This window comes from Schistocerca gregaria, chromosome X, assembly GCF_023897955.1.
Source record: "Schistocerca gregaria isolate iqSchGreg1 chromosome X, iqSchGreg1.2, whole genome shotgun sequence".
Classification (NCBI taxonomy): Eukaryota; Metazoa; Arthropoda; class Insecta; order Orthoptera; family Acrididae; genus Schistocerca; species Schistocerca gregaria.
Window position 1 is genome coordinate 759740122 of NC_064931.1, and position 144179 is coordinate 759884300.

The following is a 144179-nucleotide window of genomic DNA, read 5'->3' on the forward strand; positions in this document are numbered from 1 at the left end:
GCGCTCAAATTTACCTTCTAATCTGTACTTGCATAAATTACGGCGTACACCTACATCTTTTATTAATGATCTCCACGCCTTCGCAGACAAGTGGCAACGTGGTTCCCGTTGTTCGTGAACTTCCGATAGAATAGAAAATTAGGTCCAGAGACTTTCACGAGCGCTTTTCAGTCTCTCATTCGTAACACTGACGTTTGTAGCATGTTTAGGAGTGAAATCAGAACCCAATGTGACTCCGAGTGGTTACTTAAAATCGAAATTTTTTTGTGTGTAGGTACATATACAGATAAAATCCGGAAGCAGAGATAAATCTGTAGTGAAACGTCACCTTACAAAAATTATTAAAGACTATGCATAAACTGACACACAATATTTCTAGCGCAACGTAATCTGACTTTCAATGATCCCTACAAAAGAATGGCCCTGACTAACATTAACCTATACCTTTCACAAATCACTTACCTCACAAAAATCTTCGTTACTCGAACAACTACTGCAATACAGCGAGCGCCGCTACTGCCAGCTAAATAAAATATTCAAACTATTCAAGGCACTAACTAATGATAGGCATAGTTAGCAAATGAAAGATTTTGATAAAGAAAACACAATGTATTTACCTTAATAGTGTTCAAAAGTCATAATATATATAGAAGTTCATGACATCTAGTCTTACAAATTTACTGTCTCTGAATGACACACGTCCAGATCATCCGCTGTCAAAACTCCGCCATTTCTCTCCCCTCATCCACCACTGCTGGCGGCTCACCTCCAACTGCGCAACGTTACGCGCTGTTCACATCCAGCTGCCCAACACTACAATAGCAAACAACAACGCAAACCAACCACAGCCTTCACACAGCACAGTCAGTGATTTTCATATAGAGCGCTACGTGGCGTTACCAACATAAAAACCTAACCAGTATTTACAAAATTGTGTCGCGTCATTGCGGATCCCTAAGGATAGCTGTTGCCGACCGATCGATCGATAATGCTTCCCTGTTCACTAATTGTTTCACTGTCTACACCATTATTTGCAGCACGCTCCATTTCCCTATGCACAATTACCAAATTACTACTTTGAACATTACACGTTGGCGCTATCACACTGCTCACGTCTTCACTATCAATTCTCAGTTTACTTTGGAGCCTAGTGTTACGTTTTTCACACGCCATAATTATCACGTATTTCACACGATAACAAGAAAAGCACAATTTTAAGAGTAAAAATAAGAAAACACATTAACATAGCACTGAAAATAATATCTAGTTAATTGCAAGCGCAGCTGCGAAATACTTGGTGCAAATCTACGTGCATGTCACAACTGTTTTTCTGTACAACAATGAAATACTACAACTACAAAGGAAATTCTCTCTATAAATACGCGCTAGCAATAAACAATAGATACACTAATTACACGAACTACAAGAAAAAAATCTGAAAATTCCAGTGAGGTATCCTCGGCTAGGGTCGACATATGTAACGTCCCCTTACAAAAATTATTAAAGACTGTGCTTAAACTGACACACAATGTTGTTAGCGCAACGAAATCTGACTTTCAATAATCCCTACAAAAGAATGGCCCTTACTAACAATAACCTATACCTTTCACAAATCACTTACCTCACAAAAATCTTCGTTACTCGAACTATTCCAATACAGCGAGCGCCACTACTGCCAACTAAATAAAAGATTCAAACTACTGAAGGCACTAACTACTCATAGACATAGTTAGCAAATGAAAGATTTTGATAAAGGAAAAACAATGTATTTACCTTAACAGTGTTCAAAAGTCATAATATATATATATATATATACACACACATCAGTTCATGACATCCAGTCTTACAAATTTATTGTCTCTGATGGACACACGTCCAGATCATCCGCTCTCAAAACTCCGCCATTTCTCTCCCCACACCCACCACTAGTTCACATCAAGCTGCCCAACACTACAATAGCAAACAACAATGCAAACCAACCACAGCCTTCACTCAGCACAGTCAGTGATTTTCATATAGAGCGCTACGTGACGTTACCAACATAAAAACCTAAACAGCCTACTTACAGTAGTTATTTGTCCACTAATTCGAAACTTTACTGTCGCAGACAGAATGAAGTCATACGTCATAAATGAAGTCTTTCAGCAAAGAGGGCAGTAACGCGACGATTAATGACAGTGTTGTAGTTATTGTTTCTCTAGTGGTTTTCAGCCCGATGAGTGCGATGGTGAACTGTTCAAATCTCTTTGTGTCTTCATAGTTTCTGCAGTCTACATCCACTCGAACCTTTTGGCCTTATTCGAACCGTGGTCTGTTTCTACAATTGCCAGCCACACTTCACACCGTTACGAAATTAACAATTAATTGAAGTATCAGGAATCCCCTCTTTTAGTCAACTATTACAATCTCTTTACTCTTCGATTCTGTACAGTTTCTTTACGTTAGTCGTCCGATGTACGCACACAATATTCGGCGTAGTGAGGAACAGGTAGGTAATACGCTTTCAACCCTGTGGCGAATAGCGTCCACTACAGTGAACAGCTGTTAATATTTGCTCCTCTGGCGTTTTCAATCAGTTCTGAGGCTGTAAAGGCACACAGTCCACTGCAATGGGCTCTCCCTACTTGTGTTGCGCCCTGCATGCATTTGCAGCTTCATGACTGATTGAAAATTCCATGGCAATGACCATTAAAAGCCGTCCACTGCAGTGAAAATCATCCACCACACAGTTAATTTTCTGTTGCACCATCAATTTTCTTTTATTTGATGTTAAAATTAGATTTTTTTTTATTTTTGTCTGGACAATTTAATTCAGTGGTGTCAGTACCGAATGAAATTACTCCACATGTTCATAGTTGTGTGGCCGCATTGTCTGTAGTTGCTTTACTATTACTGATTCAAATTGTTTATTTCTTAAGCGTCGATTTCAAAGCTATTCTGTGATCAGGGTAAAGGCGTCAAACGTGAGAAGCGAGAAAGATGGGAGTTCCGTTAGTCCAAAAATGAGTCCGCATGACATTGGCGAAGCAAGTACAACAGTATCGTTAATATTTAATGAACTTATAGATGTTAGATAAAGACACTACAGTCACTAGATGTAATGCAAATGTACCACGGCACTGTCTGCATGGTTCAATTCTGAACTACGGTTCTAACGTGTGCTCTCAGGCTCAACCCTCCGAATCCTGGGAGGGCTGCAAGGGGTGCAGATAAAACTCATTCATCTACATCTACATCGATACTCTGCAAATCACATTTAAGTTTGTGGCAGAGAGTCATCGAACCACATTCACAATTCTCTATTATTCCAATCTAGTATGGCTCGTGGAAAGAACGAACACCTATATTTTTCCATACGAGCTCTGATTTCCCTTATTTTATCATCGTGATCCTTTCTCCCTATGTAGGTCGGCGTCAACAAAATATTATCGCATTCGGAGGAAAAGATGGCGACTGGAATTTCGTAAGAATATTGCTCCGTAACGAATAACGCCTTTGTTTTAATGACATCCCTCCCAAATCCTGTATCACTTCAGTGACACTCTCTCTCATATATCGCAATAATAATAAACATGCCTCACTTCTTTGAACTTTTTCGTTGTACTCTGTCAATCCTATCTCTTAAGGATCACACACCGCGCAGTAGCATTCTAAAAGAGGACGGACAAGCGTAGTGTAGGCAGTCAACTTAGTAGATCTGTTACATTTTCTAAGTGTCCTGCCAGTAAAACGCAGTCTTTGGTTAGCCTTCCCCACAACATTTTTTGTGTGTTTCTTCCAAGTTAGGTTGTTCGTATTTGTAATTCCTAAGTATTTAGTTGAATTTACGGCCTTTTAGCACTCACGTCGATCACCTCACACTTTTCGTTATTTAGGGTCAACTGTTTATTTTTGCACCATACAGATATCTTTTCTAAATCGTTTTGCAAATTTGTTTTGATCTTCTGATGACTTTACTAGCCGATAAACGACAGCGTCGTCAGCAAAAAAGCCTAAGACGGTTGCTCAGATTATCTCCCAAATCGTTTACATATGTATCAGCAAAGAACCTATAACATTAATGATAATGATTGTAAAGAATCCGCGCCGATTGCAAATAGAAACCGGATGTTGACCTAAGTTTCGGCGCGGATAGCCACGCCTTCTTCGGAACACACTAAAACTACAAACTGCCCGAAGAGGCATGGTCTAACATTAATAGAGAACGCCAAAAAGGGCCATGACTCCTTAGGCAGTTTGTAGTTTTAGTGTGTTCCGAAGAACGTGTGGTTATCCGCGCCGAAACTTAGGTCAACATCCGGTTTCTATTTGCAATCGAGACGGATTCTTTATAATCATTAAATTATTCACGATTCTGATGCGCTGCAGTGTTAAAAGTTCCTATAACACTACCTTGGGGATCAGCAGAAATCACTTTCTTTTTTACTCGATAATTTTCCGTCAGTTACTACGAACTGTCACCTCTCTTACAGGAAATCACGACTTCAGTCACATAACTGGGACGATATTCCATAAGCACGCAATTCCACTACAGGCCGCTTGTGTATTACAGTGTCAAAAGCCTTCTGGAAATCCGGAAATAAGGAATCAATTTGAAGTCCCTTGTCAGTAGCACTAAATACTTCACGCCTGTGAAGAGCTAGGTGTGTTTCACTAAAATGTTTTCTAAATCCGTGTTGACTATGTGTAAATAGACTGTTTTCTTCGAGGTAATTCATAATGTTCTAACTTAACATATCTTCCAAAATCCTGCTGCATACGGACGTTAATGATATAAAACTGTAATTTAGTGTATTACTCCTACTAACGTTCTTGAATATTGGTGTGACCTGCGCAACTTTCCAGTCTTTGGTTACGGATCTTTCGTAGAGCGAACGGCTGTATATGATTGTCAAGTATGGAGCTATTTCAACGGCATTCTCTGAGAGGAACCTAATTGGTATACAGTCTGGACTTGAAGAGTTGCTTTTATTAAGTGATTTAAGTAGCCGCGAGCGGTTCTAAGTCGCTACAGTCCGGAGACGCGCGACCGCTACGGTCGCAGGTTCGAATGCTGCTTCGGGCATGGATGTGTGTGATGTCCTTAGGTTAGTTATGTTTAAGTAGTTCTAAGTTCTAGGGGTCTGATGACCTCAGAAGTTAAGTCTCATAGTGCTTAGAGCCATTTGAACCATTTGATTTAAGTTGATTCACTACTCCGAAGATATCTAGTTCTACGTTACTCATGTTGGCAGCTGTTCTTGATTCGAATTCTGGAATATTTATTTCGTCCTCTTCTGTGGAGGCAATTCGGAAGGCTGTGTTTAGTAACTCTACTTCGGCAGCACTATCTTCGATAGTATCTCCATTGGTGTCGTGGAGAGAAGGCATTGATTATGTCTTGCAGCTAGCATACTTCACGTACGACCGGAAGTAAAGAGAAGTAAAGAACGCGTCGTTCAGATGCTCTGCCCGTACAGTGGGATTTTTAAAGAAATTTGGTTAATATGAGGTCAGTAGGTATTTGATAAAACTACAGTAAGAAATGTAATATTTGATTAGTGTCAGAAAGGACATTGCAATGAGAATAGTCGGCATTATTTCTATAGAGAATATCTGGAAGGGGGATGATGGGATACTGAGTCTGTGGAATAAGTATTTAATGTACTGCCGATACAGGAATGAGCAGAAAGAAGTCTGACTCAAGTGGAGGAAGCTAGGAGAAACAAACATTCTTGGCATGAGCGCCAAGCTATTCATGAAAATGCGAGCAACGTACGTAAGGATGCAGTAAACATCCTATTCTTTTCTCATTGTTGAGACTGACCATCGAATGGGGTGAGTCATTGACATACACGTTTGTCCACGTCAAGCAGTCTTTAGCCTTAAAGTAAACGCTTACCGATCTTTCACTTTCATTGAGTGATAAATCCTTTATTTTGCCATTCCCCTCTGTATTGGCCAAACACACACACACACACACCAGTACATTGATCTAAATTGAAAAAAAAAAAAATTATCCAGCGTATCCCAAGATGCATTTATAGTATGAAAATGTGCTGAGGAAAATTGCGAACTGTGCCCGTCTCTGATTATACGAGTATTTGGCAGGGCCGGCCGCGGTGGTCTCGCGGTTCTAGGCGCGCAGTCCGGAACCGTGCGACTGCTACGGTCGCAGGTCCGAATCCTGCCTCGGGCATGGATGTGTGTGATGTCCTTAGGTTAGTTACGTTTAAGTAGTTCTAAGTTCTAGGGGACTAATGACCACAGCAGTTGAGTCCCATAGTGCTCAGAGCCATTTGAACCATATTTGGCAGGAGTTCGAATTATTGTCCGTAGGCTGGGAAACTAAGGTTTCTCCACAATCGGGAAATGTCACTTGATCGATTTTTCCATGAAGTGTATTACGAAACAGTTAACTTCTTCTGAGACTTAAGCAAATTTAGGTTTACCGTCCGTCGACGAAGAGGTCATTAGAGACAACCTTGGGATAGCTACGGATATGGCAGGAGCTCACCTGAAGCTTTTGAAAAGCACCATTGCACTTACTTTGAACTTATGAAAGAGATAAGCATGCTTGATGTTGTTTGTACGTTCATATAGGACTGAAGTTGCTTTGAACACGTTGGTAATATTTCACAGAGTACTCTGCGCAGAACACTCGGGCTGCGCCAGCGTTAAAGCCCTCAGTGATCAGTTGCAACGCCACCGAATGCTTGTCTGCTGCCAATCCAGTTAAGTCCTTTATAATTGTTTTATCATACGTTCTGTACGTTCTTGGTGCAAAAGGCAATAAATTTTCATTAAACAGAATTCCCGGAACAGAATCAACTCCTCTCAACTCTGACGTGCTAATCTCCTTTGTGATGAAAATATTCGTAAACAGTGCTTTAGAGCTCTGAGCCGGCTGCGGGATTTTTGCTGAAATTTATTCATTTCATATAAACACACTCGGTAAGAGAGCAAAAATTTATTAGTGCCTGTGCTGTAAAATCACAAGCACGCAAAATTTGCGCAGACTTACGTACACTGACTGTTTGCAATCATATTCTCTAGGTTAGCATGATTTTGTTAAAATCAATTCAGTTACTAAAGAACCAGTTTCAGTTTGGATAACTGAAAATATTTTACCAACACTAAGCTAAGAAATGCAATCTGTGTGCTCTAACAGCATTTTTGCGAGGCCGACGAAGAAGGTGCGGACTATAAAATTCTGTATTAGAAACGACAACACAAAGTGATGTATGTTTGTAGTGTAATATCGAAACAATTTCATTTGCATGTTTTCTTAAAAACACCTTTGAAACTATGAAACAGTTGAAACTTCCTGGCAGGTTAAAACTGTGGGCCAGACCGAAACTCGAACTCGAAACCATTACCTTTCATGGGCAAATGTTCTATCGCCTTTTTTTAAAATCTCATTTTGTTCGTTAGTGTTCGTTCTATTTGTTCGGGGCGGACTTACCATGACGCTTCACGCCCCGTCCTCACAGCTCCAGTTATGCGAGTGTCTCCTCTCCTGCCTTCCAAACTTTACAGAAGCTCTCCGCAAACCCTTCAGAACTAGCACTCCTGGAAGAAAAGATACTGCAGAGTGAAAATCTCATCCTGGAAATATCCCCCAGGCCGTGGCTAAACCATGTCTCCGCAAAATCCTTTCTTCCAGGAGTGCTAGTTCTGCAAGGTTCGCAGGAGAGCTTCTGTGAAGATTGGAACGTACGAGACGAGATACTTGCATAATTGAAGGTGTGAGGATAGTTCGTGAGTCTTGCTTGGGTAGCTCAATCGGTAGACCACTTGTCCGCGAAAGACAATGGGCCCGAGTTCGTGTCTCGGTCCGGCACATAGTTTTAATCTGCCGGCAAGTTTCATATCAGCGAATACTCCGTTCCAGAGTGAAACTTTCATTTTATGAAACAGATGTTTGTATCCCGAACACTTTTTGTGCCCTGGATGTAGCTGCTTCCTGTGTCTACAACGCGATTTTGTTAACGTTTCTTTGGCATCGCCTCGTCACAGCTCTATATACAGCTATTGTTTTCACCTATAGCCATTTGCGCTTCGCAGTTGAAAGCTGTCAACAGCGCTGCCAGGTGACAGAGATTTCCTAAGGGCTGACTCGACTGCAGGAGTGTCTTATCAGTAAAGAATAAATGTATTAAAACTTCATGCATCATGCGACATTTCTTCATGCTTCTCAGTGTTTCTGACGTCGTAACTCTTGAACTATGAGTCGTACAGTACTAAATTTTTGTAGGTATATTCTGCGTCATATGTGGATATTTTCTGCAAAATGTGTTACGATAGCGTCAGTAGCAAATAAGTAATAAATTTAAACGTCATGCATTATAAGGCAGTTTTTCACGCCTCTTATTGTTTATGACGTCACATCTCCCGAACTCTGATAGGTAGGTCGTTCTTACCCCCACAGCAATTGTTGCCTGACAGTAAGGGATATGCGTACAAAGATTGGTTGAAATCGGTCCATTGATTTAGGCGGAGATGTAGAACATACATATGGTTTTATAATATGTATGGATTTGAGAATCTGAGAAGGAGTATATATATATATATATATATAGGACATAGCATAATCAATAGCGAAAACTGACACGGGTGAAAGTATACAACAACAGAAGCAAAGGTTTTCCAGGAAAATTGGGTCTACGAACAAACTGTATACGAGATATTTCCAGAATGAGATTTTCACACTGCAGCGGAGTGTGCGCTGATATGAAACTTCCTGCTGATTAAAACTGTGTGCCGGGCCAAGACTCGAACTCGGGACCTTTGCCTTTCGTGGGCAATTGCTCTACCAACTGAGCTACCCAAGCACGACTCACGCCCCGTCCTCACAGCTTTACTTCCGCCAGTACCTCATCTCCTACCTTTCAAACTTTACTGAAGCTCTCCTGCCAGCCTTGCAGAACTAGCACTCCTGAAAGAAAGGGTATTGCGGAGACATTGCTTAGCCACAGTCTCAGGGATGTTTCCAGAATGAGATTAACGCTCTGCAGAGGAGTGTGCGCTGATATTAAACTTCCTGGCAGATTAAAACTGTGTGCCGGAGCGTGACTCGAACTCGGGACGTTTGCCTTTCGCGGGCAAATGTTCTACCAACTGAGCTACCCAAGCACGAATCACGCCCCGTCCTCACAGCTTTACTTAATTTCTAAAATGTGTTTACGTACCGTCACTGCTTTCTGATTGAAATACAAACGTATTTCAGATGTAAGCTTTTCAATGAGTTCCCCCTCTTACTGGGCTCAAATAGCAACTGGGAATGTGATACATGCGTGATGGTGTATTGGTAACCGTTATTAATGCAAAAGAACATTTACCGCGCCAACATGACCTAAGATGTATTGCATGAACAGGGGTTTTGCCGTGGCATCCATGTTCATCTGACCTCAGTCTGCCCCATTTTTCTGTCCAAGAACATCTCAGCAATGAAGCACACAGCATTCCCGTTGATGAGATTGACGAACTGAAGCAGAGAATTGTACAGCCTTGTCACGATGTAGGTGACGATCCGGGAATGTCTGAAAGAATTTGTAACTCTGTGCAGAGACGAGTTGACTATTGTATCGAAATGAGATAACAAGAGGAAAATTTCCTTTAACAGTTACAATTTTACAGCAAACAAAAAAATGGCTCTGAGCATTATGCGACTTAACATCTGTGGTCATCAGTCGCCTAGAACTTAGAGCTAATTAAACCTAACTAACCTAAGGACATCACACACATCCATGCCCGAGGCAGGATTCGAACCTGTGACAATAGCGGTCACGCAGTTCCGAACTGAGCGCCTAGAACCGCGAGACCACCGCGGCCGGCTTACAGCAAACAGTAACATGCAAAGCGCGTAATATTGCAGTTCATGTTAAGGTCGGTCATAGGTCAAATTTCAGCTCAAATCCACGGAGACTTAATCGAAAAGACTACATTTCAAATATATTTATACTAACCGGGAAAATATTTCATAATGAAATCAGTTGGGCTTCTAATCATACATCTGCAATTATCTCACAAATACCTCGTTGCAGACTCATGTTTATTCCAACGATTTTGTTTCCAGTATCGTATACTTTCACCTACGCCAGCTTTCGTTGTTAATTGTGACCCACCATGTGTCCTTGAACATAAAATTGTTTTATTTATTTCACATTAACCTGAAATGCCTTAAAACAGTTTTTCAGTTGTAATAGAAAGACGTAACATGCGTGTTGTACGTAACAGTATAGCATATCGTGTAATTTGACCCTCAGTAGGTTATAAAAGGGTATGCTACATTTTTCTCAGCGGTACGTGTAAGATATGATGGAATACACATAGCTTCATAGTCTACAGGCTCTTACGAAAGTGTCGAATATTCCCAGAGGAGTTAGTAATCACCAAAACAAGAAAAATAGTCAAATAAATATAGGTTCTAAAACGCAATGTTAAGGTACCTCTGCAATGCCTGTGCTACGTGGTTATCGTCGCCGTTGGCGGTGCAGTGTTCCTGTTTACATGTCTTTGAAAGCAATAGACATCGACCTTGCTGTCCAATTCAATAAGCAGCATCTTATTGGTGGTCCAAATGTCTTTTGTGGACTGAGAATGCAGTTCACATGTGATGTTAGTGCTGTTTTTGGAGGCAGTACATGGTTGACCTTAGCTGTTGCGTGAGGGAACCATGCAGACTATAGAGGCCTTTTTCCACTGATGCAAACATTTTGGCTTGGAATACTTGGGGTATACCGGAGAGGACAGGTCTACTAGCTAAGGTTCCTTATGGTACCTTGGCTGCATACAAGCCGTTTAATTTGTCCACAAGAAGAAAGAAGAAGCTGAATGCAGACTAGTACCTGTTTATATGGGCCAAAGTAGGCAACAACAATTGTAAAATAAAGTTTACTGATGGCTATACGTTGTATTATAGACAATAAAAATTCCTTACCTCCTTTCCTAATTCCTTATGTCCCCAAAAAAATATTCATTCACTAATCTACGCTTTTAGTGCATGGCTACCCGCTAGGTGTAGTGTGACCTTGAGAGAGAGGTTGTGTTTCGTCCCAGTGACGAGGCATTTGGCTATGAGCACTTGTTCAGTAGAAGAGATGTTTCACAGCAGTGAAGATGAACGAGTGCTCATAGCTCTTGTGTGTTGTGGTCTTCCGTCCTGAGACTGGTTTGATGCAGCTCTCCATGCTACCCTATCCTGTGCAAGTTTCTTCATCTCCTATTGCCTACTGCAACCTACATCCTTCTGAATCTGCTTAGTGTATTCATCTATTGGTCTCCCTCTACGATTTTTACCCTCCACGCTGCCCTCCAATGCTAAATTTGTGATCCCTTGATGCCTCAGAACATGTCCTACCAACCGGTCCCTTCTTCTCGTCAAGTTGTGCCACATATTCCTCTTCTCCCCAATTCTATTCAATACCTCCTCATTAGTTATGTGATCTACCCATCTAATCTTCAGCATTCTTCTGTAGTACCACATTTCGAAAGCTTCTATGCTCTTCCTGTCCAAACTATTTATCGTCCATGTTTCACTTCCATACATGGCTACACTCCATACAAATTCTTTCAGAAACGACTTCTTGACATTTAAATCTATAATCGATGTTAACATTTCTCTTCTTCAGAAACGCTTTCCTTGCCATTGCGAATCTACATTTTATATCTTCTCTACTTCGACCATCATCAGTTATTTTTCTCCGCAAATAGCAAAACTCCTTTACTACTTTAAGTGTCTCATTTCCTAATCTAATTGCCTCAGCATCACCCGACTTAATTCGACTACATTCCATTATCCTCGTTTTGCTTTTGTTGATGTTCATCTTATATCCTCCTTTCAAGACACTGTCCATTCCGTTCAACTGCTCTTCCAAGTTCTTTGCTGTCTCTGATAGAATTACATTGTCATCGGCGAACCTCAAAGTTTTTATTTCTTTTCCATGGATTTTAATACCTACTCCGAATTTTTCTTTTGTTTCCTTTACTGCTTGCTTAATATACAGATTGAATAACATTGGGGAGAGGCTACAACCCTGTCTCACTCCCTTCCCAAACACTGCTTCCCTTTCCTGTCCCTCGAATCTTATAACTGCCAACTGTTTTCTGTACAAATTGTAAATGGCCTTTCGCTCCCTGTATTTTACCCCTGCTACCTTTAGAATTCGGAAGAGAGTATTCCAGTCAACATTGTCAAAAGCTGTCTCTAAGTCTACAAATGCCAGAAACGTGTCTGACATTTGGCATCAATAATGACGAGAAAGTCTGATAGCTCTTAAGGTGTGCATTTTACTGCCTATGTTTACTGGACATTTCGTTCTTGTTTTTTGTCCCTACTACTTCCTCCCAAAATATGGAAAGCAAGGAGCTTGTGGTAGAAGAGCTGAATTTCACCGTATCGAAAATGAACAAATGATCATAGGTTTTAAGGTATCCATTTTAAAGCTGTTTAATGAGCTTCTTTCTTCTTGTTTTGTTGGGTACTATCACTTTTCAAAATATTCGACACATTTTAACACCCTTTATATGCGTCAATGAGGTTGGTGTGACGGAATTTCCTATAAGCTCGTAATTTAGTCTTATAAAAAGAGTTTAGGTCCTGGTATGTGTAACCTTAGCGAGACTGGCTTAAGTTTGCCCCCTTAATACCTCTCGTCTGCGACAGTTATCAGACTCTACGACCAAGATTTCAGGTTCAGAAGTGGGCAATAAACGGATGCTCATTCCTGGTAAACATTAAAGTCAGCATAGCGCTAAAGACCCATAAACTGAGATTTAAGAGCGCTATTTATCATTCAGTTTCTTTTATATCGGTTGCCGTCGTGCTACTTCCTTTATTTGTAACGTAATATAATTATCTTGTTTTAGTACTAATGTTATAAGTGTATTACAATTTAGTAACCGCAAGATTTGTTACCCTCGTTATAGCTTAAGCTCGTTTCACGATTAAATATGCAATTTGGGCTCCAATATTAGGTTCATTTTGTGTGCTTCTTCGAACACTGCAACAGTGTGGGAAAATATTCTCAATACCTTTTGCCCTGTTTCGGAACAAACGAAGATAACTTCTATGCTAATTTATCCTGACCGAAGTGTGTACTCGTTTAGCGAAGAAATATTATTTGATATTCACAATGACTTCAACTGTTTTCTCTTATCATTCGACTTAAACCTTGTATAGTACTGTACTGAAAATTGATATCTCAGCAAATATGAACGAATGCAACAAGTAATGTATAGGAGTGTTATATAAAGATGTAATATCCTTCACTATTTAGCCAAGAGTTCCTGTTTATGTATCTGACATTTTCTTTTTCTTTTTCAGGTAAGTACCAGTTCCGTGACGGAGGACGCTCTGACACACAGAATAGGTAGGGACAAGCTGTCAAAAGTATTTAGGAGTAAGTATCTGACATTTGGCATCAATAATGACGAGAAAGGCTGATAGCACGCAAATCACCAATAACAGATCCTCAAGCCTCAATCTTCAGCATAGATAGGGAACTGGGAGGGATAGAGGTTAAGATGAATGCTATTCAGAACTGAAGGAGCAAAGATTAAAAGAATTCTATCCGGCATTTATAAGGTTTTTCTTGAATCACTACTTCCTGCAAAACCGTCACCGTACTTTTCCACAAACTGTAACCGCACCAAAAAAATTCTGTGACATATATTTTCTTTCCAACTGTCTTTCATTTCATGTTATATGTAAAATACCAGGAATGGTTAATTTTAGATCAGATGGTCCAAACAGGGCTACCACTTTCATTGAAGGGTATACTGCCAAGGTTGTGGAACATTTTAAAACCTTAAAGGAATTCTAAAACATGTTGGCTTTCTAACAGTGAGGTTAAACTAAACTGGTTGTACAAAATAGCTTAATTAGCGAGGACTGCAAATTTGTCGTTTACCTCGGTACGGTCCAAATATGGGCTACTTCGAAAATGCTATAAAGCCGCTATAGAAAGAGCACCAAATGTGCCAGACATCAAAGTTACTTTTAAGAAAGCCTTACCAGTATTGGGAAAGCTAAGCATACGCACATAAGACGACATGACTTCAGAACGATATGAGTATTTATAATTTAAAATAGAGAGAAACATATGAAAATATTTTATGAAAGAAAAGTGCCTATTTGCAGTAGTTGCAAATGTAGACATTGGTTTCACACTTGCATATTCAATGTGTGTCCTCAAATTGCACTCAAAACACTTTACCCAAAGTTCTCCCCATGAGTCCTCAGCAAAAAGATCCTCGCGAAAATGCTGCTTGCATCCCCATCATCTGGATATTCTCGTAGAGGTATTTCCAGGCACTGTCGTTATGCACAACTCGTTCCACAGCTTTACTACCTGCCTCAGAATCCGATGTTTGTTGCCTCCTTTCTGAAGGCCTTCACTTTGTGTGTTTGATATTGGAGTGCTGGTTTTCCCTTTACAACCTCCACTGTCACCGGAAGATAACTTGCTCTTACCCTTCTTGACAGCAGATTGTTCCAAAGATACGGACAATACGTGACTGTGTGTTGTTTCATTGACGACACAAGAACGTGAAGGCTTACTACCACGATTTGTTGCTAGTTTCCTTATGCCAGGGACTGGAGTAATTTCGAAAGAGCTCACTTTCTTTGACGCTTCTGAAAGAGCCTGCTGAATAGCGGCAGCGGAAATCGAACATAATGATAAAGCAATAACTTTAGGACCGTCTCGGCGATCTTTGATGCCGTACAACTGCATGTCTTCTCTATCTCAGTTTCGGAAGCTAGAAAATCAAAATAGGAAAAGATGCCTTCGTTTAAGGGCAATATTCCAGATGCTTTGAATCTGTTCACTGCAATCTCCCCAGTTTGGACTTTGAGGTACGGATTTCCAAACAGTTCCGTTATGTTATAAGGTGTGACGGTGGGAGGATCAAATAAAACTGTCTAACTTCCTCATTGTTATAAGCTTTCAGGCCATGAACGTCTTATCCACAGGCTGAAGCTTGTACGTGGAATGAAGAGGAAGGCAGACGATCATCACATGGTTTCCTCTAGCCATGTCAATCATATCAATGTTCTGTACGTGAGTAGAAGGTCTATCTAAAATCAGTAAAACTGGTGACTCTTCTTTCGGGCCGACTTTTGCAATGAAATAAGCAAGCCACTCTGTAAACAGATTAATTTGCGCCCATCCCGATGGGTGAGCCCTGTCTATCGAAACCGGAGGAGATCCTTTCGTTAGACAGGGGGTCATGATCGTTCGTGAAAAAATGACAATAAAAGGAACAAATTTCTCAGCTGCACTTACACAGGTAATAACTGTCTGTGTAGAACCTCTCTTCGCAGAAGTCAAAACTGACATTTGCTTCTTGCCCTTCCTCCCTATGACATATGGGATGTCGCTCTGGACAACTGAAAGATCTGTTTCAGTCACGATGAATATTCTTTCTATAGTCAAATTGTGCTTTTGCTATGTTTCTTACAAAAAGTTAAAAAAGGCTTGGAAATTTTCTTTTTTGTAGCTTAGTGCCCTTACAAATGATGTTTCACAAGGTCTGCGAAATGATAAGCAATCTTTGTGTCGATTCAGATAAAGATGTAACCATGGTCGCCAGTGTCATTTGACTTGAAAGGAGTTTGCAGATCATTGGTAAGTGAAAGCTGAAACAGCGTTCGCCTCAAATATGCTGTAGTATATCCGTGGAATTTTTTTTCCATGATAAGTAGATATTCAGCCAGCTGTTGCTCTAATTCTGCTCCCATATAGGATTTTCTTCCTAGTTTATTACGAGGTGCTACAGTTGGAGTCATGTCATGTTTTTTACTTAAGGTTTGGAGTGTTTTACGAGGTACATTAAGATTCCTTGCTGCTTTCAGGGTCCCCATTCGCTTTCCTCTGAGAGCTATAATAGCTTTCTCCATGTTCTCTTCATTCCAACAATTTCTTTTATCCTTTCGAATATACTTTGGCGTGTTTATTGGCATCCTGAAACAACAGGTATCATAAATCATTCGTTTTGCATCAGATGTACCAAAATATGGTGTAAATATGGGATAGCCAATATTTACGTAGATCCGGTTGTGTAGCCTATATTATAACCAGCTGGATAAGAACGCTTAGAGTAATGGTAGCTCATTACCAAAATGCTTTATGCTAAATGAACTGTAGAATATCAGTAGTAAGATGCTTTTAACATAAAATGATTTGCCATAACTACTAATGGCAAATAAAATAAACATACCTACAGAATGAAACTTCCTGGCAGATTAAAACTGTGTGCCCGACCGAGACTCGAACTCGGGACCTTTGCGTTTCGCGGGCAAGTGCTCTACCATGTGAGCTACCGAAGCACGACTCTCGACCGGTCCTCACAGCTGTACTTCTGCCAGTATCTCGTCTCCTACCTTCCAAACTTTACAGAAGCTCTCCTGTGAACCTTGCAGAACTGTGAGGACCGGGCGTGAGTAGTGCTTCGGTAGCTCAGATGGTAGAGCACTTGCCCGCGAAAGGCAAAGGTCCCGAGTTCGAGTCTCGGTCGGGCACACAGTTTTAATCTGTCAGGAAGTTTCATATCAGCGCACATTCCGCTGCAGAGTGAAAATCTCATTCTGGATACCTACAGAATGTTTCAAGACAGTGAAAATTGGCAAAATGACGCCTTCTATACCGCTGCACTCTTCTCTTTCTCTTGTTGGCTCCCTCTCTAACACTTTAACATTACTGCTACTAGGCTGAAGCACATGTATGCTCTTAGGCAACAACTAGCCCACATTTAGACTCGAGTCAGTATTTGGACCATTTCTTCTAATAATTGACTGTCAGCTAGATTAACTGCTTGAGCGTCCCATATTTTGTAACCATACAGTTTAAAAAGCTGATTATAACAGTTTCTACAAATACTTGGTTGCTCCCATTTTCTTCAAATATTACAACTGCCATTTGGTCAATATCTGATTACTCCGTTGTCAGGCACACATAAGAAACAAGCTACACGTTTTCTTTTGTGTTTGACAGAGGTAGCTTTTTGTTACATGAATACTTGAGGTTTTTTTTACTTCTCTTTTAACAGCTACGAAAGAAGAACTTGAAGTGTATTTAGTGACACAGCGTAGCAACCTTTTCTGCAAACAATCATGAGAGCCAAATAATAATTGAATTTCTGGTATATAGATATTTTTCTGAGGCTTGTACAGTAATGTAGTTATGTATGGAAATATTCATTTCATTCATTTTTTTTTAAATTTTATTTGCGTTCCACGGAAATGATGTGTCCCTTTACTTGATTCACTTATTACAATGAAATTCAAAATCGCCCGTAATAGAATTCATTTCCCAATTAGAATGTTGTACTTTTGTATCAGAGACTGAATTCCTGTCGTTAAACGCCACAGTTTGACCGGAATCTCCGAACTTTTTAACGTTAAAGTATTCATTGGCTGCAATATCGAATCATAACAAAAATTTCGTTGGTGCTTTCAAAATATTCGATAACGGGAATTCCATCAGCACAAAAATGTATTGCGCCTAATGGTCACACAGTCTTTAACGATAAATTATTTGCTTGCTTTGTGTCACTCTCGTATAAAAATCTCCAACGCTGTGCTCTGATTTCAATGACAGCGATGTAGCTGGAACGATGCTTGGGTTGGACAGCCTCTCAAATGTTCGGCAGCAACTGTTAACGTAATGGCTTGTTTGTAGCTCTGATCCAAAGATACAGCCAATCCTTTTATCAACAGTTGATTGAGATGACGTAAAATCAAAATATCCATAAACGTATCCTACTTTGTTGTCCGAATAAGTAGCCAGGAAAAGACCTCAGCAAACGGTATGTACGGCCTTCAGAAAATAAGTTACACATGTTATCCTAAGCTAAGACCATTGTGCAACAAGAGTGACGGATAGTCGGACGAGAGTACATGTTCTGGGCTTGCTGCAGACATTTCTGCTGTGGTACAGATAGTGGGCGCGTCACATTGTGGAAGTGAAATGGCGCGGCAACCAAAAACGTAATCCTAAGTTGAAATACGCGAACTCTATGATTCTTGTGGACAAAACGACTAAACTGCACACGGATTCAACGTGAAATTCTGGCGGTATGTGGACCAAATGTAAAGTCGCGCCCAGATGTAGTTAAATGATGCCGATTTCTATTGCCATTGAACTGAACGTTGTTACGCCGTAATTATGTACAATCTACTTTTTCAAATGCCGACGTACATAAAAAATTGCTACAGCAAGCCGGCCGCGGTGGTCTAGCGGTTCTAGGCGCTCAGTCCGGAACCGCTTGACTGCTACGGTCGCAGGTTCGAATACTGCCTCGGGCATGGATGTGTGTGGTGTCCTTAGGTTAGTTAGGTTTAAGTAGTTCTAAGTTCTAGGGGACTTATGACCACATCAGTTGAGTCCCATAGTGCTCAGAGCCATTTTTTTGCTACACCAAAAAGAAATGCAGATGATAAACGGGTATTCATTGGACAAATATACTAGAACTGACATGTGATTACATGGAGGATGTGTAAGGGCTTACCAAGAATCTTCTCAGCGTAATCGAAATAACCTAGGCAACAAAATGCAGGTCTAGTCTATTTGTTGGTATTAGATCGAAAATCCATCCATCCCGAGTGGGCTTCCGAACTATCTAAACTAGGTATTTTTTTAGAAAAGAAATTTAACGAGGTTTCTCACTATTACCAACACTTACAAATGTTTAAGTATTCCTACGATATCCGTATGATTATATTCTTCTCCAATAGTGACAGTTTGAATGAGGAACACCCATTGGAGCGAGATGAGTGTCTTGAAAGTACATCTACATCTACATTTATACTCCGCAAACCACCCAAAGGTGTGTGGCGGAGGGCACTTTACGTGCCACTGTCATTACCTCCCTTTCCTGTTCCAGTTGCGTATGGTTCGCGGGAAGAACGACTGCCTGAAAGCTTCCGTGCGCTCTCAAATCTCTCTAATTTTACATTCGTTATCTCCTCGGGAGGTATAAGTAGGGGGAAGCAATATATTCGATACCTCATCCAGAAACGCACCCTCTCGAAACCTGGCGAGCAAGCTACACCGCGATGCAGAGCGCCTCTCTTGCAGAGTCTGCCACTTGAGTTTGCTAAACATCTCCGTAACGCTATCACGGTTACCAAATAACCCTGTGACGAAAGGCGCCTCTGCTTACATCTGGGTGGTTAATGGTTAGATCCAGTTCTAAGCTCATGCCTACACTTTATACTGAGTACATCTAATAATCTGACGTGCAGCTCCATTTTGTATCTCAGCTGGTCTGAGTTTGTTGTCCTTTGCAATAAATATACTACTTCCATTTCCTATTCGCTTTCGAAATACAATTTCAATTACCATAAAATTCTAACCGCTGTCAGTTTCGATTTTTACCTAAATTTCTGTACCTTGTATTGAGTGAATTCCATAGCTTTTTACGTGTGCTTCCAGGAATCGTACGATGTTACGATTGCTTCAGTAACTAATCAGAATAATGTGGATGGATAGTCGCCAAGGCTCAAAAAACCCTCGTAAGTGTCCCACAGATCCTGAGAAATCAGTACCCAGAACAACCACCTCTGTCCGTAATAACGGCCTCGATACGCCTGGGCATTGAGTCAAACACAGCTTGGATGGCGTGTGCAGGTACAGCTGCCCATGCAGCTTCAACAAGATACCACAGTTCATCAAGAGTAGTGACTGGCGTATTGCCACGAGCCAGTTGCTCGGCCGCCATTGACCAGACGTTTTCAATTGGTGAGAGATCTGGAGAATGTGCTGGCCAGGGCAGCAGTCGAACATTTTCTGTATCCAGTAAGGCCCGTACAGGACCTGTAACATGCGGTCCTGCATTATCCTGCTGAAATGTAGGGTTTCGCTGGCATCGAATGGAGGGTAGAGCCACGGGCCGTAACACTTCTGGAATGTAACGTACACTGTTTAAAGGGTCGTCAATGCGAACAAGAGATGACCGAGACGTGTAACCAATGGCACTCCATACCATCACGTCGGGTGATACGCCAGTATGGCGATGACGAATACACGCTTCCAATGTGCGTTCACCGCGATGTCGCCAAATACGGATGCGGCCATCTGACAAAATGACGTTTTGCCATTCGTGCACCCAGGATCGTCGTTGAGTACAACATCGCAGGCGCTCCTGTGAGTGACGCAGCGTCGAGGGTAATCACAGCCATGGTCTCCGAGCTGATATTCCATGCTACTGCAAACGTTGAACTGTTCGTGCAGATGGTTGTTGTCTTGCAAACGTCCGCATCTGTTCACTCAGGAATTGAGACGTGGCTGCACGATCCGTTACAGCCATGCGGATAAGATGCCTGTCATCTAGACTGCTAGTGATACGAGGCCGTTGGGATCCAGCACGGCGTTCCGTATTACGCTGCTGAACCCACCGATTCCATATTCTGCTAACAGTCATTGGATCTCGACCAACGTGAGTAACAATGTCGCGATACGATAATCCGCACTCGCGATAGGTTACAATCCGACCTTTATCAAAGTCGGAGACGTGATGGTACGCATTTCTGCTCCTTACACGAGGCATCACAACAACGTTTCACCAGGCAACGAAGGTCAACTGCTGATTGTGTATGAGAAATCGGTGGGAAACTTCCTTAAGTCAGCAAGTTGTAGGTGTCGCCACCGGCGCCAACCTTGTGTGAATGCTCTGAAAAGCTAATCATTTGCACATCACAGCATCTTCTTCGTGTCGGTTAAATGTCACGTCTGTAGCACGTTATCTTCGTCGTGTAGCAATTTTAATGGCCAATAGTGTATATTGCGAATGCTCGGCTCGTACGAGGGCTGTTCGGAAAGTACGGTCCGATCAGGTGTGAAATGGAAACCACAGTGACAATCCGAAGAAACTTTGCGCACGTGTGTTGGTCAGTGTCTCTAGGACGCCCGTCGATCGCATCTCGTCACTCTTTTCATTTCTGAGCCCACAGTGAGCGCGTAAAGACTAGAAAGTAGAGCCTCCCGCCACATATGAGGGCCTGGTGAGGGATTTCGCCTGATGCCATACAGGCCACAAGACATAACTGCCATGCGTTTCCTTCTTCATTGACAATTCTCGGCCGCACTCTGCAGGGGCAAGATGGGACGTGTTTGACCACCCACAATACATCCCGTAATTGGTTCCTCCTGAGTTTCATCTTTGCTCGCGTGAACTGCTGACTATGAAGACAACAATTTGGCACAGATAACAAACTGAAGACCAGCGTAGAGAATTGGCGGGTGGAACAGGCAGCTGCCTCCTATGACAATACTGATGGAAAGTTAGTAGAACGCTAAGAGTCTAAGTCGAAACGGCGACAATGTGCAGAAGTAGTTGGAGGGTGTAGCTAACTGCTGCAAACAAAACATTTTTAATTTTCACAGTGGTTTCGATTTCCCGACCGATTGGTTCGAAAATGGTTCAAATGGTTCTGAGCACAATGGGCCTTAACGTCTGAGGTCATCAGTCCCCTAGAACTTAGAACTACGTAAACCTAACTAACCTAAGGACATCACAAACATCCATGCGCGAGGCGGGATTTGAACCTGCGACCGTAGCGGTCGCCCGGTTCCGGACTGAAACCCCGACCGATTGGACCTTACTTTCCTAATACCTCTCGTAAATAAACTAAATCGAAATAGTGTCCAAGTACAATCATCTTGAATCTCTCTTGCCCCTACAGCTTCGTGCTGAGTCATCAGGCATCAGAAACAAGCTGTTAGGAAATGAATGGGATCAATGGAGATGAAATCAATTATAAACAATGATAAGAATTTCTATCAATGAATCCGTTCAAACAATGGACCTGCCATGTACTGACAGATGAAAATCAATGTTCGACCACAATTCAAACTGAAGTATCTGGCACATCATGTGGATTCGCCTTAGTCGTTTTGACTGTAATGCTCCTCCAGAACCGACTAAAATATTCAGTCTGACTTTTGTTTAACTTTAGTTTTCAGAAATACGCTTTCAGATCAAAAACATGCGGACAGCCGTAGGCAATGAATAATTGACCATTAGCTGTCGTGAGAGCAGGAAAGGAGTCGGGGAGTACTAGTTGTCAGTAGAGAAGCAGTAAGCGCAGAACGGGTCAGTCAGGACAGCTTAGTGACTTCGAACTTTAACAAGTCACTATATGTAATCTAAATAACAAATCCATCAACGGAATTTCGCCCCTTATAACGCTGCCCAAACTGATTTGTGATGTGATACTGAAGTAGAAACGCGAACGAACAACCATAGCTGTCTCACGATCAGGCAGACCATCGAGCATTGCGGAGGCTAGTTGTTAAAATATCGCATGAGTAGTGGAAGGAATCGCTCGTGAGTTCCAAAGTGCCATCAGAAGTCCTGTTAACACATTGATTCGAGCAGAAAGTTAAAATGAATGGAGTACGATCGTCGAGCAGTTCCTCGTGAGCTACATATTTCTGAAGTCAGTCCTACGTGACACTTGAGGTCGTATAAAGTGCGACGTCACTGGACAGTGGACGACTGGAAACAAGTGACCTGGAGTGGTGAATCACTAGCTATACACTGTGGCAATTCCATGGAAGGGTTTGGGTTTAGCGAATGTCTGGAAAACGTTACTTGCCATCTTGTGGAGCGCCAATAATGAAGTATGGAGGGGCAGGTGTTACAGTGTGGGTGGGTTTCTCGTGGTTGTGGTGTGGGCCCCTTATTGCGCTTCAGATGTATAGCTCGGAGACCATGGTTGATTGTCACAGCGTGATGGTACACCCTGGTCATATAGTGGCATTAGTGAGGCAATGATTTGTGTTTTCTCGAGCCGAGAGTCCCGGCCTGAACCCAAAGGGATACCTTTGGGATTTTTCAGAATGTCGACTTCACTCCAGACGACAGCATCCAACATCCCTACGTTCTCTGGTTTCGGCTCTCCACAGACATCCAGACACACTGAAAATGTCTCCAGCACAGTTCAAGCCATCATAAAAGCGAAGGGTTGACACATGCCTTATTAACATCCACTAATAGGTGTCCAGATACTTTTGAACACATAGTACACACTCATAACCTTACCCATTCGGATTTTCTAAGCAATATTTAGCTGATTTTATTTCATGGCTTGGCATTTCCTAGATTTTATCCCCACTGATTCCATTCATATCTTTTCATTAGTCCAGTTGTGTGTCCCTATTGAAGGGTAGCCAAAGTCCTCACCATACCCGTTCCTCTGGTAGAGTTGTTCCCGAAGGCTTGTTCGGAATGGTATGGAGTCGTGTTCTGATGACCTGACAGTAAGCAGCAGATCCGGGATCGAGTCCCGTTCAGGCACGAATTTACATTTCTCGTGATAGCTGCAACGCGTTGTGCCTCGTCGACGGTGATGTGGAAGCCATAGTCGTCTTCTGGGACCTGCCGGTCACAGGTTCAATTCCCGACTCTTGCGTTTATTTATCATTTTACATTTGTGACGTCTGTAAGGTTCTTGGGCCTATTTATTAATTGAATATTATAGTCTGACAGAATTTTCTGCATATGTTTAAATGAGAGCACTTTAAACAGTGGCATTCAGTTCAGTTCCGCCGTTCCTTTCGCGTAATTTCAGCAAATGTGCTCTCAGCTGGAAATTCATTCCGGAACCAGTACGACAATGCAGATGACAAAGGTATCTCACACAACTTACCAAAAGAGCGTGGAGGCGGCATTTTGGAGTGCATAGTGACGGTCAATAAATCCTGAGTAACTGACATATATGTGAATACACCTCAATCAAAGCACACAACCACCACGAAAAGTGGCGCTGGAATTGATCACCTGTCATGGGACTGCAGTGGGCAGCTGTGCGTATCTGACGAAGTTTGGTGCTGTGATTGGTAGAGATTTCCCGGCAGAGAGTGTGGCCCCATTGCAATTATTGGACAGGCTCAGGTGTTTAGAGATCACCTTCATGCTCGACAAACGGCCTCAAGTGACTATAATCACATCCTTCAAGTAATTCGCGAGAACGTACGTGGTAACCTTCTGCGAGCGTCAGACATGATACAAACGATTTTGTCAACACTCATTTGGCGTCGCGACTACCCCATTTGGCATAGATTTGACCGGTGCCATAGGCAATAGCAAACAGACTTCTGGCGGTGTTTGCCTACTTTGTAAACGCGAATCGTATTATCAAAGTTCGCTGCGACACGCAAACTCTTCTTCTCGTGACGTCGTCCTTGGTCTCGTCAACGCACATGCAAGAACGGCTGCCCTTTAAACCCTGGACCCGCCCCCAGACCTGATTAATGGGTACCGTGATTGATGAACTGGCCCCTTCCTCCCGAGTGGCATCCGTTGCAAACCACATACTTCTACATCCCTCTCACGTTTCAGGACCTTCTTCGTCGAATACTACTATGTCCATACAGACTTGCCTCGTACCAGGTACTCTAAGGTATGTGATTTTCATGGCCTAATGGTGAGAGATCATGCATGAAATGTGGTGGAAAGCTAGTATCCTGAAATCGCATGGCCCGTGGTCGTTCTCGTCGACATAAACGCTCGTGCGACCTAGTATCTGGTCGTTAATGGTAAACACCTGAGGTAACTTCGGCTACATGTCATTAAACATCAACTGGAGTGTGGGTCTTCTGCAGAGATGTGGCAGCTGATTCGCAAAATTCTTGCTTCTTCTACGGAAAGCTCCACATACTACTGCATCAAAGTCACTTCTGTTCCTGGATGACACCTCTTTTCCACATATGGAGACCGACGTACTGCATTGGATAAAAAGCCTATCGATCTCTTAGTTATTTCAGGAAGGATGTAAGAGCGTACTTAATTTTTGGGCATTCCTGCAAGATCGTTTTACCTTAAGGCAAAATGGAATATTCTTCGAGAGGGCGTGCCCGGAACACGCCTAGTGGACTTGGTAGACGCACCTAAAATTCCTACATATTGGCAGCGTGCAGATGCCTTTTTTATGCGAGGTGGGCTCTCTGAACTCAATTTCTGTTTCGTTGTTTTTTACGCTAACTGTATATCGGTGTGAATCTCTTACACTGTTACTCTTGCCACATTGAGAAGCCTTTTTTGCACATACACCCACACAAGCACACAAAATGCGGTTAAGGCACCCTCTCACTTCAAGCGTCCCAGTTCGGCACAAATTTTCACTTGTTCCCACTAAATTTATTTCAATGTCCGATATCGACAAATGTCGGAATTTCAATTTCGTCATAAAAGGTATGGTTATGAGTTCTAATTTTGTGGAAAATTAACTAAAGCTATTTATAGGGCCATGTAAGTTAAGGGGACAATATAGCGCTTTATTTCTGTCTTTCACGTCTTGAATTCTGCGTATATATTGGATTGCCTCACTATATATACTAACGTCCTGATCCTACTAGTGAGATTTAGTCCAGCACTGGAAAAAGAACCTCATGACCGCTGCCCATATCACAATTTCTAAGTAATAATAACTGGGCTTGCAAATTCAGTAGGTAGTTGCAGACAGCACGTATAACAACTTCCTGGCAGATCAAAACTGTGTGACGGACCGAGATTCCAACTCGGGACCTTTGCCTTTCGCGGGCAAGTGCTCTACAAACTGAGCTACCCAAGCACGACTCATGCCCCGTCCTCACACCTTTAAATCCGCCAGTACCTCGTCTCCCATCTTCCCAACTTCACAGAAGCTCTCCTGCGAACCTTGCATAACGAGCACTCCTGGAAGAAAGGATATTGCGTAGACGTGGCTTAGCCACAGCCTGGGAATTGTTTCTAGAATGAATTAGTGTGAAGTTTGGAAGGTAGGAGAAGAGGTACCGGCGAATTTAAAGCTGTGAGGACGGGGGGTGAGTCGTACTTGGGTAGCTCAGTTGGTAGAGCACTTGCCCACGAAAGGCAAAGGTCCCGAGTTCGAGTCTCGCTACGGCACACAGTTTTGATCTGCCAGTAAGTTTCATATCAGCGCACACTCCGCTGCAGAGTGAAAATTTCATTCTATCACGTATAGCATTCACTAGAGATTGATTACTATCGCTTTCAGACAAGGAAACATTTTTCATATACTTCTATTCACTGCGAATGAAAATTGTATAATAAAAGTCTAGTTAGACAACGAATCGCATAAGTCGATCGTTGGCAAAAACTCTGAAGATGACGCTGAAGATGGGTGAACTATGTTCGTTACGCATATGGTAGCTGTAAGTGTTCACTGCTGTCATTATAACAAGTAGACTAAAAGTCATGTAAAATAACCGTTTGTTACTATAACAAACAAGCTGAAATAATTTTTATCCTTTGTCCTATTCCTAACACAGTGTTCGTAACACCGACACAATTTTTAACAATAATTGTTATAAAATATCTTAACAATGGAAAAATGCGAAAAAATTACAAACAAGAGGTCAAGTGCAGAAATACAATAAAATGCAACAATGATCTGGAATCCACCAAGTTAATATAATATGTTTCAATGATATCAAAGTAACTGAGTAACAAGTTTAATAATCTCCTGATATTACGCCAAGTAGAAAATCATTTGCACTGTTTGAGTCGAATAATATTACCGTTTAACTAGAACCAAGAAAGTAATGCACCTAAGATAGTCCCATCTTAAAAAATTATAATATTTATTTTTATCTATCAGTAACGTGTTCTGAGTTCTGCAAGCTTCAGTGCGTAGGAATAAAATACAAAGGAATTTGCAATTTTAGTATGAAGAGCAGTCTGTTCTCTTTATAACAGCGCTACTTTTTCATCTTCTTCATTGATACAGTAGCTACCACATCTTAAGTTTTGTTTTCTGTCATGATAAGCATGATGTGCCCTGAAACTGGTATCCCAACTCTGTAAATGATTGTATGAAGGATACAAAATTGTGTTTGTTACCAAACGTGCGAGACAAAGCACAGATTTTTAGTTAGGAAACTGTTCATGTATTGGTTTAACATCAAAGTCGCAGTATTTTAAAAACTCTCATCCTTAGAAATCGCTTGCCGTTGACGAAGAGCGAAGTGTACTGCTAACATTAGGTATCTCAACACAGCAGCCGAGGTGTCCTCCAGACGATCAGTGATTAATTGTACTGAATACCCTATTTTTTGTTATCTTACACACACTCAGCCAGTTTGCCTATTCAGCAAGAAAGAAATTACACAGATTCTGTCAGATGCATAAAGGGATCAATATTCCTCATCCACAAAACCGCAGTGGTTGAAAAGAATGAATCGATAGGCGGAATATTTTTCAGAGCAGTCAGAAACAGCAGTAGTGCGATAAGCTCTCCCTCTTTTTCTTTGTCTAAACTGTTATGAATCATGCAAGGCAGTTTTTATGACTCAGTGTTCCTCTTCGTACTGGGCTTAAAGGTCCGTTCCTCGTTTGAAAACACGACCACGATGCATTTGCTGGAAACAGTTACAGTATGTCGTTCTCTATAAAGTGTTCGTGGAATACAGAATACGAATGTTCACTTCCTCGAAAGTGCCAATTTTGTTTATTGACGAGTCCATTAATATGGAAATGCTGTTCATCGGAAAACCATACGGAACCGAAATCGAAGTCGTAAACATCAATCACATGCGGCAACTCTTTTGTCAAGGTCTTTGTCCACAGCGCCAACGAAACTTTAAGCGGTTGGTGCTTGAAAGTAAATACATATCGAAACATTAAACAAAACAGTTTATCTTGCAGTATATCTAAATGCAGCCTCTGTTTCAGATCCTCCAACTGACTTTCAAACAGCGTATTAACTGATTTCAATGAACATAACATCCATTTTAATGTGCAACTGATGACTGTCATAGTTGAACTTCAAACAACAGATAATCTTCGTAACTTCTTGTCAAATTAGGACTGCCGCAAACTCATTTACTGCCACCCGATCGTATTCTTTGTACCTGTTAATTTTTTCGTAGAAGCTCCATGTTGAATCAGCTGCAGTGCGTGAATATCGTGTGAATCTTAGTCAAGTGAAATCCCGCGACTCCAAGGAACGCTCTGTTTACTCTTACTGAAGGGTGAAGAGCTTACAACCTGAGTTTCAGTGGCTACGGTGTCACTTCGGTGAAATGTATTTCGGTCGCGACGGTAAAACTACCGTCTGTCAGTAACAAAATATTTCCTTCAGGCGACTATCAACAGCAATAATTAGTTTGAAAAATGCGTGACACAAAGCTGTATTGCATTTTTACTATTACTGCACCGTTTTCGGTCGTAACCATCATCTTAGTATGAAAGAAAGAACAATTCTATTCACATGACACCAAACTGAGTCATGGAAACACATTTAGTGGTATAATCATTACAATTGAGCTTATCTAACAAAGCGGAAATTCAAAAATATGGAGCTGAGTACCATTAAAGAGCAAAAGACTATCTTTGAACCCTCTTTACTTCCACGCACACCAGTGGGCTATAGGAACATACTTGTTTGTAACTCTGTGATAATGCATTGTGAGTAAACAGCCAACAGTAGTTACCTCCGTTGATCCCTCATGGACAGGCGACATCAGCTTTTAAGTAATTGTCAATATCAAATTCTCCAATGGCTGTGCAGCTAAGATGTTATTTTGTTTTGACGACAATCAGTTTCGGCATTACATTATGCCATCTTCAGGCTCCATACGCATCTCTCAAAATAAACGATAATGCAATGCAGTGCCATATATTCCTGGATTTCGTGAATTCAAACAGTTTCACAAGTGCTTCATTCGAAGACTTGATAGAAACTCAATCTTCGAATGAACAACTTGTGAAACGCTTTGAATTCACGAAATCCAGGGATATATGACACTCTATTCCATTGTCGCATATTGGGACAGATGCATATGGGGCCTGAAGATGGCATAGTGGAATGCCGAAACTGGTTGTCACCAAAATAAAATAACATCTTAGTTACACGACTGTTGCAGAATTTCATTGATATTGTCAACAGTGTTAATGGTGGTACGAAATGAAAAGTTTGTGATGTACAGGTAATATTTTAAAGTGTTTGTCAGCTTAAGAGTTAATTTTTTGGTCACGATTCTAGTATCTACTGTTGGAGGTAGTAGATAACAGTTTTGAAACTTTTCTCATTGAACAATTGAAAATGGTGTTGTATATAATGATTAGTATAGTAACTGGCCATTAAAATTGCTACACCAAGAAGAAATGCAGATTTTACACGGATATTCATTGAACAAATATATTATACTAGAAATGACATGTGATTACATTTTCACGCAATTTGGGTGCATAGATCCTGAGAAATCAGTACCCAGAACAACCACCTCTGGCCGTAATAACGGCCTTGAAACGCCGAGGCATTGAGTCAAACAGAGCTTGGATGGCGTGTACAGGTACAACTGCCCATTCAGCTTCAAAACGATACCACAGTTCATCAAGAGTAGTGACTGGCGTATTGCGACGAGCCAGTTGCTCGACCACCATTGACCAGACGTTTTCAATTGGTGAGAGATCTGGAGAATGTGCTCGCCAGGGCAACAGTCGAACATTTTCTATATCCAGAAAGGCCTGCAACATGCGGTCATGCATTATCCTGCTGAAATGTAGGGTTTCGCAGGGATCGAATGAAGAGTAGAGCCAGGGGTCATAACACATCTGAAATGTAACGTCCACTGTTCAAAGTGCCGTCAATGCGAACAAGAGGTGACCGAGACGAGTAACCAATGGCACCCCATATCATCACGTCAGGTGATACGCCAGTATGGCGATAACGAATACACGCTTCCAAGTGCGTTCACCGCGATGTTGCCAAACACGGAAGCAACCATCATGATACTGAAAACAGAACCTGGATTCATCCGAAGAAAAATGACGTTTTGCCATTCGCGCATCCAGGATCGTCGTTGAGTACACCATCGCAGGCGCTCCTGTCTGTGATGCAGCGACGAGGGTAACCGCAGCCATGGTCTCCGAGCTGATAGTCCATGCTGCTGCAAACGTCGTCGAACTGTTCGTGCAGATGGTTGTTGTCTTGCAAACATCCCCATCTGTTGACTTAGGGATCGAGACGTTGCTGCACCATCCATTACAGCCATGCGGATAAGATGCCTGTCATCTCGACAGTTAGTGATACAAGGCCGTTGGGATCCATCACGGTGTTCCGTAATACCCTTCTGATCCCACGGATTCCATACTCTGCTAACAGTTATTGGATATCGACCAACGCGAGCAACAATGTCGCGATACGATAAACCGCACTTGTGATAGGCTACAATCCGACCTTTATCAAAGTCGGAAACGTGATGGTAAGGATTTCTGCTCCTTACACGAGGCACCACAACAACGTTTCACCAGGTAACGCCGGTCAACTGCAGTTTGTGTATGAGAAATCGGTTGGAAACTGTCCTCATGTCAGCACGTTGTAGGTGTCGCCACCGCCGCCAACCTTATGTGAATGCTCTGAAAAGCTAATCATTTGCATATCACAGCATCTCCTTCGTGTTGGTTAAATTTCGCGTCTGTAGCACGTCATCTTCGCGGTGCAGCAATTGTAATGGCCAGTAGTGTATATTTATTACGCACGAAGTTTTCGTTCCTACACGTTCTTTATCAAATGATGGTATAAAAAAGAGATTTCTGCCAGTAACGGTAGAGGCGTAACTTAAAAATATTCCACAGCCTGCTTAACAAAGTCAGCCTCCATCTTGACGCCTCTAGGTAGAAGACTAATTGCATGTAGAATCCAGGATTTGTAACTCGCTCCACATATTGCGTGGTAGAGCACCTGCTTACAGTTAGAGAGAGGCATCTTATATCTGATTCGACCTACACAGAACTTTGCTCTGGGTTTCAGGTTCGGTGGAGTGCTAGGAATATCTTACAGGAGAGTCTGAGGGATTTTGAGAGAATCTTTCCTCATTGTACGCAATACTCCTCGAGCTGAGGGAATGCTAGATATTCGGGAACGCCCTTGTACCCATTCATATATTTTGTTTGAAGATCAGACACATCGTGGATTATTATAAGGTGCAACCTATCATTCAAAGCTACCATACTCTCTTCAGCGACACAAAACACTGAATTGAACTGTAATTATACTAAGAAATATAGAATTTTTTACGCCGATGTTATTTCGAAAAAAAGCAGGCCACACAAGTGCCTAGGCGCATTTTTATTTTCTTCAACAGAAAATTAAAGTGAAACCGAACTGATTTCATGAAATAATAATAGAGGAAATACTGCCATATTCATATCTGAAGTTAAATACCTACATACATATCTGCATCAGTACTTCGCTCCTACACCAATCACTGTACATCTCGTGGATTTCATTAGTGGAGTAGTATGATAAGAAATGGAATCCCAGATCATCACTCCTGGTTGTTGGGTCATATGGTTGGCCACATTCATGTTGGTGCCCCACCACTGTCCAGTGTGTCTCCAGACACGTTGTTGGCCTGGAATCTCATTGACTATAACAGGATTATCCCACTTCGGTTGAGCCCCGATGACCTACGAATACGTGTCTGAAGACACTCCGGAGAGCGATTGGACACCAACCCGACTGCTGCCTGCCAAACGGACCGACAGATGGGTCTGATTGTTTGGGGCGCTATTTCTTTTCATAGACGACTCCTTTACCTGTTATCCGCAGCACATCGGTAGATCAACGATGTTCTACACCCCGGTTTGTTACCCGTCATTGCAAGCCATCCTGGGCTTACATTTCAGTAAGATAATGACCACCCGGACATGGCGATAGTTCCTAATGCTCGTCTTCGTGCTTGCTAAACCCTACCTTGGCCACCAAGGTCACCAGATCTCTCCCTCTGAGAACGTTTTCAGTATTATGGGCAGGGTCCTCCAACCAATTCGGGATTTTGACGATCTAACGCACCTGTTGGACAGAAACTGGCACTACATCCCTTAGGAGGACGTACAGCAACTCTATTAATCAATGCCAAACCGAATAACTGATTGTGTAAGGCCCATAAGTGGACTAACGCGTTATTGACTTGCTCAATTTGCGAAGCTCGTTCTCTTAATAAATAATCCAATTTTTCTTAAATTGCGATCATTTGTTTGTCTGTACATTTACATCACGTCTACCGATTTCTGTCCCAAAGTATTACTTCAGATGTTATGCATCAATGGGAACGGCACTGAAACATAAATTGTTTCTGGACTTTCCTGCCATATGTTTACAATAATTTTCCGATTGTTGCCTGTTGGTTCTGGCAGATATAACTACATGTGATACTTCTTCAAATACAGAGTGTTTGACAGTTCCTATTACAGGTCTCTCTGGGTTGTAGAGGGGGCTCTTCAGGTAAAGTATTGATACGGAACCCACGCCCATAAATGTACAGTATGGATATGAAATGAGTCTGAAGACCGGATCACTTTAAATTACCTCCTTCGCAGCATCTGGATTTTGTTGTTGTTCTGCGTTCAGCAGCTCTGGTATTCTTATTCTATCTATCTATCGCTTGAGCCTTGTCCTGCAGTTAATCAGGGTCAGCCATCTTTAATCGGATTTGGCATGTTGATGTTTAAGGGGAGGCCAACCCGTACCCCCTAGGACGGAATTAGTGTACCCAACTGTCTGCGTCCAGTGTAATCCATGGAATAGTGCGAATGTGTTCAGATGTCTGCGATGCTTGTAACTGAGACGGAACGTGGGGACCAACCCGGTATTCACCTAGCGGGATGTGGAAAACCGCCTAAAAACCACAACCAGGCTGACCGGCACATCTGCCCTCGTCGTTAATCCGCTGGGCGAATTCGATCCGGGGCCGGCACGCCTATCCGAGTGCAGGAAGCAGCGCGTTAGCGCTCTCGGCTACCCTGGCGGGTCCTCTGGTATTCTTATTCATTTCGGGATAATTCTGCACTGTTAGAAAGCTTCTTTGGTCATCCGAATTGTGAGTCGTGATACCACTTGAACATACGACTATTTGAGGCGTGAGTGAAGATCTTGTCACACTCTGAATTACCTGCTTTAAATAATGATGAGTTAATTGGGCGCTTGTCTGAAACTTATGATTGAGAAATTCCGCCAGATGGAGTGGTCCATATTGCTTTGAGTTTAACTATGGGCAATAGGAGGAGCCATGAGGAAGGTATCCAATAACTACTTTCCGTTTACATTGCTGGCAAAGACGCTTAAGGCGTACTACACCGAAGTGTGAGTGTTTGTGATGGAATTAAGATAGTTCTGATTCTATCTCCATCTTAACAAGCCTATCCTTCTTGCAGTTCGTTGTTTATGCTACCTACGAGAAACAGAGATACTTTAGATATAGGCAGTAAATCGGTAGAAATAAGGATTAACTAGTACGGTATGTAGGTGAAACGGTATTCAGTTTGATCTATTAACTTTTGTGTAAGTCCCACTGCAATAAGATAAATGTCGGATGCATACAAATATCGGCCACAGTCTAGGTTAATTCGGACTGTAAAGTAGATTTCTGTTTCATCTTGGACCACGAGAAGAAGCCGTAACCTCAAAAAGTAAGACTTCTTGCTGCACGACCGGGGCTGTCTCTGACATCCACACAATGTCGTCGAAGTCGTTTTGCCAGGACGCGTAGTGCTAACAGATAGTCTGAAGCTTGAATTTGTCCTTTTTTCCACTGCAAAAATTTTACGTCTGGCGAGGCGTGCCCATTAATAATGCTTGTCGCTAGCAGGATCGGCCGCTGATAAAACTCCTCTCTAGATGTTATTTCCCGGGCTTCTGTGCCTGTTAGAAATGTGCGCTCCCTTACAGTTTATTGACTGATGTAAGTTACGAGATAATTCCGCAGAACAGCACGCTAATTTTCTCGATAAAAGCCTTAAATGAATCTCAGATAGTCAGTTTGCTGCCAGCAATCGTCTTTCAGAAATGCATTAAGGGTGTTAATTCCCTGTTACGGTCGTATGTATTAAAACTGCGTTCTTACTTGCACTGAATGTTTGTAATATGGCCTTGAGAGTGTATTTCGCCCGTAATAGTTGTTCCAGTACTATCTGGACTGTATTACCAAATTCATACATTTTTATTTAATTCTGGAAATGAGAATTTATTGAGTCATTTTAATAACACTTCAAGCCTAATTTTGCTAAAATTTTCCCGTTGTACATGTCATAAATTCTAGTTGTACTCCAACTTTTGCCTTTCAAGGGGATGATAATGTTAACGGGCAACAAACCGGAATTCTACTTGCGCAAAAATCTGATTGTATCTAAATGACTTCGAAATCAAATGTGCTGAAGTAAGCCATCAAAAGGATTTACAAATAAATACAATAAATACTTATAATTGAACTATTCCAGATTTTTATGTTTATGGAAACCAAAGACACGTTCCATGTTTCTTCGGCTTACAAATCGCTACGTCGCAGGTTCGAATCCTGCCTCGGGCATGGATGTGTGTGATGTCCTTAAGTTAGTTAGGCTTAAGTAGTTCTAAGTTCTAGGGGACTGATGACCTCAGCAGTTAAGTCCCATAGTACTCAGAGCCATTTGAACCATTTTTTGTTACTTTCCACTTGACTTCAGTACCGAATAATTTCTGATGAGAAAATACACGGTGACTCAAAATACGTGTTAGAAAGTGTTTTTTCTATTGTAGTTTAATCGTTTACTGTAAATGATTCTCTTCGCGATATTGTTGTATTGAAGCTCTGAAAATTCCGTAGTTCGCTCACTTATGTCTCAGTCTAGATTTCATAACGGAAGCAATAACACTGCGGCAGCGGTACAATGAACCCACACGCTCAACCTTCTGCTCCACTTCATCCACAAGAAATCACTGTTTGGTGCGCAATCTGTGCAGTGCATTACTGGGCTCACCTTTATTGGTGAACCTGTCATAAAAGACAATATGGAGAAGTGCTGTAACATAAATTTGTATTGGCTGCGCGATGCCGCCGAATGCTCAGACTGCTGGTTCATGCATGATGGAGCACGTCCACACAGGGCTACACAAGTCTTCCATTTTCTCCAGACGACATTCAGACATCTGACCGTCGCCCCGAACACCTTAGCATTCACTGGACATGGTGGGAAAAGGTGCCCTTACAGTCACAATCTCAACTCAGGTGATTATTGCTTATGTGGTTACATAAAGGACAGTGTTTCCAACAACGCTCCTGCAACACTCCAGGATCCACGAATTGCAATTAGGAAAGAGATTTCCGCAATGGAGTTCTTCAAAAAGTCATCACGGAATTTAGTTCACTTGTCAAAACATCTACTGCTGCAGAAAGAAACCTTTTTGAAAACCGTCTGTATTAAATTTCTGGTTGTCTGCTGTTGCATAAATATGATAACAAGAATACGTCGTCCCTTCTTTCGTTGTAGTAGACAAAAACCTTGCGACACCTGTTTTGCACCACTCTGTAATACCCAATTACTTTCTTCCTGGCTAAATCGTACGTTTGGCCCATGAATCAAATATCCGATTGCTCTCTGGGGTTTTTTACACTTTTAATTCGCTTTGCCCATTGCTGGTGCACTAGGTGGTTTTCACTAGTGCTAAATCTTCAATTTCTAAACGGGTATGGTTACGAGATGAAACTCGGTTCCCTCTGTTCCCTGCCAAGATGAGCGGGAACTAAACGGTGTCACCAGCGAATACTAAGAATTACATCTAGCAATGAACTACACATCACTAGAAACAAAATCGGAACTCCTCCACATTATGCCATTTCTTCATAACCTTTGCGTATCGCCCTCTGCTTCATGTTAATGGACTTTCTATAACCTCAATATTTTAATAACACGTAATTCCACACGGAAGCAACGCCTTGCACATCAAATAAACTTATGATACAAGATTGCCGTTGTTTAAGTTCAGCACACTATATTTCTGAGTTAACTAATTCCAGTTACAGGTTACATTTTCGTTGGACGTATAGGACAGTGTCAATTTCTCCTTAGTCGTGCGGTCATCGAATATACATGTTCCGTCATAAATTGAAAGACCAACATCCTATATATGCTAAAAACATGGAATTTCCTCCTCTGTCTCTCATATCAACCACTCCCGATCTCAGATTACGTAAGTGTGGAAATATACGTAAAATACTACCTTGTTCTTACCAACACCTCAGCAAAAATCGTACTGAAATATATTGGGGAACGATGATTCAAATCCTCGTCAGGCCATAAAAACTTGAGGCAAATGCCGGGATGGTTCCTTTGAAAGGGCGCGACCGACTTCCTTCCCCACCCTTCCATAATCTGCCCTTGCCCTCCGTTTCTAATGACATCGTCGTCGACCGGCTGTTAAATTCTAATCTTCCTTTCTTTGTACTGAAATGTGTAAAAGTAATAGATAATTATAAGCCCCAGGAGGGTCATAAATACCTTATTATTTTTTCTTGTGCCCCTTTGCACTTTGCTCCCAGAGCAATTCAGTTGTTTTTTTCCGCATCTCATATTTAGAATCCCCGTACCACATATTGGAGCAGTCACTGAAGTATCAATTCATTCACTTGAAAACTACGAACGCAAGCAAATGTTTCTATCTCAGTATAAATCTATTTAGTATTTATGAAATTTATAGTTTACGAGAGTTTCCTTTGAAGTGTAGAACGTCCTTCCCATTCGTTTCAACTACCTGATATTTCTGACTATTTACATGTAGACATCCAGCTGTCCAATAAACAGTGAAGTCATTAGCTTCTGAGATGAGAGAAAAAAGAAAAGCGTTTCATGGCAACAGCCTTAACACAGGCTGAAGCAATTTAAGGAGAACACGCGAAACCAGAATCAAGCCAGATGGGGCCAATGATTTAACAGCACACTGCTAAACACCATAGTTGCGTGTTCCCACGATGCCATAATCTATTGCAATGAAACAAAGACAAAAAATTTCTGTACTTAATTTCGATAAACGATTGGTCTCTCTGTTCGTAGACACTACTACGGCAGAAACTTGAGGTGAAATTATAAGATGACTGGTGTGTGTGTAATGATAACATTTGTCAGAGCATAAGAACACAGTTGAAGGTCGAAAATCAGCTGTCCACCAACAAGCCCTAATATGCTAATGCAAATAGTTCCTTAATAACGAGAACAGTCTGGTTCCTAATGTGTCAGTTTAGACACCAAGCAAGAAATTGTATAAATGCAGCCATGTGAAGATGGGTGTAGGCGCAGGAACAGGTTAAGATCCAGAGAAATACGTATTTTTATGAGACAGTCACTCTTGGTGCTCGGCATGAACAATACATTATATGGTAAAATGGAAAAATCTGATACAAGGTAGAGAGCTAAGGAAAGCAAAAAGGTGAAAGTGATCGCACTCATCAGGTAAAATATAGTCGTAGAAAAATGAACAAAATAAAAATCTGTCAGAGCATAAGGATTGGAACCATGTATCATGCAAGAGATCTGGCTCATTCACTCCGCTGCACTACTAACATACTATTGGTTAAAAGGCAGTAGCACTTGTGAAGAGAAATCAGATGACTGAAAGATACAGAGAGATTTGTCAGAAGTAAAATAAAACAGATATTGTGGCCTGTAAAAGTAGTACTGTTAGCTACATTCTCTCCAGTTGAGTGATCGTAAACGGTGAAGGTGGACAATACTCGTAAATAAACGTGGTTCGCTGGACACAGTTCGCTCGACATAGTTCGTCAGCGTTGCATGGGAAAGAGGAAACAAACATTCTAGAATGGCGATGGCGCACAGACTACGCGACTACCACCACAACGGTGCCCCAGATCCATAACAAGCGTGTGCAAAGGAGGTCACCGAACAGGGTCACACAAACCTCGCCGCCATTACACTTGCCCTAACAGCGACCACGCGCACTTCCAGCGGATAGTCAAACAGGCGTCATTTACGCAACATGCACTCGTTATCGCGTATAAAGCTGCACCAGTAACTTTCGATAGTGTTCTTTGTTGTGGAAGGCCATAGGGAAACATATATGCTAGGTTTATGAGTCGGGACTCGTACTCGATTGAACGATCTTCCTTTTTAGTTTCGCTCTTGTGAATTGGCTTCAACGAGAGGCCGGAAGTCAGATGACTAAGTTCTTAGAATTTCGTTGACACGTAACACAGAAACAACGCCATCAGCGAAGCTCGGGCACAATTACTGACGAAAACATTGACGTACTACATTTCGAGTGCAAGAAAATTCGTCTCTCTCATTTCAAACACAACATTTTCTCATTTAAAAACATTAAAGAAAACAATAAGAATAAATCTGAGTGAAACCACGTATTTTGTTTGATGTTACAGTATTTCTCCAACTGCTAATACTCATAGAATGAAACAGTTATATTTTTTAGCGGCTGTAACCGATCGCAAATTAACTATTTGATATTGTATTCGATTTATTTAACTGATAACAGCACGATGTTGTTAGGATTTTAACATTTTCTGTTAATGAATGGTAATGTTTCAGGACGGTTTTTTGTAGTTAAAATGTGCTTTAAATAGTGGGTAACAGTCAGCGACAAGACGTGTTAAGAGTTAATCAATCTTACATTGTCATTTTTTTAAATCGCAATGTTATCACCGTATCGATGCGCGATGTACCGCAAAAACCCCCACCAGGATGGAGTGACAATCAAATTTGTGAGCTCTGCCGTACGGAAACGCTTATTGCAAGTGGCAGGTTATTGAGATGAGTGGTAAGTTACTAAACTATTGAAACAGTAGCTTTGTAGTTATAATTATCTGTGCTGCTTTCACATTATCAATCCGACTAATCGATTAGTCATAGTTATGTTATTTCAAACTCCAAAGAGGCCTGGGAAGGCCCAAAAGTACCAACCAACAGCCCTGTTTTGCTCAGCAGATAGGGGTCAGTGGATACGAATGTGGAGGGGCACGTGGTCAGCGCACCGCTCCCCCGGCCGTTGTTAGCTTTCGTGACCGGAGCCGCTACTTCTCAGTGAAATTGCTCCTCCATTGACCTCAGATGGGCTGATGCGTGCGCCATGCCTGCCAATAGCACGCGACAGTCCCGGACGGTCAACCATCCCAGTACTGTTCATGCCCGACAGCGCGTAACTACGGTGTTTTGATGGGAACTGGTGTTACCTCTACGGCAAGGCTGTTCGTGCTATGTTATATGCGAAGGTGCTATTCTGCTGCATCCTGAATTGTAACTTCAGAAGCCCCCTAAGTTCTGGTAAATCGTAAAGAATTTCATGCTAATACGGAGACGCGTGGTTTCTACAGAGCCAAGTGGCGAAGTGGTTAAGTTATTGGGCTCACGTATATGAATGGGGTTCAGATCCACGCAGTGTTTTCCAGATTTAGCTTTCTGTAGTTTGCCCAATTTAGTGATGGCAAATCTCGGAATATTTGCTTTGAAAAGGACACAGCCGATTTCCTTCTCCTAACCGAACTTGTGCTCAGTCTTTATTAATCTCGTCGTCAGCGGACGCTAAGTCCGATTCTTCCTTTGTGTATTTCTAAGAAACCAACTGAATATCATTTTCTGCAGCAAGAGGACCTCATCATCCAGAAACAAACAAATCGAAGCTTATGACCGGTTCGTTGCTTGGCCTTCATTGACATTAGTGATGCAATGTGAATGATTAAAATCACGAAAAACGTCACTGCACTATTACAAATAGGTGGGAATCCGCCAGTTCCCAGAAAATAGAAAAGCATAAAACAGGTGCTACTACAGTGTGCTGTAATAAAAATAGAATCTGATCATTCATACCTATTTGAACGGGAATGTCAATTATGTATCGAATAACTCACGTACGACACTAAACGTGTGGGGTGCATCGTACCTGTCGTAAGATATGTAGACCAGTTAATGATTCATACTGATGAATTACAGGAGCGAATGTAGTCATACACTTACGTTTGTGAAAGTTGCAACACCACAAACAAAGAATCGCAAAAATGCGTCGTTCAAATATTCGGTTAGAGGTCAGCTGTCACATGAGCACTTTTTCAGTGAATAACACACCGTACATAGTTTTGTGCGTCCCGACTATAGCCAACATAATAATCTGTAATAGAAAATGCAGTAACAAGCTTGTATCTAGTTAGTGTACAATGCCTACATTAACGAATGGATACAAATTCCATGCATGGAAACGTAGTATCCCCTCTAGATACGTGTTTTGTGCAGCATACACAACATGAAAGTGTGCCGCATCTTCATATCAAAGGTGTGCCACACCCACATACATACTAGCATTAAGACAATGCACTCGTACATCCATCGGGCATGGGTGTGTGTGTGTTGCCCTTAGCTTTACGTTAGTTTAAGTAGTGTGTAAGTCTAGGGACCGATGACCTCAGCAGTTTGGTCCCTTAGGAATTCACACATACACACACACACACAATACACTCGTATCCGAGAGGACGTCGATTCAGATCCATGTCATGTCATCCAGATTTAGATTTTCTTTAATCTCCCTAAATCTCTTGAGAAAAAAGCTGGAATGGGTCTTCGAAAGGGCAAAGCTGATTTCGTTCCCCAATGAGACTTTGTTCTCTTTCTCTAATGATCGCGTCGTCGATGGGACGAAGAACACTAATCATCCGTTCATTAACAGTGACTGTTGGAGAATATCAGCAGTGTAGGAGAGCTAGTTTTTTTCCAACTTCCGATCTTTCACAAAATTAAAACCACAGTGGAAATCCTGTGAAGCTTTGCGCAGATGTGCTGCGTAGTGTCTCTGGTATGACCTTCTGTTGTATCATGTCGCACTTTCAGTTCTAAGCGCATACTGAGCACATAAAGAAGTCTAAATAATAGTGTCCTACGCCAAGTGTCAAGTCCTGGTGAGGGATATCGCTCGACTGCACGCGGACTACATAAAGTTACTGCTACGCGTTTTTTTCTGCCTGACAATTCTCGGCCACATGGCGCAGGTGTAACGAAGACTCTCCTGCAACGTTTTCGATGGGAAGTAATTGATTACCTACCATACACCCCGGACTTGGTTCGCTCAGGTGAATCTTTGCTACGAGGGCAGCATTTTTGGAACAGACAATGAGCTGTATACCGGAATAGGGGATTGGCGGAAATCGCAGATGGCTGCTTTCTATGAAGAGGATACTGGAATGCTGTTACCAAGCTATGACAGATGTCTAAGTTGAAGTGGCGGCTATGTAGAGAAGTAGCTGCAAGGTGTAGCTAAATGTTTGATTTCACTGTGGTTTTCCTTTCACGGCCGATCGGAGGCTGAAAAATTGACCTCGTACCTGGAAAGTTGCATCCCCTAAAAGTTCTCGTTTAATTTAACTTTGCTAATTTTGGGGTTGCAATTTTTTTCAGCTGGAAAATTCAATAAAATATGAAATCGTCTGCTATTATTTATACTCCAAGAGAGTTTCGCTGACGAATATAAGTGAGCAAAATATTAAAAAGAAGGTTGAGTAACACATAATCGTAATACGTGTTATTTCTTCCTCAAATTTAGTGCTAGCTGTTCGTCTATAGTTCTCCCAACTATTTGTACTACGACCCGTCTACCTTTGCAAGTGCCAGAGTGTTTGCCTACATGTTGTGTGTCTGTGTGTATGTTTCGGAGAAACCCGAATCGAATCAGGGTAGTAGATTAAGGAAGTGAGGGTGTGGCGCTTCAGGTAGCGGCAGATTATTTCAGCGCGGGGGTGGTAAGAGCGGGTGTAGAGGCGTGATGGAAGAACAACAAGCGGCCTGTAGGAGGACGTTCACCCGCCGAGCAGTCGATCGCTGCAGTAAGCCCGGTATTAGCCGCAAGCTGGCGCCGCCCGGCCGCCGGAACGGCTCACACAGGCTCGTTTCCATAAAGATTTACTTCTACACCTCTCCTCAAGCTCCAGGACTGACAAGTTCCCTCCTCTGAATCTCCTTCTAACCGTCACTAGACTATCAGTGGAGACATCGACGGTACCTGAAACCTTAACTCATCCTTCCTTCGCATGCAGGAGGAGCGGAGATCAAATTCCCGTACTCCATATTGCTTTAGGTCTTCTTCCGTTTCCCAAATACGGTTAAGACGAATGCGGCATTCTTCCTTCGAAAAGAACCTAACCAATTACTCCTTCCTTGGCTGAATTACATTCGTTGAAACGAAATGAATGTAAGCTGAGGATGCAATAAACTAAGATGCATTTTACTTAAACTTATATCAGTGGTGTAAGTAGGCTGTTTAGGCTATTACGCTGGTAACGCCACGTAGCGCTCTGTATGAAGATAACTGATTGTGCTGCGTGCAGTCTGTGGCTGGTTTGCATTGTTGGAACATTTGCTATTGTAGTGTTGGGCAGTTGGATGTGAACAGCGCGTAGCGTTGCGCAGTTGGAGGTGAGCCGCCAGGAGTGGTGGATGTGGGGAAATGTATGGTAGAATTTTGAGAGCGGACGATCTGGACGTGTGTCCATCAGAAAGAGTAAATATGTAATAGTGTATATGATGAATATATATATATATATATATATATATATATATATATATATATATATATATATATATGATGACTTTTGAATATTATTAAGGTACATACATTGTTTGTTCTCTATCAAAATCTTTCAGTTGCTAACTATGCCTATCAGCAGTTAGGGCCTTCAGTAGTTAGAATCTTTTATTTAGCTGGCAGTATTGGCGCTCGCTGTATTGTGGTAGTTCGAGTAACAAAGATCTTTGTGAGGTAAGTGATTCATGAAAGGTATAGGTTATTGCTAGTCGGGGCCATTCTTTTGTAGGGATTATTGACAGTCCGATTGCGTTACGCTAAAAATATTATGTGTCAATTTAGTGTTGATTATAATAAGTAAAGAGAGAAATGTCTGAGTACGTTCAGTTCTGCTCAGCTGTTTGAAAATCAAATAACGTAAGGGGTTTACCAACACAGCAATTCATAAACTTTTCAAAGGGGAGGTTTCAGTGGTTACTAGTCAGAAATACTGAAGGCGGTTTCATTATTTCTCAACAGTTTCCGCTGACATCATTTCATGTCACTGAATTTTCATTAATTTCGTCCCCACTTTCCCTACATTTATTTTGGTTTGTATCATCTTTATGGCGGATGCTCAGAAGCGGTTACCTGCATTTCTTTAACATACTGTTATTGGATATAACCCTGTCAGTCGTTTTTATAGATGTTATTTGATTCACATTATCGATTCCGAAATTAAACAATTTCAGCTTCAGACATGATTGTGGCAATTTATCGCGATCGAAATACTGAAACATATAAAGCAGTGAAAAACGTGAGTACACAGAATATCTACTTTAAGCATAAAATATACCAGGATTTCCTATGACGCTTTAGTAATACATAACAGAAACAGAAGAACCACGTAAATACACAGAGTAGTGTTAACACGATCGTCAGTGAACTGACGCATCCTGCACTTCTTCCGGAAAACTAAGGTTGCGTAGTACCACCAGAAGGAGTATCTAGCTGGAAATCGTCAGACACAAATCAAGTCCGCGGCTTCCTCCTGCTGAAGAGTGGTTCATCCTAACAGACGTCTGATGGGGAAGATGGTCTGCAGTATCATGTGCACTTTGAACCACAGTTCCATTCTATTTTTGTCACATTCATCATAGAGAAATCTTGGTTACAACGAATGATCAATTTTCGGACATTTATTTTCGCAGTCTGGCTCTAACCGGTGAAGCCACCAAGTCTTACTAATGAGAGTTAAGGATGCCTCAAGAAACCAGCAGCGAAAAGAAGAAAAAAATGAAAATAGCTACACCTTGTTAAAGGCCCAAAGAAATAATTTTATCTATTTACTCCTGACATTCTCCCTAAAACTCTTATTACTAGCATCACACAGAATGTACTTTCAGATGTAATGAGGAAAATATACGGGGTGTTTCAGCTGCCCCTACCGTTGTCGTTTCACGCATCCCGCAGTGCTACATCTGGCCTTCAAAGAACACGCGCTAGATTTTCATAACCCCTCGCTCATTACGCACAAACTACACTGAAGAGCCAAAGAAACTGGCACACCTGCTTAATATTGTGTAGAGCCCACGCGAGCACGCAGAAGTGCCGGAACACGACGTGGCATGGACTCGACTAATGTCCGAAGTAGTGCCGGAAGTCCGGCCGGAGTGGCCGAGCGCTTCTAGGCGCTACAGTCTGGAACCGCGCGAGTTAGGTTTAATTAGTTCTAAGTTCTAGGGAACTGATGACCTCAGAAGTTAAGTCCCATAGTGATCAGAGCCATTTGAACCATTTGAACCAGTGCCGGAGGCAATGGACACCGTAAATCCTGCACGGCTGTCCATAAATCCGTACGAGTACGAGGGGATGGAGAACAACACGTCGCAAGGCATCACACATATGCTCAATAATATTCACGTCTGTAGAGTTTGCTAGCCAGCGGAAGTGTTTAAACACAGAACAGTGTTCGTGGAGCCACTCTGTAGCTATTCTGGACGTTTGGGGTGGCGTATTGTCATGCTCGAACTGGCCAAGTCAGTCGGAATGCACAATGGACATGAATGGATGCAGGTGATCAGACAGGATGCTTACGTGCGTGTCACCTGTCAGAATAGTATCTAGACGTATCAGTGGTCCCATATGACTCCAACTGCACACGTCTCACACCATTACAGAGCCTCCACCAACTTGAACAGTCCCCTGCTGACATGCAGAGTCCATGGATTCATGAGGTTGTCTCCATATTCGTACACGTCCATCCGCTCAATACAGTTTGGAAAGAGACTCGTCCGACTAGGTAACATGTTTCCAGTCATCAACAGTCCAACGTCGGTGTTGACGGACCCATGCAAGGAGTAAAGCTTTGTGTCATGCAGTCATCAAGGGTACACGAGTGGGGCCTCTGCTCTGAAAGCCGATATTGATGATGTTTTGTTGAATGATTCGCACGCTGACACCTTTTGATGGCCTAGCGTTGGAATCCGCAGCAATTTGCGGAAGGTTTGCACTTCCGTCATTTTGAATGATTCTCTTGAGCCGTCGCTATTCCCGTTCTTGCAGGATCTTTTTCCAGCCGCAGCGATGTCGGAGATTTGATGTTTCACCGGATTCCAGATATTCACGGTACACTCGTACAGGAAAATCCTCACTTCATCGCTACCTCGGAGATACTGTGTACCATAGCCCGTGCGCAACTATAACACCACGTTCAAACTCACTTAAAACTTGAAAACCTACCATTGTAGCAACAGTAACCGATCTAACAACTGAGCCAGACACTTGTTGTCATACATAGGCGTTGTTGACCGCAGCGCCGTATTTCTGCCTGTTTGCATATCTCTGTATTTGAATACGCACGCCTGTACCACTTTCTTTTATGCTTCAGTGTATTAGTCCTACAGAAAAAGTAAACAAGACCTTTGTTTCTAGGAAATTTAATGTAGTTAAAGTTTGTATCATTTGTACCAGGATACGTCTTCGCTAGAGACCGTAGTTGTCGAGTTACGCAAGATAAACGTACAAGATAGCTGCAAACCAACCCTCACTCCCACACTCTGTCCCAGTGGTCAGGATTTCTAGTATATTGTTCATGGCACTCCCTCCTACCACTGTACAAGTATTTGCGACTGGACGAATTATTTATGACACTCGAACTTTATTGGTCTTGATTGACTATACTTATTACGCCACCGGCTTATTCGAGATCTAGGAAATTGTAAAATTGACTTTCCTGTAAATTTTAGAAAAGAGTTTTGCGAATTTTTGCAACATAAAATAAACAACTGCATCGTTGTATTCGTTAGGCCTTCTGACTACAAAACTACGGCCGCGCCATGTAGCCGCGCGCACAGAGGCGCCTTGCCACGGTTCGCGCGGCTGTCCCCGTCGGAGGTTCGAGTCCTCCCTCGGGCATGGATGTGTGTGTTGTCCTAGTTAGTTTAAGTTACACTAAGCAGTGTGAAGCCTAGGGACCGATGACCTCAGCGGTTTGGTCCCACAGGAACTTACCACAAATTTTAAAAAAATTACAAAACTACTGTGCTTATAAGCGTTAAATTTGAATCGAACTGTCAACATAATTAGTTTCAGCGTAACCTGTGCAAAAGTCTGTTTTGTTTCCTTACCCCCACGGACACGTGTTAATTAAGAGTGTTGACGAAACAGCCGATCGTTGTGGTAAGCCGGCCGTGGTGATCTAGCGGTTCTGGGCGCTCAGTCCGGAACCGCGCGACTGTTACGGTCGCAGGTTCGAATCCTGCCTCGGGCATGGATGTGTGTGATGTCCTTAGGTTAGTTAGGTCTAAGTAGTTCTAAGTTCTAGGGGACTGATGACCAGAGGTGTTAAGTCCCATAGTGCTCAGAGCCATTTGAACCATTTGTACTGGTGGCGTTATAGGCTAATCAGTAGAGACCAAAACAGGTCGAATATAATAGTTCGTGTCGTAGGCAATTTTTATACTGTAGTAGGAGGGAATGCTACAAACAACGTACTAAAAATTCTGACTGGTGAGGGATGAGATTGGTGTGGAGCTGCGTTTTAAGGTCTTTTTGTACCTTTTTCTTGAATTACTCGAAGACCGTGGCCCCCAGTGAAAATGTATCCCAGTACAAAATTCAGCTATATTAAATTTCCAAGCTCGTGTTAATTTTTTTCTTTAGGATTTATAGTTTTCAAAAGTTATCGAGCGAATATGAAAATCTCTTGCGATGTCTTTGAAGGTGAGATGTAAGACTGCAGTTTGCATAAAACGACATTCGTAGGGGAAACTGCATCATCCTGTCTATTCAAGAAATACGTATTTCAGCTTTGTTTATTGAACTACTTAAGTACTTTATGCTTCTTTTCTACATTATTTTCCCCACTATTTAGATAGTGGTCTTAATTTTTTTTATATTCTCCCGTTGTAGAACATTTGTTTCAAAGATGATATTAGTAGTAATTGTAGTAGGACAAGGAAAAGCTGAAGCAGCCAGGTATTGACTGTTTCTTTCACATAGTCATAGAGAATCGCCTGAATTATTTTATGTATATTACCGACGCGTCATACCATTCAACAAAATTTCGCCGCCTGTAAGACAATCTTCCGCTGTGCCACTCATCGTATAATTCTCACGTCCTGAGATTAACAACGAAGGTTGCAGATATAGATGCTCCTACTACATATCGAATCCTGCACTTCGTCATCTGTGGCGGCCTGTAGCCCCACAGGTGGTGCGGGGATTTCCCATCATCCGAGACAGATGTGGTTTTGGCGCCTTCCGATTCGGTGGCGGGGATGAGTCAGTCTCCTCTTGACTGAGGTTGTGTGCCGAGCAAGACGCTGGCAAGCGCCATGTGCTGAGTCGTGCAGTGAAATATGCAAAGCAGGTGAGAACAGTGATATTTGTATATTTACGGCTGTTTTCTACGATAGAGGACAAAAGTATGTCTTGAGGTACTCGGGGTATGTCTACAGGGAGACCCTGACGCTAATGAGGTGAATTCAATCATGCATTAGAGGCGCGTCAGATATGCGCGAAGACTGATGAATGTGCTTTTTCGTAAGAAATGAGAAAACAGATAATATTTTACGGCGACAGAGCTGAAACTGAACGGAACCGCTAACTGTAGTGGAGTTGTGAAGTCGTCTGAACGCTACTGTGATGTGCATGAACGATAGACATCGTATGGACCTTTTTCTCTAAACATGAAGTACAATAAATCGGTGCTGCTGATTTCAAGAAACCTTTCTTCACATTTTTGTATGTAGTAACTGCATCAGGTCTGGTGGAGGAGTGAGAACGAACGTTTACTAGGGCACCGAAACGGCCGGCAGAGAAGTGTACTTATCTCACGCCCTTACATACCGCACACAGTGACGTCATTGGCGGAGGACGACACGGCGCCCGGTTGGCACCGATCAGCCCATAGGGTCTGTTGCACAGGACATCTGGTTATACATCCGTGCACCTTAAGCCTTTGGACACATAAGCTCCTGTTATTCACACGTCACATCTGACGTTGTCTGAACTGATGGCTCAGAGTCTTTTACTCTAAGGCAAAACATATTTTCTGTTTGGCGTTTACAATCGATATAAACGTTGATGAATCAGTCGCACTGAAGCGACAGTACTGTATCGATAACAGAACAATACTATTTGTTTTACATGGAAATATTTTGGTATAATATTATCAGTAGATCAAGAGAACTTCCTGTCAACGACGAATATGCAAGCATCGCAGATTGGGCATTTCATATCGACAATTCTGTGGCCCTATTCGTACTGCACATTGGTAGAAAATAATGTGGACATCAGGGCTTTAGGGCTGTGTTGCGGTATCGACGAACGTATAGTCATAAAGCGTTAATTTTTCTTTGCATTAAGGATATACATAGTTCATTGTCAATTAATTACTGTTTTAGAGAACAGCAGTCTGAATAAACTCACCAAACATCGTTACTGTTTTGGGTTTTAGACTTCACTTAAATCTACGATGTTGTAAGTGATGATGTCCGGCTTCCATGTGGCAGTTTTCTGCGAAGTGTCGCGCCATGCGTCATGGGACAAAGATAATCTGTGAATTTTTTTTTGATAAATTACTTTTTTGGTTAGGCTGACTTTGTGGTATGTATCCGAACATTGTGATGATATATTTTTGATAAATAATGGAATATAGCTGGCTGATATTACAGTACTCCACTGAAATTATATATTTTCGGAAGTATTAGACACAAACACTGAACTTTTCATCTCCTCCAGCGTGTTGTTTACGCTTATCCCACGCACAGAAACGTTAATGAAATAAATAATCAACGGAAGTTGAAAGCACGTGATAATCCATTTTGTATCTAACTTTACGCGATTACTCTGTAGTTCACAATTAGGTGCCTGGCAGAGGGTTCATCGAACCACTGTCAAGCTCTTTATCTATCTTTACACTCTGGAACAGAGCGCGGAAGAAAGGACCATTTAAATCTTTACCTGCGAAGTCCGATTTCTCTTTTTTTTTTTTACGATGATCATTTCTGTCTGTGAACCTGGACTCCCTCAAATTATTTTCACACACTGAAGAGAAAGTTGTTGATTGAAATTTCATGAGATCTTGTTGCAAAGAAAAACGCCTTTGTTTTAATGATTGAGATTCCAATTCACGTATTTTAGTTGTAAATCGATCAAAATCTATAGCGTTCTTTCGAAAATATGGGCATGTCTGAAGATTGCGTTGCAGACTTTTCAAGTTTTTTTTTTCGGGTAAATGTCCCCTCTCATGGCCACGGACGGGCATTAACGCTAACCTTACTTTTTTAACCTTCTCTATCACAACTAACGCCACAACGTGCTTATCTCTCTCACCAAATCGATCTCCAATATAGAATTAGCTCCAATTTTGCATCTGCCATAGCCAGTCGGGTATCTTCGAAAGCAAGTGATTTAATTTAATTCTCTAATGTCGTGATTTTATTGTTGAAAGGAAGGTCTAAATTTAACCTCCTATTCAGTATACGGTCGTTAGAATGGGAGGATACATTCAGACCAGATAAGAATTAGGCAAGAAATGCTCCACAGCCGACGGAAATGCTCATGGTGATGTCACAGCAAACGTTCCGATATTCGCCAGAAGGGATTTAAGAATACCACGGTAAACCTTTATAACATGAAGAACATATTGTAAACAGCAAGCGCTAGCGCCTTATGTTGAGAACTAATTCCTTTACATAATGCTTCGAAGACCATGCGTTCCATTCGTTTTACACAACCTATGTCTTATCTCACGCTGAATACTAATCGTTTACCGTGCCATGAAATACTATTTTCAGTGTCAAATAATCAAATCGATTGAAATAAATAACTAGTTTATACGGTGTTATTAATAATGTATCCTTATTCTGAAGTTACGTTCGTATGGATGATATGTAAGTGGTGGTATGGCGTCAGGTACAAAGCTCAGCTGCAGGCCTCCTAAATAATGTCCGATGTCCGGCGAGTCAGCGGCACGGGGCCAGCAATACGGTCTGGTCGACCTTTAACCTTAGGCAGAAACTGATCCGTGGAACTCAATTGAACAGCTGCCAGCGGGACCTGAGAGGTACCTCGAAGGGAATCAAAGGTAAAAAAATGAAGAAAAAATAAAAAAATCGGACATCTTATCTAGAACTGAACCCGAGACCTTCTAGTCGGCTCTGAGAAGCCTTCTTGTCTGAAGTACTCAATAGCCAACGGATAAAACTGAATTTTCCCAGATGTATATGCAGTTGGTATCAAAATAAGCTCTCGCCAAATTCGAAACTGCAAAAAGACTGCGCCGGTCGCGGTGGTCTCGCGGTTCTAGGCGCGCAGTCCGGAACCGTGCGACTGCTACGGTCGCAGGTTCGGAACCTGCCTCGGGCATGGATGTGTGCGATGTCCTTAGGTTAGTTAGGTTTAAGTAGTTCTAAGTTCTAGGGGACTGATAACCATAGCAGTTGAGTCCCATAGTGCTCAGAGCCATTTGAACCAAAAAGACTGCGTAAACCGTGGGTGAACCGAACGGTTCGGAATGAACTTACGGAAGTCACTGCGTGTTCGTCCTGCGGCTGCAGTAATATTTAATAAAATAATAATTAAAGCACTTGTTACAAAGAATATCCCCAAATTTGAAAACTCGAAATTGATTTCCTACATGATGTTTGTAGGAATACCGGAGAACAGGCGTTGCAGCGGTGGGTCATGGAATATGAATTCACACCAACAGAATGTGGTGCTTTTTGTAGTTTAAAATCGTGCTCCACGTAATGAAATCAGTGTAAAAATGAACAATATGTCAAAGAAAGGACGTAAACTTATCCATGTTGTATAGAATTTGTTGAGCTCTGCGACTGTATTACAAGACTTATAAAACATTTTTTTTTTTTTTTTTTGCGCCAGTCACTTTTTGCCTATATTTATTGGCGCGATGCTTTTCGGCAGTATCCTGCTTTACGGTTAAATGTAGATGATTTTCATCTACGCTAGTGCGGTTATGTGTAGCCTTTGTCACCATATCAAACTTATTTCAGTTGCTAATGCAGTTTAAGCAAACTGACTCAATAATGGTAAATAATCACACTGTACAACATTTGAATTGACATAAGAATTCGTTCACAAAATAATTCTGTATTGTTCGTGTATGTACTGTCTTAGCGTCTGGAATAAGTTTTATCTTTGGAATGTAAACAAAGATTTGTGGTAGTGTTGCGTGATGTTATTTTGTTTCTTCTTGTGCTCTGCGGCGCAGATAATGATATATTCAGCAAAAAGGTAATGACATCACTAAGATTATTTAAACGTACAACACACGTGAAGAAACACATTAAATAAATAACTCTTTATGAACAAGAACGAATTTCAGTAGATAACCTCAGTGCCACACCAAACAGACCAGATCACACTTCAGAGCAATCTATAATCAACATTTAAATGTACATGTAACTCAAAAGCTCCCGATGATGGCAGTATGCGACTGAAACGTGTCGTGCCAGTAAATATTGCTAAACATTGAGGAAAGCTGAAAAATTACTTTAAACATGAACGAAATTTACATAGTTTTCAGACGGATGACGTCAAATCTAAGATCCGGCCGTAGGAACTAGAGCTTGATCTGCGATGACCAAACGGAGTCCCTGCAAAGAGAACTGACGCTAAGATAACCTGAACCTGACAACAAAGAGTGTTAATATTGAAAGGCTCCAGCAAGACATCTTGTAACTTTTAGCCTTCTGTACTCGAACTAAAATCACAATCGATATGGTACAGTCCTTAAATCAGTGGTTGCATCTTCGGTAGCAACTTGATTGACATCAAGAATTGGGTTTTCAATTGTTTCCCCAAATCGCTTATAGCGAATGCCAGAATAGACAAAAATGACTTGGCCGATTTCCTTCTTCATTCTGTGCAAATCTGCAATCCGATCATGTGCTTGGTCTCTAATGACCACATCGTTGATGAGAAGTTAAAAATAATCATCTTACCTTTTCTGATTTAGGCCTTCCGTGATTTTGTAAATTAGTTATCGAGAAAATGTTGGTGATTCTTTAAGACGTGTATAGCCGAATTCCTCTACATTATTCTCCGACTAAGCTAGCGCTCCATCCCAAATGACATCGACAATGATAGGACATCAAATTCCTGCTTACCTTCCATCGTTTCGTACTTACTCGTATCTCGTAAGTTGAAATCACCATGATGATCGCAAGAGGTCATCCAGTCAAATGGATGCAGGCAAAATGTTTTGTTATTTTGTAAAGAGGGGGCGTGCCCCAGAATAATGACACGTGATCGTAAATGCTGTTGCTAGAGAGCTGATTCGACAAGCTGAATTTGTTTCTCTGTGCTTGTAATGTATTTCTACAAATGGGAACGTCACCGGTTGTCTCCGGTCATCTTTGCGTCTGAAAAGTCGCTCTGTTTCTAATTATAGTGAAGTCGACACTTTTAAGAAAGACAACAAAGCAGATGTACTGTTTCTTACAAACAAAGGGAAATATGAACACATATCTTTCCGTGCGAGCTCTGATTTCCCTTATTTTATTATGATGATCGTTTCTCCCTATGTAGGTCGGCGTCATCAAAATATTTTAGTATTCGGAGGAGAAAACTGGGTCTAAATTTCGTGAGAAGATTCTGCAGGAGCGAAAAAACGCCTTTGTATTAATGATGTCCACTCCAAATCCTCTATCATTTCAGTGATACAGGCTCCCCTATTTAGCAATAATACAAAGCATACTGCCCTTCTTTGAACTTTCTCGATGTACTCAGTTATTCCTATCTGGTAAGGATCCTACATCGCGCAGTATTCTAAACGAGGATGGACAAGCGTAATGTAGGCAATCTCTTTACTAGATCTGTTACATTTTCTAAGTGTCCTGCCAATAAATCTCAGTGTGTGTTTAACCTTCCCCCACAACATTTTCTGTGTGTTCCTTCCACTTTAAGTTGTTCGTAATTGTCATTCCTAGGTTTTTAGTTGAATTTACGACCATTAGATTTGACTAATTTATCGTGTAACCGAAGTTTAACGGATTCCTTTTAGCACTCATGTGGATGACCTCACACTTCATTATTTAGGGTCAACTGCCCATTTTTGTACCATACAGATATCATATCTAAATCGATTTGCAATAGATTTTGATCTTCTGATGACATCACTAGACTATAAACGACAGCATCATCTGCAAACAACCGAAGATGGCTGCTCAGATTGTCTCCAAAATCGTTTATATAGATAAGGAACAGCAAAGGGCCTATAACACCACCTTGGGGAACGTCAGAAATCACTTGTGTCTTACTCGATAACTTTTCGTCAATTACTGTGAACTGTGACCTCTCTGACAGGAAATCACAATTCAGTCACATAACTGAGACGAAATTTCATAAGTAGGCAATTTCACTACATTATCGATTAAGTACAACGTCGCAATATATTGCAAAATTCTCTTCATTCTTCACATATGTTGGGGGTAAGCCAGCTGGATGCTCTGCTGCAGGCTCAGAAAGACAAACAAAAAATGCACAACAAATTTTCCAGAGAACTCACTAAATGCCCTTCGTAACATAGTGTGATGTTGTGGCTTTAGCAAGCTTTTGCGGTGACGAGCACACAAACCGGGATTACGTGGGGTGGCCGAGCGGTTCCAGGCGATACATTCTGGAATCGCGCAACCGCTACGGTCGCAGGTTCGAATCCTGCTTCGGGCATGGATGTGTGTGATGTCCTTCGGTTAGTTAGGTTTGAGTAGTTCTAGGTTCTAGGAGACTGATGACCTCAGGCGTTAAGTCCCATAGTGCTCAGAGTCATTTGAACTGGGATTAAGCCTGAAAAGAAAAATTGCTTAACTATCGGCTTTCTATCGTTTCATTTTTATCCGACAAGGTTTTTATTTTGATATCACCAGTGGGCATTTGCGACTCCCGTCGGCCACTGTTTTCACCCCGGGTGTATGTTACAAGTGTTGTCACAGCCACTACACTAAACGTTAAAGAGTTTAGGCAAGTAAAAAAATAGCGGTTTTCATTTTCCCAATTACGCGCTATTCGTGTCAGGAAGCAGCATGCGTGTGTGCGTACACACGCAACACACACACACACACACACACACACACACACACACACACACACACACACACACAAGTACGAAATTTCAAGCTTTTGGCTCTTCCGGAAACCTCCAAGATTTTTTATTACGTACCCATTCGCCAAAACCACCGAGGGACGTGCGTGCAAGCGCTTGCGGCGTTAAAAAAAGCGTAACGGTTGGCGGGTGTGCGCGGAATGCAGCTGCGTAGCGCGTGTCCGGAACTCAGCCTGCTGTGCCGCCTGTTGCACCACGCCTCCGAGCCGGCGAGCTGCCGTGGGCATTGATTTTTCTGGCGCCCAGAAAAATGTGAGTGCGCCTTCCTTCGCTTGGGGGAACGAGGCACTAGCGCCATTGGTCAAATGTCCGCAGCAAAGCCTGGGCGCAGGAGGCTAAAGGCAGGTCGTACGTCATGTGTGCGCCCGGATCCTGCAAATCACTGCATAAAGCACAGTAGCAGCGAGCGGGATAATAATCTGTCCAACCAAAATACATTATTTGAGATACATTTGCAAATATTCTTACATATTTTGTAGTTTATGTCCATTTAATATAGTTATATACAGCCACCATAACAGCTCCTTACCGATACTGGTTATACAAGGGCACGATTCATTTCCATCGCGCTATGTCCAAATAACTGTGGAATGTTCCCGCAGAAACGAAGTTTCAATAGAAATGCGAAAGACATATGTTATTACAATGTTCTTACACCAGTTATATAGCCTTATTATTTATTAGCCAATCATCTACATCTACATGACTACTCTGCAATTCACATCTAAGTGCTTGGCAGAGGGTTAATCGAACCACAATCATACTATCTCTCTACCATTCCACTCCCGAAAAGCGCGCGGGGAAAACGAACACCTAAACCTTTCTGTTCGAGCTCTGATTTCTCTTATTTTATTTTGATGATCATCCCTACCTATGTAGGTTGGGCTCAACAAAATATATTTTCGCATTCGGAAGAGAAAGTTGGTGACTGAAATTTCGTAAATAGATCTCGCCGCAACGAAAAACGTCTTTGCTTTAATGAGTTCCATCCCAACTCGTGTATCATATCTGCCACACTCTCTCCCCTATAACGCGATAATACAAAACGAGCTGCCCTTTTTTTGCACCCTTTCGATGTCCTCCGTCAATCCCACCTGATAAGGATCCCACACCACGCAGCAATATTCTAACAGAGGACGAACGAGTGTAGTGTAAGCTGTCTCTTTAGTGGACTTGTTGCTTCTTCTAAGTGTCCTGCCAATGAAACGCAACCTTTGGCTCGCCTTCCCCACAATACTATCTATGTGGTCTTTCCAACTGAAGTTGTTCGTAATTTTAACACCCAGGTACTTAGTTGAATTGACAGCCTTGAGAATTGTACTATTTATCGAGTAATCGAATTCCAACGGATTTCTTTCGGAACTCATGTGGATCACCTCACACTTTTCGTTATTTAGCGTCAACTGCCACCTGCCACACCATAGAGCAATCTTTTCTAAATCGCTTTGCAACTGGTACTGGTCTTCGGATGACCTTACTAGACGGTAAATTACAGCATCATCTGCGATCAACCTAAGAGAGCTGCTCAGATTGTCACCCAGGTCATTTATATAGATCAGGAACAGCAGAGGTCCCAGGACGCTTCCGCGAGGAACACCTGATATCTCTTCAGTTTTACTCGATGATTTGCCGTCTATTACTACGGACTGCGACCTTCCTGACATCATATATGATGATGAGGTCCCATACTCCGAGGACCGCAAGGGGCGATGCGGGAAACCCGCAGCACCCACTAGGCAATGTCCTAGAGGAAGTGGTTTGCCTTTGCCTTCCTCGGACCGTAACGGGGATGAATGATGATGGTGAAGACGACATTACAACACCCAGTCATCTCGAAGTAGGGATAATCCCTGACCCCGCCGGGAATCGAACCCAGGGCCCCGTGCGCGAGAAGCGAGAACGCGACCGCAAGACCACGAGCTGCGAACTGTTCTCATATAAATTAGAAGCATATTTTTAAAACTGATATAGTCTTTTTGTGAACATAATGGAGATGAATACACTGTTTATGCACTAAGTCTCTCCGGTGACATGACACAAATAGTGACTCCGTGCGAAAAAGTTTCAAATCTGCAGTCAGGTACCAGTGTTGGAAACCGCGACGCTTCGACGGATATCGTGACGAAATCACTTCATCAGAACGCCATGCATGACATGCGTCGAAATTTCGTGGTGTGTGAACATGTATTACAGCTGGAGACACGAGAACTTTTCATCTGTGGTATACGCCAGTAAACTCTGCATTGACACGCAATGACTGTTTTTTATAAACTAAAAAGCGTATTGCTACTAATTTTAAAATATCATCCGCTTCACTGCAAAATATGTGTGTTACATCCACTTCCAACCTAATATTAAAAAAAAAGATTCCTCGCAGGCATACTGCCGTAATGGCTTTCAGAAACTAATAGCAACACTTGTATTATGAATTTTTAATTTTTGTTCGCAAATTATAGTACCTTTTTACGTAAGTTAAGTTCCCATTGGCTGCAGAAGCTGACGTAATTCAGCAAATGTGTGTTGTGTGTGTTGTTTGGGGGAGAAGACCAGACAGCGAGGTCATCGGTCTCATCGGATTAGAAAAGGAAGTCGGCCGTGCCCTTTCGAAGGACCCATCCCGGCATTTGCCTGGAGTGATTTAGGGAAATGACGGAAAACCTAAACCAGGATGGCCGGACGCGGAATTGAACCGATGTCCTTCCGAATTTCAGCAAACTCTCGCGCCTTCGTACACTATTTAACGTATGGCTCAATAGCCACTAGTAGCAGTTACCGTTGTGACCACACCTAGCTGTTCACCACGCCGCCAGCTCCAACAAATTGGGTAATCACCATGCTATAGTATTGCTGATCTTCTGTATATGCTGTATGGAGCTCCAGCCAGACATTACGCTACAGTATTTCTGATGTTTTGTATATATTACGTAAAGGCATTAAATGCGCTTTCATATCTTTACACCGCTCATAATCTGAAGATGGTCGTTAAATGCGCAGAAACCGGCCATTTTAATAAATGAGATATTCCGTGATCTTGATTTTTTTTACTAACTGAGCAGAACAGATCGCAGTTACCTCCTTACGATGTTGGTTAAAATTATATTGTCGTAAGCTGCGATTCAGTCAGTGTCCTTGACGAACTGGGTTTCGGGTTTGGACTTTGGTTACGACGTGATAATGTTATCACACTATACCCCTAATCATCTTTCCACAGTTAATCATATACGTGCTCCTACAAACATGGAGACCAATGTTCCATTGATGTTCTACGTGCTGTTTTCAACAAACATTCTTGCATCGTGTTGGACAATACACCAAAGCTACAGATATACAGTAATGATTAGCATTATCCTATGAAAAGCATCCCGGTATCTATTATCATTATCATCATTTAAGACTGATTATGCTTTTCAGCGTTCAGTCTGGAGCATAGCCCCCTTATAAAATTCCTCCATGATCCCCCATTCAGTGCTAACATTGGTGCCTCTTCTGATGTTAAATCTATTACTTCAAAATCATTCTTAACCGAATCCAGGTACCTTCTCCTTGGTCTGCCCCGACTCCTCCTACCCTCTACTGCTGAACCCATAAGTCTCTTGGGTAACCTTTCTTCTCCCATGCGTGTAACATGACCCCACCATCGAAGCCTGTTCATCCTGATTGCTACATCTATAGAGTGCATTCCCAGTTTTTATTTGATTTCCTCATTATGGACACCCTCCTGCCATTGTTCCCATCTACTAGTGCCTGCAATCATCCTAGCTACTTTCATATCCGTAACCTCAACCTTGTTGATAAGGTAACCTGAATCCACCCAGCTTTCGCTCCCATACAACAAAGTTGGTCGAAAGATTGAACGGTGCACAGATATCTATTAGTAAACATAAAAACGTTGTGTTTCCGTCCCTCACCTTTATGACCACTTGAACTGTGCTGGACATTCAATGAGGTGTCTGAATCTCTTTGGAGAAATTGCAGAGCATTGTTCCTCAAGAAAAATTAGAGGAGGTAGTGATGTTGGTCGCTGGCGTCAGAAGCTAAATCGTCAATACAACTCATCCGAAAGCCGTTTTCGATTGGGTTCAGATCACAACTCTTGGGTAGATCATTTCATTGCACGAATATTACTGTCCTCAAACCATTTCCTCACAGGTACTAGTTTACTACAGGCTTCATTGTCAGGCTGATTCAGTCATCGTCTCCGAACAGTTTCTCTATTGTAAGTAGTACAGAGTCTTGTAAAATGTGCTCATATCCTTCCTCATTTGGCGTTTTCTGAAGCGCAATAAGGGAACCGGGCCGTAAGAACGAAAAACACCCATGTACCGTAAAGTCACCTTCTACGTACTTCACTGTTGGCATCATATACGATGGCAGGGAATGTTCTCCAGGCATTCGCCCAACCCAAACCATTCCATCGGAGTGTCACAGGGTACAGCGTGTTTGATCACTCCAAATGGCTCGGTTTCATTCGTCCACTGTCCAGTGACGCTCTTTACACCACCCAGGCGTCTCGTAGCACTGGCTACAGAAATGTCTGGCTTATGAGGAGCTGCCCGACCAATGCTCTCTACGTGGAGTCATTGTGCTAACTGGACAGCTGATAGCACTTTGGAATTGAAGAGTGATGTCGTCCGCTGAGTTCATGTAGGTAATTTTTTACAAGCAACCTCTACAATGCTCGACAATCACTGTCCGTCAGTAGGTGAGGTCTAGCTGATCTTTGTTTAGCAGTTCCTTCGCTTTTCCACTGCACACTCACATCACCAACAGTCGGCTTCGGAAACTTTAGAAGGTTTGCAAAGTCCCACATTTGTTACTCAGGTTACGTCTAATGACTAAGCCACGTTCGAAGTCACCGTGCTCTTCTAACCGATTCAATCTGATTTTACTGCTACTCTATTGAAGACTCAACTCTCCTCGCCTCGCCGGCCGGTGTGGCCGAGCGGTTCTAGGCACTACAGTCTGGAACCGCGCGACCGCTACGATCGCAGGTTCCAATCCTGCCTCGAGCATGGATGTGTGTGATGTCCTTAGGTTAGTTAGGTCTAAGTAGTTCTAAGTTCTAGGGGACTGATGACCTCAGAAGTTAAGTCCCATAGTGCTCAGAGCCATTTTTTTCTCCTCGCCTCATTTCATACTAGAGGGTCCGCCTCTCGTTGAGTTCTAGTGGTCAATTCTGCACTACATAGCCATATCGGGATCATTTTGATCAAGTAATATGTGCAGTTAATCTTTTTCGTGTCACTTCCACACTGCTGTTGCAAAACTTCCACAACCTTCAAGATAATACCATAAAATCGTGACAACAAACCTAAATGACATATTGAGTGTAGGCTAGGCCTGAAGCTGCAGTTCCTGCGTTAAAGTTTTGCGTTGCAACTATTATCTCAGTAAGGGGACCGATACCATTCAGCTTTTATCTACTCCACGGAATTCCCCAGTCGAGTAAGCACGATACGGGGAATTAGCAGGGCCAGATTAATTTGTCGCGGAAAGGTTAGGGGCTTAAGGCAGTCCACCCTAGGGCTGGAGACAGTGGGCATTCCCTGCGCCCTTCGCCCCCCCCCCCCCCCCCCGCCCTCCTGAACAATATGCCAGGAGGCACGGCAGAGGGGAGTGCTACTCACTTCTCATCGAAGAATATTGGGAATCGTTGCTTTGACGGAAGAAATGTGAATGGAGCAAGAGGTATAGGAAGCTGCTTCTAGACATCAATATCTGTGAACGATGCAGGGAGGAGTCTAAGATAAGTTTTGAAATATATATGGAAGGAAGAGTAAGGTTTAACATCTCATCGACCTCGAGCGACTTCGAGGTCATTAGAGACGGAGCACGAGCTCGGACTGTTTCAGCGCTGGGAAAGGATATCGGCGGTGCCCTTTCTGAGGAAGTGTTGTGTACATAGTTCCGCGTAGTCAGCGGGTACACAACTTTCCCACTAGAGCGCGCCCCGCTTAGCACAACAGCGCAGGCGCAGCGCTCGTCCGTCTTCGCACTACGAGATGGCGCTCGTTAGAGACGGACCAAATTCTGCTTCCGCCGATCAGCGTATTAATATGTAACGCAGCCAATGAGATTGCTGCTAACGTAGAACCTTTTCTCCTCGCGGATCACACTCGCACAGTGATGCATGAAAGCGCGAGGTATTATAACAAATGTACAGACCTCCGATTAGTCAGCCTGCATTAGTCTGCATCAGTCTACACCAGACTCCACCAGTCTGTACCAGTCTGTAGTCAAGTTTCAGTCTGCGCCTAATAAGATTATCATATTCCTGTACATAGCCATGAAGAGAAATGTATAGACACTTTGTCAAGTATCAGAGATTTGTGAGAATAAGATTAACGTACCGAGACCAAGGAAACTTCAGATAGTCAATTGTAAACAGCATCCAGAATCAAGTTACGTAATATCCATGCTTTTATTATTTTAATAAATGTGTGTGAAAATTAATCAAGTTCTGCTTAAAGTTGGTCACCGTCAATCTGCTACTCTAAGCGTGCAAGTGGCATTTCTATCGTCTGACCTAACGGCAGAAGATAAACACGCTACGATGAGACCACGAGACATATTGCTGACACTCGCCTACTTCGTTAGAGCGACAAGTCAAATAATCTTATGGTGTGTGTACCGAAGGTCTTACAGTACGCACACCACAGGAACCATCACAGCATTTACCTCGAGTGATTTATGGTAACCACGGGAAACCTAGATCTGGATGGCCGGACGTGAAATTGAGCCGTTGTCCTCCCAAATGCGAGTCCAGTTTGCTAATCATTGCGCGACCTCACTCGGTGAAAAGTTTCGAGAATATATTCTGTGAATAGCATTGGAACAACGTACACGTATACAAATAATATGTAGACAGCTCACTGCGAATATGGCGTAGCTATTTTTATAGTTTTCTTGACCACCTACGTGTTCCCATGTTGATCGAACAACATAATCAATTTCGATTGCAGTGGACACGCGATCATGGAGTACAATAAATCACCTTTCTTGTAACAACAGGTTGATGGTAGAGTCCCTATCCGTCATCATCCAGGTGAACTGCTGTTGGGCACATGCACCGCGCCAAAGACGCCGGGCCGTGTGGGCAGAAGTCTATTATATTGTGAAGAAATTCCCGAGGACTCCCTTGACTGCTGTGGTACTAATCAAAGTCATCGAGACAACCTGTAATCAACAGTGGCTACTATAGTGTTTTCAACGGGCACCTTTACTACTCAGAAAGTAATTTATTTGTGTTTTGAACATTAGCTCTCATTTTGTACTTGGTGAAATGAAACTACATGGTTACAGGAACCTTGTCAAGTCTCAAACATCCATGTTGTTTGCATGCAGACTGAAGTGACAAATGAAAATTTGTCCCCAGGCCATGATTCGAAACCGGATCTGCTGCTCACTGTGCAAATGCTAACCACTACTCCATCCTGGCACACGTGCTTTGCACAACTGCACGGATTTCTGTTGCACGCCTCCCTGCTCAATCCAGATTCCCATTCAAGCCTTAGCCCACATGGTATTCCCCCTAAACTCAAACAGCATTGCAGAGGCTCTCCAGCTGTATTGGAACAGAACCTTAGCAGCGAACGAACTGGGGAATCCTGCATACTTTCGAGGTGAGCTTTTGAAGTAACGCCCATCCCAGTTACCAGTCCCAGTATGAACTCTCACTGACAATCGGAATTTTTAATCAATATTTAGAAAGCATGTGTCTAGCCTATTGTTGTGGGCATTAAAAAAACTCTCGACAAGAAGAAAGCGAAGAAATATCGCCTTAAATTGATCAGATGCTTAATGTGAGTCGTAAGATGTATAATTTTAATCCACTGTGAAAGTTTTTGTTGAAGCTTTCGCAGTATGTATTGGCTGTTGCTGTTTAAAGAGCTGCTTGTGACGAATCAACTGGAACACGCCATAATTTACCTACTAGAAGACTGCATCGATTCAGGGCAATAATTTACAGCAAGAAAGAATCTAAAGCTGTTTACGTTTAGTCGTTAGGTAGGTAAAGTCTTAAAATTTCATTTGCAACGGATGATGCGCTCCGCTGATACCTCACAAACAAGAGTCTATCGTGATCTCACGTAAACTTTAACCCTTAAAGCTCTCAAACGAATGAGTAGCAAAAGCAGTATTTGCCTAATAAGTGGTGCACATACGACAGTCCAGTGGTTCGTATTGTAGATCATATCCTAAGATGAAAGTCGAAACCTGAGAAAGTGTAATTAGTCCGCAGAAGAGGCAGCCTAGAAAATCTTGATTCGACCGATTCTTGCGCACTGATGGTCCTTGTGGGCACTTACTGGATAGGAGTAATAGGGAGATAAGGAAATCCAAAGAACACTAATTATTTTTCGTTGCGGGTTGCTTTAGTAAACGCGGGAGTGTCAAGGAGGTGGCAATTCAGCTCCAGTGCCAGACGCAACAGAGCGGCTTCGTGCATCACGGATAAATTTACTGTTTAAATTCCGAGAGCAGGAAGATTCAAGAATTATATTACTTCCTGTCACATAAACTCGCAAAATCACCATGAAAGTAAAATCATAGAAATTCTGTGTTGGCAGTCATTCCCGAGAATCATTCTTGAATGCAAGAGGAGAGAGAGGGGAAATAATAGTGGTGTCCGAAGCACGTTCTTTAGTGAACTATGCTTCCCTAAGAGTAACGCAGAACACGTAACCTGTAGCAGATGAAAAATGCTACGAAATAAGAGTAGCATTACTTAAGACACGCTTCTCATATTCGGAAGGAGCGGAGTATAAATGTCCATTGTGGCCCCCTGAATGAAACCACGTGGAACCCACCTGGCCCTCGTCCAACTGAACTAGTGCTCCTTAATAAAAAAAATATAGGTTCTAGGTCTCCTCTATACTGACATCATCACGGATGGAGGAATGGTTCAATTGAAGGGTGATATATGAGGTAACCGTCTGAAATTTTGCAAGATACCAGCCTAGCGTACATATAAATCAGGATGACCGTACTCTTGCAGAGTGAATCCCATGTCACAAGTATAAACCACCTCATTCGGTCCTTCTACAACTGCCACCATCAGTGATCGATTGTACATACGATGATACCTCTTCGACTATGAAGTAAAATATAATGATTTCACATCACCCATTATCAGCTGAAACTGAAATTCTACAGCTACGGTTCTAACGATTTCGGTATAACCACAAAATCTTGCTCACAGCTATATCCACATTAGTCGTTTCGTGTTGACTTGCTTGCACCCGTGAACACCTTTCGAAGTAATGTGCTGCAAGTATGAGTTTCCACTTCTTCAGAAATTCCTCATTCTTCAAAAAAAAAAAAAATAAAGATATACGAGTCCATAATGCTGCCCCCCCCCCCTTTCCACACCATCTCCTATAGAGTAGCATTTGTCAGTTCTATTTGAAACTGATATAAAAACGCGCATGTAGAGTAACACTGCAATATGCGAGCCCTTCGATAACAGAAATGATTACACAAAACTTCATTAAGTATTTTGCATGGGCTTTTCATATGTAATTAATACTGATATACGATGGCTTCTTCTGTCCTGCCGGATGCTGTGTATCTGTGCACTTTAGACTTCCGGCGTATGCGTACTGTTAAAAGGTGGTTCAAATTGAATGATATCGAATTAGTAACGCCATTCGCTACTAAATAAATGCTGCACGGCTTTTCATAATTGGGAAGTACACTCATTTCCCGCTTGGCATAATTTACCGTGTGTCGCTTTAGGTGACAGAAATAATGCCCGTATATTGTTAATATGATTTGAGTAACGAAAAGGTTTTAAATGGAGTTTAATCGGGATATGGATATCAGAGAGAAACAGTTTTAACCTAATGTAAAATCATTTTGATTGGTGTTAAATTTAAATATAGCCGTGAGAGAGACGTAATTTTATAGCTAGTTTTAAAAGTTGCGTGCTGTTTGAAGTTACGCGTGCGAGCGGAAGGGAGCAGCGAATCGGTACCTGCCCTCAAAAGTGAGATGGAAAATTGTTTCATGCACATTACCTGAAAATTATTGCCTTTTTGAATGCGCAGCGTATGCTACACTGTCGTTTCACCCCCTAACCAGAAGCTTTAGCCCGTTTACTGTCCGTCTCTGGCAACTTGTACTTATTTTTTTCACTAAAGCTTCCAATTCGCGAGCGGTTTTAGTATTCCTGCGATAAACCAAGAGGTCTTTTCCAAACGTTTCCCCTTCATCAAAACAATCGAAAGAATCGACGGACGGTGTATTTTCTATGATAGGTAACGCAGGTGAGGACATATGGTTTTATTGTCGTTGTTATACGTGTTAAGGACGTAGGTAACATAATTGCGTGGACAAGATGGAAAGCATATAATAAATCAAGCCATTAGAAACTGAAGTAGCAAACACATTATGAATGCTATTCGGAAAGTAAGGTCCGATTGTTCACGAGATATTAACCACTGTGAATATCAAAAACGTTGTATTTTCATCTTCCAGTTGCTTCCCACTTAGTCGCCGCTCCGTCTTAAATATCTGTCGTAGCGTTGTACCAACTTTCCAATACTCTTGTCATAGGAGGGAGCCGCTGTGTTTTTCGATAATTCCCTTCGGTGGACTGCAGCTCGTTGTCTGTGCCAGAATGTCTTCGAAGCCCCCTGTTCATGTGAGCAGAAATACACAACTAAACAAATTTTACTTCGATAGTGGTGAACGAATTTGTGAGGACTGTGAGGATTTCTTTACTTTTCGCTAGTTCTTCTTCTTCTTCTTCGCCCCTTCCTTCTCTCTCTGTTTCTACACATATATGTCAAATAGTGCTGCATAAACTTTCATGTCTACCGACAAAAAATGCGACATTGTGTAATACGAATTTGATTACCGTCTAGTGCATTATTACGGACCACCTTCAGTCCTTCAAGCTTGATGTCTTTCTTGATGGCGATGGTATCTTCCAGCTGGATAACTCTCCATGTCACATGGCAAAATAGTGCTGTCTGGGTCTGAGGATACGAAACCGATGGAAAGCATCTGGCACCACTACATGCCCACACACCACCGTCCCGTAATTTACGGGAGCTGCCTAAACGTTGCGTAGTTCTGTGACATCACATACTTTTATACGTCTACCCAGAACTTGTCGAATCCATCCTACGCAGAATCGCTCCAGTATTGCGTTCCGAAAGTGGACCAACATGCTGATAAGCAGAAGGCGTTTTGGCCAATCAGTGTATAGGGACACGGATCGGCTCATCAGCGTATATACATATGGAATCAGGATTTTCGAATTCCTCATATATACAACGAAACACAGACAGTGCAGAGTTTGGGTGGCTTACGTGCCTCACCATAAGAACACGGCAAGTGCTATAGTCAGATTTCCCAGAAAATACACTCAGTGGAAGAGGAGTCAAAATAAGCGAACACGTGTGTCGGCTAATCCATAGATAGTCGACCGTTTCTGAGAAACCGATGGTGAAAGTTTTCGACAGAACTTAGACGCCTTTTAGTGCGCCATATCGCCAGTCGAAATGTTGGAACAGTGGCAAGCGCCGCGCCCTCTAACTATTGTGCCCTGTGTTAGAAACCCGATCATTGCTTTTTATGTTATTTATGTTTTCATTGATATATCTGTCTCGATAGAAAGTTACTACATGAGTGTGTCTTATCCTGTTAGCGGATACAAGGGCGTTATATTACTTGTAAAACCAAAAATGTGTTTCACAATGACAAGCATCTGGTGTTTATAAATTAGTTATACAAAAGTAACATTTAATGTGAAAAAGGTAATTATCTTACAGAAATGTTAGACACAGCACTGAACGCAGTTTATGTTCAAGTTTTGTTTACAAATGTTCAGTGTGGCTACCTTTTGTAACACGACAAACGTCCCATCTATAATCAGTTTCCTGCCAGATCCTATGAAGCAAGTCTTGATGTGTGGTTGTAGCTGCTTGTGTTATCCGTTTCTGTAAAACATTTCACATTGTAACACTAGGCATATTCAGTTCTAAGCAGGCACGTCCGTTGACTTACCCGACTACGAATGTAATACTGCCGAACTTGTTGCGTCCTATATGTTACACAGCCATTTTCGGTGAACACATTCTACCAATTAATAACGGTTTGTCTTCGAATGGTGGCTTGCTATATTTAGTCCTGAATCGTCTCTGAACTGTGGTACTGGATTTGGATTCATGAAACCATAAACAAAACTGCACCCTTTCAAGGGTTACAGTCTTTGAAATTCTCGAATTCTTATACTTCATTCTTACACCGATTCTTAAATTAATGAATGTATTTTATTTTTATGTTTATTCTTTAGGAAGATTTCGTGTATTTCCTTGGATGAGAGCGATCGTAGTAACGTTAGAAACAGAAATTCCGAACACCGCGAGCATCGATCGAAGGCAAGTTTGCCACAGTAACGTTTCTTACTATGAATCTCACTCGGGAAAGAAACGTCGTTAACAGTGCTATAGATTTCATGCGTTGCAGATAATTTCGCTGCAAACCACGAATAACGGATCACTCCCCCCCCCCCCCCCCCCCCCCCGAAACGGTCGCTTGTAGTTGATTATGAATCAACGCACACTACAGTAATTTACCGAAACAATTTTAAAAAATGTCTAAGAAAATTATTTTAAATTCATTCACCAGACATACATTTAGTACACGAATAAGGAGAACGTTATTTTTACATACACTGGAAAACATTCGCGTAGTAGCATTCTATGAACATGGGAAGATAAATGAACAACAAATATAAAAATCGGGTTTCGAACACGGGGTGCAAAAAGTGTGAAGTCGCGACGTTATCCGTTGTGCCAACGTTTCGGTTGTATTATTTATTCACTATAAGGCCTATAAAGTACCTCGAAAACCTTGACCCTCGTCACTCTAGTCAAGCAGTGTACCATTTTGGAACACTTCAGGAATGTTTCTCCTACCCATCCACATTAATTTCGATATATCCAAATTTAAAGTACGCTATCAAATGGTTCAAATGGCTCTGAGCACTATGCGACTTAACTTCTGAGGTCATCAGTAGCCTAGAACTTAGAACTAATTAAACCTAACTAACCTAAGGACATCACACACATCCATGCCCGAGACAGGATTCGAACCTGCGACCGTAGCGGTCGCTCGGCTCCAGACTGTAGCGCCTAGAACCGCACGGCCACTCCGGCCGCTTAGTACGCTATCATTTATCCCACAAAAAAAAAAAAAAAACATTCTGTCCTAGTATCCTGAATCCTCTACAGTTACTCATTAACAACACTTTCTTCTGTACAACAGTGACTTTCAGCATCGTGTCAGGGGGGGGGGGGGGGAATTTGTTGTGAAAATGTCTCAGATTGCTCTCCTGCCGAAAGCTTGTATTCAAGGCGTAGAGGAGTCGTCGTACGGCAGTTCACGAAAGCATTCCTGACGTCTGGTGAAAAATCGCTTGTCAGGACAAAGTGCTGGCTTCTGAATCAGCCTATCTATTAGTCAAAACAATATAAAAACCCCTACAGTAGTTCCTGAGATTAGCCTTGACATAGAGACAGGAAAACACGCATAGATGTGGCCTTTAATTTATATTATGTATAGGTATCCTGCAAAGATCCTTGAGCATATTCTAAACTCTAATGTAATGAGCTTCCTAGTGGGAGAAAAGCTTCCCTTTTCAAACATGATGTACTTTTAAATATCGATGTAGGCCTACATGTAAAGGAGGCAACGGCCTTTCCGCAGTGGATACACCGGTTCCCGTCAGATCACCGAAGTTAAGCGCTGTCGGGCGTGGTAGGCACTTGGATGGGTGACCATCCGGGCCGCCATGCGCTGTTGCCATTTTTCGGGGTGCACTCAGCCTCTCAGCCTCGTGATGCCAATTGAGGAGCTACTCGACCGAATAGTAGCGGCTCCGGTCAAAGAAAGCCATCGCAACGACCGGGAGAGCGGTGTGCTGACCACACGCCCCTCCTATCCGCACCCCTTATGAGGATGACACGGCGGTCGGGTGATCCCAGTGGGCCACATGTTGCCTAATGATGGAGTGCCTACATGTATGGGGATTGAACAAAGTACGTAAACACCGCGAAAACGGCATGCTTGAACGTAAATGCAGATTATTGCTAAGCCCTCAGGTTTCACTGCTGTCTTTGGACAAGAATGGCACGCGTGCAATGTCATCAGTACGTTGCAAATGCCAGTCGTGGTCAGAACAGCGTTCTCTGTCGTTGTCAATGGACTATGTCGGAGCTAAGTACATTCGAACTTGGGCAAGCGGACGAAAGTGTGTGTTAACTGATAGTGGCATTCGCTGATTGAAAAGCATTGTGACGAAAAATAAATGGATGGCATCTACACAACTCACCGCGGAACTGACCGTTGACCTCACGAACGCTGTCAGCACCAAAACAGCACAAAAAGGGAGCTCCATAAGCAGGGAGGCGCAGTGCGAGCTGGGATTCCAAAGCCACTCATCATAATGCAAATGTCCGTTGCAAGGAAACGTCATGCTGAAGCCACAAAACCAGGGCAACGGAACAATTGAAGGAATTCATTCACTCGGATGAGTGTTGTTTCACTGTGTTAAGTTGATGCAATAAGTTGTTCTGAAAGCGGTGCTGATATTCAAGACAATAAAAGCGGGTCAAAAGCTGTGAGCTATCTGGGGAAGTTAACCTTGCATTAATGAGCAACTGTTTCACCGGGTATCCTGTCTAGCTTACCAAATTCCCAACCAGACTAACATTAATTATAATCTTTTAATAGTCATCTTACGACAACCGGTGATATATATATATATATATATATATATATATATATATATATATATATATATATATATATATATATAAAGAGAATTTAGATAAAAAGAAATAAATCAGTTTATATTAGGACATTTGTTTTAACATTGATCATTGTTCCGTTAAAATTTCAGCATATTAAACTTGATTCATAACTAAAGTGGTGCCTTATTTAGGATTGTGAAAATGTGAGTTTGTAATCTTATGGAAAACATCAAATATGGAGCCAAGATTGGGAGACTGCATACAGCACTGCATTCATAAAATAACACACGAAGAACGTTGAAACATATGCAAGAGGAAAATAACCACAACCAACCGCTTCAATTTTCACCTAAAGAAGTTACGTTCGTACTGCAATCCTGTCCGTCATGAAATTACCACACACACTGGTATAGTAAATTTAAACTAACTCTCTGTGAAATCTTCCCGAAAAGAATAGCTGAGGGCTACTTCGATGATTACACGACATGCTTCACGTGGTGAACTTGGTTTACACAGAGTGTAACTGCACAATAATTTTGATAATTAAAATAAATTACTTCGAAACGCAGTTTACAAAAGAAAACCTTGAACTGTTTACAATCGTCTTACTATTAACCTGATGGGTCAAACAATTGTATAAGCACGTGGTGCTGGCTCACAAAGTACACCCCACGTGGGTTGAACATAAAGAAAGGTTGCTATATTGAAAAATATTGTCAAGATGAGACGTTATAATCTCACGCACATTCGTATTTAAGATTGATGATCTTAGTTAGAGTTACGGATCATCAACACGTGGTTCCACTTTACTCACAAAGTAGTGACAAAACAACCACTGAAAGATATTCTGAGGTTCACACTCGAATTACACTGCATTGCAATTTAAGATAACATTAGATATTTTAGATCTAAACTTGAGATAAAGGTGATTAAATTTTCAGTTAGGCTGAACTTAAGAAATCCATTGTCCTACGGTCTTAGCAGACACGCGCTTAGCCGGAGATCTTACCACTTCAGACGCTCGCCGGGGACAGACTGGCCTGGGCCCCTACCGAGGGTACCTCACAGATACAAACGGAAGTGACCAGAGAGGCAGCTTCCTACACCAACATGACAAGGGACAGACAGGACTATACCAAGAATAGAAACCTCTTTGCTTTTAGAAAGCGTAGCTACCTGTTCCAACGTTGGTCCTACTGTTCTCTAACGGACAGACTTATCTGCTACCATCAAGCATGCAACTAAAAATACATTTGCTCATTCATCCTTTCACACAGAAGAAGGGGGATGACAGTATCTTACCATATACAGAATATAAAAGAAAGCGCATGTAGGTTCCGTATGAGATTGTGTGACGCGAATTACATATAAACTGTGTTTTAAAGTGTAGTAGTGTGACAGATCGTTCTTGTTTATGTGTAAATGTAACACGTTCCACTGCTCAGTCTCCTCCCAGATAGAGTCAGAAACACCACAGTAAATTTGGAAGAGGAATTTATGCCGTAAATGACAACAGATTTAAGAAATTAACATGAAAGGAATCCAACAGAGACCTTTCAACATTGTTTTCCATTTCTCGTCGATTTAAGTTCCCAAGAATGAAACATGGAAGTGGTTCGGTGATTATTTGGGCAGCCTTATCGTTGTATTTCATGGCTCCCATGTTTACTCTGCGAGATCGCATTACTACGAGGGAGTAATGAAAAGTAATGCCTCCGAAATTTTTGTCCTGTTCTTAATATCGGTTGAAGTACTACATGTCATTCATATAAACTGCTCGACTTTCCCTCTTTGAAGACCCAACTTGCAGCCCTTTGCCGCTAGAAGGTGTCCAGTTGGTGTATGTACCATGGCAGTGTGTGTAATTACGTCGGTGCGTGCGAAACAGGTCAGGAAACTGTAAACACGAATTCGAAAAGTTCGTCCACACATGGAGCACCGTCTCTGGTGTGACAATGCCAGACCACATACGATAGTTGCGACTTCTGTAACAATCCAAAGTCTTGAGTTCACTGTCACTTCGTGGACTTCAGCTTCATAGTCATGAAGCCGTATAAGCAGAGGTGAGGTTGTGGCTTCGCCAATAAACTCATTCTATAGTGACGACATCAGCAAAGTGGTCTCTCGTTGGAAGAAACTTGATCGTCGCCAGGGTGACTATGTTGAGAAATGAATATGTAGACATAAAGAGTAAAGGTGTAGAATGTTAATAATGTTCGTTTTATTTGATAAGGTTTTTGAGAGTTTTCACATAGAAAATTCGGGGCATTACTTTTCAGCATGCCCTCGTACCAAGGATTATGTGACCAGTTTGACTAATGAGGTCAATACCCTGGTACAATGTTTATTCCATAATAGTGATGCTGTGTCCGAAGACGACTGGGCACTACTCACACAGCTTTCATCGTCCTGGACTGGTTTTTCGTGTATAACTTACAGTATCGTTAAGTGTTCCATTTTTAATTGGCTTTAGGAGTAACATCCCATGCTGCGAGCCGGTCACCTACATAGGATGCGAAAAGCAGTGAAGGAAACAGAAGCCAGAATTCCATAGAACAGCGAAGCTTGACCAGGATGTGTGCATATCTATTCTATACTTATCACATAAAGCACTCTACCGTGCTCTTCCGTCTGGATAAGAAGCCTAATCTTAGGAACGAATTACTGTAGAGATTTTGATACAGTTTTCACTGATAGACTGACACATGAGAAAGGTTTGTGCATACAACTTATTACCGACACTACAGAGAAGACGTCCGGCCGTAGACACGTACTTGATACTACCCGCGCGAAGCCAGGGCAATTCGGCAGTTGGTTTTTAATTTCTCTCACCGTTTCTTTTGCCCATCTTATATACCGCAGTACACTGCGCTTTTTTTCCCTAGTAGCTTGAGACTATTCCTGTGGCTAATGGCTGATATTCCGTCACATTGGGAGTTACATCAGGAATGACCCGTAAAGAAAACAGTCCTCCATTGAGCCGCTGTCGTGTGTGCATTTTGGCATTCCCGGCGCAAACATTCCCTCTTGTGGCTAGCGGCTACTGTCCACATGTGGCTGTCTGCCTTGCATACATACCGCGTTCATAGCCTTCGGGCACAGACCTCGATATTACCCTTCCGGCGGCTGCAGTAGGACAGATCGTAGTTGGAATTCGGTGGCAGTCCTATTCTCTCCAGCGCATAACAGCAAACGTTGGTATTCGGCGCGCGCCCTGTTCCTTGACGCCGTCGGCTGAATATTCTGGATGCCGTGTTTGAGTTTAGCAAACACCGTTGCAGTCTACGAACAACAAAAGAACGTACCCTTCATCACTTTGTCATATCTACTTGAGTTAAAGCTCATCCCTGATCTAGACAACGAAAATTTGGTATCCACTTCCCGTCGACGATGTGGTTATTAGCGACGGAAATCGAGTTAAACAGGACAAAGACGGGAACTGAAATCGCCCGCGTCCTTTTCAAAGGAACCTCTCTGGAATTCCTCGTAATCGATTTAGAAGTGTCGTGGAAAAACTAAATCAGAATGCCCGGATTAGGATTAGAACCCCGCTACCTCCAAATCTGTTCATTGTGTTATCTTTTATACGTCTGAGGCCTCTGCGCTTTTATGCAATTGTCTATCGTCGGTCGTATAATACAATGTCGTTTCAAATTCTCGACGTTTTGGTTGCGGCTGCAATTTTAAGATATCTTTCAAGTGAATCATCTCCAGAAGAAGTAAGGCCATTTTTAAATTCATCTGCACGTTGTAAGGGAAGGAGAGATTCAGTAGCAATCTTAACGAACTTCTAATGTATGATGTACCAGTTACCTGTTTGAACTGAAGACGCAGGTAGAATGCAGTAAAATTGGTTTAAACGAAACTATTCAAATTTTCTTCTTTCTGGCGTTATGGATTGACATATACCAAAATAACAACATATTAGTATCGTCGACATTTTATGTCGTATGAACCTTTCACATTTCTCTCGCAATCCTTTCTGAACTGCATTCAGAAATTAAATAAAAGTGGTTCAAATGGCTCTGAGCACTATGGGACTTAACATCTGATGTCATCAGTCCCCTAGAACTTAGAACTGCTTCAACCTAATTAACCTAAGGACATCACACACATCCATGCCCGAGGCAGGATTCGAACCTGCGACCGTAGCGGTCAGGCGGTTCCAGACTGAAGCGCCTAGAACTGCTCGGCCACTGCGGCCGGCAGAAATTAAATATGTATTCATTATTTGTCATACGCTCTCTGAAATTTTTGTGTTTACTACCTAATTAATAAAATACAATTACGTTTAGATATGTCTTAGACCTACAAATCAGAGAGTTTCAGTAAGTAATGCCCTGTCCATTCCACACTTGGAAACGTCACATCCGACGCAAAAGGCAATTTATTTCTGATACTAACGGTGAAATTTTCTTCGGATATTCCTTTCAACACTTTCTTGTTTGTTAACACCGCTAAAGATGACATTCAGTTCTTATAGAGCTTAAGAAAAGCAATTTCTCTGTCCAATTTACGCGTCTCTGCGCTTCCATCGTAAACCTGTGGAGCATTCATGTTCCCTTTCCCTCTCTTTTACGATGGCTTACTTCTTTTAATTAGGTGAGAGAGATGTATGGGACTATTGACTGTTTCATGCTAATCCCTGATGTATATCGTATAGCTTTTGGTTGGAGTTTAATTTTTCAGCAGTGAAAAGCCAGATTTCATTATTTAGACAAAAAGTTCGCTCGCCCGGCTTTGTTTTATTTCATACCGCTCAATTAGCCTTATCTTTACATTGATGTAATTCAGTGCGATTACGTTTGCTTTGTTTGTCGAATTTCAGATTTTACGTCGTTCTGCGGAGCCGAGGATCCTGTTTTCAAATTTATTGTACAACCGCATAGTAAATACTTGACAAGAATCTCCTCTATTGCATTCAGTCATTGGTTTCCCGCAAACATGTGCGAATTAGAGTTTGGGTCTCATGTATATATTTTATTTCAGTTACAAAAGAAGGCTACAGTTGGTAATCTCACGTTTAATTACAATGTTTCAGATTTCTGAAGTTACAATATGTTGTTCTCTGCCTCAGTTGGAAAACGTAATTATGAGGTTGCACTATAATATTTACGGGAATTTGAATTTACAGTACACCTCTACTTCGTCAAATGATATGTTAATAGGGAAACAAAGGTATACACCTTCATAGGCTTTAGCGCAATATTGCAACAAGCAATCTATCATGCAGTTCATCCCAATCACAATAAAAGCTGCGACAGTCTAAACTTAATAAATTTATGACAATGATATGTTTTTCTGCTCACATCCCTCATTTGCTCTATCATAAATGAATCCGTCGTCACTAAGACAATTGTTACTGTCATCATATGCCACATAGCTACCACAGAATGACTCGCTCATATTTGTACGATTCCCTAAAGAAAAACAAAACGGAAAGAAAACAAACTTGAGAAGGAGCACAGTTTTGGATTGGGGAAGGAAGTCCATTGTGTCTGTTACAAGGAACGTACATATGGATGGCTGGACGGGCATTTGAACACCTACTGAAAATAATGATTTTCAGATTTAAGGGTATAACTAAAATATGGAAACATCAAAATTACAACATATTACATCTACATCTGAATGACTGCTGTGCAGCTCACAATTATGTGCCTGGCAGAGGGATCATCGAACCACCTTCAAGTTATTGATCCAGTCTCCAACAGTGCCTAATATGGTGTTGGAAACCCGTTGGCATTCAAAAATACTTCCAGTCGTCTCGAAATGGATCAATGCAGAACCTGTATGGTTTTCAAGTGACTATTATACCATTCTTCCTGGAGAATAGTGACAACTTGAGGTAACAGTGATAGAGGTGGACAGCCATTCGCACCTTTCTCTCCAAATTAGAACGCAAAAGCTCAATAATGCTCAGATCTGCTGCCTGTGCTGCCCAGAGGAGATGCGACAAATCGTCCTTGTGCTTACAAAAGCAGTCCTGCACGAAGCAAGCTGTGTGGACAAGAGCCCTGTCATCTTGAAGCAAAGCACCACCACTGCGGAACAAATGCTGTACCATGGGATGGACCTGATCACCCAAAGTGGTCACTTAGTTCTTGCCAGTAGTGCAAACCTCCAGAGTAACAATGGGCTCTATGGAATACCATGTTGTGGCGGTCCAAATAATCACTGAACCTATTCCATGTTTCACTCTTAGGTAATAAATTCACCCAGAAGTTGGAATTCGTGTGAATAAAATCTCATCCGACCCATAGTACTAATGGTGTTTCTCCGCTCTCTCTGTATGCGGCCGCGCTGTCTCAGGCGCCTTGCAACGGTTCACGCGCCTTTCCCCGTCGGAGGTTCGAGTCCTTCCTCGGGTACGGGTGTGTGTGTGTTGCCCTAAGCGTAAGTTAGTTTAAGTTAGATTACGTAGTGTGTAAGCCTAGGGGCCGATGACCTCAGTAGTTTGGTCCCACAGGATCTTACTACAAATTTCCAAATTTCTGCTATAAATCTTTGATACGGTTTCTCTAGAAACACCAAACACTTCGGCTCCCTTGGTTACGGAATCAATCACAATACGAGCACCAACAGTTCACCCAAGTTCAAATTCCCGTAGCTCCATCATAATGCACACATAACTCAAAGAACACTGTTATGACCGCGACTGACGTTGTAACGCATTGAGAACATTTCACAGGTGCCCTTAGTGGTCAAATACCACAGCGGAATCTGCAGGCTTGGCTAACTTCTACATTTACATTCAAGGATGCTTTCCCGGCGATATTTCCATATTTCTATATTACGTTTGATTGATGTAACCTCGTAATCTTACTGAATTTGGTTTGTTCGTAATTAAGAAGACTGTTCTCGTAAATTCCAAACGTATCAGCGCTGTTGTTCACTTTATACACCCATGATCATTTGAATTAAGAGACACCTAACTAGCAGCATTCAGCAGCATTTTTCCAACAGATGACGCCCATAACACGTCGTGGCACGGACACCATGAGACACCGAAAGTCTTGGGGAACAATTCTCATCCATGATCGCAGAGCTGCTTATCATGGAGATTGTTCGAATCTGGGTCCAAGACGCGCGCAACCCAGACGTTCACGCACCGTCATTTTCATGTAGTGCGCCCCACAACATTCTTACACAAATAGAGAGCGATAAGGTGTTTCATTGCCATGTTACAAGTACAGGTCACCTACGGTGTGTGGTGTAGGCTGACAAATGGATGCATATTACTGAACGGGTACTCCTGTACCTTTCGCCGATGGGAGAATATCGAAGACGCCTCAAGGATCTCCTCCAACCCATGTAATAATGCACCACATAAGAATATCCCAACTACTATAACGGCGCCATGTTGGCCAGAGGGAGTCATCAGCATATATGATTTGCAACATTCTCGTACCCTGCCATCGGTGTATACCGACAAGTGAGGCAACGTCCATGCCATCTTCTTCATGTTTCGAGTGTCCAACTGAAGTATTCAAGCTTTCACAGTATTCTATGTTCCCTTTTACCTGCCATGGAAAGAGGTACGTACAACGGTTATTTGGAAACTAAATTCCCATCGGTCGAGAGGTAGAAACGACTGTGAAAATTAAAACGCTGTTACTTGAGTAGTTAGCTACAACTTACAGCTACTTCTCTACATAGTCGCCGCTCTGACTCAGAAATTTGTCTTTGCGTTCTACCAATTTTGCAATACCCTCGTCATAAAACGCAGTCGTCACTGCTTTCCAACAATTCTCTACGCTCGTCTACAGCTCGTTGTCTGTGCCAAAATGTTGTCTTCATAGCCGGCGGTTCAAGTGAGCAAAGATGAAACTCAAGACCGAGACAATTACAGGCTGTGTTGTCACTGATCAAACACCTCCCACCGAAAATGCTGCTAGAGCCTCTTCATTTCACCTGCAGAGAGCAGCCGAAAATTATCATGAAGAACGAAATGCATAACAGTTATATTATAGGTTGTATAACATCAGGCGTAATCTCTCAGCTGGCCTTCATACTCGGCGAGAGACGCTATTTTCTAGCCATCTTTACGTGCACACTGTGCGCTCAGAAAAGATCGACCTTCCGCGATCGACGAACATACTAGAGACACTACCCAACACATCTGTGCAAAATGTCATCGGAGTTTCACAGTAGTTTCCATTTCACGACCGATCGTAACTTACTTTCCGAATAGCCCTCGTATGTAGGTCGTTGGATTGTGCCTGCAATAATGAAGAGGAGGCACTTATTTGCCGATCCTCCGCCTCATCTCCCTCCTCCTCCCCCCCTCCCCCCCACCACATCAGTTTAGTTTCATTCCGAGTAAAATTGAGCTGTGTGAAATTTTGGCGCAGTAGTACATGGAGAAGAGGTGCCCCTAACCCTAAAAAATCGGAAAAAAATGAAACCATCAACTACGCAAAATATTACTTATGCTTCATTCATTTATTACCTCACAGCTCTTAACTGAACACGTTCCCATGTCAGTTCTCATTCTCTGGGTGACCTCATAGGTCAGTGACCACAAGACAAGTAGACAGTGGACAGAGCGAGCCGAGTAATTCCTCTTTACAATCCAACCTGTGCCACGTACGCATTCTTACACAGTCTTAGCAAGGACGTCGTCACCGTCTTCAGCTTACCTAAAAGAGGATGTTTATTTAATTGGGTGTTAGTCACACGCAATACCAATAACGGAACCGACGTCCGTCAAACAAACGTTAAAGTTTATAATTTATGGGTGCCTAAATTAAACGTGCGTCAGTGTACCACTTAGCTGTTCGGGAGGCTATAGTCACGAATTCCGATACAGGGGCTGCGAAATTGCATACCAAAATTTGAAATTTTGTATCGACAATGGACAACTTCGTTTTTTCTTGGTGTGTACTATCGCTCTCTTACGGACGAGATAGGGACGCTTCAGTTTCTCATCAGCTTTATTTTCATTAAATGGTATTATTAAGAGAGCGTGCTAAAAAGTAATGCTTACGATTTTCTTATGTAAAAACTCTTAAAGGTTTTAAAATAAAGCAAACGTTATTAACATTCTAGGTCTTTTCTTCGTGTTTACATATCTGCAGTCTTTTGCAGCTAGAGGGCTCCGAATTGTAGTGTGTAACACGGCGTTGTGTAGCCGTTTTATGCGAAATATTCTCTCGCATAATACCTGTTTAGACTGTCGGCAAACAATGATCATTCATCGCTTCTTGCACCCTCGACTTAATATTTCAATAATGTTCCACCCTGACTAACTTACAGTTATTTAAAAAACGAGCGTAGTCGTGTACGACTTACGATGCACAGCATACATTCACAGACACCTGTATTCCATTTCTTTGTTTCCTCGCCAGCTAACAAGAGATGTGTTTAAAACCTACACACCTACACATTCTTCAGACGTTCTGAAATACACTGACGACCAAAAAAATCGTAAAACGAAAAATAATTAATGTGGGGTACTAAAATTCTGGGGAAACATTTGTCTAAGTGACATATTTAAGTGATTAACGTTGCAAGGTTACAGACTAATGTCAGTACAAGATAAGCCATTACAAATGTGAAATTCTGGTATATTAATAACCAGTGTAACCGTCAGAATGTTCAATGCTAGCACGCAAACTTGTATGTATTGTGTTGTACAGGTGCCGGATGTTAGTTTGTGGAATGGAGTTCCGTGTTCCATATGTACCCCATTGGAGATGGATAGGGGACCGAGCAGGCAAGGGCAACATGTCGACATTTTGTACAGAATGTTGGGCTACAACGGCATATGGGTGAGCGTTATCCTGTTGGAAAACATCTCCTGGTACGCTGCTCATGAATGGCAAAACAACAGATCGGATCACCATATTAACATACAATTTTTCAGTTACTGTGTGCGGGATAACCACGAGAATCTTCTTGCTGTCATACGAAATCGCACCCAGACCATACCTGCAAGTGTAGGTCCAGTGTGTCTAGCACACAGACAGGTTGGTTGCAGGCCCCAACTGGCCTCCTCCTAACCAGCACACGGCCATCCCTGGCACCGAGACAGAACCAACCTTCATCGGAAAACGCGACAGACATCCACCCAGCCCTCCAATGAGCTCTCGTTTGCACAACTGAAGTCGCAAATGTGGGTGGTTTGTGGTTAGTAAAGTTAGTTATTTTGTCAAATAAAAGTAATGTATTGGCTGATGTTATTATATTCTTGTATTACCACTCTGCTGCTAGTCTGTAAAAAGACTGGAGACCTGTTTCTTAAAATTCGAAGTATCTATCACAAGAAAGCACTGCTGTATTTGTTTCCCTTCTTTTCGAACGTCTACAGGTTCATCAAAAGACGATATTGAACCTGATAATTACCTTATAGACACACACACACCTTTTTTAAGGTAAAGCACTGTCTGCATTGTTCCTTACGTGTTCCTTACGTGTTCAGTAGCATAAAACAGAAGGGTTTCTTCTTTGGCCACACGTATTATTTTTTATTTCCGAATTGTGTGTGTATGTCTGTGTGTGTGTATGAGTGTGTGTGTGTGTGTGTGTGTGTGTGTGTGTGTGTGTGTGTGTGTGTGTGTATGAGAGAGAGAGAGAGAGAGAGAGAGAGAGAGAGAGAGAGAGAGAGAGAGTGAGTCTGTGTGTGCTGGGTCTTAACCCTAGATATTTCCCTCAGGGACGCGTATCCCATGCCTCTTGAGTAGCATCATGCGAGCTGATAGAACTAACGTTGTCAATCGATAAACACGTCACCACCATCAAAGTCGCGTTCTCTCATAGAATGACATTCTGTGGAAATATTTAATATATATTGCGTTACTGAGGTCCGTTTCTTTCTGACGCTAAGGCGTTTGTCTGTCCATCATACAGTGTGAGCAACTACGGATAACAGTTCGATTCAAGTTGCCGTTTTTAAGTTTAATACTTCACTTAAAGAAAAGAAAACCACTTGTATGAATATCAAGAGCTCAGAAGGAAACCCAGTCCTAACTAAAGAAGGGAAAGCAGGAAGGTGGAAGGAGTATATAGAGGGTCTATGCAAGGGCGATGTACTTCAGGACAATATTATAGAAATGGAAGAGAATGTAGATGAAGATGAAATGGGAGATACGATACTGCATGAAGAGTTTGACAGAGCACTGAAACACCTGAGCCGAAACAAGGCCCGGGTTCCCGTGTTCGATTCCCGGCGGGGTCAGGGATTTTCTCTGCCTCGTATAGACCGGGTGTTGTGTGATGTCCTTAGGTTAGTTAGGTTTAAGTAGTTCTAAGTTCTAGGGGACTGATGACCATAGATGTTAAAGTCCCATAGTGCTCAGAGCCATTTGAACCGAAACAAGGCCCCGGGAGTTCCATTAGAACTACTGACGGCCTTGGGAGAGCCAGTCCTGACAAAACTCTACCATCTGGTGAGCAAGATGTATGAGACAGGCGAAGTACCCTCAGACTTCAAGAAGAATATAATAATTCCAATCCCAAAGAAAGCAGGTGTTGACAGATGTGAAAATTACCGAACTATCAGTTTAATAAGTCACAGCTGCAAAATACTAACACGAATTCTCTACAGACGAATGGAAAAACTGGCACTAGCCGACCTCGGGGAAGATCAGTTTCGAATACGTGAGGCAATACTGACCTTACGACTTATCTTAGAAGAAAGATTAAGGAAAGACAAACCTACGTTTCTAGCATTTGTAGACGTAGAGAAAGCTTTTGACAATGTTGACTGGAATACTCTCTTTCAAATTCTAAAGGTGTCAGGGGTAAAATACAGGGAGTGAAGGGCTATTTACAATTTGTACAGAAACCAGATGGCAGTTATAAGATTCGAGGGACAGGAAAGGGAAGCAGTGTTTGGGAAGGGAGTGAGACAGGGTTGTAGCCTCCCCCAATGTTATTCAATCTGTATATTGAGCAAGCAGTAAAGGAAACGAAAGAAAAATTCGGAGTAGGTATTAAAATCCATGGAGAAGAAATAAAAACTTTGAGGTTCGCCGATGACATTGTAATTCTGTCAGAGACAGCAAAGGACTTGGAAGAGCAGTTGAACGGAATGGATAGTGTCTTGAAAGGAGGATATAAGATGGACATTAACAAAAGCAAAACGAGGATAATGGAATGTAGACGAATTAAGTAGGGTGATGCTGAGGGAATTAGATTAGGAAATGAGACACTTAAAGTAGTAAAGGAGTTTTGCTATTTGGGGAGCAAAATAACTGATGATGGTCGAAGTAGAGAGGATATAAAATGTAGACTGGCAATGGCAAGGAAAGCGTTTCTGAAGAAGAGAAATTTGTTAACATCGATTATAAATTTAAGTGTTAGGAAGTCGTTTCTGAAAGTGTTTGTATGGAGTGTAGCCACGTATCGAAGTGAAACATGGGCAATAAATACTTTGGACAGGAAGAGAATAGAAGCTTTCGAAATGTGGTGCTACAGAAGAAAGCTGATGATTAGATGGGTAGATCACATAACTAATGAGGAGGTATTAAACAGAATTGGGGAGAAGAGGAGTTTGTTGCACAACTTGACGCGAAGAAGGAAACGGTTGGTAGGACATGTTCTGAGGCATCAAGGGATCACAAATTTAGCATTGGAGGGCAGCGTGGAGGGTAAAAATCGTTGAGGGAGACCAAGAGATGAATACACTAAGCAGATTCAGAAGGATAGAGGCTGCAGTAGGTACTGGGAGATGAAGAAACTTGCACAGGATAGGGTAGCATGGAGAGCTGCATCAAACCAGTCTCAGGACTGATGACCACAACAACAACCACTTCAATTCAGTGATTTGGATATTGCTCAGACGTCTGAGATTACGAGAAATGCATTTCTTTTAAACTATTACAAGCAATGTTCATTTGTTTATGTTGGTGGTGTTTACGTGTAAACAGATACTCATGATTTTTTTAAAAGTATACTGTATTATTGTATACCCGCATCTTTTTCCAAATTTGTGGTTCGTCTCTGATTCCGATGCCCATATTGCCGAAAGAACGTTGCGTCAAAGAAACCGAAACAAGGAGGACGAAAAGAAAGTATATGATGCATATCTCATATTTCACGCGAGAAAATAGAGATGAAGACTGGAAGTACTTAAACTAGTTAGTACTTGCAATAGGAAGGCCCACATGACATAGTTGTACGTCTGCTGCTTTTCCTTTTTAAGAATATGAGTTCAACCCTTCTGCAAATCTGTTTAGACAGTGATACCGCTTTATGTCAACGTTTATGTGCAAATGTACACTTATATGAAACCACCTCTTAAATAGGATATAAATACTATATAGCTTTGTCAACATTTTCCATAGAATCTAGTTGCAGTATTGCGACTGATTTTATTCTGTGGCTAAGGATCCTGCAGTCAACTTTACACAGCCTAGTACAAAATCAGAAAGAGAGGAACAGATAGAACGTTAACACCATAAATATTCAATTCTGGCTGTATGTCCATTGTAGTAATGTCAAGTGGGAGCAGTTATAATCAGGAATAAATACACCACCTTTTGTTTGCAAAAAAGATGATGACAAATATATCAGTCATTTGTGATGTAATAGAGAACGTTTTCATTCTTATCAACCTCACGTCTGCATTAAAAATAACAGGTGCAAAATCAAGTAAAGCATTTCATCTCGTAAATGTAAAGCAATATAAATGAATATGGCGCTGTATACTAACCTTAAACGGAATCTTTCCTTTGTGGGATACGTGTGTAAAATGTATACGTATTATCTTGCTTTTCTACGAGTTCATAGTAATTTAATGTTCTCTGTAGCGGTTCATGAATTTCGAAACGTAACGTGTAAAGTCGCGTGGCAACAGCGTTTGCTAATTTAAGAGCAAACGCAGGGAGGCTTCTCCAAGCGAGCCAACGTAGCTGCAGTCCCTTTACAACGTTAAGATGTCTGCTCAGCGGCTCCGCGAATATTAACGCAAATATTTGAACGTGCGTTAAAACTGTCGTCTGGCGCGGATTGTAACAATGTGGTGTGGGGGTGTGGGAATGTAAGCGAAAAGACAAATGGATTCAGAGGCTGCAGGGGATGCTAAGTTTCACATGCCCCTATTACTAACTGCGTATCGGTCTGCGTGGAAGGGGAGCGTTGAACAAACAGTAACAAACGCACCTCGAGGTTTCCCGCTGAACTGGGCCTCATAATAAATGCGAGGATGTCTGTATACTTGTCGCAAGTCAATTAAACCACCATATGACAGATAATGTCTAAGCAATTTGCTTGTTAGATACTTCATGTGTCTTTGTAGGTGGGAAAGTACTGAGTAGCCTTCCTACCACTTCACACTCTTTCGTCCAAAGATGGGTATATGTTATTTATAATTTTCTTATATTGTGTTTACTATTATTATTCTGTAACGGGTTGCTGCGTATTGATGCCTGTTTCGCCACTGATGCGGGATATGTTTCTCCGATAACTTTCATGACTTCATTGTCAGCCTGTTTATGTAACAGATCTGTCTTTCAGTTCACATAGTCGCCCGGGAACATCAGTGCTGTAAGCACAATGTGAATACTCTGACGGGCTGGACCCACATTTTAGGCTCATTCGACGCAGTGTTTATTGTTTGAATGAAAAAATAAGATATGTAACGAATAATAACAATTGGTGCCTTTCTGTCTCTGAGATGTTATATCTTAAAAACAAATACGACGAGCCTGACTAAATCTTAACAGTAAAGGGAAGCAATCAGCAGTGTTCTGATTTAGCGATGCATTCTCGTGATACGCGCCAGTCACGGGAAAGCAAGATGTGAAATCAGATATTCGAGACTACCAGTGCAGCGCTTTGTCATTTCAAAAAATTGTAGGTTACAGCTTCCCTGAAGCATCTAATTAAAGTTGGATAACGCATTATTTCATAATTATTCCTTACTTCTCATCCTAAAATACTCATATCATCGACTCTCACGTGCCGGGCAAGCAAAGAAGGCTACATAACCTTAAGTGTTTACAGTCTGTCGCGCAGCTAAAAATGCCGCAAAGTGCTGGGGAAAGCACAAGCGTTTCATCAATTACGCTATAAAAAATACTACAAGCAGTCACTAGTTTTGAAATGATTTTATTGTACCGTTACTAGTTTCGGTCCTGAGCCCATCGCCACATGGTAGCGTCGATTTCTTGGCAAGTTTTACATTTGTGTTCTAAAATGTAACTAAGAAGTCAGCGCTACAATTTGACTGTGGGCTCAGGCCCGAAAACAATAATCGTACAATAAAATCATTTCAAAAAAAACTTGTGATTGGTTGCAATATTTCCTATAGTGTAATTTATGAAAACAGTTGCGGTGTTCTCTGATCAAAATGGATGAAACAAGAGTTCCAGAGCACAGGCTCCTTAGCAAATGCTCCGTAAGCGTGCCCTTGGTAAACTCTGTGGCATCGTTGGCTCAATTAGAACCTTCATCGGAACGTTCTAAACGTGTGACAGAATATATTAATTGTGGCATATGATCAGAGCAATCATCTTTAGACATGATATAGGTTGCATTGTCTTCCAGGAAAACAGCTTCTCGGCATTTACACGGAAAGCCAAGGATGGATGTGTTTTGGTGGCGGAGACAATCAGCATCGCGGGATTAGTCGAGCGGTCTGGGGCTCTGAAGTCATGGACTGAGCGGCTGATCCCGGCGGAGGTTCGAGTCCTCCCTCGGGCATGGGTGTGTGTCTTTGTCCTTAGGATAATTTCTGTTGAATAGTGTGTAAGCTTAGGGACTGATGACCTTAGCAGTTAAGTCCCATAAGATTTCACACACATTTGAACACACATTTTTTGCGGAGGCAATCGTCGTAGACCACTGGTCGCTAAAGGCAAAAAAATGTAACGCTATTTACAAACGAATACCGGTTACCAATAAACACATTTAAAGTGTATCACGATGCCATTTTGATATCGAGTCAGCTTCGCAAAATTTTGATGGACTTTAAATTATAAAGCCAACATATCGATGCCAAATTACTTGGCGGCCAGAGAACAATATTCCTCGTACTAGTGAGTGCTTTTACTACAACGCCTGTAGGCACTGCTGGTCCTGTTAGGCATTTACAGTATAGATATCGGCTCACTCTGTCTCAGAATTTGTCATTGGGTGCGTGGAGGCGAAAGTGCAAGACCTTACTGGTCACCCGGCCTAGGCCGAGTGGTTCTAGGCGCTTCAGTCTGGAACCGCGAGACCGCTACGGTCTCAGGTTCGAATCCTGCCTCGGGAATGGTTTTGTGTGATGTCCTTAGGTTAATTAGGTTTAAGCAGTTCTAAGTTCTAGGAGACTGATGACCTCAGATGGCAAGTCCCATAGTATTCAGAGCCGTTTGAACCATTTCAACCTTACTGGTCAGAATGTCACTGACAGGAAAACTGCAACATGACTGATAGGGTCAAAGCACAGCATGATGGATGCATGGGCAAAGTATAACACATTTTGACAGGATGTGGCTCGTATCCTGTTTTTTTATGTAGAATGACCGAGATTATGAAAGACACGTGCTACTATCTATTGATAGGCACTCTTAAACACACGTAAATGAATGAGTCAAATATTCTGAATTTAGACAGGGAGTGGACATAATATCTGACAGTTTGTGTCATTTTCCGCAATGAGGAAAAGTAGCAGTTGCTTGATACTCTAGCGAACAATAAATAGAAAGCTAAATCAGATGAGTATCAAAATACAGCAAGCCTCTAGCAAAAAAAAAGGGAAAGTCAATAGCAGTTAAAGCAGTTCATTAGGAATGAAAGAGCAGCAAGTTTTAGCGACCGCTGCAGAAGGAGAAACAACGGCAGGAGTTAAGAAAAGATCAAGACGTGGCCTTGCAAGGAATACCAGTAGCCAAGAATCTACGTAAGAGCGGAGACAAAACAATAACTAATAGAAGACGATTTTTGTGAGTATCATTAGAGGGGTGGAGTCGTGTTCTCCAGGAACAAATGACTCCTGTAGAGTCCGGTAAGGAAGCGCTGCTGGACGTTGGCACTGCGCCACTAGGAGACTTACGAGGCGCTCTCAGCGTCTGGGCAAAACTTCCATGATAACACAGGTTCATCTCACACTCGGAGAGAGAAAACGATTGTGGTCTGAAAGACTTCCAGAGGGTAGGGTAATGTAGCATCCAGGAGAGAAATTAAAAAGTAGGCTGACTGAAGTAATATAGTCTGAAGTTACTGTGGGTAACCATGCTTTGTTGCCTTTGAATAGTTAAATCTAAATTCTGAGGATAGAGTAACACTCGCTCTCCGGCTATCAGGTCATGGTAGATGTAAAATGGCACATCTGCTTGAAGTTGCATTACATAACCATGATATTTAGTTTTAAGGAGTTAGCTGGTTCAAAATGGTTCTAATGACTCTGAGCACTATGGGACTTAACATCTGAGATCATCAGTGCCCTAGAACTTAGAACTACTTAAACCTAACTAACCTAAGAACATCACACACATCCATGCCCGAGGCAGGATTCGAACCTGCGACCGTAGCAGTCGCACGGTTCTGGACTGAAGTGCCTAGAACCGCTCGGCTACCGCGCCGGCAGTTATCTGGTAGCTTCTTAGGTTAGATATAGCTGTAATGAACGCATTCGACACTATGTGATGGTTTTGTGAACGCATAGTTTGAATTATTGTTAGAGTTACAATTTTTATTATACAGTCTGGATCAGGTAACAAGACTGTAGATTTAACTGAAAATAGCAACAAATAAATAAATACGTGTAAAAGTCCCCAAGGATTTTAATAACTACGTCATTATTAATGCTGACAACCAGTAATCCTTCAACGTTGATATACTGTTTACGCGTGATCATTTTATAGTGGTTTTAGGACTGTAATGATTAATTCCATTTGATGACAGTACTCCCATATTTATCGGATATGGGACGTAGTGAACCTACGATGGAATGTCATAGATTAACAACGCAGAGTTTCCAGATCAACTACTTGCAAATGATAGGACTGGAGACCCGTGTGTGTATGAATAAGTTGTGTCATCTTCATACTGCCAACTACTAAGACCTTATAAAAATATATTCGGCAGCAACGCGCAAAAATTAGATCATCATGAAATTATGTAAGTGACCACAATTTCCCGGTTGAGCAGTGTATGCAATCTGCTAATGTCAGCAGCAAAGACAACAGCACTTCGAGAAGAACTTAAGAGAGTAGAAAAGTCAGTGACCTTAATTGAAGGACAGCCTACCATTTCCGACAGACGATGAGCTGTCATTTGTAATTTAAAACAAGACTTTGGTCTGCTAACTGCTCCCCCTAGAAGAGTACACTGAAAATCTTCACCACACCACTCAGGTATTTGTAAAAAGTTTTCAGTCGCGGACAACTTCCTTCGGTACCCTTGTCCAGAGCTCTATCTCTAATCACTTCAACGTCAATAGGATTTTAAACTCGAGCCAACCCTTCCTTTTCTGACTATCGAGAACTGCGGTTCATAGTTCTCCCATTTCAGGGATTCTTACTGGCTAATTACGATAAATTTCTTTCCTCTGCTACCAATACTGTCCCTTAGAAAAGTAAGTGACGGGCATTCGTTCAACAAGACCGCTGTGCAAATGTTAGTTGAGCAGGCATGACACCCAATAGCAGTTCACCTACGTTCGCGTGACTCGCTGTTGCAAAGCTCGCGTTTGTTACCAGCGGAATGATTTCGAGTGCGCTTTCGGTACATGACACTTTTGACAGGGTGGGAGCGCTTGTAGCGGAAATTTCAATGGGCTTTGCTGGCCGTGACAGGTGCTTTCACGCGGTTTTTATTTCTGTCAATTCCTGGCCGCGGAACACGTGTTGTTTCCCAAACGTCGTAAGCAAGTAAAACGGGCGCGCGCTAACACAAAAGAAGCGGCCTTCAGAGGCAGAGGCAGGTCCGGCCGAGACTGGAGAGCCACCTAATGAGACGCACATCTCATGGCCCTTCCCCAAGTCTCCGCCGCGGACGACGGCAGCACAATCGATAACTGGGCATTCGAGTTTACTTATTACGCTGTTGTTGGAGCTTTCAACCTGCGCCAGGGGCGTTCACCCCACTTGCTACCGGAAGCCTCGTCCAAGGGTCTACAGCCCTTGTAACATTGCTGTTGACGAGGGCTCGAGGGAAAACATCGCTGCTTCGCAGCGTTGTTGAAGTATCGTGTAATTAAAATGAACAACGCGTTAAAACCTATAATATAATTTTCAGGCTAGGAAAAAGACGTCAAGATACCTCTCCTTTACACAAATTAGAGTCTTCGAAAGTTAGAAAAACACATTTCACTCAGTTACATCCTTCCTTCTCATGCCTCAGATTTGTTTTTCAGTTTATGGGATTTGGGTTTCACCGGTTAATGCAAACCAGAAATTTTCTTACATTACTTTTATTCCCCAAAACATGTCTGGCGCATTTGTGCCTTCATTGTTGGAGTCGTATTTTATTTACGTTGCCGGCCGGAGTGGCCGAGCGGTTCTAGGCGCTACAGTCTGGAACCGCGTGACCGCTACGGTCGCAGGTTCGAATCCCGCCTCGCACATGGGTATTTGTGATGTCCTTAGGTTAGTTAGGTTCTACGTTCTAGGGGACTGATGATCTCAGCAGTTGAGTCCCATAGTGCTCAGAGCCATTTGAACCATTTTTTATTTACGTTGTAAAATACAACATATTTTACGAATAAAATCTGAATGAAAACTTTGGCCTAAAAATATTTTATGTCTACAGAAAATATTACCATAGTTCCTAGTTTGTTGGGATTTGTGTACGACCTTCATTAAATGATCAGATAGCTTGTCATCTGTAACAAAATATGTTATTTTTTAAACAGCTGGAAAATTAACAAAAACACATTATTATTTTACTGTAAAGTGGTTACGCGAAAATATTTTGTGAGTATGTACAGTTAGTATCGCTGTCTGTGACATCAAGCACATTTTATTTTTACTATCAGCTCTCTAACTGCCTTCACAAAAGCATCATGCTCTTGCAGTTGACAACCTATCTGAATAGTTAGTGAAGGTTCTAGAAAGCCTAACCAACTATAAATTAAGACACATGATTGCTACACATAAATTTCTTCATGTGTTGTATTTTCAGATCTGTACAAAATACAGCCCACTGACAATGACAGAAATTTGCCGAAACCTCTTTGGAGAGAAAAAGTAATACAAGAAGAATTCGTGTTTGATGTAAACAGGTGGAAGCCAATTCCCATGATTTGTTTTGCAAAAATGACTCTTGTTAGAGCATAAAAAACCAGAGGATGATGTTTTCAGTTCTCTTGTGAAATACAGTGATGTATAAGAAAACTTGCTCTCGAAATGTTGCCTTGGCTTTTTTCCATTCTAGACGCGAATAATTTGATACCGTACTCTAATAAAACTGCGATTATCCTTTTATGTAATTTCAATTGCTGTATAGTGTCTAGTCGGAGACAAGAACGATTGAGAAAAATTCAGAAGTATTGTAAGCTACGTACTAGGTAAAAAACTGTGACACGTAAAATAATAGGAAACTGGAAGGGCTCGCCGCGGTTAAACCAGTATTAGAAAGTTATTGCGGCAGCAAAGTGTGTGTTTCATGCCAGATTTAAGCGAACCAGAACTTGGAATAAGGAAAACCAGCTTCAACGACAACTATACGAAATATGTCCAAGGAATACGAATGTAGCATCTTACAAGCTGAATTGTCAAAAGAGCGTAAGTAATTTCAATTCTGCGTGTCATTACCTGTGCCGGCCGGGGTGGCCGAACGGTTCTAGGCGCTACAGTCTGGAACCGCGTGACCGCTACGGTCGCAGGTTCAAAGCCTGGATGTGTGTGATGTCCTTAGGTTAGTTAGGTTTAAGTAGTTCTAAGTTCTAGGGGACTGATGACCTCAGCAGTTACGTCCCATAGTGCTTAGATCCATTTGAACCCATTACCTGTGGCTGTGAGTCCCAGTACCAAGAAATCTAACACAGAGTTGGGCAAATAAAAGTAGCCAGGAGAATAGAATTCGAGGGTACAAAGAAAAACAGCAGAAGAAAGGAAATACAGTACTAACCTGCCTGTAGAAGATTTTAAAGTGGCTACCTTTCATCTCTTGGCACTTTTGGGCCCTGGTCAGCAAGTTACTGAAGACGGATGGAAGCTAGACTGCTGGATTGTTGCAGTCCCATCCGAAACGTTCTGCTGCAGTTCTTGAAGACTATGGTGGTTGTTGCGATACACATGAGACTTGAGGGCTCCCCACCCAAAGCAATCGCACAATGACAGATCAGGTGACCTGGGTGGACATCTAGTGCCACTCCACTGAGTGTACCATCTACCGTCGTCCCCTTTCCAGTGCTCCTCCAGCACTGACACAGCCTGCGCTAAGCTCTGAACCGGTGTTGATCAGGGGTAGGCGTAGACGTGGTGTGCGCATACAAATACTTCCAGTCACAACCACTCGTCCGGTCCACTCTTATATGCCCAAGCCTGTATAATGAAACTAGGTGTCAGTGAAATTAAGTTTACTTTTTAAGAGGTGACAAGTTTTTTGAACAGAATCCATAATTAAGGTAAACTTGTCAATTTTCGATGTCGTTAATTCTGCCAATTATTTTGATAATTGGTTCCATTATATGTACCCACTAAATTGTGTTACTGTTTCTTCACTGCATCTTAGAGTCTTGTTTCAATAGCATCACATTATTTAGTACATGATGTTTTCCGCATAGTCGTAAGTACGACAGGAAGTGGACTACCCCTCTCAGTATAGAGTCTCCGTTTAGCGTCCATGCGTCCGGACTGCAGTACCTGACCTATTGCCCAGGGAAAAACGAGCATTATTGGTTAGCTTGTACCACAGATACTTGGAGATACTAGCCGACCAAAAAAATATATTACTTCTAATAACTATAGGGATTATTAGTGAATAAATAAAGGAAATACTGATGTAACATTTTTCAGTACACTGTCCTCTGAATCTACACTTAAACCCCTGACACCCTCCGTAGCGGAGCGGTCAACTTGCCTGTCACATGAAAGACTCGGGTTTAATTCTAGTGCCGGCCGCGGTGGTCTCGCGGTTCTAGGCGCGCACTCCGGAACCGTGCGACTGCTACGGTCGCAGGTTCGAATCCTGCCTCGGGCATGGATGTGTGTGGTGTCCTTAGGTTAGTTAGGTTTAAGTAGTTCTAAGTTCTAGGGGACTGATGACCACAGCAGTTGAGTCCCATAGTGCTCAGAGCCATTTGAACCATTTTTTTTAAATTCTAGCCAGGGAATTTTCCTTGGTTGGAGGGCTAGAACAGTGTGCATTCATTAAAGTCAGTACCGCCATTAGACTGTTCTTTATTTACAGTGTAACATTTACACATACACAATCATGATTTCGGCTTCAAAGTGCAATTAACAAGTGTTTCAAGTGTTATAAATTACCTTGGCTGTCATTCAGTCAGTATTGCGCACTCGTTAATGAAACAAAGCAGTAGGCTCTGCCAGAAATATCGACTCTTATAAAATGTGTCTAATAGTGTATTTTAATACGGTAGTAGGCCATCGTAGGCAATTTGTAGCACCTAAAACAGTTGATAACCGCACTTTGAAGCCAAAATCATGATTGTGTAAGTGTAAATGTACCACTGCTAATAAACAAGTCTAACGGCGGCACTGACTTTAAAGAAATATGATTGTGGCACCGCATTATGAAAAAATTATTATGTGTTCATTCATTTTAGTAATGCCATGTAAGTAGGCTGTTTAGATTTTCTTATCGGTAACGCCACGTAGCGCTCTGTATGAAAATCACTGGCTGTGCTGTGTGTAGTAGTCAATGGCTGGTTGGCATTGTTGTAATACTCGCCATTGTAGTGTTGGGCAGTTGGCTGTTAACAGCGCGTAGCGTTGCGCAGTTGGATGTGAGCCGCCAGCAGTGGTGGATGTGGGGAGAGAGATGGGGGAGTTTTGAAATTTGTAAGACTGGATGTCATGAACTGCTATATACATTATGACCTTTGAACACTATTGAGGTAAATACATTATTTGTTGTCTATCAAAATCTTTCATTTGCTAACTATGCCTATCAGTAGTCAGTGCCTTCAGTAGTTTGAATCTTTTATTTAGCTGGCAGTAGTGGCGCTCGCTGTATTGCAGTAGTTCGAGTAACGAAGATTTTTGTGAGGTTAGTGATTTGTGAAAGGTATAGGGTAATGTTAGTCAGGGCCATTCTTTTGCAGGGATTATTGAAAGTCAGACTGCGTTGCGCTAAAAAATATTGTGTGTCAGTTTAAGCACAGTCATGTATAATTTTTCTAAGGGGACGTTTCAGCCATTTGAGGAGCTATTTCAATGAGAAGTAGCAGCTGCAAGATCTGGATAACTGATATAGGCTGGGAAAGCGTTGTGCTTGAAAGTGACACAGCGACCGGTCGGCATCGCATGGTCCCCAAAGCTGTTACGCCTAAAATCACTGTCTGTTCCACTGTTGTTATACACAAAATAAAGTTGGCCCGAAGAATATTAAAATAACACAGAGGTGGTGCTGATACTTGTTGATAAACAACACAGTAGATGCTGCAAATGATCACCGTCGACGTTAACGCGGTGCTGTGCACGATTTATTAAATTGTGAGACACGTTTTACAGCCTGTCTGAGGGAAAGCAACAGCAGCGTTTTCACTGTTTCAGTTCTCAGTTTTCTCACACTGTGTGAGAATTCTTTCAACACATCTGACCCTTAAATTTGCCTTCACAGGTAAAACCGACAGGAAGAGAGATCAATCAGGTGATCGAGGAAGGCAGGAGACAGCACTACCTCTACTGATTCCCTTCTCCTTACCGTACTCCTTATGTACTAGTGACAAACTCGTCAATGCAGCGTGTGCTGTTGCTCCGACGTGCTGAAAATACAAATACAGTCGTTAATCTTCTGTCAGTTGATCCGCACATGGATTTAACGGTTTCTGAACATACTACTTAGCATTTACAGTTTGGTGAAAGAATCGTGTTACGATGCGTACACCAGACATTGCGTGCCAAACACCAGTCTTGAGATTGTTCGACGGCTCTTCAAAGTACTTATAGGGATTTTCTGCTGAATAATGGCGCGAGTTCTGTAAGTTCTCAAACCCTGTCAGGCTGCACCAAGTCTCATCTGAAGAAATGAGAAACTACGGATCCAAAAGCTGTTATTACATTTCTCTCAGGAACCACTGGCGGAACTCAATACGCATCGAAACCATGACTGCCAGCATTCTCTGCGATGGGCAGTTCTCCTGTTCATTAACAAGGGTCAGTTCCCTTCAGTCTTATCGTAAATGTTTTCCAGACCAGTTTTTTAATTCGCCCATCCTATATTTGCTGTTGCGACAGTCAGTTGGAACCTTGAGATGGCCTAAGAAACCGAAAAGCGTCAAGTGAAAAAATAAAAATTATTCTCAAATATAAAAACTTCTCTTTTGGTTGTAGTTATTTAATGTCTCTTACACATGACGTTACTATAATGTAATATATCCGGACGCATATAAGATAAATATATGGATATAACAGGAAATATTGAGGAAAAAGCATTAGAGGACAAGAATTTTAGTTTAGGAGTACATTTCATTTTAAACTGGTCTTTAATTAAATGTATATTTTAACGTTAAAGTCGTATACAAAACACTATTCCTGTATAATAAGGCTGCTTTGTGTAATTTCTTTACACACATTGACGTAATAAATGTACCTTTATTTAAACATGCCCCCAGATATTTTTTTTCCTTTTGTTGAATAAATGAGATTAATTTGAAATTTATACCACCTACACCATGAAATCTTCGCCAAAGAGAGATTTGTATCATGTTCCGAAGCGTTTGTATGGATAGAAAACGAAAACAGATGCAACAAATGAACTGGTAAATTTAGATGCTAGGGGCGATTAAAATCGTCTGTTGTCAAAAATTACCGCAACGCAAGTTTCGGAAGCGAAACTGCTGTTACATTCTCAAGTTACGTGGATAATTACACTATGTATTCGGGTGTTTATAAGGCCCCTTTTAATTTATTCCTACTTGTTTTATTATACGCTGTGAGAAACCGCTTTTGCTCGGCTTGCTGCCAGCGGTGCAACTACACTGCATGAAGAATGTTCCTGCGCTTGTTTTCGATTCCGCTTTCCGAGGAGAACGGCACGAGGATTCTTTTCTAAAGAGAATCGTTCTGATTCTCTTATGACCTTCTCAAGAAATTCACACCCCGCATAATTTTGCCATTCTTCTCTAGCGGCACCCGCATCTTGTGCGATTTGGCAGCCTGTGGTTAGATGCCTTTCCAAACTGAAAGACTAAATGCACCCTCCTCTTCCTTCTTATTCGCCGAATATATGGAGTGTGATATCACACCCTTCCTCCTGAACCGCTTTGAGCGGAGAACGCATTATCGCGTTTGCAAGGATTCCGACAGTTTGTCTCATGATCTCGATTTCTTCCACGCCGCATACGTTAAGAATGCGACAACAGACGTTTGCTTTAGTCTCTACTTTTTATCGGTATCGGGTTAACACTTCCCTCGACTTCGTTTTTTACCAGGCGTCACTGTCGTGTCTGGCAACGACATAACTCTTTTAGCTCTGTTTTATATGCAGGTTCTGAAATATCATTAAACATTTCCATCCGAAAGTAAAATTCATGAGAGTATTGACCGGTGCGTTTTCCGTTTTCCTGTCGTTACAACCGATATGGTTCCTTAAATAACGCCTCCGTAAATATCTCTTTTGCTTTACGATGGTGTGTTCTGCCTAATGAGTTTGAAGTCGACGACTCTATGAAAGCAAACTATATTTCCTTTATTTTCCCACAAACTAAAGAATACTGCAACGTAATTACTAATCCAAAGTTCGTAAATGGATTTCTAGCAATATGTATTGTGCTCGCTCGAGCAGAATCATTACCTAACGCAACGTTTCATACAGTATACCTTAACCATGTTTGAGAAGGCCCGTGGATGAATGAATAATCCTTCCACAGCCAATTTTTGGACTTTTTAATTTATTTATTAATTTGGTTTAGACTTGAGGAACCAAAGTTTGATGATGATACTGAATATCTTTAGTCTGGTCATAGGAATAAATTTTAAAAAGTCTGAGCAGTGTACGTCGAATGATTATTCATCGTCTTCTTGAAATAATTCGTAGTGCTTCTCTGATTTTCGTTAAGTCGACGTCGGCACCATATCTGCCCGTGCCTATAGAAAATACGTGAGTGGAGTAGAATCATTTGTATGTGTGTTAGCACAGATTGTCCGTGAGACCTCAAAGAAGTTATGCACAGTACACTGTCGGTAATATCAATTCGACATCGGCAAACCAACCAGAAATACTTATTTCTGGACTGCATTTGCAGTGGTGCTGGTTTAGGAAGTGTATGCGCTCTCAGGTTGCAGGGGTATTTGTTGAACTATCAAACAATATCCACTGAGGTTAGTTTTCTACAGTACAGCAAGGAATAAATAATGGCCAATCGAAAGATGGTATATATTACGAAAGAAGAGGCATTGTTAATTGAATATGAAAAGCAAATAATTTGAAATGGTCTTGGTATGGTCAAAATTTGAAGTCAGCAACGACGTGCAATTTGGTGAAAGAAGCTGTGTTAATATTGGCGTTAGAATTACGAAAAACTGAAAGTCATACAGGATAGGTTGCTATGCAATATAGGGATTGATGTCTGTGTTCGGTGGCTTTCATATTAGAAACACTATATTTCTGGCTGTGCTGCCGTCAACAAACATACACTTCTGAAAATTGAAAGTGGCATTTGCAGCCAGACGATGTGAAAAACAGTACTTGGCTGCTACTGTTCCTGCGAGGGATAGCCAGCTTTCAGCAGTTCTCTTTAATTCTGGTAGGCCCATTTCTCATTATCACTCATTTACACCACAAAAACTGCTGAGGTATTCCCATACAACCTAGTGTAAACCTGTAAACTTGACGCACTTTAGGCTGCAAGCGGCTCGATTTCGTTTCATATTTAACGCATATCTTATCAGCTTGTTTGTTGGCCACATGAGTTTGTGTACCTCGCGGCAAGCCAGCCCGCGTCAGTAAAATCCGAGGTACACAGTAAGAACCGAACACAGAATCTGCTTAACAGTAGGGAACGTGATAGTTCAGTGAACCACAGAATTTGTTCACAGGCACGAACAGATTTTCAAATTTTAAACTGTTTTTTTGGTAACTTCTGTGTAATACCTTGGGAGAGAGTATCAACAGAGCTGCACGTCTCTGTAAAACAAAAGACGTTGCACTCCTCCATAATTATTTTCCATAACGAGTTGTTAATTTGTCTTTCGTGTACATCTAATACAGAGCCATTACTGTTCACAATTTTTGTAACTGATCTAGTGGATAACACCACAAGCTCCGGTGTGGTGTTTCCAGACGATGCTGTTGTTTCTAAGAAGATTGAAACTCCAAAAGACTGCAGAGAAATGTAGAGAGATCTACAGGAGATCAACATTTTCTGCACGGACTGACGAACGGTTCCTGAACTTGAATTAATGTGATGTATTACGCATTACAGGCGAATATCTCCAGTACTGTTCGAGTACGATATTGATGACAATCACTGAATACAATAACAACCGTAAAATACCTAGAATTAATCGTCCGGAACGACCTCACTGGAATTGCCACATAAAACTAGCTGCAGAAATACGAGGGTCGTTCAATAAATAAGGCCCAATTTTTTTTTTAAAAAAAAGCCATTGATATACATAGACGAACGTCCTTGTTGGTGCTTCACATTTGATGTTTGTTCTGTGCGCTGGTGAAGTTTCGAACCTTTCTGGCAGATGGCAGATCCGTAGTACAGCGTCAAAATGGCGTCTGCATGCGACTCACGTTACAAGCAGCGTGCTGTTATTGAATTCTTGTGTGCAGAAAAAGAAACCGTGGTGAACATCCATAAACGTGTATGTGCAGTGTATGGCGTTACTTCAGTTGGTAGGAGTACAGTTGGGTGATGGGTAAAGAAAGTTAGAGCCTCAGGAGATGCAGTAACAGAGCTCCATGATCAGCCACGCTCGAGACGTCCTCTCACAGCCACTGCTCCAGACATGCTGACTCGGGTATACGACATTATTCGTGCCGACCGGCGCATCACAACTCGACAATTGGCTCTACAGTTGTCGGTCAGCATCGGAAAAGCGTCTGCAGTGATCGAGACTCTCGGATATTCAAAGAGGTGCTCACGATGCGTTCCACGAAAGCCCCCAGCGGACCGCAAGATTCAGCTAGAGACCATTTCGTCTGAATTGTTGGAATGTTTTGTAACCGACGGAGACGCCTTTCTGTCACGGATCGCTACGGGGGACTAAATCTGGATGCACCACTTTGCGCCAGACACATAAAGGCAGTCCATAGAATGGCATCATCCTCATTCACCACAAAAGAAGAAATTCAAGACAACCCTCTCTGCCGGAAAAATCATGGTGACAGACTTCTGACATTGTGATGGCGTTACTCTCGTGGATGTGATGTCAACAAGGTCAACCATTAATTCAGAGGCATACATGAAGACTCTGAATAAACTCAAGAACCGTTTCCGACGTGTTAGATCGGACAAGAATCCATAAGAAATCTTGCTCTAACACGATAATGCACGCCCACGTGCAAGTCTGAACACCCGGGAACACTGCACCAAATTGGGTTGGACATAATGAGATTTTTACTCTGCAGCGGAGTGTGCGCTGATATGAAACTTCCTGGCAGATTAAAACTGTGTGCCGGACCGAAACTCGAACTCGGGACCTTTGCCTTTCGCGGGCAAGTGCTCTACCACTTTTCTTCCAGAAGTGCTACTTCTGCAAGGTACGCAGGAGAGCTTCTGTTAAATTTGGAAGGTAGGAGACGAGATACTGGCAGAAGTAAAGCTATGCGGACGGGGCGTGAGTCGTGCTTGGGTAGCTCAGTTGATAGAGCACTTTCCCGCGAAAGGCAAAGGTCCCGAGACATGTTGATGTATATCGTCACCAAATTCTGACTCTTAAAAATAAATATGTTCACAGAAAGCAAAAACACTCGTTCCACCAGTCTGGGACCCATACCAATGGAAGAGATAGAGAAGATCAAACAAAGAACTGCGCTTTAGTTTACTGAGCGCGAGAGCATAGCGCAGATGCTTAACAAGCTCCAGTGGGAACATTTTGCATCACGGAGAGGCTTACTATTAAGAATTTCGAGAGCGTACATTCCGGGAAGAGTTGGGTAACATATTATTAGTTCCTCTCACATACATCTCATGATTTGACGACGGAGGAAATCTGAGAATTAGAGTTCAACGGAGGCTGACCGACAATCGTTCTTCATATGCATAATTTGCGACTGGAACACGGAGGGGAGAAGTGATAGTGGTACAAGAAGTACCCTTCGACACACAAGGATCATACAGTTTTACACAATATGATTAATAGCGAATGAAATCAGTCTTCTCAAACCATAAATTAGCAGACTAATTTTGTAGATCTTACGTAGTGTCAACAGTCAGCTGCTTTTAGAGTCACCTCCTCTTGCTCCCTGCGCCTCAGAATCTTCCATCAGTGGTTCAGCGTCTTGTATCTGTTTATCTATGAGCCCCAGTGTCAGACTGATACAATGCCCAGCGGCCATATTTCATCTGAAAGTTCGAATGAACAGTGTTTGATAGCACGTGATCCGTTAACAAGCACACACAGTCTTTCTACATGAATCGGTGTTCCGTAGACAAGAATGTGGCGACCATTATGTGTGAATGGCCTCTACACTTACCATTTACAATGAATTTCCTTCGAGAAGGAGGTGAAGAAAGAGGATTCGAAATTTGACATTGGCTAATTGTAAATCGTCGAGTAATCCCACGAATATTGATTAGTGACTGTGTTGATAGACACTCGTAACTCACGTCGGTGATCTGATGAAAACCCTCATGCCTTTGTGGAGACTAGAATTAAAAAACTGCGTAGGCTACTGTAGTCTACCATAAGTAAGCGTAGACCACGGAAGTTTTCCTAGTAGCTTTTGTCAGTTAAGGTCGCACCCTCATCATCTGTACATTTGGTGTGTTGCATACCTATCGGGGGTTACATCAAAACGATTGCTTTCTTCACATGTGTGACCAGTGTCTTACTGGATTACCCTAAAAACTGGAAGCGGTGAACCGTCTAGCAACTCAGTGAGGGCTAGGCAACCTTAGGAACATTTTTGTTCTACGTAATTATCCCCCCATCAGTTATTTAAGAATCAACAGTAAATATAACAAAATTGGAAGTGTCAATGTCTAATTCAGGTTTTTTCCAAAAATAGTTGATTTGTAACGTGACACAGAGAGATGTTGCAGTAAAAATAAAGAAAAAATTACAGATTTATCATCATCGCTATAAAACGTTATATCCTCAACAAAAAGGTAAAATTAAAATAAAAAATATCAAACATCCCTTCAATACTTAGTCGAACCTATATGAACCGTGTTTCTGTTATTCATAAACACATTTCGCATCTATCAATAATAACAGGAAAGCTTGCCTTTGGTAGGGATGAAGAACGTTCTCTTGAGTACAAAATAACAATAATTATATTTTTTATGTTTGTGCATGTAAATTGTATTTGCATCAAAATTAATTGCTCTGGTGCATAAAAGAGCATAAGATACGCTATCAACTAATTTTTATTACTGATAAAATGCAATTTATTTTCTTTAAGGATATAAAATAGACTGAACGATGTGCGATTCTAATTACGTGTAAAACAAACAAAAGGTAAAGAGAAGTCGTCGGCTCCCATTTTCTCTCTTACACATTCGTTTTTGATTTTTCCCTACCAATTCTTCGAGTACTATTGGTAATTCTACCATTTACTACGTCATTTATCTATTTTACCAGTGCACCTCTAGTGGAGACACGTTTTCAAGAACGTGACTCTGGGTCCGTTGTGTTAATGGATCTTCATACATGACTCCGTTGCCTAGACTTATTTGAAAGCTAGCATCGAGCATTTATGGGAGAGGTGCCTTTGGCTAGAAGGATGGGTATGTTCTTCCAGCAGGACGGGGGTCTCCACACATCCTTGTCTTCAGGTGACACATCATCTAAATCTATCATTCCCCCGAAGATGGATCGGCAGAAATGATCACGTTTCTTGGCCACCACAGTTCTATAGACTTATGCTTGTGGGGATGGATGAAAGGCGAACTGCACAAAGAAAAGGTAAACACAAGAGACGAATTTATAGTTTGAATTAAGAATAGTGATGTCTTCATAAAACAACGCCAAGACTACCTCAAAAGAGCTACATACGTCTTTTTCAGGAGAATTCGAATGTGATTTGATGTCGGAGGTAGAATTCTTGAAAATAAAATTAAATTAATCCTTTTCCTTGCTTTACAGGCAAAGGCACATTGTTTGGGGCACATTCTAACATCAGTATTTCTGTAGCCGTCCCAAATTCGACACATGTTACGTGGAATGTCTTTATTGCCACCTCGTAAAGTACTTGCGCTTCCTCCTGAAACACCCTGTAAATAGTTAGTTGTAACGACTCTCCACGTATGTCTTCCAATTAGGATCGTTTGAAGAAGACAGAAATATGTAGCCCCCAGATTTCTCGAACTTATTATCCTTATTTTTGAGATTAAGATACAATTTGTGACTCAGTAGTTTCGTAATTTGAAAAGCTAGTTGGACACAATCCGAGAAGTCGTCTTATGTTGTCTGCGGATGATGCTGTCGTTTATCGTCTACTAAAGTCATCAGAAGATCAAAACAAATTGCAAAATGATTTAGAAAAGATATACGTATGATGCAAAAATTGGCAATTAACCCTAAATAATGAAAAGTGGGAGGTCATCGACATGAGCTAAAAGGAATACGTCGAACTTCGTTTACAGTCAAATCTAAAGGCTGAAAATTCACCTTTTACAATTACGAACAACTTTAATTCGAAAGAAGACATAGAAATTTTTTTGCGGAAGGCCAACCAAAGATTGCGTTTTATTGGCAGGATACTTAGAAAATATAACAGGTCAACTAAAGGGGCTGCCTACACTACACTCGTCTGTCCTCTTTTGGAGACTGCTTCGTGGTCTGGGATCCGTACCAGATATGATTAACGGAGCTCATCGAGAAATTCAAAAGGAGAGCAGCACGTTCTGTTTTACCGAAAAATATAGGAGATTGTGTCACGGACATGATACGGAATTTGAGGTGGACATCATTAAAACAAAAGCGCTGCTCGTTACTGCGGAATCTTCGAAGTTTCGATCACCAACTTTCTCCTCCGAATGTGATAATATTTTGCTGATGCCGACCTGCACAGGAAGAAAAGCTCATCATAATAAAATAAGGAAAATCAGGGCTCGCACGGAATGATGTAGGTGTTCGTTTTTTTTCCACGCGCTGTTCGAGATTGGAATAATAGAGAATTATTGTGAAAGTGTTTCGATGAACTCTCTGCCAGTCACTTAAGTGTAATTTGCAGAGTATCCATGTACATGTAGATGTAGACTTTGTAATAATTAAAAACATTTGCCACTTCTAGCGATTTTCCACCGTAATATGGTACAGTGACTTTCTTTGTGTTATTCATGTTATCCGATTTCTGTTCCTTTTCTTCTCTCTGGATAATTTTTTTTCTTTTTCACTACAGTTAAATCTGTCCGTCTAGAGGCTTCGTTCATAGACCCACTGTTCGCATTATTAAGTAAAGCACAAAAAGGGTTTCTTTCTGTACTCTCGGATGGAAAGACTAAGTATGTGTCCCTAGTGGTTGGTTTCCTATACCCTGCCAAAGTCGTAAAACCAGCAACGTTAAAGAATAGCTACAACTACGGAAATATCAAATTACTCGCCCAATTTCTCACTACCAAAACATATTTTCATGACTACAGTAGCGAGTTCGACTCTGTCAGTACTACAATTTTTATGCGGACAGCAGGATGATTGCGGTGACATTGTCCTAATTAAAGATTCGCATGTGACCCGGAACACGAGAAGATACTAATTTTTTGTGTACTGGTCCTATAATTACCACGAGTTTTATTAATTCCATAATAATGCATATTTAGCGCTATCATCCTTCTAATTAATACGGAATTTTTAAATAATCGGAATATTTCGGCAGTGTTATTTTTGCTAATTATCTAGCAGGGATTTAGGAACGAGAAACAATGGCAGCGCAGACAATAAATTGCTGCGTTGTTTCCGTCTGTGTGAGCCGTAATTGAAACCGACTTGGTTTTATGGCCAGCCGCAGTCGATTTCACGCTGTCCACGCGCCTGGCATCATTCACACCTCTATCAGGCGCCTGCAGGCGAGGGTATTTGCAGCGCTACACGCAACCCGCCAAATACGTCCTCTTGTCACTCTTTATCGGATTCTCACTTTGCAACGCTACTGAAGGCGCCGCATTACGCCAATTCAAAGGCTACGTCCCTTTTGTTAGCTAAACCGCTGAGGGGTCGCCGATCGAGCCAGCATGTGGTTCCGTTATCCTAAACCAGTGTTTGCAATAGTAGAACGTTTCGTTGCAAAGGTCCAACGCTGTTTAAACAGGGGATGTAGAGCTACTTTAATTCTTTGCCTAGCTTTCCGTAACTGTTATTTAGTTTTAGTGTCTTATTTGATTGCAATACCAATACTAATCTGGACTGGTTGACGACGTGAGCGAGGGTATTCATTTGGACTCCAACAATTACACAGATGTACATCCCCTTTCGACAGTCTTGAAGCTGATTTTCTGTGGCTTTTCATATCGCTTCAAGCGAATGACGGAATAATTCCTTCAAAAACGCTAAGGCCGATATCTTCTCCTTCCCTTCCTTAACACCTAGCGCATGTCCCGTCTCCAACGACCTTCGTGTCTATGAGACGTTATAATTTGGCCTGCTACTATTACATGTCCGAGAACGATTTTTTTCAAGCTCATGAAGGATTCCAGAAATTTTTAATTACTTACGTGCAAGTTGATAACACGGATTCATGGCGATAAAAACCATGTTATCGAACAGACGTCTGCTACATTCCAATGTTAATTAGACGTTGAAATGCAGAAGTAATATGATTTAGTGTAATTGGCTCTAAGACTAAAAGTTATTGGCCATCATATTTGTGACCCAATCCTTACAGAGTAACAAATCTTTGGAGGAGATCAAGAATATATTCACAATAGCTACCCAACTATCTAACCGACGGTCTGGTTTGATGTAAAGCGTAGACGGTAGTGCAAAGTTACAACTTTCATGCTCACTTATTTAGCAAAATGCTGAGCTCCTCCATGGGCTCTTCTTCAATAAGTGACATAAATTTGTAGTAAGTTCCCATGGGACCAAACTGCTGAGGTCATCGGTGCCTAGGCTTACACATTACTTAATCTATCTTAAACTAATTTACGCTAAGGAAACACAAACACACCCTTGCCCCTAGAGAGGACTCGAACCTCCGACGGGGGCACCCGCGCGAACCGTGGCAAGGCGCCCAAGACCTCGCGGGTATCCCGCGCTGCTAAGTGACATAAAAAGGTAAAAAAAGTCAAGGAAACCTTGACTCTTGGATTAATGGTACTCGTGGTTCAGATATGAGATATAACAGTGCTATAACTAACTTGTTGTTCCAGAAAGCATGTTACTGTTCTACGTTCTTTGAAGCCCGTCAGAAATAATTATATAGGATTGTAGTGACCTTTTTTTAAGCCTGTAGGGGTAGTTAGTCAGAGGAGTAATTACTGGACCCGAATTTCAATCCGGGTAGCAGCTCTATGGCCATTAACTGCGATGGGGAGACTGCTGCAGTCACTGAAGAGAGAAGGCATCAGCGGGATTTTTATGTCCCAGCACTGCACTGGCGTTGGCGGCAGCGTGAAGGAGATATGGGGATTTTCGGCAAATTCGAGCACAGCGTGGCTTCCGCAGAGGCTTTTAACGCGCTGTGAAGATGATTTCTCTTTTTTCTGGGGGTGGGGGTGGGGGAGGGCTTTCGGAGATGTCTCTTTGCCTGACGTCTATCCAGAGGGTTTTTCGTTTGAAAATTAGTTTAGTAATGAATCTGCCAGACAACATCGCTTAACAGATGGTTATTATTAGCTATAAAGGGAGCTGAACCGATATTAACGTTCGTGAATGAGAAACAAGCCAATTAATTTGCAGCCCCGAAACAGACAACAAATTTCGATACTTGTCCTGAACACTCAAAATTCGTTAAGGGAAGAAGGAGCGTGTTGCAAGTCTTCTCTGCGAAATGTTGTCGGCAATTTGTGGTTTCATAAAGAGATGGCATATGCCATGTTAGCCCATTTACGTGTAATCTAACGACGGAAGCTTTGTTGCAGTGATAGCCTGTAGGCAGCTGCGATTTTCGAAGTCTAGCGTACAGTGATTCTGCCTAGTGATTATATACGCCACCTAAAAACTCACTCGCTAATCCAAGCGACGTTGGTGACGGACTGAACAGCAGCCATGACTTGAACTGAAGACTCAAGTAGCTGGATGGAGGAAATGCTGGTCGAAGAAATTGAAGGCTTATTGAAACTGGGATGTTGTTTCGTCGGAAACTGTACGTTTCGGTTCTGGAGTGACTTTTTCAATTTCGTATCTCTGAACTTTTGCTCTTGGGACTCTTGTTCGCTCAGGTTGCCGAAGACGCTAAAAAAGCCAGTTAAGAATTAAATGGAGACTCATTGAGGTTTGTTTCAAGTGCTGTAGTCGAATCTTGGAATTTCCCTGGCTGCCATTAGATTTGTACAAGATGATAATCAGTAGTGGGACATTTTAACTGTATCTCACGGTTAGAAATGAGGTTGGCAATCCTTATCAAAAATCCTTACCGAAAACCAATTCAGTAATAATCCTCCAATTAACAGTTTTCAATAGATATGCAGTTACCTCACATAGCAGGATTGCGTGCATCGAAAAGACCTAAAGCACTTGACCGCTTAGAGGCATTCTGTAGCTAAGGAAAAGAAGGAAGGGTACTGACAAAAGCGAAAACAAGGCAGAACTGTAGAGAAGTGACAAGCCTACCTATTCTTTAACGGTGCCCATACTAAGTACGTCACAGGCTCAAAGTGCAGTGACACATTGCCTGTTGGTGCTCGACTCAGGATCTTTGGCTGAAGGTTGTTTAGTGATTAGTGAGATATTTTGGTAACGAAAAGTGCATTTTTGGCACTCTTGCTGACGAAATGTAAGGATAACCCACAGAATGTCCGTCGATCAAAGTTCCCGTCGACAGGCAACACGTCGAGAAGTGGCCGTGAACGCCTAAACAATTCTTTCTAATCATTATTTTTCACTTCCTCAGTGTCCGCCCCCGGTAGCTGAGTGGTCAGAGCGACAGAACGCCAATCCTGAGGTCCCGGGTTCGATTTTCTCCGCACAGGGACTGGGTGTTGTGCTATCATCATCATTTCATCCCCATCGACACGCAAGTCCCCGAAGTGGCGCCACATCGAAAGACTTGCACCCGGCGTGTTCCTGTTTCCTTTTTGTGATCAACGCCAGGAGATGTTATTAACCAGTCGGAGGCGATGCATTGAACTGTTAGCGGTGAACATATTCCAAGCCAGTTTTCACGTCTCGGAATCTCATCCGATCTTAGTTAGAGAACTACTGGACTTTTAGTGATTGACAGTTGAGTTGTGAAAAGTTTAACCCTGTCTCTCGGCTGAGAGCTAGTTCGATGATCCTTCATCTTACATGTACAACAGTGGTGAGAGTTAATCCAGAGCCGTCGATAAACGCTTACGATTAAATCTGTGGCGTAGAACGTTGCGTAATGTCTCGCAAGCCACGCACAGTGTGCGCTAATTATGGCCGCAGCCGCTAGCGCGATTTCGCGTGATACCACGGAAGCTTCAATGGCGGACGAAACTAACGTTTCTGATACTGTGGAGCACAGCTATAAGTTGGTAACGGAGACAAGTGCCGGAGTCGGTGTTCGACATGTAATAACAGACCCAGTGCTCTTGAAAGGTGAACACTTTATACAGTAATTGGCAGCCCTGAGCCTTATCCCTGCACCACAGCACATGCGTTATGGACACTGGATTACATGTCTAATATATGGCCTGAGCTTTATAAGTAGCACTATCAAATCCAATTCACATGGTGAAATTAGGATGCCTGTGAAACAGCTGGTGGTACGAAAAAGGCTTTTTGGCTGAGGAATGACCCTTTACGTCCTCTCGAAAGCCGATTTTACCATTATCTACTTAACAACATGAATTTCCCGCGATAGGTGTGCTCTGGATGTCTCTAGAGTAAAGAGACTGTTTATGAACTGAATATATATAATTTTGCAGTTTATATGGCTGCAGAGCTGTTTCTGAAAACAGCGTGCTTAAAGGCTGCATCCGTTCTAAACAGGAGTAATTTATAGAACAAAGGGCGGAAATTCATCATTTCGTCTGCTCCACAAACTCACCAGGTCAACTACAAACAAAAACAGAACCTATTTGTTACACATTAAGGCATCCATACAAATATATTCTACAGTTTGCCTGAATCAGGATTTTTTTGTCGAATTAGGGTAGAAACCAGCATAGTAAGTGATCAACACGGTGATGCGGTGTTTTCGTCACAGGTCTGTGCATTATTGAAAAGTCTGGTGTCATAACGTGGGAAATTATTAAACAAATGTCATGAAATTTTAGTATAGTGTTACAATACATGTGCCTCTTATAACCACCACGTGCTTACCAGCGGTATTGCGATATGCTCCCATTACATGCACGTAATACAACTTCATGTCTATCAGTACGACTGTAGTTAGTGTTATGTATGCGAGAGATTTAGAAATACTAGAGATGAAATAGCCAGCTTGGTCAAATGGATTTTAAAGCATAAATGACGAAGTGTTATAGATGTTAATTATGATGACGAGGTCGCATACTCCGACGAGCGTAGGGAACGGCGCTGGAGACCCGCACCGCCAACTGGGCAAGGTCCTAGCGGCAATGGTTTGCCATTGCCTTCCTCCGACCGTAATAGGGATGAATGATGATGATGAAGACGACACAACAACACTCAGTCATCTCGAGGCACGGAAAATCCCTGACCCCGCCGTGAATCGAACCCGGGACCCCGTGCGCGGGAAGCGAGAACGCTACCGCAAGACCACGAGCTGCAGACAGTGTTACAGAGGGGAAGTAAATAAAACTCAGGGGTGGTTATTTGCTGAGAAGTTCATTCCCAGTTTTTTCACCGGACAAGACAATGTATTCCCTCCGAGATTAATTTCTTCAGCAGCAAACATTTCACCAGATGGAACAGCCAGCTTCATCGTCAAATATGGATCAAATAGAGGACGTCAGAGATGATTGTCACGACACGTGTTGTTGTTCCTCAGACTCCTGCCACATTGACTGGTACTTTGTTATAAGAATGATATCAGTTTAAGGCGGGTAGGACGTCAAACGGGCCGACTTGGAGCAGGAGAGACACCCCAGGACATTTTAATTTCCACTGTCTATACTTTTACAAATAAATTCATAAAACTTTAACAGCATGACCAGGAAGGATTCAGGATTCATACTCATAGCAGTGGAAGCTCAAAAACGTAACAAAACACATTTTTTTACATGTGAAATTTCATTAGTTTTTCACTTACTACTGGCTGCATTTGTTGCTATAGGTACACTTTTCTTCCTAAGTAAAAGAGATTCTTCGATGACTTTTGCACAGTATACAAACCATAGTTACAGGTGTATTAAACTCTAGAAGCTATTTTATTTATGAAAAAAATGAAAGAACTGTTACATTTTAAACTTCATGTTTAGAAAAAACTCAATTTTTTCACAGTTTTTTAATAGATTTGGAAAATTCTAGAATTTCATACACCTGTAACTACTGTTTGTATGCTATGAAAAACTCATCGAAGAATCTCTCTTACTTAGGAAGAAAAGTGTACCTACAGCAACAAACGCAGCCAGTAATAAGTGAAAAATGATGAAATTTCACATGTAAAAAAAAGGTATTTTGCTACGTTTTTGAACTTCCACGGCGATGAGTGTGAGTCCTCAATCTTTCCTGGTCATGGTGACAAAGTTTTATGAATTTATTTGTAAAAGTATAGACAGTAGAAATTAAAATGTCTTGTGGTGACTCTCCTGCTCCAAGGCGGCCCGTTTGACGTCCTACCCTCCTTAATATGGAACACATACAGGGTGTTTCAAAAATGACCGGTACATTTGAAACGGCAATAAAAACTAAACGAGCAGCGATAGAAATACACCGTTTGTTGCAATATGTTTAGAACAACAGTACATTTTCAGGCGGACAAACTTTCGAAATTAAAGTAGTTACAATTTTCAACAACAGATGGCGCTGCAAGTGATGTGAAAGATATAGAAGACAACGCAGTCTGTGGGTGCGCCATTCTGTACGTCGTCTTTCTGCTGTAAGCGTGTGCTGTTTACAACGTGCAAGTGTGCTGTGGACAACATGGTTTATTCCTTAGAACAGAGGATTTTTCTGGTGTTGGAATTCCACCGCCTAGAACACAGTGTTGTTGCAACAAGACGAAGTTTTCAACGGAGGTTTAATGTAACCAAAGGACCAAAAAGCGATACAATAAAGGATCTGTTTGAAAAATTTCAACGGATTGGGAACGTGACGGATGAAGGTGCTGGAAAGGTAGGGCGACCGCGTAAAGCAACCACAGAGGGCAACACGCAGCTAGTGCAGCAGGTGATCCAACAGCGGCCTCGGGTTTCCGTTCGCCGTGTTGCAGCTGCGGTCCAAATGACGCCAACGTCCACGTATCGTCTCATGCGCCAGAGTTTATATCTCTATCTACACAAAATTCAAACGCGGCAACCCCTCAGCGCCGCTACCATTGCTGCACGAGAGACATTCGCTAACGATATAGTGCACAGGATTGATGACGGCGATATGCATGTGGGCAGCATTTGGTTTACTGACGAAGCTTATTTTTACCTGGACGGCTTCGTCAATAAACAGAACTGGCGCATATGGGGAACCGAAAAGCCCCATGTTGCAGTCCCATCGTCCCTGCATCCTCAAAAGGTACTGGTCTGGGCCGCCATTTCTTCCAAAGGAATCATTGGCCCATTTTTCAGATCCGAAACGATTACTGCATCACGCTATCTGGACATTCTTCGTGAATTTGTGGCGGTACAAACTACCTTAGACGACACTGCGAACACCTCCTGGTTTATGCAAGATGGTGCCCGGCCACATCGCACGGCCGACGTCTTTAATTTCCTGAATGAATATTTCGATTATCGTGTGATTGCTTTGGGCTATCCGAAACATACAGGAGGCGGCGTGGATTGGCTTCCCTATTCGCCAGACATGAACCCCTGTGACTTCTTTCTGTGGGGACACTTGAAAGACCAGGTGTACCGCCAGAATCCAGAAAAAATTGAACAGCTGAAGCAGTACACCTCATCTGCATGTGAAGCCATTCCGCCAGACACGTTGTCAAAGGTTTCGGGTAATTTCATTCAGACTATACGCCATATTATTGCTACGCATGGTGGATATGTGGAAAATATCGTACTATAGAGTTTCCCAGACCGCAGCGCCATCTGTTGTTGACAATTGTAACTACTGTAATTTCGAAAGTTTGTCTGCCTGAAAATGTACTGTTGTCCCAAGCATATTGCAACAAACGGTGTATTTCTATCGCTGCTCGTTTAGTTTGTATTGCCGTTTGAAATATACCGGTCATTTTTGAAACACCCTGTAGACACAATGTACTACAGAGCTATATCGGTACCCTCCGAACTGACGTCACGAACGCTTTCATCGAACTGTCACAACCATTTAAAACATTCACACTTTTTTTTGCGTTAGAGCGCGATATCTTTCTTTGGAACTGCGCTTCGTTCTTATTTTATCTGCATCATAGTTCTACACCTCGGCTTCGTCTCCTTTAATAAGCACTGTTTTGTGATTCTTTAAATGATTTACGGCAATGGTTCTCCACTGCACTCAAATGAAACATAGAATAAAAATGCAGTGAATACAATTTCCCATTACGAAATATATATGTGTTTCTTTTAGTTATCTTAAATGAAAGTGAGAAAGTGCTAATTACACTCAACAATAAACAAGTCAATGGAAAATCTCAAATAGATGGTGTGGACTGTTCTCATTACACTCTGAGATGCCGACGCTTTCGTGGTATTGACGCTTTCTTTTAAGTGGTTCTCGCCCACTTGCTCTACCGTTTACAGTCGGCGAGTACTCGTAAGCCTTGCTTCGTTAGGAGTTTACACTAGACAGTCGTCACGTTGTGTATTATTGTTTTGAAGGGCTTTCCACAGCCGGGGACTTCCGAGATCAAACACGTGGGCTTACGGTGAATATTTTATGTGCGTACACACGCGGTACGAGTGCGCATCGCCGGCATGTCCCCCTCCGGTGCGGGATTCGTTAAGGTTGCCGAAACATTCACTAGGGGGCGCTGTGGAGGCACATTGCTTCTACAAGATATCTCCCTCTGACAGACGCAATATTTACGATTTTGCAGTGCCTGTGCTGTAAAGAAGAACTATGCACTGTTCCTACGGACATGCAAGCATGTCCGAAGGAACAGCCAATTAGGAGACTACAGCCTTTATGAAATACACTAAATGTACAGTTGCGAATACGAACAACCGTCAGTTGTGTAAGAGAACGACGAAAATGAAAACTTGAGTGTCCCAAGCTTCTATTCTCTCCCCTCTCTTTTATTTTTTATACATTGCCGATATGCCCAAACGACCTCTTACCATCCACCTTCTTCAGTATCTGACGACACCGCTTTGCTCTCCCTCTACCCTATGCTCCAGAAATCTCAACGATTCCTCCAAATCCAACTTTGCCTCATGGTGTAACCACCGGCTCTTTAAAATAAAACCCTTCCAAACCCAGACAACAATTACAGGACGCATCGCACCAACCTTCCGACCCCAGGACTTCTACCTCACCATTCACGGCCGTCTCACAACTAACACACTAAGGACGCACCATCCGAACCTTCCGTCTCCATGAACCTTGGTAACTAACGTGGAATCTCCATCACAAAGCCCATAGTAAACTAAAACTCTTAAGTTCTGTAAGTCCCTTCAGATCCTCGAACGCCTTGTTCTCCGCCTCGCTTTCCGCATCCACTTGCCTTCCCGCGCAAGGATCCTTTACCAAATCATAAAATTCTCACCTCTCCTCACTTACATTGAACACCTCCAAATAACACAATTTGTAATCTCGACGCAAACAATCCTGTTGTATCCCCTCTCCTCTCCGACGATGGTGTGCTGCCGCGCCTCTAGCTACACATCCCACCTACCCTTCACTTGCACTCACTCCATGTCCTCTCCCAAAGGAAGTTCAAACGTCTCCCTCTCCCTGACCACGAACTCCTCTCCGACATCTACCCCTCCTAAAAATTCTCAATCTTCCCCCACCCTAATCATCCCCTAAGAGCTCCATCCTCTTCCACTCTCCACACGATATCTTCTCCTTTTCCCCTCCCTTGTCACCCTCCCACCCCTTTTCCTCTCCAGTCTACAGATCCCAATACCAGTTAACGCCCTCTCTTTGTTCCCCACACCCATCCCTATCTCGTCACCAACTCTTACCAGTCCTCAGTCGTCATTACCACCACCCTGCTAACTCTCTCCATATCCAACCTTCTTTTCATTTACTGTCTACTGTCCCAGGGCAGGTCTTCCTCCACTTTTAATGAAAGTGCATTGTGCTCCATTTTTAATGGTCAGATGGTTCAAATGGCTCTGAGCACTATGGGACTTAACTTCTGAGGTCATCAGTCCCCAAGAACTTAGAACTACTTAAACCTAACTAACCTAAGGACATCACACACATCCATGTCCGAGGCAGGATTCGAACCTGCGACCGTAGCATTTTAATAGTCAGTGTATCTTGTGCATGTTCAGTGTTTCTCAAGTGTTTTTAATTGTGGTGTCTGTTCACATCTTTATAACTGTTTTTAAACAATTCATGAAGCCATCATTACATGATTTATATTTCTCCCATTCTCGCCACCTTATCAAATAGTTTTAAATTCATAGTACACGTCTCCTTTTTTCTGGTCTACCATCTAATTTAAACTTAAATTCTACTGGCTGAAGAGCAGGTTATTTCATGGGGCTAGGGGTGGATGAAATAACAGTATTTTTTTTAAAAAAAAAAGAAAATTTGTTCCGAATTGGGACTCCAATCTATATTTCCCGCATTACACGAGCGGTCGTCTTAACCGCTTTAGCTATGCGCGCACAGCTCACGGCCAGGCTCAAACTTCCGTATGTCGTCGTTCCTGTGTCACAACATGTACTTGTACACACATTGTGTAATTAACGTACATAGTGAAACAAGACTGCACCGTTCTTCTTAATAATACAGGCACTGTAGTATCGCATTTATTCGCCGATGCCGGGCTGCTACTTCCAGTTAAAAGTGTACGAGTACAGGTTGTGATGCATGAACGAGCACATACGAAAGTTTGGGTTTGGCCATGAGTTGTGCACGGATAGCCAAAACAGTTAAGGTGACGCTCGCGTAAGACAGAAAATCCATATTCTGGTTCCGGTCCGGCACAAATTTTCATTGTTGTCATTTCCTTGTACGGTTGGTGGGTGTTCGTATTCCCAACTGTGAATGCATTTGATGAGGCAATATGTATTGCCATTATAAGTGAATAATTTTCTGAAATTGCTTGTCTGTTACCACCATGATATTTCTAGAGTAGTCATAAGAAGAGGAAGTGGTGCTTCGGGTCGAAACTTACAGCTTTTTGGAGCATTATAATTTTTAATGCGACTTTTATATGAGAAATATAGAAAGCACAGAGTGTAAAGCTCTGCACTAAATTATGCACCTCATATGCACTGACTCAGAATATCCCCCAGGATGGACGATTTTTAAGCAACGTAAGATTATTAAGAGTCAATCAGCATTTATTTTCTACTTTACGCACAACAGTTTTATTGAGTTTCTTATAGCAGTGCCGTCTTTCTCTTCGTGACTAACATGAAACAATATAATACTTTATCTTGGTCATACGGTACGGACAGCATGTGAAGTACATTTTTTTCTCTGTATTGGTTGTCTCGTATCTATACATTATTGAGCATTAAAATTAGAGACGTGCTCCTAGGGCAAGTGTCTTTCTCTTTGATCCTGTTGATGGTGGAGAAACGCCATGGAGGGACTCCACGGAACACTTAAATCGTTGGTAAGGCAACCTGGTTTCAGCCACAACTCATGGAGATTGATCGGAGGAGAGTCCCAGGTGTGCGCATCTCGCTCGATGGCTTATGCTCAGTACTATTGAGGTCAGGTGTTCGGTGTGAGGGGTGGAGGCAGCACATGTGTGCACCCTCCAATGCCTAAAATGTCCCTCAAAACATTCCGACACATTCTGGTAGTTATTAAGTGGCGCAATGGGTTGTCGTAGGTACAGGCTGCACATGATTCACTGAGGGCCAGTTGTTTTATGTATCATGCACCACTGAAAGACGATGAAAGGCATGTTATGGGTTTAATTATATCTCATTTAAACAACCCATGTACAAGAATACTCCACTACCGGCCCGAACGGTTCTGTTAGCAAACGGTACGCCTTCAATCATGCGGTTTTCAACGTAGAAGAACGTGCTGAAAAGTAATGCCTCCGAATTCTTTATGTAAAAAACATTTGTATATTTTTAAATAAAACAGACTTTATTAATATTCTACTTCTGTTTTCTTCATGTCTACATATTTATTTCTCTACATAGTCACCCTGGCGACGAACACATTCCCCCAACGAGAGACCAGTTCGTTGATACTGTCAATGTATGTTTGACTTTGTTGACGGAGCCACAATCTCATCTCTGTTTGCACCGCTTCATCACTATCAAAGTGAAGTCCCCGAATATGTTTTTTTTTTTTAAGTTTTGGAAACAGATGAAAATCGAATGGAGCCGAATTGGGACTGTATGGAGAATGATAGGTGACAGTGAACCCAAGGCATCGTATTGTAGCAGATGTCACAGCTCTCGTGTGTGGTCTGGCATTTTCTTGCTCCATGGCCTACAGCAAGCTGGTTCCCAGCACTCACGTAGTTACGTTATACATCGCCATGTTACACGCTACAGTTTGGAGCTTCCCGGCGGCAAATGGCTACAAATTTGTAGACATGAAGAATAAGTATGTAGAATCCTAGTAACGTTTGTTCTAATTTAAAAGAAAGTTGTGAGAGTTTTCACCAAAAAAAATACGAAGGCATAACTTTTCAGCACGCCGTGGTACTTAAACCCTGCTATCGATATTTACCTATCTACAGCGTGACCTTAGACTCCATATGAACTTTCTTTTACTCCTCGAGCGTCCAATTGCAATATTTCTAAGCTCCTGATAGTGTCTGTTCTCTTTGGTGACAACGATATTTCTCCAGTTTCCAACACTGACATGGTGGTACGTGATTATTTAAGTGTCTGCACGGCCTTGGAGTTAGAATGTCCGTGAGTGGGCGGTCATAACCTGAACGCAATAAAGTGCATTGATATTATGTCTCACGCCAGCATTTTTCTCTAATTCCTTGCAGTCGGCCAGTACAGGAATTATTCTGGTGACGCGAAACGGCCTGAAATAACCGACTTCGACAAAGGGCAGATTGTCATGAACCTGTCTCGGAGAACAAGTATCTCAAACACGCTGAAACTAGTTTTTTGTTAGCATGCTACTGTGGTGAACGGTAAAGATCAACTAACGGTGTACCGAGGCTTTTAAGTTTTGTGGTGCTGTTGGTAAGATGTGATGCTGAATGATGCCAAGTGGACGCCAAAGAAACTGGTACACCTGCCTAATATCGTGTAGGGCCTCCGCGAGCACGCAGAAGTGCCGCAACACAACGCAGTATGGACTCGACTAATGTCTGAAGTAGTGCTGGAGGGAACTGACACCATGAATTCTACAGGTCTGTCCGTAAATCCGTAGGAGTACGAGGGGTCGAGATCTCTTATGAACAGCACGTTGCAAGGCATCGCCGATATGCTCGATAATGTTCATGTCTAGGGAGTCTGGTAGCCAGCGAAAGTGTTTAATCTCAGAAAAGTGTTCCTGAAGCCACCCTGTAGCAATCCTGGACGTGTGGGGTGTCGCATTCTCCTGCTGGAATTCCCCAAGTCCATCAGAATGCACAATGGACATCAGAGGATGCACGTGATCAGACAGGGGGTTTACGTAAGTGTCACCTGTCAGAGTTATATCTAGACGTATCAGGTGTCCTATATCACTCCAACTCCACACGCCCCACACCATTAAACCATTAAAGACTCTCCACCAGCTTGAAGAGTCCCTTGCTGGCATGCAGGGTCCATGGATTCGTAAGGTTGTCTCCATACCCGTATAGTCCATTCATTCGATACAATTTTAAACGAGACTTTTCCGATCAGGCAACATGTTTCCAATTAATAACAGTCCAATGTCGGTGTTGACGGGCCCAGGCGAGGCGTAAAGTTTGTGTCGTGCAGTCATCAAGGGTACACAAGTAAACCTTCGGCACCGTAAGCCCATATCGATGATATTTCGTTGAATGGTTCGCACACTGACACTTGTTTATGTCCGAGCATTGAAGTTTGCAGAAATTTGTAGAAGGGTTGCTCTTCTGTCTTACTGAACGATTCTCTCCAGTCGTCATTGGTCCCGTTCTTGCAGGATTTTTTTTCCGGCCAGCCGGCCACGGTAGTCTCGCGGTTCTAGGCTCGCTGTCCGGAACCAAGCGACTGCTACGGTCGCAGGTTCGAATCCTGCCTCGGGCATGGATGTGTGTGATGTCCTTAGGTTAGTTAGGTTTAAGTAGTTCTAAGTTCTAGGGGACTGATGACCACAGCAGTTGAGTCGCATAGTGCTCAGAGCCATTTGAACCATTTTTTTTTCCGGCCGCAGCAGTGTCGGAGATTTGATGTTTTACCGGATACCTCATATTCACAGTACACTCGTGAAATGGTCGTACGGGAAAATCCGCACTTCGTAGGTACCTCGGAGATAATGCGTCCCATCACTCGTACGCCGACTGTAACACCTCGTTGAAACTCTGTTAAATCTTGATAACCTGCCATTGTAGCGGCAGTAACGGATCTAACAACTGTGTTAGACATTTGTTGTCTTATATAGGAGTTGGCGACCGCAGAGCCGTATTCTGTCTGTTTACGGAAATCTGTGTTCGAATACGCATGCCTACACCAGTTTCTTTGGTGCTTCGATGTAGTTATAATTAACTAGTCAGAATACTCATTCGTAATTTCCTATTGTCCATAAATGAAGTTAGATGGCATTCTTTTCTCGTCAACAGCCCTGCCGCAGTGGTAACACTGGTTTCCGTCAGATCACCGACGTTAACCGCTGTCAGGCTTAGTTGGCACTTGGATGGGTGATCGTCCGGGTCTGCCGAGTGCTGTCGGCAAGCGAGGTGGACTAAGCGAGGCTAATTGAGAAGCTACTTGACTGAGAAGGCCACGAAAACAGAGAACAGCCGGGAGAAAGGTGTGCTGACCGCATGCCCCACAGTACCTGCATCCGTGACGTCTGCCTATAAGGATGGCACGCCGGTCGGTCGGTACAGGTGGGGCTTCCGAGTCCTGTTCGGACGGGGGTTTTAGCTTGCATACATGCCATTGGACGTCCTACTCTTGCACATATCTCGTAATCGTTTCGTAGATGTTAGACAACTACAGCCTTCACCTCAACCACCTTTGGAAGTTGTGGGAACGGGAATTACCCAATTTCGCATCCTGTGTGGACATTGTGCAGCAGTTTTTCCATCAAAATACTGGCGATGCGGCCTTCCATATGCAGTGTTGGTTAAAGATGGAGATTAATTTACGAGTACCAGTTATGCTAAGAATCGAAGTGGGAAGGTATAGCCTACATGACGTGGAAATTAGTTCTCACTGACAAAATCTTTCTGTAAGTATTTGGAGTGAAACTGTTGATAATCGCTTTTAGACGCTACAGTTCTCTCAGCACGGCTCACGGGAGGAGCCTGTTGACATTTCCTCCATAAGCACCATATATAATGCCGAGCTGACTGAGGTACGGAAGTCGCCCAACGCAGTTCGCGAAATAAGCTCCCTAACTGTCGTATCAGTGGCAGTGTACTACGCGGTTGCGAACAAGATCTGCACGATCACTGCAATGACTTCCTATGCATACCCTAATCGGCTAACCGTAGCCTCCGTAGTTTGACAACATTGCTGATTGAGTATTTATATTTATCTCTAGTTCTTTGTACCTGATGGCTTTGTTGCCAACTGTACAATCAGAAATAAATAGAAATAATGTCCAATATTTAAACATCTAAATAAAATAGTTCCATCGTGGAAAAAGAGGAACAGGAGCTTACATATCGAGCAAAAATATAAGTGCGCCAGAAACGTACGAGAACTCTGACTGTTTTATGTTTCACAACATACTTACATAATACCAAACGAGATGGTCCAGCATTTCTTAATTTAACTTGAAATATTTACTGTTATCTTCATTTCATAACTCAGTTAAACTAAAAATGATCCAATTAAATTCTTAAAAATGATCCAGTTATATTCTCAGTCCAATTTTCTCCAATAAAGCCATCACCTCTCCAGTTTGGAGCGACTTTTAACAATGGGGAAAACAAGTTGTTTCTAGAGTTTATCAGGACCATAACTCGTGAGGGCACTGTTATAATTTCTTGTAACGAAATAGTTTGAGCCGGCCGGAGTGGCCGTGCGGTTCTAGGCGCTGCAGTCTGGAGCCGAGCGACCGTTACGGTCGCAGGTTCGAATCCTGCCTCGGGCATGGATGTGTATGATGTCCTTAGGTTAGATAGGTTTAATTAGTTCTAAGTTCTAGGCGACTGATGACCTCAGAAGTTAAGTCGCATAGTGCTCAGAGCCATTTGAAACATTTTTTAAAAATAGTTCGAGCTGTAATCATTTTTAAGAAATTTGGCCTGTTTGTCTGCCTGCTGGATATACACCACCCATTCTCCAGGAAGTGCTCCGCAGTGTTTAACATAGCCTATTAGCAATTAAATTAATGTACAATGTTTTTTTAGAAGAAAGTAATTATAATTTGATGATCACAGAAAATATTTTTTTTCCCTGTGTACTTCAAGTTAAGAAGACGACGGCATCAGTTGCAGAAAGTCCGAGATTAAAAATTACTGAGATACATTCGAAATTATTTTTATGCCATTGGACGTCTTTGCGTCCAGGATAAAGCGCTGCCTTCTGCCAATCATGTAGTCTATAGTCGAGCATTAGTCCTGTCTAGGTATTTCATATGAACCAGTGTTCTTTAGCAGGGTCAGTGTCGTACTAAATTGAAATCCACACTATTAGCTCTCTATCTGCGACATGTAGGTTGCCATGTGCAAAGACCAAAACCTGAATTTTTCTTGATGTTTTCGGAAAACATGGTGGTTGACATTCATAAATTCGTTTTGATGCGGGTGAGCTGTTATTTTAGAATTCCTAATATTTTTTATGATTCTGCTATAAGCAGAAGTGAGTGATACAAAACAATATTTGTGTAATCACTTCTGTTACTCTTTACTGCAAAGAAGAGAAGGAAGGTTAGTGTCTAACGTCTCGTCGACAACGAATTCATTAGAGACGGAGCACAGACTTGAATCGACCGTGCCCTTTCATAGGGACCATCTCGGTTTTTTCCTGGAGTGATTTAGGGAAATCAAGGAAAACCTAAATCTGGATGGCCTGACGCGGATTTTAAGCATCGTCTTCCCGAATTCGAGTCCGCAGCGCCACCAAGCTCTGGTGACAGGTGTCAGCAGCTCGGAACTGAACTGGGCCTGTTTTTCAACAACAATAGTACACACAGAATGTGTATCATCCATCTTCCCAATTGAGTGACAGTTGAATAATAGTTGCGCAATTTAATGTTCCTTTTTGGTTTACTATTTGACAACAGAATTCCTCAGTTCAGCTTTCACTTTGCTGCTTTCGTTTTCGGTACGACGTGTCATCAACAGATGGTGAACGCTAAGGCTGAAATACAGTGCTTGGCTGTGCATTCCTTGTTGCCTTATTATTTTATAAGAAAAAGTCTGTCTTTCTTGTTTTCATGACACGTTGATGTGGTTTCTTTGAAATGATATGTACCCTTTTCCTGCAAAGTAATATTTATCGCATTTGGGAAACATTGTAATAGTAGTGTGTTACGTAAAACATTTCAGGCAGTAGATTTTGTAATGCAGGATATTAAGCTTGTTTTACAATCGAATGATACAAAAGTAAAATTTATTGTTATTCGCTGGAGTTAGGGAAATAAATTATCCTGAAAATATACACTGACGTGTTTTTGTTCTGTTTCATGTAATGCTGTATGGTGTTCAGAGTGTTCCTTGAACATTATGATTTGCACCTCGCTGTTTTAAAAGTACGGTTACGACATACAACTGAATGAAAAATTGTGATCACGATCGAGGATGGGGGGTTTGTTTACAGCAGAGTTCGTTCTAAAGGTACAGGCAATGAACCTCTTCTAATGCGGATTTTTTTTTTTGTTTTCGTTACCTTTTTTATAGCGTATTTTACACTGCTAGCTGGCTATGGAAATTATCTTTACACAAGTTGGTTACAATAACTGCACAGATGACCGAATTCGAATCGCACTTTTAAATCCTGTGAAACAGGTGGTGACGCGCACAATGTACATAACATCAACATGAAGAAGAGTACATGTAATATAGCTTAATGTAATTAACGCATGATTACTAATTAATTTGTATCGTTCATTAAATGGAAAATAATGAAAGCCTGAAAAAGAACGTTCGTTTGCTCCAAATATGTGTAAACTATTTGTAACCTAATTAGTGCATTACAAAAGATTCGGATTGCGGTTATTTGCGAAATAGAATAAATTAACATTCCCTGCTCGGCGTACCGAAAATGTTATGTTAATAGGCAAAGCGGACAGGTACTCCGTGTTTAGGTATTATCCCGCATCGTCGGTTTTACTTTCGACGAAGGTAAATTTAGCAACTCTCGAAGTGTTTTAGGCAGCTTCTGTGTATAGCAGTCGTCAGGAGCCCTTCTGTGAAGTCTCCGGAGACGGGGCTGCGGCTTCCCGCGTTTGCACTTTTAATCGTTAGTGGCTCCGCAGAGCAATGTATCCCCCACTCGCAGCCGCCTACCATGCATACAAAATCCAAACCGTGAAACGACGCTTGTATCGAGTGCCGCACACGTTGATCGATATTCCAAACGAAGTTACAGCCACATGCCAATTCTGGCGAGCTAAAATTACCGAAGACACCTGCCCATCCGCTAGGCAGAGGAATATTCTCAGCAATCGACTGAAATTTTGCGCTTAGCAAATGTAAATATACACATGCTATTGGATTTTGTGACGGAAGTTCAATAATCATATACTAAGGAGGATAGCAGTCAGTTCGTGACATTTCTCAATGCCTTCTCTTCCGTTTTGCAAATTACGCTTTTGTGTGACAGTCTGAACTGCAGCGTTCCACTTTCGTTGCTATACTCGGATATATAAGATTCTTTGTCGGGTCGTTTTTCCTCAGTGCTTATAAAATTTGTGACAACAGCATATCATTTTTGAATCTGCTTTCAGTTCAGTGAAAACCGTTGCCTCCTACGTACACCGCTAAAAAGCATGAAAAGTTCTGCATTGAACAAACAAGAGAACAATTGCCTTTTAGACTTTACGTACCCAACATTGAGTTTGCTTGTTGAAGGAAACGCTAATCATTTCTTACATAAAATTCCTGACCGGCTATCCTAATTTAGGTTGCTCGCTGTTTCCCCAAATGGTTTAAAACAAATGCCGGTATGTTTCCTTTCAAAAAGACATAGCTGGATTTTCCGTCTCATATCCCCTCATCTTCAACACATATTTGAACCCAAATTATACTTCCTTTTTAATCCTCATCACCTCCAGGTCATCATTGTTCTGCGATGATAAACACAGGTGATGTAAGATGTCCGTCTCTGTGCGCATACGTCATCACTTGAAGAGACACTTTGTGTTAAGTGTAGTTTCCAACACTCGACACAGAACACAGAAACGACAATACCGAGCAACTTCCAATGTTGGCCTACGGTTTCCTTGTTTCCAGTTTTGCAACACAAGCCCCCGCCGTCCATTGCAATAATGATGTCTGCCAATCGTTACTGTAATCCTAACCTATCCAGCATTCTACGCTGAGGTGAAATAAGTCATGGGATAGTGATATGCACATATACAGATGGCAGTAGTATCGCTTACGCAAGGTATAAAAGCGCTGCAGCCATTTGTACACAGGTGATTCATGTAAAAAGGTTTACGGCGTCAGTATGGTCATTAACACACTAAGAAAGCGAACGGTAGTTGGAGCTAGACACATGGCACATTTCATTTCGGAAATCGTTAGGGAAGTCAGTATTCCGAGATTCAAAGCGTCAAGAGTGCCCTGAGTATACCAAATATCAGGCATTACTTCTCACCACAGACACCCAGTGGCCGACGTTCATCACATAAGGAACGAGAGCAGAGACGTTTGCGTAGAGGTGTCACTGCTAACAGACAAGCAACACTGGGTGAAATAACCGCAGAAATAAATGTGGAGCGTATGACTTACGTATCTGTTAGGACAGTTTGGGGGAATTTGGTATTAATGATCTATGACTGCAGTCGACCGACGCGAATGCTTTTGTAACAGCACGACATCGCCTGCAGCGCCTATCCTGGACTTGAGACGATATCGGTTTGACCCTAGACGACTAGAAAGCGATATCCTGGTCACATGATTTCTGATTTTAGTTGATAAGAGCTGATGGTAGGTTTCGAGTGTGACGCCTACTCCATGAAGCTATGGACCCAAGTTGTCAACAAGCCATTGTGCAAGCTGGTTGTAAGGCGTCAGGCAAATCCAACACATTCCATGAAAACCCTGACACGATAAGCAAATCCAGTAGTATGTCATATAGATCCGAATAAATCGTGACATTAAATTAACCAAAGTAATACGAGTAACGAGTGAGCAAATGGAATACCACAGACTAACACAAGAATGCCTAAATGCATGTCATGCCTTCCCACCGTGAGACAGACGCAGTTCCGAGGGGAGAAACGAGAACAGAAACCGAGAGCAGAACCGTGTTAAGTTAGAAGGCCCTACGATAAGGAACGGACACCCAAGTACCAGCTAACGGCTAGGACCACCCCCCAGCCCATGTTAAAAGCTAGAGCCTTCCAGAAGAACAGTATAGATCTTACGATAACACTAAAAGGGCCACCCCAGCCGCAAGTTTTAGCGTGAGACTTTTTCGCGTCTCTGTTACGTTGCAAACTTTAAAAACATTGCCCCACCACGAAATGTATAACGTTTCTCATTGGATAGACGGAATTTTTGTTGCCGGAGCTTAAGGTTAACATTGAGACCCTGATTGGTCAGATGAAAACACAGCCAGATAGTTTTCTTAAACCAACTTCGGTAAATTGTAGTAAGGAGAAGTAAGGAGAGAGTTGCTTCCGAGACGGCGAGGTGAGCTGAGCTGTGCTGCCCGCCGCCCCCTGACGAACACCGACAAGGTAATGAACGCACGCGATGCCGCATAACAGCGCATAAAGCTTCACTCAGAACTGCAGAAGTCTCATCTGTTACACCCCCTTTTTGCGTAATACTAGTGTCAATCGTCAATTAAAGCTCATGGTATTCACGTTTGCCACTTGAAGTAAAAATCTGAAAAGCGATGACTTTTCTGTTATATAGTTATTGAGAAGCCACATCAGCCACTGTAATTTATGACAAGTTAGATAAGTAATTAAAGATAATTGAGGGTCACTGTAGACCATTTTGATAGTTTTCTCTTTTGTGAAACTTAATTTAAACCGAGATTATAGATGTGATATGGCATAGGTCATCCTTCGATCCATTGTAGAACTTAGAAACCCATTCAGGGAACATGCGTTCACATTTTTGTTGAACGCAGTTCGTTTTTACCATCCTGTATTAAAACATTTCCTTTTATCAATAGTGCAATTTATAAACGATGTTTTGTGAGTAGAATAAAATTTCCAATGGTAAACTTAACTGCTTTTTCGAAGTTATTTTACTAGCTAACTAAAAATAGGAAAGCCTTGAACCCCTTCCACTAAATTTAGTTAGTATTGAGATTCTTTTACAGGGAGTGCAGTGCAGCTGACGCTGAAATCATTTAGTATTTGGTTATATCATCGCTAGTCTCACTGAACTCTTCTGAACTCTACATGTCATGTGTGGTCTGGCGTCTCCTTACCAGCAACAGGTCCCAGATTCAAACTAGTCAATTCCCTAAAAAACACGCTCAGAGCGTCGTTGCGCGAAAGTGGTAGGGAGACACGATATAACAACGATGCAATTTTTATGGATGACCATTCGCCTTGCCACTGGGTCACAGTTATTCGCGATTGGTTTGAACATTCTGGACTGTTTGAGAGAATGATTCGTCCATTCAGACCGCCCGACAGGAATACCATCGAAAATTCGTGGGACATAAGTGAGAGGTCAGTTCATGAAACTTCCTGGCAGATTAAAACTGTGTGCCCTACCGAGACTCGAACTCGGGACCTTTGCCTTTTTCAGGCAAGTGCTCTACCATGTGAGCTACCGAAGCACGACTCACGGCCGGTACGCACAGCTTCACTTCTGCCAGTATCCGTCTCCTACCTTCCAAACTTTACAGAAGCTCTCCTGCGAACCTTGCAGAACTAGCACTCCTGAAAGAAAGGATATTATTTCTGCAGCAGCTTCCAAAGCGTACTTATTAATGTCAACCATCATGGTTTGCTTAAACATCAAGCAACATACAGGTTTTGATCTTTGCACATAGCATCCTACATGCCACAGATAGAGAGTTAATCGTGTGGATATCGATTTAATAGAAAACCGACGCCTGCTAAAGGAAACTTGTTCATAAAGGATACCTAGACAGAACTAAGGCTTGACTAGGGACTACGTGATTCGCTGATGGCAACGCTTTATCCTGGACGCAAAGACATCCACTGGCATAAAAATAATTTCGAGTATATCTCAGTTACTTGCCAACTCTGACGTTCCGCAACTGACGCCGTCGGTTTCTGAACTTGAAGCACGGGAAGGAAACAAATATTTACTGTGATCATCGTTTTATAATCATTTCAACGGGTCCATGCAACGTCGAACTGCTGCACCATGCCAGTTAAAAGGAGGCGCGACACGATATTAGAAGGTATCCCATGACTTTTGTCGCTTTATTGTAAAACGGTTTAGTACTGTCATGTACAGAAAGCCTACGCTGTAATACCTGTAATCCCTTATGCCTTTGGAATACATTTGTCACTACCTAATGTGATTAGTGTTCCATTTAGTTTGTATACATTTAATATTTTAAACAGTGCGAAACTTATCGTTCTTGCCATCACACAGTAACTGTTATTGTATTTGTACGTACATTAAACCACAGAGAATATTAAAGTGGCCGTTATTTATAATAGAAATTTATAGTTTTAGACATTTTCAGCATATTTCAAAGTTTAACGACGTTTCGTGTTACTAAGGGGAATGAGCTGGCAAATTAGTAACATTGTAGTCTTAATAGACAACAGAAAATTAAAAACAGTTCACAAAAAGATCGTCTTACAGTCGTCAAGCTGATAACTTCGTAAGTCGTATTTTTCATGACGAACTAAGCATTACATCTGGTTTTCTTTTTTTTTTTCGAAATAATTGGAAGGTCAGATGACATATTATTTTAAAATGGCAAGTATAGAAGATTTTTACTTTGCCTGTGTTGTGATTAGCAAGTATGTTTATCTGTGACTTTCAGATACTGTTTGGATTTGCCCTGAAATGACTAAGGCGTTACAAGGATGTTTGAATTTGAAACTTCGATATTTGAAATTGTCCGGAACAACTAATATCCTAAAGGCCACATTAACTGGAATATAATCGCGTTCAGAGTTTCCACAGCTGAAGACTATACAGATAATGTACGAATGTAGTTTGTCAAGAATGTAAATGTAGTGTAGCTTTGGATTATTTTTACCACCCAGATCTCTGAACCAAAGTCTGAATTGGCTATGAGCACTTTGCTTTGTGGCACGCTAAAACAGCAGATGGATTCCGTTTTTTGATCTGCTAAGCGATCTATAACAGACCGAGAATAATTCTTCGTTCTTGGTTTCATCTGACCAACAAGTGAATGTTAACGTACCATATACAGGGTGACAATTTTGAACTACATGAAATTAAATCGTCATAACTTCTGAACGGTTTGTGTTAGGACGTTAAAACTGAAGGGTTGGCCGCATGGCATGATGGAAACTAGTATGAACATTATGGTTTGGTTTAGCGACGAAGCCCACTTTGATTTGGATAGATTCGTCAATAAGTAAAATTGGCGCATTCGCTATCGAGAAGTCTCTTCACCTGTATCGGATGACTGTGTGCTGTGCAATGTCCAGTCACGGAATAATCGGATATTCCTTGATGGCATTGTGACTACCGAAGGGTACGTGAATGTTTTGGAAGATGAATTCATCCCCAGTATCCAAAGTGCCCTTGATTTCGACAAGATGTGGCTAATTCAAGACGGAGCTCGACCCCATCGAAGCAGGAGAGTGTTTGATGTCCTGGAGGAGCACTTTGGGCACCACATTCCAGCTCCGGGGTACCCAGGTGCCACTGGCACAGGCCTCGATTGGCGACTATATTCTCCGGATCTGAACACATGTGACTCATTTTTGTGGGGCTATATTAAAGACTAGGTGTACAGCAATAAATCCAAAACCATTTCTGAGCTGAAAACAGCCATTCAGCAGGTCATTGACATCATCGTTATTCCGACACTTCAGCGGGTCATGCAGAATTTCTGCTATTCCTCTGTGCTACATCATCGTCAACGATGGCAGGCCTATCGAACATGTCATAACCTAAATCTGACATCTGTAGTGACGTTCACATGTTGAATAAAGTGCGTGCAAACCGTAATTTGTAAATAATTTAGTTGTTTTCATATAGTTCTTTAACTGCCACCCTGGGTGTTGTGGTATCTGTGTGGAACGTTGTCCCTAGTGTTCGCTGACGCAGAAGTTACACAAGTGCAGGGTCAGGTATGACGCAGCGACGAGCTCTTACCCTACTGTCGGCACTGGTGACGCCTGCATTCCCGATCACAACGGTGACGCCAGCGCGTCCCTAAATGTTTCACAAGATTACTGGCGTCACGGTGATATCGAGCGTTATGCCTCAATTCACGAAACTAGTTCCACATTTTGCCTCTCAAATGAAAGTCAGTTGACGTCACAAATAATTACACGTTTAATCTATTCGAAGTAATCGTCACCTTACTCAATTTGCTTTTTGTTTCAATCTTTTTCTACGTTTATATCAGATCCCGCACTCAGCAAACTAATGTTTATGGAAAATATCAACACTTAGAGGCAAGAGACTCGGTTTTAGTTGCTATCATTTTATGATCTGTATAATTAATTTTAAACTTCCGAGGACATTTTGTCACTATTGATTTTTGAATTGCAATGACTGTAACAGATACGTTTTTAAATTTTGCTGTCAAGATACAACGTATTGTCGATAGCGTCATCCATTCAGAAGAACCATATGATAAAATTAACCGAAAATGCTGTTCAAAAATATTTTTAGCCACTTCGACGACAGATATAATTATATTTTTCAGATATTCCAAAAGCAGATCCGGTGGTACTGGTCTGGTATTGCTAAATACAGGAATATAGGGGTGTACAAGGAATGGTGCGACAAACTTCGAGGTATTGCAGAGGACATCTTGAGGAACAAATCGAGGATAGGAAACCGTGTCCGGAAGCTACATCCAATGACGCTGTAGAGCGTCGAATTTATTAGCACTGGCGCCTGCCACTAGGCTACCCCTCGTGCAGCAAACGTGACTTTGTACACTGTCCGTAGACGGAACGTCTACCAATGTTGTTTGTTACTGAGCTATCGCGACTGATTGCCGCCTATGGAAAAGATGGAGCTAGCAGCTGCATAGACAGGTCTTGATGCCTATGAATACAGTGTTCTGTTGCCTTGATGGATGACGTTTTCGGACATTTGTAGTTGTTTTACCTTCTGTATACCGAGAAACGCTGGACATCTCAGATGATTCCAGAAGAAAAATAAACTTCGGGTGGAAACTCGTGTCCGAAACCGTCATCCATCGAGGCAATAGAGCATCACATTCATGGGAGACAATGTATATCCATACAGCAGTTAGCTCCATGTTCTTGAGTGGCGATCGTGGCAATTAGTAGCGATCACTGAACAACAAACAGCAGTGCTAGACGTTCCGCCAACGAGCCGTCAGCATACAAATTCACGTTTGCTGACGAAGGTGTGGCCTAGTGGCAAGCACCAGTCCTTACAACTTCAACGCTCTGTAGCGTTGTTGGAAGACATTTCCGGACACGCGGTTTCGTGTTATCGTGTTGAAAGATAACGTCACAGAGACCTCGAAGATAGGGGCAGCGCACTTAACACGTCACTAATGTAACGGCTCCTGTCAAAATTTCCTCAAGACACCCTCTGCAACAATCGATGTTGGTCGCATTATTTCTGTGATACCCTGCGTATATCCTCATTCCTGACGTTATCCAGCGTCGTTCCAGCGCCACGGGAGGTGCTTTCGTCGTATCTGAAAAATGTTGCTGAATTTTCCTGTACATACCGTTTGTTTTCATAATTATGATACGAATAGTCAAGAATGATGGAGAAAGACAAATGTATCAGTCTGAGGCAGAGAACCTTGATCCAGAAACAAGAGAGTCGGAATTTAGGCTGCAGGACGGATACTACGAAATAACTAAATTTTACGAACAAAGATAACCATAGCATTCACGAAAAGAATGTTTAACATCTGCATGATCGTATTGTGAAATTGTTTTTGTAGTTCCATATAGCCTGATGATGAAGTACATTCTCGAAACATGTCGCACAATAAACAAATAATACATTAGTTGACAAATTTTGTAACGTAGCGGTAGTTAAAAAATTTTACGTATTTTTTGAGACAGTCACAGTCGAAAAATAGTCAAAATGGCTTCAAATACGTGTACGTCACTCCATGCTGCTTCAGCTCTGTGCCAAAATTCAACAATGAAAGCGGACTGCGAGTGCTGGCGTAACTTTCGTGGCAACTCATGCTAGGTTTCTTCAGTGGGTGAGAGGTATGGAGAAGGTGCTGGCTAGGGTAACCCTTTCTGTATCAAGGTAAATGAGAACAATATAGACAACACGCGGTTTCGTGTTATCGTGTTGAAACACAATGTCACGGAGACCTCGAACATAGGGGCAACGCACTTAACACGTCACATATTTAACGGCTGCTGTCAAAATTTCCAGCTATGTCAAATAGAGATTCTCGTGTTGAGTTTGCAATGGCACCCTATACGATCACTCGATGTGTTGGGCCAGCATGCTGACGACGTATGCATTCTCACAACGCTCATTCTCCTCGTCACCTCCACACACAAACAGGACCATCGTAATTCTGTACTCAGTATGGGGACTTTCTGTGTTCAGTGCTGTCGTTGGGTGCATTACTGCCGGTGCGCTTCTCTCTGGTGCCGCTTTAAGGAAAGCAGTAACAATGGTTGCCATGCCAACAGTGCGTGTTGCTCCAGATGTGGTCGCACTGTCCCTGTGCATACTTCGAAAAAGTAAAAAAAAGTAAGGTCTCACACTTAAGAGGAGATAATTTTCCTAGCATAAAACAGTTTGGATTACTTTACCGAGAATGCTCATCAAATAGAACAAGCCTGAAGTAATAAAATATTTCCAGTTCTGATTATGTAGATCATCTTACTGTCTCCGAAAAAATCAAGTTTAATAGAATTGATGGCTTTACGCACAGCCAGTCTGAATCATACTTAACAAATAGATTGGAAAATACTGTGCTGAATAATTCAAACAATGTCGGAAGATAGAGAATTTTCGTGACTTGGGGAGAAACCGCAAAGGGTGTCCGACAGGGTTCGATTTTGGTCCAACTCCTATTCCTTATACATGTGAATGACGTTCACTTAACATTCAAGTAGCAGACTGCTACTTTGTACTTTTTGGAGACGATACTAGTGTTATAATAAATACAATTATTAAGAAAGTAACAGAAGAGTTGTAAATCATATTTTCCAAAGAATTATTAAGTGGTTCTTAGGAAATGGACTCTTCCAAAATTATGGGAGAAACACGCTATATTCAGTTCTTTACAACAAACAGAGCCATACTAACAGTCGATGTAGCACGTGAACAACAGTCAATAAGTGGGATACAATGCTCCAAATTTTTGGGTGTACATATTAATGAAAACTTGAACTGAGCTGCTTAAACTGTTAAGATCAGCGTATAATTGTTTAATTTGAACACAAGCAGATCAAGCTCGTGACGTATTTTGCATATATCACTCAGTAACGTCTTACGGAATAATTTCCTGGGGAGCTCATCACTTAGAAAGAAAACACTGATTGCACAAAGGCGAACAGTAAGAATAATATGTGGTATCCACCCACTGACGTCATGTAGTTACCTTTTCAAGCAGCTAGGTATTGTAACTGCGCCCTCACCACACATATATTCGCCAATGAAATTCGTCATAAATAATCCATCACAATTTGAGAAGGACAGTGATGTCCATAGCTGCAACGCTAGAGGAAAAAAGACCTTCACTACCCATTACTAAAGGAGTCAGTGGCTCAGAAAGGAGTATATTCTTCGGTTGAGCTGAAATGCTAGTTGTTTTCATAACCTATAGTGAGGCAACGGAAAAAGCATGCGAAGTTCAGAAGAACACGAAATCCCGAAGATGGGCTAAAATTTACAACCGCGCGAAATTTGGCACGTACTTCGATGCGAGATGCCTTTAATAGGTTCCACAACGAAACATTGTCTCGAAATTTGGTAGAAAATCCGAAGAAATTCTGGTCGTATGTAAAGTACACAAGCGGCAAGACGCAGTCAATACCTTCGCTGCGCAGTGCCGATGGTACTGTTATCGACGACTGTGCCGCTAAAGCGGAGTTATTGAACGCAGTTTTCCGAAATTCCTTCACCAGGGAAGACGAATGGAATATTACAGAATTTGAAACACGAACATCTGCTAGCATGAGTTTCTTAGAGGTAGATACCTTAGGGGTTGCGAAGCAACTCAAATCGCTTGATACGGGCAAGTCTTCAGGTCCAGATTGTATACCGATTAGGTTCCTTTCAGATTACGCTGATACTATAGCTCCCTACTTAGCACTCATATACAACCGCTCGCTCACCGATAGATCTGTACCTACAGATTGGAAAATTGCGCAGGTCGCACCAGTGTTCAAGAAGGGTAGTAGGAGTAATCCATTTAACTACAGACCTATATCATTGACGTCGGTTTGCAGTAGGGTTTTGGAGCATATACTGTATTCAAACATTATTAATCACCTCGAAGGGAACGATCTATTGACACGTAATCAGCATGGCTTCAGAAAACATCGCTCTTGTGCAACGCAGCTAGCTCTTTATTCGCACGAAGTAATGGCCGCTATCGACAGGGGATCTCAAGTTGATTCCGTATTTCTAGATTTCCGGAAAGCTTTTGACACCGTTCCTCACAAGCGACTTCTAATCAAGCTGCGGAGCTATGGGGTATCGTCTCAGTTGTGCGACTGGATTCGTGATTTCCTGTCAGGAAGGTCGCAGTTCGTAGTAATAGACGGCAAATCATCGAGTAAAACTGAAGTGATATCAGGTGTTCCCCAGGGAAGCGTCCTGGGACCTCTACTGTTCCTGATCTATATAAATGACCTGGGTGACAATCTGAGCAGTTCTCTTAGACTGTTCGCAGATGATGCTGTAATTTACCGTGTAGTAAGGTCATCCGAAGACCAGTATCAGCTGCAAAGTGATTTAGAAAAGATTGCTGCATGGTGTGTCAGGTGGCAGTTGACGCTAAATAACGAAAAGTGTGAGATGATCCACATGAGTTCCAAAAGAAATCCGTTGGAATTCGATTACTCGATAAATAGTACAATTCTCAAGGCTGTCAATTCAACTAAGTACCTGGGTGTTAAAATTACGAACAACTTCAGTTGGAAGGACCACATAGATCATATTGTCGGGAAGGCGAGCCAAAGGTTGCGTTTCATTGGCAGGACACTTAGAAGATGCAACAAGTCCACTAAAGAGACAGCTTACACTACACTCGTTCGTCCTCTGTTAGAATATTGCTGCGCGGTGTGGGATCCTTACCAGGTGGGATTGACGGAGGACATCGAAAGGGTGCAAAAAAGGGCAGCTCGTTTTGTATTATCGCGTTATAGGGGAGAGAGTGTGGCAGATATGATACACGAGTTGGGATGGAAGTCATTACAGCATAGACGTTTTTCGTCGCGGCGAGACCTTTTTACGAAATTTCAGTCACCAACTTTCTCTTCCGAATGCGAAAATATTTTGTTGAGCCCAACCTACATAGGTAGGAATGATCATCAAAATAAAATAAGAGAAATCAGAGCTCGAACAGAAAGGTTTAGGTGTTCGTTTTTCCCGCTCGCTGTTCGGGAGTGGAATAGTAGAGAGATAGTATGATTGTGGTTCGATGAACCCTCTGCCAAGCACTTAAATGTGAATTGCAGAGTAGTCATGTAGATGTAGATGTAGATGTACGTTTCTTACACGCCGTTTCTATGGCTTTCCGCTTTTAATAGCCAGTCGGGTATAAGCCGAAATGACAATTTTAAATTTACTTTTGGTCTGCAGACGATGGTATGAATTTAAACAAATATAATTATGCACCACTTGATGCAGCGACTCCATTGCCAACAACTGTTCTCAGTGGGGTCCCCCATCTTCTAGGTAGACATGATGACGTCGCCAAAGTCGTGACGTATCCAACTATCCATTAGAACAACCCCTCTGCTGAACGAACAATTTCACAGACGGCTAGAACTCTTTCCGTGAGATTCTCCTGCGTTTCGACAAGTGACGCCTGCAGGCGTCTTTTTACATACACTCACAAGATGGAATCAGGTGGGATGGTTAGGCGAGCGATTTGGCCATGATGCACTCCTACTGTTGGTCAACTTTGCCTGGACTACAGTATTACCTACTACGCACACATTAAATCAGTTTATTATGCTGTACAAACAACGATTTGTGGGTTTTCGGATTCCTCTGGCTGAGTTATCCCACATCACGTTTGGTATCGTAATTTTACCTTCATTCGTTTGCAGATTACAGTTGCTTATCTCCAATTGATGCATCGGACCTTCTGTGTAAGTTTTTGTCGTTAAGAGGGAAACACCCTTTAGGTAGCGAATGGGCGCTTCGCAAGGAGTTGGCAAGCGTAAATATAACGATTTATGGAAAACAATTTAGTCGCATAATGCAAAATCTTGTAACGCTTTTCTAGTGGCGTGATAGGTAACTTGCAGTAACTGTCTCAGTAATGCTATATTCAATTCACCAAAATCTGATATATTAGTTATAATGATGATGATGACTGAAACTAGTGACAAATAAAGAAAATACTGATGTAATTGCTGTTGGCAGTTTGAAGATATCATCCTAGAATGATTTGAGCAAAAAGTAGTTTGTTCATTAACTATTACGTATTGCACTCTGTATCAAGCGTCATGTTAATAACTGCATGTACTGTTATCCTCAAGTTTCAGTTGCGTAAGCTATTATTGAATGATTGCACCTGTCAGTTTTTGTCTTTCTGGTATTGCTATGGTCACTCGACTTCAAAAAAAAAGTGAGAAGTGTAATGTATCGACAATGAGACTTCTTGCTAACTATAGTGCGTCAATTCATGCAGGCTGTTTCCGTAAGAACGTGCGAAAATTTAATAGGACATAGAGGATGCTCAACTGAACAATTTGAGGAAGGGAACCTGGGGTTGGAGAAGGCAGCTTAAGGAGATAATAGGAATAAAATCACATTACTGTGTACTTTGTTATTTACATTATTTCCCGTTAACTGCAAACGACATGATCGACACAATGAACGTACCATTTGCACTGTATCTTACAAAATGTCCTGAAACGACGGCCATCAACCTCAATGTTAGCATGACGTCAGAGAACAAGATTCTGACGCACCCTGACAAATAACGCTGGTGTGTTTCGAATCACATTACAGGCATCTACAATTATGGCAACTATTTTCATCTCCGTATTCACTGGGGTCTCATACACAAGTGACTTTAGATATACCCATAGGAAATAATCAAGGGGTCTCAGGTCAGGTGACTTCGCAGGCCATGGAATAGGATCTTTCCTTCCAATCCAGCAACCAGGAAATACAGCACTTAGATGGTTGCGGACACCCACACTGAAGTGAGTCTTGTACCGTCATGTTGTATCCACATCCTCTCTCGAACAGCCTATCTTACGTTCTCAGGTAGAAATCTTTGCACCAACCTCAAGTACAGGTGGCCAGGCAGAAGATATGGCTCAATGAGTTTGTCACCTACAATGCCAGCTCAAACATTCACAGCAAAAAGTACTTGTGATTTTACTACAGCGTGATGGTTTTCCTCATCTCACACATAGCTATCCCTTCTCTTAGAAACACCATCACGATCAAATGAGGCCTCGTCAGTAAACAGTACGATCTGGAGGAAATCTGGTCGATTAATCCATTGTTGAAGCAACCACTGACACAATGCTACCCTTGGTGCTAAGCCAGTTACAAGCATTACATGGACTCGTTGTGGATGATATGTGTGTTACCGTTGTTCGTGGAATACTCGCTACACGCTAGTATGCGCAGCGCCCATTTCAAGTGCAACACGACGCTTACTTGTTGTGGGATCCGCTGCAACACGTTCCAGAACCTCCTCTTCAAAATCAGGTGTGCTAGTACTCCTCACGTTGCCAGGTCCCACGTTTCTTCTTTCTCATGAACCAGTCTCCCACACTCGTCGATAGAGAGAAATAAACACTCATGGTAACGGATGATGCCTGTTTGGAAATCGTTCCCTGTGCAGCCTTTCAGCAGCAAGAGCATTGCATCGTACTTCCCCATACACAAGGTGCATGTCAGTCAGTTCTGAGAAATTGTACCGTTACTGAAGTTAAAATCTTCTACGTTATTAGGCCGCGTCGTGCCTCTTCTAAAATGATCGACGTTTCGATCCCTCCGTTGGGATCTTCCTCAGGATCTTCTGATGTCCACTACTGCTAGAATACCGTCAGATACGAGTGTCGCGTCCTTTGTCCGTTTCGAATCTAGCCAATGATGACGACCAACCAATAGCGGTAGCAGGAATTTCAACCAATAACCCTTCTCCAGCGTAAGTGTGGAATAGTGCCTTTCTATCCAATGACGATGGGCCGCCAATGATATCCACAGGAGATTAGCTAACAACGCCCCTTCTTCTGCATGAGAGAGGGAATATTAGCCTATGATTATGGCCCACCAATGGTAGCCATACGAATTTTAACCAATGCTCAAATGGCTCTGAGCACTATGGGACTTAACATATATGGCCATCAGTCCCCTAGAACTTATAACTACTTAAACCTAACTAACCTAAGGACATCACACAACACCCAGTCATCACGAGGCAGAGAAAATCCCTGACCCCGCCGGGAATCGAACCCGGGAACCTGGGCGCTGGAAGCGAGAACGCTACCGCACGACCACGAGCTGCGGACTGAACCAATACTATCACTTCTCCAGCAAGAACGCGCGAAAACTCCCCCTTTATAAGAGTACGCGACACTCGTCTCTGTCAGTGTTGTAGCAGTAGTGGACACCAGGATATCCTGAGGAATATCGCAGCAGAGGGGGAAGTGACAACGGCCACGAAAGCCTGCAGACTTGCATATGTACCGTTACTGCTCCGTCGTATGGCACTGTACGTTTCTGAATAGCCCTAAGTTAAGAATGGGTCCGTCGTTGATTCATAGCACGTTCTGTCATGGGACAGTGTAAATACGATGCAACAGAGCCAAATTATGGACGAGTATAGCAAAAAAAAGACTGCATCATGATTTCCTGGTAATCAGGCTCATCATCCTTGTTTCTTTGCAGGAAATGAAGAATGTACATGTAAATAAACAGTGTAGTACTTGTAAACTTGTGCGCGTGTTAGTTGTAAATAAGCTGGAAAACAGTTATGCTCGACAAAGCAGTAGACAAGTTTACTTCCGTATCTCCTTAGGCTGGCTTCTCCGACCCCAGGTTCTCTACCTCAAATTGTTTAGTGGAGCATTCTCTATGCCCTACTGCATTTTTTGTGCGCTCTTACGAAAACACCTTGATAATATTTTGGACTGTACAGGAAGTGATCAGTTGTGCATTCTGACTAATTCTAGTTAATCGGAACTAAGTAACGTCCATTATGACTCTCGATCCCCCTTTGTAAAAGAAAGATCAAAATTGTAAAAACGGTGTAACATTCACACAACACAACAATCAACGTAGATTGTCAGGCCGAAGGAGTATCTCAGTACGTCCTTGCGCAAATGACTTACGATGAGAGTCCGGTGACGCTTGAATCCGTAATTAGGACACTGACGCAAGGAACTTGATAAATATTTCACTGGGTGCAGCACTTCTCCCAGATATCGAGCGATCCCTTGTGATTCATGCAAGCGGTTTACGGGTTCATTCTCGTAAACCCCGACGCCTGGTACGTCACCGCAAGACAGAAACAGCCGTCGGTCAATATAGTATACTAGGTCGATTCAGAACCAAGCGACACGTTTGTGACGTACCGTACATCGAGTAAGCGACTTTCAATTAAAATGTCTCCCTTGTGTTGGAATAGGCCTATACATAATGGACGCGCAAGTGGAGGCTGTAGACACCTGGTTGGCGACATACGGGAATTTGAATCTGGCCGTGAGGCGTCCTCGGATAACCAAGCCAGAAGTCCGGGTTCGAGTCCCGGCCCGGCACGAATTTTCACTGTCGTCATTCTATTATACTGCTGATGGTTTTCCATATTCGCAAATGCAAATACATTTCATGTATACCGTATCAGATGCTACAGTTCATGTATGCGGTAGTTTATTATAATTATAAATTAGAAAGTTATTGTCTCAATTTCACAATATTTTTTGATTACCACCTGCGCTTACCGTAGCTAAGGACAGCACAGAGATACTGTTTCATTTTATCACGCGAGTCTTCTGAAATGTATGAACTCTGTCGTAAGGCAGACAATTGTTGTTGTTCATTTTGCTTATAGAATTAGTTTCCTCTCATGCTTTATCACACAGTAAATTATATTTGATTTCTCAAGCATACCGTAAGCTCAGGAAGAGCGACAGGCGTTTTGCGGTTGCTAGCGCGTGGCAGCTACGGACTCTCTCGCTCTGAAACATTTAGCGCGTACAGAGCTCGGCTGCACTCGTATTCATTGTAGCGACGCCTACTCGACGCTGAATTTTTCATTGCCGTGACCATGTCACTCAATTCCTGAGCGTCCAGGAACAGTCCCCTGTGACAGTCTACACGTCTCAGTTCCAAATCGATACGCATTTGGAGATGCCATCCCATCAAGGCACCTGACACACTCCACAGGTTCTGTAGAAGCCTCGCTTCCATGCCTCGTGTACGAAAACGTCAGAGAATCACCTCGCAGGTGTTAAATACATCCATAAGTTTAGCTCCATTATCTTACTGCTGACAATGGAATCAATTAATTACTACACTGGTGTGCAAAACGTGATGACGAAAGTGTATTTCATCATGATGTGTCACTGCCAAGTAACATAGCTCGATGAAACTTGGACCTTATATACAAAAGAACCGCTACAGTATAGAACAGAAGATAACTGATACAAATACGCAATGAGATGAACAGAAATGACTTTTTTTTCAGTCCATTGGCTAGCGTTACTGTCTCTGAATCGCGGGGTCCCGTGTTCGATTACCGGCTGGGTCGTGGATTTTCTCCGCCCGCGGACTGGCGCTTTGTGTTGTCCTCATCATCTCATCATCGTCTCATCATCATTCGGGTACTGGTGAGACTGGAAATGGAAAGACTGAACTCGTACCGGCGCCGATGACCACGATATTGAGCGCCCCACAAACCAACATCATCATCATCTTTTATTCAAAGACATTAAATACACTGATGTTATCGCGATTTGTGATGGACCCCTGGACCTTACAAAAGACGATACGTGGTTTTTAATAGGGTATGTGATCACCACGGATGACAGTGTATGCTCTGCAACGTGCTCCCGTACTAGCCACAAGTTTAGTAAGGAATTCTTGTGAGCGTTCAATTCCTGCAGCATCAGGCGAAGTGGCCGCGCGGTTTGAAGCGCTTTGTCACGGACTGTGCGGCCGCACCCGCCGGATTTTCGAGTCCTCCCTCGGGCATAGGTGTGTGTGTGTGTGTGTGTGTGTGTGTGTGTGTGTGTGTGTGTGTGTGTGTGTGTGTGTGTGTGTTTATTTCCCATAGGAATTCACACACATTTCAACATTTTTTGAATTCCTCCAACAGAGCGGTTCACAACTGATGGGTGGTCATTGCTTCTGAAGCATCTCACACGTGTTCGATGGGATTTAAAGCGGGTGAACGGGCAGGCCAATCCATTCGCCGAAAATCATCTCGTCCCAAGAGCTCCCCCAAATTCCCCTTTCCATGCGGTCACGCATATGTTGAAAATCGCTGGTTAACGTATAACGCCTCATCGATGATAAATAGAGCGCATTAGCATCGGCAAGGAACTGCAGCTACATCTACACGACTGCTCTGTAATTCACCCTTAAGTGCTTGTTAGATGGTTCATCGGATCGCCTTCGATCTATTTTTCTACCTTCCACTCCAAGAAAAGAACGAGGGAGAAAACGATTACTTAAATCCCTCCGTGCGAGCTCTGTTTCCTCTTATTTTATTATGATGGTCATTTCTCACTGAGTAGGTGGGCGTCAACAATATACAGAAGCGGAAAAAAGTAGTGCACACAGTTAGAGGTTTCCAGTTCATTCAAAATTTGTTGTTGCAACAATGCACATGGAATACATGTAATGGCTACATTTCCATATCGATAGCACAAGCGGTTCTGAGGAACCAGGTATCGACCCACCCTGAAAATCCAATATTAGGATGTGGTGTAGCGTCCACGGGCGGCTGTGCATTCGCTGACTCTGGCATCCAGTCGATCGCAAAGATGGCGAATATTCTCGTGGGATACGTTATGCCACGCCTGCTCCACCTGTTCACATAGTTCTGTAAGAGTTACTGGTTGCTGAGTCACACGAGCCACTTCACGTTCAATCACGTCCCACACGTGCTCAACTGGATACAACTCCGGAAACCGTACTGGCCAGAGAAGTTTCTGCACGTCTTGAAAAGCACGCTGAGCTTCACGGGCAGTGTATGGGCAGCTTTATCCTGTTGGAACAACACATCACCTTCCTCTTGTAAGAACGGCCAAATACCGGGTCTCTTAACATTCTGCACGTACCGAGCTCTAGTTAGCCCCCCTCCAGAAATATCAAAGATAAACGAGAGTTGTAGGTTATCGAACCTAAGACCATAAGGCCTGTGTTGGGACCAATTAGTCTTGAACGAATGCACACTACGAAATCGCGCTTACTAGGTCTACTTCGCACGTGCAAACGACCATCACTTGCGAGTAGGCAGAATCTGCTTTCATCGCTGAAGACCCGGGCGCGCCGTTCCAATTTCCAAGTGATCCTCCAACGGCGGCAGTAGAACCTTGCACGTCGATGTTGTGACGTGAGTGGATCGCAACAGTTCTGGGCTCACAAGTCCTGTTCTCTGTGCTGTGGTAGCTGTGCGATCTGTCACTGTTGCAATACGACGGATCCTGACGGGCGCCTGTGCTGCGTGGACATTCAGATCCTCGTCTTCGGGTGTGGGAATGTTCACGTGACCACTGAAAACATGATTGTTTCACAACTAAGGCAGCACTTCCAACTTGTGTGACAATTCTCCGAAAGGACCATCCCGCCATTCAGAAGGCCACAGGTGGACCTCTTTCGAATTCGCTCAGTTGGGTGTAGTGAGCATGAGTGCATCTCTGTGGCATGTTTGCCCGTTTGCTTCACATGTTTATAGCCACAGCGAGCTTTCTGGCTGTGTCAGCCCTCTGATAGCGATGCCAGTGTGCTATCAGTTCGCGGACCACGTTGATACCATTAAAAGTACGTCTGCTAACACCCAGGTGACAGATGCCGTCATCGGATCAAAATCGATGTGGCTTTTCCTGGTGAACTAATTTTTTTCGGGAAATTTGCGTATTCGGAGGATAAAGTCGGTGATTGAAATTTCGCGAGAAGATCTCGCCGCAACGAGAAACGCCTTTGTTTTAATTATGTCCACCCCAAATCCTGTATCATTTCAGTGACACTCTCTCCCCTATTTCATTATAATACAAAACGAACTGCCTTTCTTTGAACTTTTTCAATGTCCTCCGTCAATTCTATATGGTAAGATCCCATACTGCGCGAGAGCACTCCAGAAGAGGACTGATACGCGTAGTGCAGGCAGTCTCTTTGGTAAATTTATTGCATCTTCTAAGTATTCTGACAATAAAACGCAGTCTTTGGTTCGCCTTCTCCACAACATTTCACATTTTCTGTGTGACAGTTCCAATCTAATTTTTTCTTAACCGTATTTCCTGGATATTTAGTTGAACCAACGACCATTAAAACTGTATGATTTGTCGTGTAACTAAAATTTAACAGAACGTTTTAGCACTCGTGTGGATAAATTCACACCACCTACTGTTCAGAATCAACTGCTTCTTTTCACAGCATGCTGGTATCGTGTATATATAATTTTGTAATTCGTAGTGATCTACTGATGAGATACTAGAGGGTAAACGACGTCTCTCTAAGAGGGCTACTCAGATCGCCTCCTACATTGTTCATACAGATTAAGAACAGCAGAGGTCTTATAACACCTCCTCGGAGTTCTGTTTCACTCGATGACTTGCTGTCAATTATTACGAACTGTGACCTTCTTGATAGGAAACTGTATGGCGTAACCTATTCAAAACTCCACGATAAACGTTTCAGGATTAAAGTACAGGATTTTTTAAAGCAATGCCCTGATTTCAAAGCTTTGTATTTATTGACAAAACCATAACACAGAGATGGAATTAATTGCAAAATACAAAATATTTAACTTTTAGCTATTCTATTACAAATTCCCTATGTGTTCACCAGCCGCAGCACGAACAACATCTAGCCGATAGCTAAATTCGTCATAAATTTTGCGCAATGTAACTGCTTTGACAGAAGTTACGGACACTTTTATTTTGTTCTCCACTTCTTCTATATCGTGAGATAAAGGAGAGATGAAATATACTTTCCTTCACATATCCCCACAAGAAAAGATCGCACGTGGTCACGCCTGGCGATCTTGGAGACGAAGAATGCAGGACAGCGTCACGGAGTCCCATGCGCCTTTTCTAGCCTTGAGCTACCTTCAGTTGCTGCACATTTGGCTTTTTTCACAACTTCAGCAGGACTCAAATGACTTCATTTTCCAAAATGATGTAGCTCCACCACCCTGCCACATCAACGTACGTCAGTTTCTCAAACTGGATCGCTCGCATGGGACACTGCCCTGCATTCTTGGTCTCAAAGATCGCCAGACATGACGCCGTGCCATTTTTCTTGTGGGGATATGTGAAGGAAAATGTGTTTATCTCCCCTTTACCTCGTCATGTAGAACAGAGTAGCAGCAAGACATATAGAACATTTGTAATAGCATAGATAAAACTTTAAAATCTTCTGAGTGGCTCTTATCACTATGGGACTTAACCTCTGTGGTCATCAGTCCCCTAGAAAAAAATGGTTCAAATGGCTCTGAGATCTATGGGACTCAACTGATGTGGTCATCAGTCCCCTAGAACTTAGAACTACTTAAACCTAACTAACCTAAGGACATCACACAACACCCAGTCTTCTGAGTGTTTTGCAATTTATCCGTTGGTTGTAGTATGTTTTCGTCAATAAATACGTAGTTTTGAAATCAGGCCATTTTTTTAAACACTCTTTACATACAGTAGGTCTTAAAGAGCAGAACAGCATAATTCTAGTAAGTTTAAAAGCGGAATTATAGAAATCGTTTATTCCACTATCAGAGCATTTCGTCTCTGCAGTCTAAGGGTAAGCTAAGTTTTGCAAATCAAATTCAAATTGCTGGCCAATTTTACAGCTATAGTTGGACTCAGAAACATGTAACATTCACGAATTGATTTTGCGTGGGAAAGCCGCACGCGCCGCTATACACGGTATGTCCCCAAATTCAGCCGCGACGTCTTATGTAAAGGCGAGGAAATTGAACCACCTGTAGTGACGCTTGCATTCTCAATTACTCTGATGACGCCAGCAGGGCAATCAAAATTGTAATACCCCAATGACGCCACGGATATATCGAGCGTTCTGAAAACAAACTCTATGTCCAGCTGTAATACTGTAAATCGATATCAGAAGTGCGTCACGCAGATGTCCTCGGACGGGCAAGTTTCCTAAGTTAGTACTACATGCATTCCATTTGCTGAACGGTTAAACACATTTATTGTATTCAACTTCATTACTGTTACTGACGACAGCCTGGTTGTGAGAGCCTGCAGAAAAATCTGCGAATTACAGGTCTGACATTCGCAAGACACCATACTTTATAATTATTTAAACTAAGAGTACTAAAGAACTAAAAAGATAAATCCCGCCGGCACAGGCCATGGAGGCTCAACGGAAACGACCGACCACCGTGTTGCCTTCAGTCCACAGGCGTCAATGGATGCCGATATGGAGGGTCATTCGGTCAGCACACCGCTCACCCGGCCGCATATCAGACCGGAGCACCTACTTCTCAGTCAAGTAACTCCTCAGTTTGTCTCACAAGGGCTGAGTGCACCCCGCCTGACAACAGCCCCCGGCAGCCTGGATGGTCACCCATCCAAGTGCTAGCCCAGCCCGACAGCGCTTAACTTCGGTAATCTGACGGGAACCGGTGTTACCACTGCCGCAAGGTCAAAAAAAAAAAAAAAAAGAGGTTAAAATGGCTCTGAGCACTATGGGACTTAACATCTATGGTCATCAGTCCCCTACAACTTAGAACTACTTAAACCTAACTAACCTAAGGACATCACACAACACCCAGCCATCACGAGGCAGAGAAAATCCCTGACCCCGCCGGGAATCGAACCCGGGAACCCGGGCGTGGGAAGCGAGAACCCTATCGCACGACCACGAGATGCGGGCGCCGCAAGGTCGTTGGCAATACTAAATAAATAGTAACAGTAAATTATCTGTGCGAGAGTTGTTATTCGCGCACAAACAAAAAATCTGAGGGAATAGTAGTGGAGATTAAATAAAAATATCGAGCGCTTGAGCTGACTTATCATTATTTGCTCTTTTTAGCTCAGATAAATACCGAGACAGGGGAAAATAACTGATCTTTAAGGCGGGAGAGAGATCTTAAATTACAGGAAGATATTCGTTAGATACGACGGCATGCTGAAATTCAACATCTCCGAATTTCTCATGCGAAAACTCTTCTAGCTTTTTTTACTAAGACGAACGTTATTAACATCTTTATTCTTCGTTTCCACGTATTTAGAGCCTGGCCGGCCGCGGTGGTCTCGCGGTTCTAGGCGCGCAGTCCGGAAACGTGCGACTGCTACGGTCGCAGGTTCGAATCCTGCCTCGGGCATGGATGTGTGTGATGTCCTTAGGTTAGTTAGGTTTAAGTAGTTCTAAGTTCTAGGGGCCTGATGACCACAGCTGTTTAGTCCCATAGTGCTCAGAGTAATTTTATTTGGAGCCGCCACTACAGCACTCCGAATTACCGGGTGTAACATGGCGATGTATAACGCAAGCATATCGGGGCTTGAGACACAAAGTGCTGTAATCGAGTTTCTAATTCGAAGCGTTCGCCACACGTGGAGCACTCTCACCGTCAATATCATAATGCCAAACTACACACATCTGCTACAATCCGACGCCTTAGGTTCACTGTTATCAAATATCTCTGATACAGTCCCGACTTGGCCCCACACGATTTTCATCTCTTTCCAAAAGTTAAAGAACACCTTCGAGGATTTCACTTTGACAGTGATGAAGCGGTGTAAGCAGAGGTGAAGTTGCGGCTCCGTCAACAACGTCAAAGTTTCTACAGTGGCGGTGTCAACAAACTCTTCTCTCGTACGGAGAAATGTGTTCGTCTCCAGGGTGACTATGTTGAAAAGTAAATGTGTAGAAATGAAGAATAAAGATGTGCAATGTTAATAATGTGTGACTGATCTGGAAAATTTAAGAGTTTTGGCATAAGAAATTCGGAGGCATTAATTTCCAGCACGCCATCGGATTTTATGTTTACGACAACATGGAATAAAAATCGGATTTAAAATATCGAAACGCACTGATAAATTCATAAAAAATGTTACCATGAAAAATGATGATTCATGTTAAACGAATACAGCAAAGGGTATAGACTATGTCTCACAGTTTCTTTGCATCATTTGTTGCGATATCTTGACTGCTGCCAAAAATCTATGTTATTTTTATTTCGCCTGACAGGTCAACTGGGAATGGAGTCTGTCAGGCGTCTTATAATCTCAAGTCCATCTCTACAAGATATTTGTTTTTCATGTATCAGTAAAGCAGTCTTTTTTTTACTCGAATCGTAAAACGACGAGGATAAATTTAATCCGCTATTCACTGTCCATTTATCTTCAGCTCATATGGGTGCCCTAAGATGTATCTACGAACGTGCTTATCTTAGAGTATATGTTTTGGTTGGTCTGTCTTACGCAGGTCACATTTTTGTGATCTGACTCAAGTATTTTGTTCTAGGTACTTTCCCTTTTTCATTATACTACAACAAAGAGATCTTTTTCGGCTGAGATAAGGCAATCATATGCATTTCTGTGTATCAAAAATGGTTCAAATGGCTCTGAGCACTATGGGACTTAACATCTGAGGTCATCAGTCCCCTAGAACATAGAACTACTTAAAGCTAACTAACCTAAGAACATCACACACATCCATGCCCGAGGCAAGATTCGAACTTGCGACCGTAGCACTCGCGCGGTTCCGGACTGAAGCGCCTAGAACCGCTCGGCCACCATGGCCGGCTTCTGTATATCAAATTTATGATAGTGCTATTACTGGAACTCTCATTTTAAATCATATTGTTGATGAAAATATTTTAGGAAGCAGCTTATTTGTATGTTTCCAACAATTTGCAGAATTATTCTCCTGGCGTTCACCACAACTGCCTCTTGCAGTTGTCATCAGAGTACTGCAGGCTCTTTGAAGCTTCCTTTCCGACGACGCCAGTGTCTGATATTACCACTGGTGCACTACACACAGACTTCTGTCGCCGTGTGGATTTTACTGCTAGAGTTTTTGACCATATTCTCATTGTAATTTGTTTACAAGTTGTAGGAAATGGATACGATGGTGTCTACTGGAAATTATTATAATTATTGTACTAAGTACGCTGCCGATGATATTTCGGTGAGAGAGATTATGTAACTTCCTGGCAGATTAAAATTGTGTGCCCGACCGAGACTCGAACTCGGGACCTTTGCCTTTCGCGGGCATGTACTCTACCATCTGAGCTACCGAAGCACGACTCACACCCGGACCTCACAGCCTTACTTCTGCC

The 144179-nt window shown here is 42.2% G+C and overlaps 1 pseudogene; it reads left to right on the forward strand.

Annotated features, from left to right (window-relative positions):
• Positions 1–67585: 67585 nt before the first annotated feature.
• LOC126299669 (5S ribosomal RNA) lies at positions 67586–67703 on the forward strand (annotated as a pseudogene).
• The last annotated feature ends 76476 nt before the right edge of the window (positions 67704–144179 follow it).